The 144,179-nt window shown below is 43.6% G+C and overlaps 2 protein-coding genes across 2 annotated transcripts; both read left to right on the top strand.

Moving 5' to 3' along the window:
* The first annotated feature begins 34,032 nt into the window (after positions 1–34,032).
* LOC118785770 (UPF0524 protein C3orf70 homolog A-like) lies at positions 34,033–46,733 on the top strand. The gene is made up of 2 exons (XM_036540699.1): positions 34,033–35,138; positions 44,301–46,733. Exons 1-2 carry the CDS (start codon positions 34,955–34,957, stop codon positions 44,912–44,914), a joined length of 798 nt encoding a protein of 265 aa, XP_036396592.1. The 5' UTR covers positions 34,033–34,954; the 3' UTR covers positions 44,915–46,733.
* A 329-nt stretch (positions 46,734–47,062) lies between these two features.
* Positions 47,063–114,184, top strand: LOC118785388 (kelch-like protein 10). The gene is made up of 6 exons (XM_036540005.1): positions 47,063–47,111; positions 110,269–110,416; positions 110,674–111,151; positions 111,698–112,315; positions 113,151–113,300; positions 113,816–114,184. Exons 1-6 carry the CDS (start codon positions 47,063–47,065, stop codon positions 114,182–114,184), a joined length of 1,812 nt encoding a protein of 603 aa, XP_036395898.1.
* Positions 114,185–144,179: the final 29,995 nt, after the last annotated feature.

Genomic DNA, 144,179 nt, shown 5'->3' with positions numbered 1-144,179 from the left:
TGAGTTAAACGAGAAAGTTACTCCAGCCAACTCTCGCTAAATAAATGTTGCTTTTTCTCAACAAGACAACTTACATGGTGCCCAGGTGAATGAAAAACTATTAATGGCCCTATGTGTACAAAGCAGTCTCACCACCTCCCCCCACCCCCACCATGACCACCACCACCACCAACACCGCCAAAGTCTGAGGTTAACTGTTCCCTGGTCATAATATCAGGACAGAAGTGTAATGCAGTGGTAAGGAACAGAGCTTGTAACCAAGAGGTTGCCAGTTCGGTTCCCAGCTGTGGCACTTCTGCTGTACCCTTGGGCAAGGCAATAAACTCAGAATTGTGTCAGAAAATAACATGTAAAATTGTAACTTATATAAATTGCTCTGGATATGATTGCCACATATTAATCTGCTGAAAATTGAAAAAATGAAGATTCCCTCTATGTGCTGCTCTCCTTTTTCACATCATCCAAGGAAGGACTGTTGAGTCCATGCTTAAGAGGGTAGAGTTAAGAGTACCAGTGAACTCTCACTTGGTTAATACTGTGGCCACTGCACTATACTTGAGCTATGAGTCCATCAGTATGCCATTTCAGTGAGTTCGTAAATATCAAGGACTGCCTACGTCCTGTGATAGAGGCTGTTTCCCCAAACATACAGCTTTAAATCTGAGCAAAGCTACCAATGGCTACATTTTAAGAGGTGGTTGTGTGCATACAAAGTAGAGTAAATTCATGGTACACACCCATCCCCCCGGGGCCAGAGTTAGCATATCTACATGATCAAATCTGTCAGCATTTACCCTGTTTAGAGCCCAACCTGAAAACAACAGAGGCGATCAATACCAAACCGGGATATGTTACTGTATGTGCCAATATTTCAGACAGCTTTGATAAAGGGCTTTGCACTTCTAATAAATTCTTTTGGGAATACAGTATATTTACCCTACGTGTGAAGACGTGACTGTTTATCAAGAGTGCAGAGCGCATGGAATGTTGGCTGATAATATAGCGCTCACCATTTTGTAAACTTATGATCTTCAGATTTCAAAAACACGAAAGGACCATTCATTGGATTTTATTAAAAAACAGCTTCCGCTAAAGTTAAAGCAGAGTTAAAGGAAGCTTTTAAAGCTTTTAGTCTCATGAAAGTCACTGTGGGTGATCTGTGACGAGGCATCGTCCCATGACCCACTATGGCAGCAACCACAGCCAGTAACCTAAGAATGAATGGCAATATGATAATTGTTTATTTGCTTTCATGCAAAATAACCGATCGTGAAATGTTTAGATGTGCCAGATAATCAATCCCATTGTACAACACTTTTCACTTCTGTAAGACCATACATGGCCAGGTGTTAGATTTTAACAGTAAAACCAGCGATAGCCTTCTTAGGTCCCAGTTGATGACATGCATTTTTTGTTGGTGTTATTATCATTTATGGTAAATGCCAATGAGTCTGAAAAAACTACATCACTAAATAATGGTATCTCTCTTTCTGTCTGGTTTGGCTTCAAGATCCTTTTTTAAAATATCCATCACCTTACAGTTTGATTGGATAATTATAGCTTATAGCTATGTCTTATTCTTACCATTATTTTGAAATGTGAACTTTGAGACTATCAATGAGTATATTATTAAAAATTCTATTTTTTAAAAATTATTTTTATGATACAAAATAAGACCTGATTAATATTCACATTCATTTTTCAATGTATGGATCACATTAAACATGAGCAATATGATGAAGAATATACACATATTTTCTCCTGCGTACCACACATGTACACCGATATGTCAGCAATATCTTATTAGCTTTCATGAATTCAGATTTTTTGTGCAGAGGTAATACCAAAGCCAAAGATATGATTGTAAAAGCAATAAAACTCAAAAGGAAGAGGAAATGTGTGCTTTCTACCATTCATATTTCAGATGAAAAAGTGAGTGCTTGTATGATTGTGTGTGTGTGTGTGTGTGTGTGTGTGTGTGTGTTTCTCATGTCATTCTAATATTAATATATATTTTTTAAAAATCTAATTGTATTTTTCCTTTATATTTTAAAATGAAGTAGTAATCTTAAAATTTTAGTAATCACATCAGATAAAATCACACTCTCCTTTTAATGTGCGTGCTCAGCCATTTCCAAGATACAAATAGATATAAATAATGTGTATTCATGTTTAGCTGATCGTCAAGTGTGTGCTGGTACTGTTTGAGTCGGAACAGAAATCTCCTCCTGACCGTTAATGCGGCTGTGCACTGCTGTGTATGATAAAGTGTGCATGATGTTCATTCATCCGGGGTTAGCAGGCACATCAGGACAAACCAGCACATTATGACACTCCTGTTCTCACATTTACCCACGGACGGGCTGAACCGCAAGGGCCTCGCTGCTCCTTTTTTCGCACTCTGATTGGCCCAGTCGAGTGACCGCCAGGGTGACCGCCGGATTGACCAGCTGGGTGATCAAGTGGATGATTGGTGGAGTGACACGTCCCGGGCTAGGCTGTGCCTCATGCTTAAGACCCCGCTGAGCTCAGCTTAGCCATCTGAGGTGCATCCACGGTCTCTGTGGTGTAATATGTTTCTGTTGTGGCCAATGAGGTACCCAAAGACATTCATATACATTATATCACATATTATATTATATTATATTATACACATATTATATTATATTATATTATATTATACACATACACATATACATATATCCTAAAATGGGCATGCGAGCATAGGAACTGGACCTTGGAGCAGAGGAAGAAGGTCGCCTGGTCCGAGTCCCGTTTTCTTTTAGATCACATGGATGGCCGTGTACATGTGCGCCGTTTACCTGGGGAACTGATGGCACCATGATACACTGTGGGAAGACAACAAGCCGGTGGAGGGAGTGTGATGCTCTGGGCAATGTTCTGCTGGGAAACCCTGGGTCTGGCCATTCATGTGGACGTCAATTTGACACATGCCACCTACCTAAACATTGTTGCAGACCAAGTACACCCCTTCATGGCAATGGTATTCCCTGATGGCAGTGGCCTCTTTCAGCAGGATAATGCGCCCTGCCACGCTGCACACATTGTTTGGGAATGGTTTGAGGAATATGATGTGTTCAAGGTGTTGCCCTTGCCTCCAGATTCTCCAGATCTCAATCTGATTGAGCATCTGTGCGATGTGCTGGACCGACAAGTCCGATCCACAGCGGCTCCACCTCGCAACTTACAGGACTTGAAGGATCTGCTGCTAATGTTTTGGTTTGACACCTTCAGGGGTCTTGTAGAGTCCATGCCTCGGCGGTTCGGTGCTGTTTTGGCGGCACACGGAGGACCAACAGCATATTAGGCATGTGGTCCTAATGTTTTGGCTCATCTGTGTCTGTGTGTGTATATATATATATATATATATATATATATATATATATCTGTATGATTTTTTTGTCTGAAAAAATACTAGTGTACTAGGAGTTTTCTCTTACATCACTGTGAAAAGTTACTTACCTTAAGTAGTAAAATGTTTCCATGGCTTGACTCCCCCAGCTCCCCACCTTTTATTTTTGGTTCTACAGATCTCACCACATTGTCTGAGCAGACAACGTGCTTCTTATGTTGTAGGTGGATAGTTCCAGTTTGTTCACACCCTGTACTGCTGTGTGTGCTGTTCAGAGCGGAGAGAAGGACTTTGCATGTGTCCTTCTGGCCTCAAATCCCTGTCTATGCATCTGGAAAGAGGGAGAAAAACTGTACGAGTCTGCGAACACCTTCACTGACATCTGAGAAGGGAGAGCCGTAATTAGTCCCCTCCGTCCCCAGTCCAGTGGACCCCTGGCAGCTGTGTGTGGATGTGCGTTTCCCTGATGTCACTTCCCTGCTCTGAGGCAGAACCCCGGGGAGGCGAGTCATGTCCACCCCGCTTACAGAGACGGCCATTATGCCTGTCATCGTGATTTTAATACTCAAACTCTGCCACGGCGGCGCTGGAGGAAGACAAAAACATCTTCACACCAAAAAACGTCTGAACCAAACGGCTCTGTTTGGCCGTACCTCATGAGCTCTGAGAGAGGAAGCAAGGGGTGCATATTCTCCAGACAGCGGCAGCAAGCGGGGGGGGGGGGATGGGAGCGGAGGGTGGGGACTAACTATAGCCACATCAATGCCTGACACTCACAGCAAGCCCACCTTCCGACACTTTGAAAAGAAGATAAATTAAACAACAAAGGAAAAACTGACATTCAGTTCAGTTTCAGTTGGTTGCCCCCAGCCAATAAGCTTGTAACATGACCGTGAAACACACATTTCATCCATATTGCATTGTATACATATTATTTCATAGAATAAAGGTGAAAGATAGTTCTAAATCAACCACAAAAGTTCATTTATCATTGACTGATGGAATACACGTGAAAGAAATGCTTAAATTCTTACCTCGTTTTCTCAACTGTAATTTTGTCATCCGTAAGTATAAAATGTAGACCACGTCTGTGTTTCTTCGTCCTGCTTCTTCCTAGTCACTGTCAGTGATGGAAGAGCGTAACTGTGGAATGCCTCTCCTGCAAGGTGCAGGGCTTACGCGAAACATTTTGTGCCATTTATAACAGCGCGGTGCTCACGTTGTGGAGAAGAAGGCCCTGTGAAAGGAGAGAGTGAAATAAAACTCAGAGTATATGGGTTTCAAACACAGGTGGGTTTGCTTGGGAGAGAGAGGGAGTGTGAAAAAGAGAAATTTAAAGAAACTAAGGAAGAAAGGGAGTGAGAAAGAAAGAGGGAGATTGAAAGAGCATGTGACACTGAAGCAAGAGAAAGGGAGAAAGAAAGAGAGCAAAAGAGAGAGAAAGAAAGAAGCAAAGAAAGAAAGAGGGTTGCCTCACTTCTACAATCCCAGAAGAAAACCAATTCACAAAACTTCTTCGGTTCTAATGTTGAACATTACAGTATGTGAAGATCAGAAAGGTTTGGTATTGTGTTAATTAGAGGAGGAGCTTGAAATGGGGATGGCCTGGTTCGTACCTTTTCAAACTGATGACCCTGTTTGAGATTTTCCTGAACCTGTTTTCCAGTTTCATCAAGTGTGCTTCAGTAAGGATCCCCTTCTGATTCCCCTTTCTTTACTTCACTTTTCATAAAGGCCTTTGCAATCTTTAAAACCTCTGGACTTCACATGAAAATTTTAATTGCGGCAAAAAAAAAAGATCAGTGCAAAGATTGATCTCAACCTCTTCCTTATAATCAAAATGATTTAATGTAACCCCATCCCCTTATTATAATTACAGTTATTTAACGTGAGCTACACAAAGGTGGTACTGGCACATTAGATGCAACAGAGTAAAAATGGAATGAGCTCCAGATGGGCGATCCTTTAAATCAAATTGACACAGTTCCTAATCATGAAAAACAATCAAAACACAGCTTCACCACAATTAGCAGCTTAAGGGTAAGTGTCGTCAGCCCCCTCTATTTCAAGATCGTGAACCTTCACCGCTAATGACGCTACGATACCTACAGCAAAATCCAGAACGTAACTGTTAATTTCATACTATTATTTTTCATGTGTTTGTTTGGCAGTTTACAAAATGGTCATGGTGTTTTAAGCTGAAACGCGTGTTGCAGGAACAGCAAGAACAAAAAATGAGCAGATGAGCATAGGCACTGTACACGGACACAGACTAACCAAGTAAAAAAGTAACTCACCATCTAGCTGAAAACTGCCACAGTGCTCTGTGCTCAAATACTTCTGTATGCTCAAATATTTATATTTCAGTATATTGGTAATTACATCATTTTGGCTCACATTTGTATTTGTATTTTTTGTATTGTGATTGTTCACAAGAAAGTTTAATTGTTGAAAGACAAAATGCTGGACTCTTAACCTGCTCTTAGGAGAGAACAATTTCTGTGCAGAGTGAACATGGCAAATCATTGCTAACGATATTTACTGACATACAGAGACCTTGCAATACATTGTAACAGTGGTAGCTGATCATTTCTGTAGGTCTTTGATAGGTACTTCAGCATACCTGAATCTGACCACAATGCTGGATCCTTCAATATGAGCAAGAAATGAATGTGATTGCTTATGTCTGAGTATTTTTTTATCCTGCATCACACTACACTGCACCTTCGATGTTCATATATTCTAATATTCATAAAACTCATATATATTATGATTTGCAGTGATATGTGGAACATAGACAAATGGTCCCTTTTATATAGAGTTTTGTCCTCACCAGAATGCACCATCTTGTTTTGTGTGCTTTGTGGTTTGTGGTCTGAGATCCTGTCCCTAACACGATCCTTGCTTACTCCTGAGATGTGAGCAAATACTGCTACATCACACAAAAAAGGTAAAAACCTATGTATGCCAAACACTTGTTGCCTAAAATTAATTCTTCTCAGTGTGTCTTTAGCACCGTATGCCCCCTGCATAAGGTCTGATAATGGTAAGTTATTAAACGGTCGCTGTTATTACCCAGTTAGGTGCTTGGGTTATGATTCATGGAGCCCCTGGTGGTGAAATTCAGTGCTCCATCGACCAGTCGGGTTCCTGTCAGTTGATGCTGAGAGTTGATTTCTCCAACATAATAATAGTTAGGCATGGAAGAAAAAGACCAACATCCAACTCATAAATAACTAAAAGCTGTTACCATTTATAAATTGGAAAAAATGCATTTGATCATTTCTATATAAAAATTTTCCAAAATCTGTTCTAAACAGATCTAAAACATGTTTTGTACATAAATGAAATTATCCACAAATGACATAATCATAAATAGGAAAATAGTCTATTACAGGTGCAATCCCTTAAACCCAATGTATGGTTAAAACAATCCCAGTCCCATTAAGGTGGGTGCTATTTATTCCTCCTTTCTGTGCTTCTAGAGTGTGCCATAGCTTACAGAGCAGGACTAAGGAAACAAGCCTTATTAACTTGAGACAGAAAAAAGAGGCATATGTAAGGAGAACAGTGCTAAGTTGTGAAAGGTCAGGAATTAATCAGTCTCATTACCTGTGGAAGGGGAAGCGTTCAGCCTGGCTCCTGTAACTGCTCTCTCTCTCCCGTTCTAACTGCACTTCTCTTTACAAAGCACCCAAGATTCCCAGAGGGACTGATTTCTACTGATTTGAATTTGGGAAGGGAGATTTAAGTGTTGTTATGGGAGGCCATTCCAGTGGGGAACAAATGGGGACATTATGAGGAAAGGAAAAAAAAAAATTGGGCTGGTTTTAAGGGTAGCAATTAGACATACTGCAGTGCACGTCATGACATTCTTTTTGCCAGTTTAAACACTCTGAAGGCAGTTCGCTGTACCAGCGAAAGCCATACCGACTAGGGACAGTGCAAAATCCTACTTATTGGCCACTAGGGCTATCAGAGGTAACCTGATCCTATAAATACTGAGAGTGAAAATGCAGAAGGGAATGGGTTTTATATCCGGGAACCCTCAGGGGCGATGGCCACGTCTCCTGTCCCTCACTGTTCTGGTTCCAGAAGTTTCCGAGCCCTTGGAGCAGCGTGCCGGTGTAGTTTGGAAACATAGCTCACAGACAGGAACGGGGGGGGGATAAGCCTGAACGGACACAGACCTTTTATTTATTGGAAAAATATTAGCCAATCGTTACGGTGAACGTCTTTGGAAATAATTTAGCTGTCAATGAGAAACAACAGGCCGGCAGCTTATTGTCCTTGCGCGGAGATGGATGTGAGTAATGGTAAAACCAATAACTCCACACTCCTCCCATTCCTGCAGTGCTGAACCACGTTCGTGACCACACTGAACGCTGCGTACAAAGAGAAACGGCAGCTCACCTAGGCTTTCTCACCTGTGCTGCTGCAGGCTTTTTTCCACATCAGTACAGTGGCCTGTGTTCCTTTGAGTTCCTACTAATGACATTTGTCAGAAATCCCTCACTTCTCAACTAAGGACAAATGCATGTAGCATTGTCAAACGTTTAAAATATCCATCTGAGTTGATACATAAAATATACAGTATATGTAGCAGATTTAAGCATTAAAATATGAATGTGTAGTACAGAACCTTTTTCAAGATCTCTGCTTTTTTTCCATTGTGTTTATGAATATGATTTGTGTGTCTACACCCACCATGTAGCATTCCACGACTGCAATTTTAATAAACTGTTCGGAAGTTAAGACCCATAGCAGAGTATATATTTGTTTAGCATAATTATGATAGATTACTTTAGAGTAAAATTATTTTCAGAAAGACAAAAATATATGTACACATGCCAAACACACACAAAAACTAGATGATGCCAAGCTTTAAATATTGTATTTTGCTCCTCTGCGAATATTTCAGGTTTGCTCAGCATTGAAATGTGAAACAGAAATAATCCCAACACATTAAAAAAAAATCTAAAAAGTACCACCAGCTGATAGTCTTGATCCAGGTACACTGAGTGAATTTTAATTGTATTTAATTTGATAAATTAATTAGAAGTGTCTTGTATCCTGTATGGTAAATATTAAACATATTATATAAAATACATAGGGGATGCTTGTTATAGGTTACATGATAAATTTTACATTATTAAAATGAGCAATTATATGTTGGCAAAAATTTGGACAGTGCAATATGCATTGAAATGACAAAAAGATAATTTTATGTCCAAAGACAGTACTTCAAGTGATTTAGTCCAGATTACATTCCATTTAGTATCTAAATATGCACTTTAAAAAGGCAGCCAGACAGTGCGATTTATTCTGAAATTCCGCCTTTCATATTTCTTCCTTATTGTGTTGTTTTATTTACAATTGACACAGTGTTTTTTTTTTTTTAACAAAAAAAGGCACATCAAGGAAAAAAATGAGTCTGTGCTCTAAGGGAGAACATGACTGCAAATGTGCACAATATTCCACATTATATACATGTCATTTCAGAGTGCGGTGAGAATGACACAGTGTCAAATCTGTGTGACAGATTTAGGTGAAAGCTGGCAAAGGAGACTGCATGGAGATAGGGGCTCTGGGCTGAGTCAGGCACCCTATAGAACGCTTCCTGCAGGCATTCGGAGCCGAAGCAGCCGCTTCCCGAAAACACGCGCTGGTACCAGCCCCGGTGCTGCCCACCAGCGCAGGCTGGCCAACACCGGGACAGCACTGCCATCTAGTGAGCGCGGCTGTTTCTTTCCGGCTTTTTCCTCTGGAAATCAGGAACTTTTTACATTTCCTTGAAATGTGAAATTTGATGTCCATAAAATACTGTTTTAACATTTTTGAAAAAAAAGAAGAAATGCTTGCAGCTATGTTTTCCATTTGGTGTTTTAAAACTACTGCGGCTAGTCTCTGCATATAGTCCAGCACATGAATGATATAATAATAATATCATTGTATGGAAATAGAGATACACTGTTTGGAAATAACCAGTGGTAACATCAAACTGCTGGATTTTTGTAAGTCTTTGCTTTTGTTGGGAAATGGCTCCCTCTTTTGGTCAGATGGAGAAGTTCTTTAGAGACATGAATGATGAACCCTATGTAACCTCCCCCCCTGAAAATCGGAAGCGTAAATGAATCAAAGTTAAGCTGCAAATGTGTGTTGCGATGGAAAAGCCAAAACACATGCATTGTGTAGTTTCATGCAATACATGTCTTGATTGGGTCAAATCTGGGGTCATTTATAAATGAACAGTCTGGTTTTGTGTCATGCAGAAAAGAGCAGTACAGCGCTTACTGAGATGAGATAAAACATTACTAACGTAAAACATTGCGGTATGTACTGCTTTCAAGTGATGCTGTTCTGTTGCTTATATCATGTGCTCATTCACTTTTAACCAAGAGTGACACTGTGTAGTGTATAAATCAATATATGATTTTTCACTTCCCAACTGTACTAAATAACATTACATTCATTTAGCAGACGGTCTTATCCAGAGTGACTCCCAGCACAAAGGAACAGAAGTGTATCCATTCAAGTTGAATGAGCAAAAGTCCCAGACCGGTGAGTGTGAGCAGAGCACTATTCAAGCCCTACCACAAGTTAACTTGTGCAACCTGACTAGACAAGGGAAGCCAAGTATACTGCCATCGGTCACTGTAATACAGAATCCAATTAAGCATAAACAGCATTAAAAGTAATACAAGTAGCGGGTTTAGGGGGTGGGCATTGAGTTGGAACTGAGATGCAGTCTGAAGAGGTGGGTCTGTGAGTCTGCTAGTCTGATATATTAAAATATGGCATATTCTGACCTGTTTCTGAATGTGAACAGCACACCTTCTAACTGAAAATAAAGAGTATCAATATAAACTGAGCATAGGCTGACACCCAGTGGAGAAGAAGAGGAACTGCATTATTCTGCCAGAAGAACACGAGACAGGCAAGAGACTCCGGATGTAGGCATTCTTGAACCTGTCATTTAAGGGCATGTTTTCCCCACTCAGGTGTCAGTGATGAATCCCCCCCACCCCCTCTCACGCCTAGAGCTGTATGGTCTTTCAAATATTTATTTGTTGCACTCTCAAATGCAACATTCCAGAAGAATGTTTGGCTACTCTTTGATTATAAGTTCAAATCCCAAGTGGGCACTGCTGAAGTACCCTTGAGCAAGGCACCCAGCTAGAATTGCTTCATTATATGCAGGTGAATAAACAATTACCGTGAGAAGGAAAATGGTCAGTTATTGAAGTCATCCAGGATTAATTAATTACCACAATTAATGTAATGATAAATAATGTAAAAAAGCTGAAAAGGCAGACATATTGTGCCCTAAAAAAACATCCTCTAAAAAAAGTCCTCTTTTAAAACAGGTGAGAGAAATGGTTGCATGTCTTCAGCCATGGCAATTAATGTGGAAATTGTAAAATTATATATATTATATAATTTTGATTACCTAAATGGCATGAATTTATTTTATGTATCTATGGATACATGCATATTGTAGTCAAATTACTTAGATAATAACAACAGGACCTGAAAGGTGTTTCAAGGTATTTTCTAGAGGTAATAGATTACCTGATTAAGATAATAGGGATTTGGAGACTAAGAGAAAAAGCATGAGAATGTGGCAGCTTAACTGGGCCCTGATTGGCTGGTCAATCAAGCAGGGCAGGGTTGTTTGAACATTTAAATACCATGCTCTCATAGCCACTGTCTATAGGAAAGCTGCCTGGTAGAGAGAAGCACAGGGAGAGAGGGGGAACAAACAATCACAATAAGAGGAGAAAGAGGTTAGGGACTCTAGGGAGGTTGCTGGCTAAGTAGCCTAGCAAAATAAGACAGAAAAAAAGAGAGGGTGAAGAAGCTACTGTCTCAGGCAGTGCTATAATTCTTGCTGCCTCAGCCCCCCAAAGGGGTCCTTGCAAAGGGGGAAATCTCCCATTCCCAGGGTCACTGATATTGGGGAGCCTGCTGAATGGGGAGGACTGTCCTGGAAGGCATAACTACTGCCCTACTCCCTTCTACTTGTGTAACACTAGTCAGAGGTGTGACAAGTAATGGGCTACATTAGGAAACTAGGGCTTGGGAGAAGGGGGTGGGAGGGAAAGCATGAGAATATAGAGCTTAACTGGTCCCTGATTGGTTGGACAGTCAACCAATGAGTTGGAGGGCAGGGTTGTTTAGGCATTTAAATGCCATGCCCTCATAACCATTATGGTTAGTAAAGCTGCCTGGTAGAAAGAGGGGAGCAGGGGGGAAATGTACTGGGGCAGGAAAGCTAAGGAAACTGAAATGAGCCAAATGGACAGAACTGCAGGTGTAAGTGAGAAGGGGAAAGCTACTGTGTCTAGCAGGGCATTTTTCTGCCTTACCCTAAGGATGGTCTAGGCAAGGGTCTGAAATCCTATAGTCCAGGGTTTGCTGATAGCAGTGAGCCTGAGGAGGTGTACTGTCGTGCAAGTAGTAACTACTGACCTACACCCCTCTGCTAAGAACTGCACGTATGGTGGTGTGTGCACCTGGCTTCCCTAAGTGGGTGGTTTTTTTTTTTTTTTTTTTAAATAGGCTGTCTAGTCAGGTTGCACAATGGGCTCGCACCCACTGGTTTGGGAGTGTTCACTTGATCTGAAACTTGCTCATTCAAGTCAAATGGATACACCTGTTTTGTGCTGGAAGTAGCTCTGGATAGGAGCATCTGCAAAATGAATGATGCAACAAGTTGTCACAAAGCAGCTTTTACATTGTCAGGCCTGACACCCCTGAGAACAAGCTTAAGGCAACAGTGGAAAGGGGGAGAACCTCCTTAACAGGAAGAGCTGAGCTCAGAGGCCATTATATAGCCATTTAAACTACTCTGCTCTCTAGTTGCACCAGTACCCATCACAAATGTTACACCCCTCTTTGTGCAAACACCAAGTAAAGGAAGGAGGGAAATGGCAGTGATGAATTGTTCTGAAACTTTTTTTTTGTAGGCAGCTTCAAGATTGATTTAATGCAACAGTGACATCTACTGGCATGTGACAGTCAATGAATGCACCTTCATTTCTGGAAATGAATCTTGATTTTTATCTCAACTGCAATTTAAAGGGCATTAAACAAATGCCATTGAGGCAATTCTGGACCACTTCTCTCATAAGAAAAGAGCAAAGGTTTAAAACCCAACAAAAACCAGCCTGCACACTGACAGCAGGAACACAATGAGCTGCCCCCTGTTCTCCAGCCACACCTGCATTTAATGAGCCTTCAGTAAGGTGTGCCTTTGTTAGCCAACAGCCTGGTTCCCAGACAAATTACAAAAATGTAAACAGACTTGAAGTTGACAAGACCTCCTATTAGTCAGTTTGAGGTTGAAGAAGGAACCCTTGAACATTTAACAAATGTTTGACACAATTAACATTTTGCTTTCTATGAGGAGGTGAAGGCTCCCCTTCACAGCCATGTTGACCTGTCAAGATGCATTTATGATCAGTGTTGAATGCATATATTCAGAATTTTTTAGCAGGTAAACTTTACATTCGGCACAAACACCCACAGGACCTAATGGCCAACTACAATTGATGCTGACATCTCCAACTATTCAAATGGAACCATCAATAGGTTTAATTTTAAATGACCAAATTGATCTCTGAGTCAAGGTTGAGATGTTTAGGCTATAGGCCAAATTTAGAGAAGCACTGTGCTCCCCCCTCAAGGGGTGGATGCCATCTTTAGACTAGGCCTCCAACGATTTAGTGACATTAATCTACTGTAGATCGACACTGCGCTGCATAGGGATGGGACCAGAGAAAGTTAACCACTCCATGTTTTGCAAACTTGCACACCAATTTCATTGTTAACTTGGTTATTTGTCATACAGACATCGCTAGCGCCAACATGAATAATTTAGAGAATTTACTTTTGGCTTACCTTTTTGAGCCAGTACTTTCAAATTTTGCTTCAATGTCAGATGCTCTGGCCCCGGGAATGCAATTTAACTATGGTCATTGGAATCTTTACATTCATGTTTCAGAATAGAATCGCCAATAGTCAGGGCTCTTAACGGGTTTCTCAGCAGGTGTTACTGAGGGGGAAGAACCTGCTTGAGACATGAACTGGGAGTTGGTGGCGCACCAGAGTCTTAACTTCATCTTTTCTCAAACTGTAACCCACTTGCTGCGAAGGCTCTGCCGGGAATGAGCTAGGGGAAGGCTGACGAAACCGGTACCGAAAGACTCGAACTCCTTGCTAGCGTTGATCCTGTATAAGGTGCGGATATGTGATGAAGATAGTTAGAGGCAATCTAGCATTTAGCTCATGTTTTGCACAGGTGAAGTTGGCGTTACTGGTAGAGAACTGCATATTGCGCACAGTGCAGAGGAGACTGCAAGAGGGAGGATGGTTGAGAATAGGCGAGACGGAAGTACTGGTAGAAGCCATTGTTTCAGATTAAGTGTTATTCATGATACAAAATTGTAGTGTCTGGCACTAAGGAAGGAAATGAGCCTGTCAGCTGGTGCGGAAACTACTGGCCATATATTGCTTGCGAGGGCCACAGTAGGATAGTTGGATGTGCTCAGGTAAGACGAACGCAATTATCTGATACATTTGCATTTCTGATGCATACAGCCAATAGCGCTGCTTTTTTTTTTTTTGGACTTCCATTCACAGTGCATTAGTGGAGTGGGTGCTTATTGGAGGATGACCTAATCCACTGACCATGGGCAGTCCCAGACACAGGGCCCTGAGAAGGGCTGGAGGGCGGGTGTATGGTGGTTTGGGGGGCCAGTGCTTGTGTTAATGCAACATAATAGGAAATTGATGACGTTTTCTCCCCTGTCAATTCTCGGAGGACCGCCGCGGGCGCATGACCCAGGTGGCCGTCCCGGCAGCAGCGCCTGCAAGCTTTTTGGTGACCTGCGCGACACAGCAACACAACATTTAGACGCACATCGCACAAACGTGACGCTGGGTAGGCGACGGCATGCTGTGGCAGGTAACGCAGCTTACCTTCTTGGATGAATCCATCTTCAGAATGTCACCAAAAATGGACGTGACACTGACCTTCATCTCGTCCAGCCTCGTCAGGACGTTGTCCTGAATCCGCCGGTAGTCCCTCATGACGGCGGCACCCCAGCGATCGTAGTCGCCTCACGGCTATGCGCGCGACACAGCTCCAGCATAACGGCTTCCAGAAGCCTTCTGGCCTTTGGAGACGGTGCCGCACCCGCCCCCTGGCCCAGGACGACGCTGCAGAGAAGAGTGTTAGTGAAGCCACGCAGCAACCCCACAGCTGACCGTCACAACAGATGTGAAAACCGTGCACTCACGTCGTCGTTGTCCTCCTCCTCCTCCTCCTCAGCCTGCTGCACCTCCATCCCGCGGTCGGCACCGTTGTCTCGGGATGGAGGTGGGTGGGTGGATCCCGACTGGGACGTCGAGGCCTCTGCGACGGCGGAGGCGGCGGGCGCACTGCTGGGCTCCGCTTCCTGGAGGAGAGCAAAGTGGTCCTCAAGGAAACTGATCTCTAACACTTGCTCGTCCTCCCCGAAGCCCTCGTCGCCGTCATCTTCCCAGTCCTCTTAGGCCTCTTTGGTCCCATCCGGAGCGTCGGGATCACCCAGATCTCGCTGCAGCACAGTGCCTGTCTGGGAGTACAGGTACTCCACCCCGATGAGTTCCCTTACGCAGACAAACGCACACGGGTGTTAAATCAGACGCCGCAAAGCAGCAGCAGCAACAAGGTGCTGTCACTCAGGTAACTTTCAATTCGATTCATTTTTATTTGTATAGCGCTTTTTACAACACAAGTTGTCACAAAGCAGCTTTACATTGTTCCCAGGCCTGAGACCCCCGGAGAGCAAGCCTAAGGCAAGTGGCAAGGAAAAACTCCCCAATTAACAGGAAGAAACCTTGAGCAGAACCGGGCTCATAGGGGGGGCTCATCTGCTTCTGGCCGGCACTGGGCAGATAGTTAGACAAGTTATGTAATGTACTTTAAGACATTTACGATTGACAGACAATAGTAGTTAACAGCAGAGTGGTTAACAACTTGCCTGTGTACTCCCTGGGCTGGGTGTAGGTTTCAACCTGCGTGAGCCTGACGAACTCCTGGTCCTGCTCCTGGTTTAGCTGGTTGAAGCTGTGCTGCAGCTGGGCACTATAGCAACGCAGCGCCGAGCGTTGTTCTCCCTCGACTGCTGCCGCGTACACCTGGAAGTGAACATCACTGGCAGATGTACCTAAAACAAAGGGCAGAGCCGCACAGTTAGAGAAGAACTAAACATGCATCCATACAGAGCTTTTCTGCACGCACATGGAAAAAAGACTTACCTCGAATGAAGCGGCACAGGTGCAGGTGGAACGACTCCAGGGAAGTGGAGCCTCTGGCGCACCTGTAGACGGGAAGCTTCACCCTGCCTTTGGTGACCTCCCTCGTCTTGGCGTAGAGCTCCACTCCCGTGGGGTCCTGGATGCAGTCGAGGTGCTGGCGCTGCGTGCTCCAGATCTCCTCCAGTGCGGGTGCGATCGATTAAAGGGACGCCCATGCTGTCCGTCATCTCCCAGAAGGCATCCAGCACCTCCCGGAGGAGCCGCTCTGTCTCGGCCGCACCATGGGTGCGGCGCCAACAGTGACGGGCGAGCTCCTTGGCAGACAGCTTCACGTCGGCGTCCCTCCCCTCCTCGGACTGCTTGGCCTCCCTCAGGCGGGCGACGTCCTCTGCATCCCATTCAAAGATGGCAAAGGACAGCCTCGCTATGAAGGGGCCTTAGAGCTGGTGGCTGTCAGTGGTGACACCTCTCGCGAAGCGACGCAGGAGGTGCCACACGTCGAGCCTGACCACCAGCTGGTGCCACTCGTGGAACATCTGTGATGTCTTGGCCTGTCCCACGGCGACACAGCAGTCCCGGTCCACATACAAAACCTTGGGAGGGGCTTTCCCGGCTTCGCGGTACCACTGCATCAGTCCGGCCGCCATGTCGGTGAGTCCCTCCCCCTCGGCCGCCGTGAGGACGGACACGAGCACCTGCCCGTACTTGTTTCCGACATTGGTGACCCAGGCGGCCGTCCCGGCGGCACCGCCCGCAAGCTATTTGGTGACCTGCGCGACAGTGACACAACGTTTAGACGCATGTCGCGCACACGTGGGTAGGGTAGGCGACGGCATGCTGCGGCGGGTAACAAAGCTTACCTTCTTGGATGAATCCATCTTCAGAATGTCACCAAAAATGGACGTGATGCTGGCCTTAGTCTCGTCCAGCCTCGTCAGGGCGTCCCGGACGTAGACGGATATCAGCCAGGGTACGCTGGGCACCGGGTGCATGGGTGGAGGCGACACCGCCTGCGGCGCCCGAAGCTTGCGGAGCACAGAGAGGTACAGCATGGACTGCGCCATCCACTCCCTGGTGTGCTGCTCCACCAGAGAGGCGCGGAGGCGAGACGCACTGTTGCCCAGAGTGCGCTCCTTCAGCAGCCCGATCACCGCTCTGTCGCAGGACAACCTGAGAGGGAAATTGCAGGTTACTAGGGAAAATGTTTTTGGTTTTTTTTTTTTTTTTTTTTTTTTTTTTGACATTGCTGCATTTTAAATTTTATTTGTATAGTGCTTTTTTTTTTTTTTTACAACACTTTACATTGATCCCAAGCCTGAGACCCCCTGAGAGCAAGCCTAAGGCAACGGTGGCAAGGAAACCCCAACCCCCCCCCCCCCCCCTCTGGGCTGGGTTCTGCTCAAGGTTTCTTCCTGTTAATTGGGAAGCCCATCTGCTTCTGGCCGGCACTGGGCAGATAGAATTGGAGAGAGTCTTTAAAGTTGTACAGTAGTCCAATCTGGAAGTAACAAAAGCATGAATTAGCTTTTCAGTGTAGTATTGATAGAATTTTCCTGATTTTTGGCAATATTCCTCAAATGAAAGCAGTCCTGGAGGTGTTTTTTTTATATGGGTGTCAAGAGAGCTCAGGATCAATTGACACCAAGGTCTTTTGATGGTTGCACTTGAGGCCAGTGAGACACCAAGATGTAATGTAATGGTGAGTTTACTCCTGACAGAGGGCCCAGCCGAGAACATGCAACAGGGCGTTGCACACCTCCATGGGGCCGGGAAAGAACGGCTGCAGCGTGGCCCTGTCCAACAACTGACCACAGAATGAACAGCAGGTCAGAGCAAGGCATCCCCAAAGCAGGGGCAGAAGCAAGGGCCGCCTCCAGAGCAGCAAATGCAACACCACATCCAGGTGACCAGTCAACTTCCTCTAGGGGGCAACACGGGCCCCCCATGAGTGCGCCGACTGGCGCAGCAGCAACGGAAAAGTCAGGAATATGGCTCCTGCAGAAATCAAAGGCCCAGAAAACCAGCTCCCCCGCCAACAGGGAGCCACCATGACCCTTCAGAAACAGCAAAGCCCAAGTACCAAACAGTCTCCCAAGCAATTTGAGCTTTCTTCCAATTGCTTGCAGAGCCTGAAAATGAGTCAGAGGATGCCTGCAGAATGTCATCAACATATTGGAGGCACTGTCCTTCCATACTGAGACCATGAAACTATTGAAAAGAACCTCAGCCATTGCACAATGAGTGTGGGACTATTGTGATTTAAATTTTCCAACATGGCGATAAGCTGTTCTCTGTTCAGGTGTGAGTAACACTCACTGGAAGGCTGGATCTTTGGTGTAGGGGTGGGACATTTGGCTGCCCAGTGTCCCTGACCCCCACAGCGCCGACATACACTCTGATCCCCTTGCTGGCGGCCCACGGTTTCTTCCATCTGCCATTGTAACAATCACGATCATGGTGTCCTGCATTCCCACATGAAATTACTTTAGATTTGGGAGTGACAGAGCGGCAACAGCAGGAGTTCTTTCATTTCTGCTTTTATGCGAGACGCCCATGCTACAGTATCGTTAAAACTACCAAGGTTAATGCTGATCGCTACCACCTTTTGAATATGCGGACCCGCGTCTAACAGTTAAGAAGCAGCAACATCTCTATTAGGGTTAGGCAAACCACTATGCGTTTCGAATGCTTCATATTTTGTCAGCATATTCTGCAAATGGCAGTGTTGCCCTGTACCACTGCCGTAAATAAGCGCCATTTCGCCGCGCCTTTGCCCAATGCAGTTTACAGCCGTGCAGAAATTAGCGATGGAAGTTTAAAGCTCAGCACGGGTTGCATTCCAATTTGAAGTGGGGCACTTAGCTCGAACAATTGAAACCATAGCTAAAAGATGCAACACACTTTGTGCAAATTATGGTAATGCCTTAATCCTGCAGGGATACACGCAAGTGCAGCGCTCTGATCAGACTTTTACATTTTTCCTTCTAAATCACATCTTTTCCTTTAATTCTTTACCTTGGATAAAGTTGTTGGCTCAATGCTTTCCTTTTCTGACAGTGTGATCCATGTTCCCATAGATGATGCCGGAGGTAGTCCTTGAATTACATTCTAGCAAAATGCTTGACCATTGGGGTGTCATTTGAGTACCAGCTTGTGCCAGCTCCACGGGGCCTCCCAAAGGGAAACAATTTGGCAGCCGGTCCGCTCTCTTCCCTCTCCACCTCGTGCCGGGGACTCGCGCACACAGCGGTGTCACCTCCCTCTCCACCAGAGGATCCACCTCCGGGGGGGCTCTGCGGTCCCGGCTGCATCCTGAAACTGCTGGTTTCCCTTCTCCCTCAGGGACTCACCGCAGTACACTCTTCTGGGCGTCGCTTTCTCCTGGAGCCGCCTAAACTCACAAACACACCCATGCAAGCCAAAGAATAAGTTAACCTAACGAATAAACTCAAATTCACCCAACTCCCGGGGCTAAACCAAATACAAATGCTTAAAGTGCAAACAATGCTTATCTGCCTCTTTACAAGGGTGAACCATCTCAATGTGTACTTCCATTTTCCATGTTCCATTTTCTAACTTAAGTTTTTGTTTTAGTTTTGCTTCCTTGTGATTCTGTGTGTGTGTGTGTGTGTTTCAGTATTTATCCACCAATGCAGCAATGTTTTTTTGGTACCAGAGCAATTTAAATTTTATAGCATTCTGGTTTAGAACATCTGTTAAATTGGATTATTTACAACAAGCTCCTTGAGTTCAAAATCCATTTCAATAATCTAAACTCTTAAAATGACGTTTTAGAGATCAAGTCTAAAGATTTGGTTTTCCAGCAGTAATACACTTTGATATACTGAGTTTTCACTACTCATTCAGTTTATAGAAGATTTTTTTTCGAGGAGCTTTACAGAAAGAGCTTAGCATTAACTCCCTGCCGCATTCTTTTTGGAATATCCCAAAGCATTGCAGTGTTTTCAGTATAAAAGAGCTTATCTTTTTAATCACTATGTTGGGTTCAGGCATTCTCCTGGAAAATCTAGGCCTACTGCTCCCGTTTCAGAACCATTGTCAAAACCTACCTCTGTTCTGTTCATCGGCTGATGTGACGGACAAATTCCCTCATACTTTAAGTGTCAAACCAAAAGGTTTGGATTGCATACCCTATCCTTGTCTAAATCTCGGTACAACGTGGGACGCCCATACAGATTCTCACGCACATCTGTAGCCCCCGATACGCCCACTGGCTGTCTAGCAGTTTTATCTTGGAATGTTTCATCTTGCCGGAGCTGCCCAAAATGCAATTTCACGGAACAACCACCCATAAATATGTTGCAGCCAAAAAGAACGAAGAAACTACAACCATCTTCTAGGTACCCAGGGAGATGTTATGGTTATACTGGTGCGAAAAATAGAAATGTGTGAGTCAGCCTCTAAGAAGCAATCTAAACGATTACATCTGTACACACACAAACTGAAAACAAAAATACGCCATACTGGTACAGCAGGCATGCCAGCCACCCTGTTGACAGTTGCAGAAGTGACCACAATGACACAAGATTGGCCATTTGTGGAATATGGAAACGTGCTGGGATGAAGCCAAACTTGGACCTTGTTTCACTTTCTTCCTCCGGCTTCTGCTTCATCTCATTTTGTGCTACATTGTCACAAACCCTAATACGCCATTAGTCTGTCCTGTCTGGGTAACACATACAACCTTTTACTAAATTTGTATGTTGCAGCCTATTGTGAAGCATTGTGGGTAATGCCACTTAGAAGCATTGCTGCTCAGGGTGAGATACTAAGTCCACAATATCCCAAAAGAGTTTGGCCTCAAACCAAGCCCATAAGAAATTTGTCCATTTAAACTATTTGATAAATGGTCTGCTGGATTTGTTTCGTTTATGATCATAAACATAAGTAAAACCTAAAATATCAGTGCATATAGTACTTCCCACCACTGGTCTGTCCTGTTTTGATATCTTGCATTTAATCATGTTCTGCCTACAGCTACCGCTTCTGTTCATTGTGCAAATGCAATTTTTGCCGCCCCCCCCCTTCACCTTGTAGCTAAAGCATTATGGGTAATGTATTAACATGCAGCCACCATGTATGTGAGGGTACAATATCCTATCAGTGTTTTTGCCTCCAATCAGGCCAGTGAAAATTGGCTTTGTATGAACACTTGGAACAAAAGACTAATAATGCCTCAACTATGCTGCTTAATAAGGCTTGAAAATGTCTGCTGGGTTAAAGGCTTCTTTAAACTAACATGTAAAAACGCAGTGCTTTGTCTTGCAAACACTGCTGTAGGTGCTGCAGTTTGCTCCGCACATTCTCTTCAGTTGGCAGCAGTCACATCATTGTCGTTCTGAACAACTCTCATTCCTCTCACTCACACTGTGCATCTGCTTGGTGTGTGTATTATGAGTTCATTTGTACTTTTTTTTTTTTTTAAAGCGTACACAAGTCTTAACTAACACTTTCAGTGTTAAAAAAAATCCAAGTCACTCACACGTACTGTACATTTCACACTTGTGAAAATAGCTTTGGCACTCAAAGCATTGATATAACAAGTAGAAAATTTTGGCTACAGTGCCTCACACGTACTTGAATTCTGATGTCATCCAAGGTGTCCAGTGTAACCCTGTGGGATATTGTGAGGATGTAGTTTTTCAATGATATGGTGAATTATGAAACAGAAATATGAAAGTGGCAGAAGAGGGCTCCCTTTGAAAGGGGAAGTACAGTATATCTAAATTTTGATTTGGTTGACTGGCAAATTCCTGTTGGTGGAAAAAGGGTAGATATGGGAGCCATGTTTCTTGGAGAATAAGAGCAACGACTTGGAGGATGGATCTGTGATCATGTACTACCTCTGGTGAAAAGGACTGATGGGAAATGATCTTTGTATGAGGGTTTGCATTTTTGTTTGCATTTTGCCTCGGTCAGTATCCATCCAGTCAATTATTCACAAAACATTTTTGCCAGAGCATTTTTTTTGTTTAAATTCTCACAATGCTGGATTCAGAGAACAATATGCATTCAATATCTAAGATGACCATTTTAAGATGTGCAGCCTCTTGGAGGGCAGAGTTGGGCAATGCTATAGAGTAAATGTGTCCACGTGCAAGGTGTTATGTCTATCCCTGACAACTGCTTTTTTATGTTAAGCCAATCCACGTAGGTTTAGAATTAGAATGCCTTTATTGTCATTGCACATTTTTGTACAACAAAATTTGCTGTGCAGCCCGAGAGTCTTACGAGTTTCCACAGCTTTCTTGTGCCTTTTTTTTTTTAGGAATTCAGCTGTTCCATGGCCGTTTCTTCAGACCATTGAGTCTTCAACTTTTGCTGTTTTGAAAGGCTGAAAAGAGTATCAGCATATGTATTTCAATTGATTGTTATCCAATGGGCCATTCTGATCCAATGTGTGTTCCTGTTACCACCAGAGGGCAGTAAGATACCAGTTATCAGCCACAGGGACTAAGAGCTGAGATTTTGTCACTCCCCTGAGTAGAACATGCAAGTGTTTAACGTGTCTTGAAAACAATTCTAATTAGATCCCTGCTGACACAACGTGCATAACAGGGAAAATGTACAGCTGCTGTAAGAAAAGGTCACGTGTATGTTTCAGTAACATTTTATCATATTTCTGGATGGGATTGTGTGGTTTTTTTTGTATGTGCTGCCAGGATAAAGAGTGAATCCATCATGCCTCTTGAATTGTTTTTAATACTATGAAGAATGCCTTCAAATATGAGTAATTATACAGTGCATTAGTAATGTTAACATGTTATACAACATTATCTGGGCTGGTTCAAGCTCATTCAGTAAATGTGAGGAAAGAGGAGAGAAGTGAGGATAGAAGGGCATCATTTGGGGTTCAGTGGGAGCATTCAAAGTCTGAGGCGAGGTACGCCAGATTGAGGTGAAACTGGAGCAAAATGCAAGGGCACAGGAGACGGGGGGGGTGGCACGTGCCCGCTAAACCCTCCATCAGGGCGAAAAGAATAAATGTTTCATATCCTTGTCAGTTGTGTTCAGGGTTTCTCGGTGCTTTTGATGTATTATTCAAAGAGCGAAAGGAGACGAGCATTGGTAGAATATTAATTTTGCACCTCCACCAACCCCCCCCGTATACATTTTAAGTTATAATAACTGCCTGAGTGGTTTTTCCGCTGCGCCAGTTCACCAAGGAGCTGCTCGCTGAAGGGGTGATAACTAGGCCAGCGGTGCCCTCATGTGAGGAGCTGGGGGAAAATGGCAGAACAGTAGCCGCGTTCGAACGTGACCCTTTTGCACCGGGATGTCGGTTCTCCGGCGATTTAATTCCCTAATACAGTCTGTTTGTGTAATTAATCTTTGTGGTGGTGTTGGCTCGGCCTCACTGGGGAGAGATTGCCAGCTCAGTCTGCATGATAAGCACCATCAGCTTTGCTGTGGAATTCCCGGCCTGGGCTGAGCATGCTCAGTACGGCTCACCATCCTCTCCCCCCCCCCCCCCCCGCTGTATGCACTGCATGGGTGCCACAGCCTGTATTTGAACTAGGAGGGGCCCCCTACCCCTGAGCTAATGGCTCTTTCCCAAAGGACAGGTTTGATGGTGCATGCCACCCCCCACAAGTAGCAGGTTTAATGTTTAATGAACTGTGAGTGAGTGTACCTCATCATTAAGGATACGTGGGGTGGTTATTAAGGTTATTATTAGGATAGTTTCTGATGGCCGTGCAGTGTGGGGGGAGGGTGTGTGCAGTCTGTTTGCACTTCAAACTTTGAGGGGGGCCTTATCACAAACCAGTGCCCCCTTTATTGTATTATTACTAGTAGTATTAGCCTAGTATTATTGGTATTATCTTGGTCAATAAGCTTGCCTGAAGGAATATTGTGCTGTCAGAGACAATGCTGATGAGTCATGCTGGATGAGGTTATTGAGGGGGAAAAAAAAAGGAAAGGCGATCCTCCTCTGACCTGCTGATGAGATCATGATCACTGCCCCTGTGCTTCAGATGCAAGCACTAAAGTGATTATCCTCTCATGCTCTTTCTTATGCAAAGCCAGTAAGGGAACCCATTTCATAATCATTACAAGGACACACCCTGTTGTGCTGTAGGAGAAAATACTCCTCCAGTCCACCATCAGGTGAAGTAACACAAGGCATATTCCACCAACCCCCCTCACCTCACTCCAAAGCGAAGAGTCTGGTGGTGGATGTTCCTGGTGTCATGGTTTCCGTGGGAACCCTCAGTAGCAGGTAAGTGTTGCGGGGGCCGCAAGATGCTGAAGGGCTGAGGGACCTCGCTCGGTGCACACGTCCCTCTTCAGAGCTCATCAGCATCGCTGTAACCGCCGCTCGTGCTGAGCGCGGAGCTCGTAGCTAAGTGCACACCAGGAGGAGAGCTGCACCGTCCACTCTTTCCCTCCTCCCAGCGGCAGGGGTTACTAACCCCCCCGCCCCCCCCCCCCTTCCTGTCCCCCGCGGCTCTAACATCCTAGGTGGCTCAATTAGCAGGTGTTTCAGTGGAGCAATCCAATTCCCTGTTAAGTCTCTCTCTCTCTCTCTCTCTCTCTCTCTCTCTCTCTCTCTCTCTCTCTCTCTCTCTCTCTCTCTCTCTCTCTCTCTCTCTCTCTCTCTCTCTCTCTCTCTCTGCAGTAGAGCGGTGGCTTTAAAAACAGTTATGTTGCATGTCATTCTAAGAGGCTGTGAAAGTTATTCACACGTGAGAAAGTGAATGGTTTTCTTAAATATCCTAGGAGGTTTGCCATTAAAACCATCCCAGAAAGATTACTGTCAACAGCTGTCAGCTGTATCATACACATCATATAGCATTTAAACGCTGGCTGCAGTGGTGTGTGTGTGTGCTGTTAAAACTACACTGTTGAAATGGCACTATCAAAAATTAGCAGACTGATGGCTATATTCATTTTTGTGTTTTTTTTTTTTTTTTTTTTTTTTTTTTTTTTTTGCCATTCATGCGGAGTTAGTATTTATATTACACTTTCAGGCATATTCTGTGTTGAGTCCTGGGGGTAAATAACGCAGGCCTCAGATAAAATCTAATCTCTTCAGCATTTATATTTGTAGCCCTGCCAATACTAATGGCAGTACTGACCACAGAGGGAGCTGAGCCAGGAAAGCGAGGGAGAAATGGAGGAAAGGAAGAGGCTCCATCTGAGGGTGGAAAGGGAGGAGGAAAAGTGTTAGCAGCGGGACCGGAGACGGGAGGGATTTGACGAGGCTCCGGAACGCAAAGCTGCTGTAATGTGGAGTTTTTTGGCGATGAAAGCTTTCACTGGGGAGATAAGGGCTCATTAGCTGCTGCGACGAGCGCGGTGGGGGGGGGGGGGGGGGGGGGGGATTTTGGACCAGATAAACAAACTAAAGCCAGATGAGAGCTGTGCACTAAGCCAGTATGGCATGGGCGGCGATTCTCACCTCTCCTGCCCTGTGTCCAGGGGTTCAGCTGTAATATTTTTGGGGGGTTACGCTAACACCCAGCTGCCACCCGCCAGCACTGTCCCTGTAAATATTTCTAACAGCGCTGATGCTAGGCAAAGACAGGCTTCTAGCTTTCAGAGGCAAAATAATTGGTCCCATCGGAGAGTGGAAAATCAACGTGGAGCTGGTTGGCACCCCCCCCCCCCCCCCCCAAGCCAATATGTATGCCTGGAGGTGGAGCCACCATCCATAGAAACGGACTAGAGACTAGAAACAAAAACATCTTGCAGGATATTTTTACTGTTGTATCCGATGCCGGAATCTCCGGTGAGACTAAATGCCTCCTGTCAGAAAATCTCACAAAGTGTTGAGCGAACCGTGGTCACCTGCGATTTGCAGCATCAGAGCAACTGCAGGCACCTCTGCCTGTCTGCGTAGGGAGGGCGCGTACGCGGGAGTCTCTGCGCTCGCGTTTCCTGCTGTCTGAGAGATTTGCTTTCCTCCCCCAGTCACAGCTGTAGCATCTGTCACGCACATCTGTCAGGATCAGCACCAGCCTTTCTCTCCTTTAAAACAAATCAAACATCATGGCTCCCACCATTTAGAGATTAACAGCGCGAACAATGCCGTACTACTACAGATCGTATCCGGCCTGCACGCCTGAAATTGCATTAAATGCACCATTATTGAAAATGGGAAAAGTTGTAGTTCTAGCCTGAATGGGAGTGTTCTGACACTTACGCACATCCAAATGCTACATAATGATGATGCATTGCGGCACAAGTGTAAGAACGGGTTTTTATTTTAAACCTATTAAGTGTAGTTTCTCAGTGTGGTTTACAGTGAGTACATTTAGAAGAATGGATGGGGGAGTGGGAAACGTGTGTGTGTGTGTGTGTGTGTGTGTGTGTGCGCACACACACGCACAGACACACACGCAGACTCGCAGACACACAGACACTGTGCTTAGTCTGTAAACTGGCTTGGAGAAAAAAAATTGGAAAGAGGGAGTGAGCCATCCAGAGCTGGCCCTCGCAGACTAGTCTTTGTGACCCAGTTTCCTGTCGCCAGGGCCAAGTGAGGGATCTAATTCAATAACGCTGCAGTGGATCTCGGCGACGTCCCGCGCAATCTTGTCAGGGAGGACAGTGAGTCAAATTAGGGACTTAACAAGGTTTAGAGACATCCATCCGTGCCGCTCTCATTACTTGCATGTGTGTCAGTTTCTACATTGACATCCTAGATTTGAATCCTTTTATGTAACTTGTATGTTTTTGTGGATTCTTCTGTGTGTGTCTCTTTTCCATTGCCTCCCACTCATTTCTCCCTACCATTCTGCAAAAGAAATGAAAGAGCAAAGAACTAATTTAATGTGAGGCAATATTCTTTAATAAGGGTGCCATGTGTGGATTAAGATCCATGATGGATTCTTAAGCCTGCTGTTTTAAGAATTAATCAAATTTACCCTGAAAAGAAACAATATGAAATTGCAATATGCAGAAACTTTTGTGAAATGCATCTTGAGACCGCTTTCTCAAAGGTAAAATGGACAGACTGTTTGTGCAGAATTCTTACACCATATATTAGAGATTTAAAAGCTTCGCCTGCTGATACTACAAAATTCTCTACCTGCTTTTAATGACAATGCACATGAGAAGGCACTGACATTTTCATATGTAAATAAGTTTTCGTGACTCTATTCATATTCATGTTTCCCTTACATAACGGTACAAAATGGCTCTTCAGCGCTGTATAAAAACTTTGTGGAAATGCCCCATCACTTTGGCTGGCTGAGTATGTTTCTTGACCAGGGTTTCCTCCTGCAGGGGGCGATGTTGAGTGATGGGGAGGAGTGGAGGGTGGAGGGGGTGGTCGGTTTTTCCAGGCATTGAAAGTAGCAATCTCTTTGTCCAATGGCAGGGAATGGGGCTGGAGAGAGTGGCGATTGGCAGGCTTATACCCTTCAATACTGCTAGTATTCCCAGAGGGCTGCTGGAAACGAGCAGGCAAAAATGTCCAAAATGCCATGTAGAGCTGGTGGCAGTATAGCCTCCAGTCTAGTTATGGTTATGATTAGCTTAATTTTTAAAAAATAAAGGTGTCCAGGCTTGTATGTGTGTCAGAGGCTGCATACAGACTGATTTGTGCGCACCATTGCAGTAATAAACTGCAGGTCCACACTGTCAGGGAGACACCATAGAGAGGAGAAAGGCTTATGACAGTCATCAGGAATGCTGAGAAGCCAGTTTTCAAAAAGGAGTCTAAACTTGTCAGCACCATATGCAAGCCTTCACACTCAAACAGTGTACGTTTGCTTTCCTGCCTCAGTTCAGTTACGGGTTTCATGACAGCTAGTGTCAGGGTGTGACTTAGCAGACCTGCTTTTGCTGGTAGGGACACTTTTGATCTCCGCACAGTCACCAGAGATCAACACCCTACTGGACTGCTGAACACCTTGACCTCAGGCTGGAGGGGGGAATATTTCAGTTGTGTTTTGAATCAGTACTATACTTTGAATCTGTATTTGCATTCTTTTAACAATGAGATCCAGAGTACCAGTCTGCTTTCGTTATGCTGTACATCAAGCCAGTTTGATATCAAGGACACTTCACTAAAAGAGTATATATGTAATGAGGATTTATTTTTGCACTGGGTTTAAGGTTCCGCTTGGAAAAACGTGATGGCACTTACGAATGAAATGACCATTTCACCATTTGGTGAGGTGGAGGGGTGTTTGGATTTTTTTTTCCCCCCATCTAAAAAAAAAAAAAAAAAAGTCACTCAGGTTCCTGAGTCAGAGCTACAGTCACATGAGTAGACTGTTTGGTTAACCAAACAGTTGCCCATGTGTGACTGACAGCAGTCCAGTCAGGCAGACTCACCTGCACCCTTGTATTCCTGGCCTGAAGAGGAGGAAAAAAAACAGAAATAATCAGGCAGCCTATAATTCAAGTTCCCAGCGCTCTTAAGCAGGTAACCCCCCAACACTGCAGCTGGCTCAGAGATGGGCAAATGGCATTGTCACATCTGCATGTTTAATAAGCCTCAGCTTGTCCAGTGGACACTTCAGAGGATTTTTGTGTTCAAACCCAACATGTGAGACTGCTTCTGTACCTGTGCAGGAACCATCCAGGTAATGTACCTTTCTCAAACTGTCTGTCAGTGAAGCCAAAATGAATAATGCTGAATCTCACTCGTCATGCAGACACACACAAACACTACGTCACTGTGTCTGAGAGCCTTACCTTGGTCTAATATCTGATGAAATTAAATATTCGGCCACCCACTTCCAGTAACTGCACCTGAACCCAGCCAGCACAAGGGGGCACCACAGCCTGAACAGCATAGTAGTCAGTGTACAAGAGTCAATTTGGAGACCCCAATTAAGCGGGACCGCCGATTTTTGTGAATTGAGACGAAATCGGTGGACCCAGAAAAGCCACAACGAAAGTCATTTTCGAAGGCCGGACCTTCAAGCTGCAAGATGGCAGCACCACACACTGCCCGACTCTTCCTGATGCACTGCTGTGCTTGCAGCGGCAAACTCACATTCACACCACACAGGGTGGAAGGGAAGCTGTTGGTCACATGCTCCAATGACATTTAATTCTGCTGGCTGTCAAAGGAGATTAGCGAGATCTCTTCTCCACCGGCAGAGATATTTGGAAGCGCGCACAAAATCTTTGAACCTTGCCTGTGGCTGTGCCTGAGTTGGCGGCAATACACCAAGAAATTGGACAGGAAGCGGGCATCCTGCCTCGTTACAGAGATAGCCGAGGGTAACCCGGGTGCCCTTTTAATACCGGTCTACAAAGCCAGCTGATAAAGTTTCTCTTTAATGTTTAATGCACAATCCACCTCCGAGGGATGCTCCTGTGAAGGAATGTGATGAAATATTTTTTTTATTGGCTTTTAAGGATTATTTAAATGGGTGCATCTTTTCTCTGTATCCTTCTATCGCTGATGTTAAGATCAATACAGCGAGTGCCATTTTGACTTTATGACTGCATGGGATCAATTATCTTCCTCCATCGCAGTACCCAGAATATTCAAATGACAGGGCTAAGTCATGACCTGAGGATTACAAGACACATTTGAAATCTGCTGCCTACATTGTAAACAGTGAGGATTTCTGACATGGCAGTTCTCTCTAAGAGCTGGTTTGATAAGAACATAATATCGTAATGGGAAATATGACCAGTCAGTGTTCTCGAGCTGAAATCCAGGTATTCCTGGCTTATATTTGCAAGCAGTACACTACGAAATGCTATTAAATACCAAAGCAAGTGAAACACATTCATGCAGGTTCTCGCTGCATTGGTAAGCAATACAGTTGACCCTTATTGTGAGCTATGGTTTCAGTCTTAAAGGTAAATTGACCTAATTCCTCCCAAAATGCATTTCCACTGATCCTGTCTGTCCTAGCTCACTTGGCAGTAGGTCATTTACACCCACAGCAAAAGGGGTTTTCCACAGCAAACTGACCTGGTCCAGCAGTAGGTTGAGAAACCTGTAATATGATGGAAGGTCTACCTAGAGCCTGAGTGAGTAAGCTATGTCATCATTTAAGTGTTTTGGCTGTGGCATTTTACACCAGAAAAAAACTGCATGTGCTTGACTCAAACAGTGCTAACACCTAGCAATGTAGCACAGTCTTGTTATATCATGAAGTCCACTGTAGAAGTAAGCATTTACATCCTAGGCTGTGCACCACTGTTCGTGAGCTTTTCGGTGTGGTCTGTCCTGAAGTACAGGCATCAGGATTTCTCATCACCTTGATGAGCAATCCCAAATCCGGCAAGCAATCACACTCTATGTGCACACACACGCGCACACGGTTGTATTAAAACAGCATATATACTGAGGCAGGCCAGTGATAACCAGAATTGTTACTGGGTGGCAAAGGTGTTGCGCATTCTGACTGAGATTCACCAACTTGCTTCAAGCCTGTCAACAGTATCCTACTAGATTGAAAACAGTTTGGCCTACAAATCTTTTACCCCTAATCATCTCAACCAGTTAGGGTTTACCATTATTATTTTTAGGTGCGGGGTACAGAAACAAGATGGCCAATCATGCATAGGGAGTTTTTGTTTGAAGCAATTCCCATAATCCTTTGGGTGTGGGGCAGTATTAATCAAGTGCGAAGGGCCTTAAGGAAATCAAATGTCAGGCGATTTCAACCCTCTGAGGAAGCTGTGACTTGGTATACATGAAATGGATGATCTTGCGAAAGAGTGGCTCTGGCAGAGGTAGCACCCTCTCTGAAAATGTCACCATTTTGTAATGCGTTTAGATCACAGAGATTACCTATTTTCATCCGATAGGTCTGAATGACAGCGAGGGTCGCAATATTGCAGCGTGATCAATTCAAGCCTTCGTTTTATTGACTGGATTATGCGTCTGACACATGTACCGGAATAAATGTTTTTGGTTTCAGTGGCTGATGCATGCCTTTTTATGACGGGCAATTTGTGTGCCCCTGCAACAGACCGCCGTCTTGCATTACAGCATGAGACACGGTTATGGATGTTGGCAATTTAATGAAATGACATTAAACCTGTGTTTTCCTCTCTCTGGAAATGTATCTAGAGGGGGCCAGTAAACGGGATCAGTGGATGTGATAAAGGCCAAAGGAGGCCTGTACATCGATCACCCCCCCCATCACAGCTACCCCCCTCACTTATTAACCTGATTGACGACTTGACCCAATAATAAAAATTGAGAAATTTAATGAATAAATATGTTATGATAAATCACAGCTCCATCATCCCGGAGATCAAGCAGGATGTCATCTGGTGAGGGCGAAATTGAATGAGGACTAATCGGGAAGGGGTGAACAGGACCGTAAATAAAACACACTTCCTCCCTGCTTCCCTTAAGTTTACAGGGAGAAGCAATGAATTCAGTACATAAACCCCCCCCCCCCCCCCCCCAGTCTTGCTGCAGTGTTTATAACATGTCCAGAGGGATGCTGTTAATCTCCCAGACCACTAACAGCTATGGACAAAGCGCTGTCCAGTGGCTTCTTCACTTGCTCCACCTCCATACTCACTCTCAACTGTGTCCAAGTTTCTCGGAGCTTTGTGCTCTTTCCTTTACTCTGCTAAGTTTATTTTTTTGTTCTTTGCTTGGACAGACCTAATCCATGAAGGTTCCCTGTAATTTGTCAAGGTCTTTCATGCCACTGTCATGCAGATAGCACAGGTCTCTCTTGATATCAGTGTTGACTGATCTACTCTCAGATGACCACCCACTCTCTCAGGCCCTGCCTCTGCATGTCACATGTGCTGGACCTAAATGTTTTCTCTTACTTTACCACCTGGAATAGTGTGTGAGAATGGGACCCCTCGTCTCATTACATTACATTGGCATTTAGCAGACGCTCACATCGGTTAGTTTTTTTTTTTTTTTTAACAATGTTACCCATTTATACAGCGGGATATTTACTGAGGCAGTTGTGGGATAAGTACCTCATCCAAGGGTAGGGCAGCAGTGTCCCAGCGGGGAATTTAACCGGCAACCTTTTGGTTTCAGGTCCTGCTCCTTAACCACTATGCTATACTGCAACCCATATTGTGTTGTCTCGCAACTGAGTCAACACCAGAAGATCCACAAAAACAGGCAGAATATCTGAAATCCCAAGGCAAGGATGAATCCAAAAATGCAGGCAGAGAAGTATTCCAAAATGGCAGGCAAGAGTAATCCAAGAGGCAAAGCAGAAGTCAAACACCGGAGCATGCAGATATAAACAGGCAGGCCCAAAACAGGCTAACACACTGAGACAAACTGGCAGAGAACAAAGAAAACAGAGGGGTGTTTATACACAGACTAATAACGACTAAACTTGAGCAGGTGAGCAGGACAGGCTTCAGGTGGTGGGTGTGGCAGAGGAGGGGCAGATAGGCTGGACAGGAGGTGGGACGACGGAGCACACGAGGAACAAAAGCACAAACACACCCACACTGACAGACAGGAAGACAGAAACTCAACACAAGCAAGACATCTCAGGCTGGAGTACTGGCACAACCCCTTCATGCATGCAAATCCAGGTCTCTCCAAACTAATAACACCTTGATGGCTGTACCAACTACTTTCAGAGCAGCTAAACTTTTAGTTACGCATACCTTGGTTTCCCTAAACTGGATTTGTCCTCATCCCGTATGCTTGGATGACTATTGTTTTGAATCAAAACAAGGGATTAGTTTGAAATGTACAACTTCAGTTTTTCCATGTTTTTCCATCTTTTTTTTCAGGGGGAGGGAGTGACAATACTTTTTGCTGCACTTTGCTGCACTGCATTTTGTAATGCTCTTAGAAAGCCTCATAAGATCAGTACAAATTTTGTGTATGAAGGTGTGGCAATCTCAAACAATTACTGTAAAAAAAACTTGGATGTGCGCAATCTGTGGCAAACTCGGACGGAATGTCGGCAGTCAGCACAATTGTTTTTTCATATTTAAACGCACAACTGCATATGAATGAATGAACCAATTGCGCTGTTCGCTGATGCGCCTCCTTCAGTTTGTGGGCATAATTACCTTTTTTACTCTACACTTTCATTTCTATTTTACTTTGTTGCTCTTCTGTATACTGGAAGTTAAATGAATACTACCCCCTGAAAATGATATGTATTCAGCTGGAATCAAGAATCTCAGCCTTTATATAAGTGTCTGGACACATGTTGACCTTGGCCTTGACTTTGACCTTGGAGGGCGACAGCAGCAGGCTCTGAAAGACTGAAGTCTGTCAGGCTGATGTAACAGACGGCTCTGCATTGAGGAAGAAGACTATGTTAACTGAAGGGAGGGTCTACTGCCCCAGGGCTGTGAGAGCAGCTGCAGCTGTCTCCTGCCCTACCTCAGGGAGAGGGCAGTGAACCGGCTGAAAAGGACACACAGGGCACACTTCCTCCCGGGGCAAGTCATGTGACCCTGGGGTATGTGTCCATCAGTCAGACAGGAAGTGAATTTATGATGTGTCCGGTTTCGCTCTAATCATTGATCATTTCGGATTACCTGTTTTTTTTTTTTTTATTTTTGTTTCCAGAACTCCAAACTTGTAATTCAGATGCAGCTGGAAAACACATTATTTTATGAGCTTGTACAAACAGATTATCCGTATAAAGGGTTTGCCAAATCTGGCAAGAGCTGACCCAGCCGTGAAAGTAGGACAGCACACACAATATGGTAATATTCAGGTGGGTTGGGGAAAGCTGCTGTTGCTTAACAGATTATATCAGCATTATTTAGGAGGATATGACTCTTGAGAGGTCTAGAATGCAGAGATTAATTTACTTGTCTTTTGAGGGTGACTGCCATGTAATGCATTCATTTCAAGAAAGTGTAAACTTCAGAGAGAGAGAGGCAAGTCTTGAGTTTTCAAAGTAGTCTTGTGTGTTCTGGACAGGCCCGGAGCCCCTCAGCTACATCCTCAGTTTAAGGTTTTTTTTTTTTCTTCTTTTCAGCTGCTACCTCACTGTGCAGCCATCTCTCCAAACCCACTGTCGGGCTCTGCATTACTTAACCCAGAGACACATCACACCAGAATCCACATTTATGACACTAAATCAGATTATACAAAATGCTGGATATTTGTTTGGGGAGGGGAAATGTATGACTATACTCCTTCAGCATATTTAACAGTCGTTATTTTCATTTGAGACGTACTGGATTAATATACTACCGAAAGTTAATACTATGTTTACTGACTCGAATACGACCATAATCCACCATATGGATCGTATAAAATACTCAATTTAACGATTATTTAACAATTCGCAAAAGATTTTTGTGGTAACAGCGCCGCCCCTCGGCGAGCTACTGTAAGAACTGTTTGTCCAAGAGGGCGCAAGGGAGGGATTTGAATTTGCAGCCACTTCAAACGTCACCGTCCCTCGTTCTCCACTCCCTGCGTATCTGTCCTCAGCCCAGACACACGCTGAGAGTGTAGGAGATGATGTAGCGGTGGTGGCACAATTCTGCAGCCACGTCACAGGGGTTTTAATTTTTAAACGAACATTTCAATGAAAGAGGATTGACGCTTTTGATTTTAAAGGTTTAATTGGTTACAGTCTTCTACTAAATATTTAACGGCAGCCATTTGGACACTTGGAATTTCAAAAGATGATATCTATATATATATTTAGTTGAACGTAGTGAGAAAACAGAAGCGCGTCTCCTGCATTGTCGGAATGAGTGGAATATTTCCCGTGTTGACTTCTACAGTATCAAGAACGCGCCTGGTATTTTCCAGTTCCGTTTCTTAGAGAGGGGAAATCTCCTTGTATCATTAGATGGAGACAAATGTGCATACAAATTATAACACATTCCTCTATGGCCAGCGTCACGGAAACGGGCTAAGCACAGTGATGCTGCTCCATGTCGACAGTAACCGGAGACTTTCCTCCGAGTCGGAATAAAGTTTAATAAGGGGGTCGGCAAAGGGAGCGGGACGTCGGCAGCATCCAGTCGAATACCCACTACTATACCCGGGGATTTAATGAAATACTTCCGTTCACGGTTAGGATTTTTTTGGTTTGGAGAAAAATCTTACGCCAACAGGGTGTGATCTCTAAGTTCTAGTATTGGTCATCGCGTGAACTTTTGCTTCGCTGAAAGCCCGCCCTTCGGTTTATTTTTTCCTCCATTTGTGTGACAGCCGGAGTCTTTGGCACAACGTTATTGACTCTGCAGCATTTTTTTCGTTGCACCGAGCGCGCATGTTACTGGATCGGAGATCTAAACTCCAGCCAACGACGGTACTCCTCTTCCCGTCCGTCATATATCTGATAGGCGTCGAGTCGCGGATGCGTTCTTTTGTTGGGGCTTGACTACTGCGCTCGCACGATGGCCGCTTCTGGGGGACAGAAGGTTCCGAAGAGCGAGAAGTTGGATGAGGCGCAAGCGCTGGCGAAGAGCTGTGCCGGGAGACCCGACTTTCTGCCGTGCGACGGACTGTCTATCTGCGCCACGCACAGCCACGGAAAGTGCTTCAAGCTTCACTGGTGCTGCCACTTGGGCTGGTGTCACTGTGAGTATGACTTCTGGTTCTTCTTGCTGTACGACCGCAGCTAATGCCGGTGAACGTTAACATTAAAAACATCAAAAAAAACCTACAGTGTACTATTTACGCATTTGTTTGTTGGCTTATCTTCGTTTAGCGAACAGTGCAACTAAACGAAATTGGTTTAGCATGTACCAGGTAGCTTATTTACTTGATAATACGAGTCATTGTAGGAAAGGTTAACTCATCTGAAATATATGTTCAAGCATTTTAGCTAGTTGGATGTTGCGGAGTGTAGTATTGCTGAACGTTACGTTTCCGTTCATATGGATGAAAATGATTTGTGGGTAAACCTTTTTGCACTCTGGTGTTTGTCCCATGAAGAAAACACCTGCTTTGACCCAATTTATATATGAATATAAGAAGTCATTTAGAATTTGTCTCTTTATGGAAGTTATCGACTCATAATAAGAAATACAGCGAAGGCGACGTATTCAAAGTTTACGGTGTCAACCATGAACATTACAACTCTAAAATACATTTTGAGATTACTAAGAATAATTTCTTTCAATCTGAAGTGTCAGTAAAGTCTCAGGCGATATTTTCATCGTGCTGTGTGGCGGACGCGCGGGCCTATATTATTCTTTTGTTCTTTGTAATAGTAGTCCTACAATGACAACTGGTTTGGGTAAATGAAACGGGCAATTCCTCACTGCTTTGCAAAGTAGGAGTGTTATGGTGCTCGTTTATGAATGATTCCCAACACTTCTATTAATTTATTGACCATAGGCGAGGTGGAGTCCAGTATACACAGCATTCTCTTCACAAACAGCAGGAACACATTCAGTCATTTTCCTACATTAATCACTCGGTGTACATTTGACATTCACAACATGGCTAACTTGGACATCACTGCAGACCAGTTAAAACACAACAGAACAGCCAGTCTTGGTCCATAGCAGCAGAAGAGCTCTTTGACATGTGCCTGAGATTTTTGGGATCAATATCTCAATCCTTAACCCCCCCCACCCCCACCCCCCATTCTCACCCCCTGCCATCAAGTCCCCTTTTAAAGTCTCAGTGCCACTTTGTAGGGATATGTTTTGGCTGTGCTGCCAGCCACCGACTCCCCTGTGGTGAGTCAAACACCAGCCTCCACATTAAAGGACGCTTCTCCTCCATGTGCCCTTCAGTCTTCTCCCTGACAGAGGAGACCCCGCAGAAGCCAAATAAAACTATCGGGAGGAGTCTGGTGGCATCGCGTAGATTTGAAAACGCACTTTTCTAGCAATGTTGACATGACCACTGGCTCCTGTGCCACTGGGAACCATACCACCCTCTAGTGCCTCGACCAGGGCAGTTAGCTGACGACACAGTGAGCATAAAAGGTGCAGAGATGTGAGTTTGTGACTACAAGCTTGTAGGTGTTGCAGTATAGGGTCTTCTCCTGGGTCTGCCTTCCTTTTCACAGGCCATAGATCAGCTCTGCCAACACCGAGAGCCTTCATAGTCTGAGTTTACTGTGGTCACATGATCACAAGCGAGTGGGGCATATTTTTTTTCCTTCCTTAAGGAATGGAGCGTAATGATTCCTCTCCAAGGTCATATTAATATAATTTGACAGATGCTCAGCTAATGGGCTAGAGACCCCCAAGCTATCCTGATAAGATGTGAATATCTCTGACCAAGGGCCGCTGATGAGCAAACAGTCCAATATGATGTGATATGTTGATCCATATGATATAAGGGACGTGTATGAGCTGTCTTATGTCTCTATTTCTTTGGCGGTAATGAGAAATGGTTTCAGAGGAACACTGTGGGTTACATCAGGGAGAGAATGCTGCCCTGAATGAGGGGGTTTGATTCCCCTCTGAGTCCGTTATCCCATCTGTTATGGGAAGTGCTGCTGGGAACTCTTCAGTTCACTTAAATGGGTCTGTCGACTGACTCAAGCTCAGTTAGTTGCAGTGTCGCCTTTTTTCAGAGGCGAATACCTGAGGGGGGAAAATAGGCAGTAGGTTTTTCTTCCTGTTTCTCTGGGTAAGGAGAAGACTCCTTAACATGAAGTTCTCTCCTCTCCTCCCCGGAGCGGGCCCACTTTTTCGGATCGAGCCGCGAGAGCACGCGGAGACACGCTTAATCTTCGCTTTTTCACCCCGCGAAAAACGGGGTCACGTCACACTTGGCCTCATTACGAGTCAATTCCAGGACACTGCCCTCAAACGCAGATTTCATTTCGCTCCGCCACAGCCAAAATGTTTCAATTCAGCACAGGGGGGGATGTGAGGAGCGCGGAGACCGATCGCGGGCAGGGCGAGTTCAGGCCTCACGGTCGCGCATTCATTCCCCCCCACTGTCAGTTTGGAGGCCTCGTGTTCAGTAATGGGCTGCTGCTGATAGCAGTTTGTTCCCGGCATTTTACCAGTAATAACGGCTTAAAAGGTCAGGCTGCAGCAGCTGAAGGGTGCAGTAATTCTGGATGTATGATCTTTTTGGATCTGAGTGACTCGATACATTGTAGAAGCTGAAGCTGGTGCTGTGGTGATTAGTGAAAATGTCGAATTTTCATTGGGCCTTGATCGGAATGGGGAAATGTGGGCGCCTTGTGTACCAGTTAATCTCTGTTTCAAGAAATAAAATAGTCATTTTAATGGTGTCTTTTTATCATTTTAAGCCTCTTGAAATTGGTGCCATTTAATTAATGGACATGGGAGAAAACTCCTAAGAGCAAAAGCACACAACACGGCACCCTAACCTTCCAGCGTCTCTGCACGCGGTCCTGGCGCTGCTTTGCATTTCGGGGATGCCGTTTGCTCTGCCGAATTGGCAGAAGGCGCGGGTCAGAGGTCTGATTAGGTCTGTCACGGAAAGGGAACATTTCTCAAAAAAATGGCTCCTAGCTGCGTCCATTCAACTTTGCTCGCGTTCCGGCCCGGGGCCATGTTCCTGACCCGGAGCAAGCGGACAGTGGGTCTGCCGAGAGTGAGAGTGGAGCTCGGAGACTGCCGCATTAAGGCTGCTGCGTGAGTGAGCTGCAGGGTGCCCCCATTATGGCTCCCCCCCCCGGCATCTTGTGATGTAGGAGGGCAGCTAATGACAGCATCTCGTGTTCCCCCTGTTGAGACGTTCGCCTGTGTAAGATAATTAATACACTGACTGACTGACATATGCGGAACGGGGGTTCCAGCGTCATTATGCCGCCATTCATCCTATTTCAGAAAATATTGTTTGTTGATGCTAGCATTGTTGACAATAATTGTGAATGCCCGGAGGAGAGATTCCGGTAATTTTTTCAGATCTTGTGATTCTACCGAAGCTCATTAGAGTATGTGCTCAGATACGTTTTGCTCAAACTTTGGCCCGCAGTCTCATTTTTGCCACTGACAGGCAAAAAGCATTTGCCTCAGCATCCCATGGTCTTGAGGCTGATCGTGTATATTGCCCCCCCCCCCCCCCCTCTGTGAGTATGTTGGAAAACGGCAGTCTCTCACTGTTTAATGGAAGACAGTGACAGAATTTGTTATACTGGTGTGGAAGGAATGCGAGACTGAGAAGGGCAGGTTGGACTCAAGCTGCCAGGGGGGAAATGGCAACACAAACCCTGCAAAGAAGTCTTTCATCAGTCGAAGCTGGGGAACGTGAAACTCTGTCCAACATGATGTGACAGCCCAGCTCTCTGTCTGCCCTCCAGTGGTGGGATGGCTTGGAAACTCTGAGGGATTTTTTATTTTTTTCATTTTGCGGCGTGATTAAAAATGAAATGAAATCTGGAACAGAAAGAGAATTTATGTAATGTCCTTGCGTGCAGCTGGCGAGAAGCAGAGAGCGCTGCTCATTACAGCTAATTAGTGGAGCTTTAGTGTCATCGTTAATATGCCATGCTTGATGAGAGAATTGTTGTACACCATTAGTGGAGAGGGCCACCTGGTTGGAAGAGGGTTTTTTTTTCCCCAACTAAATAAGGCTCAGTAAGTTAATGAAAGTGGAACGTTCTGGTATCGTGAAGAAGTGCACTACTTCCTGTTGTAATTTACAGGAGGGTACTATGGGGCTTCCCCCTCCGTTATGAGGAGGGGGGTGGATGTTGACTAAAGTATCAGAGATAATATTGATGAATGGAGCTGTCAGTCTGCTGTTACTTCAGGGAGCCATAACCTCGCTGTTATGGAGAAGACGACCTCAGCTGCCTTAGAAATCAGGTGTGTAGGGCCCTGGAATGCACTTGTCTAATCTTGATAAATGACTGTGGCTACGTGTTTCCTCTGGAGGTCACGTTTGTCTACATCGATGGCATCCGAGATGCCTGAAAGGAGCCAACAAGGCATGTAATTATGGACTGGCCTCTCCTCTTTCCTGGTGTCACTGTTCAGTCTGAGGTTCACATCATTTGCTGTGCAGCTCAGATTGGGCTGGCTTGATTAGGGCACAGGAGGGCAATTCTGCTTCCTTCGTAAATCTCTGTAAATGATTGATTGATCACTGTAAATCGGGAGCGAACGGTGCGGTATTTTAGTCTTAATAAATCTGTTTGGTGACAGGGTGTAGATTAAGTGAAAGGACATTGACACTCCAGAATTGGTGGCTAAGACCACAGCCTAACAATCGTTGGGTAATTGACCAGTGTGTGAAATGTGCAGCAGCTGGTATGTGATGTGAACACAATTGCCACTTAACGAGAGGCCAGCATCCCTTTTCCACTGTAAAGAGAGAGCCAAGCCAGCACAATACCCAAAGATGGCTGACTGACAGCTCTCATTTCAGATGGCGAAAAGGAAAAGAAATCCATCAGTCCATCAAATATGTCACACAGTATTCTGTGACAGCATTCTGTGAGCCAAGATTTAGGCTTTAGGGACAGTCTGAGGCTAAATTCTCGTTCAAAAAAAAAAAATCGAATAAGCAAAAATAGACATCACGCAATGAATTTGACATGAGATTTATTTTTATAATATAACCATTTTCAAGCTAGAAGTGGTGCATTTTAAGGTCAAACGCACACTTGTATTTGCAAATGACTGCACAGAGACAAAATTAATTATTAAAAATTAATAAAGATTTAATATGAACTTAAGAGATGAATTACCAGTCTTAGTCAGGGTTGCCACTCAGTGAGTTTTAACAGCCTGGATGGTGTAATGGAATTTGACAGTCTGCCAGTATTTAGAACAAGGCCAATGATTTCCTGTTCATCATTCAACGTTCATACTGTGTCAGCATTTCTGTTATAATGTAATAAACCATTGCCAAAATACTCACTCTTCAATGCTTTTTTTCTCTTTTATTCCATACAGGCATGATCTGCCCATCTTGAGTGTGTGTACATGGTTTACGCTGAGTCTGAGTGCCTGAAGGGGGCAAGATGGTTGGCTACCTGGCACTGGCCGGTATTTCCATGTGAGAAGGGTGTCATGGTAGCTGTCAACCCACATATGTGCCTTATCCTGATATTCACCATTAAGATGCAGCCGCTCTTTCTGCCATATTGTTACTCCTCTAGCTACAGCCCTGAATCTGGGACGTGCACAGCAGCGGAAAAACAAGCATGCATCAGTGTGTGAAACAGGAAGCAGGATGCAGGAAACAGGAAGTCCCTCTGTGGAGCCTGCCAGCTGCAGGGCCAGGCCAGAGTTTCACAAAGAGAGAATGATGTAAATTAAAGGCTGAAAGCCACTGCTAGCCAAGTTGGAGGTTACATTACTTGAGTGTTGCGAAGGAATTCAGTATTTCTTTTAATAATTAATCATTTTTAATTCTTAATTTAATATGTCTCGTTTGAATGCTTGTGGGCCAGTTTTGCTATGTATGTATGTATGTATGTATGTATGATTTTAACTGCAGCAGTGTAGCATAGTGGTAAGGAACAGGACTCGTAACCAAAAGGTTGCCCATTCAAACTCCCTGCTGGGGCACTGCTGTTGTACCCTTTGGCAAGGTACTTAAGCCAGAATTGCCTCAGTAAATACATCAATATACGTATAAATGGAAAACATGTAAAAACTGTAACCTGTATAAGTTGCTCTGGATAACAGCGTCTGCTAAGTGCAAATGTAATTTTATACAAACAGAATGCACTTGGCTGAGCACATCAATGGTGTGTGTGTGTGTGTGTGTGTGTGTGTGTGTGTGTGTGTGTTTGTGTTTTTTTTTTTTTTTTTGGTTCCACTGGGTAATGTTGGCCCTTGATGGTATACCCCGTCTCAGAATGGTCGTATGCCGCTGTTGAAAGAGCAGACATTAATCATGCCGCTGTTGAGGCTGCGGCAGGGCTCTGTGTAAGAGGTTGGTCCTGGCACACACAATGACATTCAGCACAGTCCCTCTGAGATTGCTGTGGGGATCCCAGCACAAATACCACTCCAATTAACAGCTTGACATGCTGCCGTGCAGGCTTCCAGGGAGACCAAGATGATACAAACTTGTGGGGGGAAAAAAATGTGTTGGCCTCTAAAGAGGTAACTGCACATATCAGTACAGTGCTTACTCTCTTCTGTCTCATAATGTAGTTTCTGTAACTCTCTATCTTCTGCCTTCAGCAGAATGGCCTGCCAGCATAAGTCAAGTCAGACAAACCATATCTCTGACATGATACTTTTATTTGTCAGAAGTTATAATAAAACCAGGGGCCTGATTCTGTCCTGATCACACATGAGTACGTCAGCCCAACTGCAGAATTCTGTGTTTTATAAGGTTGACAAACAATTGTGTGACGGTCCCTGGAACCCTCTTTGAATTTCTTCATCTTAGCTCTTGACATTGCGTGGATATGGCAACAGATTTTAGAGTCTGGAAGAGACAACAGCAGGAGACTCCCCATTACTGTCATTGTCTATTTAAATGGTCTCCACTTGTCTAGATAGTGCTGTCTCATTCCATACATCTTCACATTATTCTGTAAAAAGCAGTCAGTTCACTCATAGTGGCATGTGGATTGAATCCCCTGGATTGAAACCCCTGAATCTGAAAAATTAAAAATCTTTTTCCCCACAAATGAGTTGAGCCCAGCAGGAGCCCACAGTGTCTCTCCCGTGACTACGGACGAGATCGTATTAATCAGACTAGCACATTAGCAGCATTAGCAGACTGGTATTAGCAACATTAGAACTGAATGTAGCGTGCATTAATAATATTACAACTGGACGTTAGTGGACTAGTGAACTGGACATAAACAAATGGATCCTACTCATCCACCAGAGATCTCAACAGACTTCCATTTCTACTGTGTCTGATCTTTTTTGTGCACATCCACTATTCTTAGATATTGATGTCAGTTAGAATCAACGTCTTGACTACCTCTGCCACTGAGACAGAGAGAGAGAGATGTTTGTATTGAACAAATGTCAAGCAAACTGCAGCTGTTCATTGACACTTTGTGTTTTCTATAAGCTGGCTTTAACGCATCAGCTAAATATTTTAGATATTGTATCACTATCTTTTGCTGTCAGCAGATATTAGAGGTGGACAATGATGTATGTGAACTGATTTTCACAGCTAAATCATATGTGTAGCATTGCATAGACAGAACTCTACAGTCCCTGTACCATCCTTTTTCATGATCTAGTGCATACTTTGGAAAGCATGTTGCAGTCTTGCACATAGAGCATACAGTCTATAATTTACTCAGCTCTGCCGATTGGACAACTTAGTGAGTGACACAACCATACACTGCTGACACATTAAGCCTCACAATGGATTACGCCCCTCACCCTCGGTCCACTGCTGCTGTTTTCATTAGCGATATACCTCCACTGAATTGTCCAGGAAAACCCCAACAGGATATTGTTAAATTGGCTGTACCGTGAGTAAAAAAATCACAGGACTAGTCTGCGAGAAGTACACGTGTGATGTGTGAAATTGGCAACATCCAGAGAGCCATTACCAAGGCAAATGGAATACACTTCAGTTCAGTTTGAAATGATCCACTTTTTTTTTTTTTACTTTTTTTTTTCCCTGTAAAATCTACATGGGGGAAAAAAGGGCTTTTCGAAAAGACCCTTGTTTCTTCCACACGGCTGTAGAAGTTGCGCGTATTTACATTTCACCGGTAATGACAGACACTCAGCCGCAATTACCCCACGGTGTTCCGCACGCCTGCGGCTGGCTCTCTGTGTGGGTCCAGGCTTTTATCGAGCCTGGCGTGTTCGCGTAGCGGTGTAGTGTTCTCGTCCGTCCCTCTCTCAGCCCCCTCTTCTCTCCGCTTTCACATCTTAATAATGTTTCCCTACTCCTACACATCACTTCTCAGGACAGTGCCCTGTGTCCGCGGGCAGGCTTGGCACCAGGAGAAAATAAAGGGATGCAATTGCAATCCATGTGGGGGGGGGGGCACAAAAAGTTGTGAATACCATATAGACATCCAGATATAAGGAGACAACTGGGGTGCACTGGGGTCCGTCTGGGGGTGCAGTGCACCTCTATAGTGCCGGGCCTGTCTTTGGACTGTCGCTAATTTGACTTTTTAAAGTTTTTAATATGACAGATGTGCGCACACACACCCAGAGCAGTGTCTGAGGAGTGTGTATTTATATCCGTTCCTCTGGCGGAGTGAAGTGAGTACTGTCACTTCAGTCTGAGGAAGGTTTAAAGGAAACCACCTTCAGTTTACTGAAGATAAATTCTTTTTAAACAACTAAGGTTTTCCGTCTGGTGAAGACAGTGGGGAAATTCCAATATCACTACTTCACTATTTTTTTTTCCCCATTCTGTTAATGTAAATGTTTCTATTCCTGTTGGTGTAGCACACTTCAGAGGGTGTGTGTCTGTGTGTGTGTGTGTTTAACTGTAAGATGTGAGAGGAAGGTTAAGAGTCAGTAGAAATGTAGAACAGGCTTGTCAGAATGCAGAGTACAGCGTTTCTCCCTAAGGGGACTTTGAGCTGTAAAGCACACATCAGAGTTATTCCTGCACTGCCTCCTTTTCTGAGGGAACTTGGAACAGTGAATGACGTTTTAGAAGCTGTTTATGCAAGTCTGTGATCTCTGAAGGGGAAAGAGCACAACGGCCTCATGGGAGAAGTTTATGAGATCATCCTATCTCCCATCATGCTGTTCTTCTTGCGGGGTGTTTACACGGCATGGCATAGTATAAACCACGTGTTGAACTCTGCACGGAAAGCTAAACACTAGCAGAGTTCAAAGCACACAGGTAGCATGCATGCCGGTGTGTAACCTCTCTGTCCCTCTTCCTGTGCAGGTAAATACGTGTACCAGCCTATGACCAGCGTTTGCCAGCTGCCGAGCACGCCGGTGCCCGCCGCCCCCTCCGACTACACGGACACCATCGACCTGTCAATCTCCCTGATGGAGCGCTTCCTCAAGACCGCCCCCAGCTTCCAGCCGCCGCCCTGCCCCGAGTCACCCAAGTACTGCGTCATCTCCGACCTCTTCATCGACGACTACATCGTCAAGCGCATCAACGGGAAGATGTGTTACGTCCAGCGGCCACCGCCACCCCCGCCCCGCCCCCCGCCGCCGCAGCAGCATTCGGCCCCGCCTCTCCCACCCGGCCCGAATGCCAGGGCTGTTCACGGCGCGTACAAACGGGCGGCCCCCGGGGACAAGGCCAGCGGGCCCAAAATAGACCACTGCACCTCGCCCTCCAGCTCAGAGGACTCCGGCATCAACGCCCTGGGCCTGCACTACCTGGAGTCCTGCGACGAGGACTCGGAGGAAGAAGAGGAGGACGAAGAGTTGAGCTCCGACGGAGACTCCAGCCCCGGCAGTCTGTGGGACCAGGACGAGTGCTCGCTGCTCTCCCCCTCCAAGTCCACGGTGGAGATCATCGAAAAGATAGAAACAACTGTTTGATACCCCTCTGGTTCTCCTGCCGCCACCCCATTTCAGCGTGGATCAAACACAGCTTGCACACAGAGGAAGAGGACTTGCACAAAGATCGACTGTTCTACTAAACGTTTGTTTTTGGGGCCCTACAATCCGCACCCTGAGGAAGTGTGTCCCAGCTGTTTGCCATGTTAACGTGGACTGGCCCATGCTGGCAACCAGGGACTCTCTTGCCCTCCTCTGTACCTTTAGTTCTCAGCCCTGCCCCCAGCATGGATTCTCTGACAGGGACTGCTAGCGTAGCCTTGTATCTTAGGATGCTTTAAACAGAACACACACAAATGCACGACAGGCGCGCGCGCACACACACACACACACACACAGACACTTATGCGCACAAGCCACGTATGACCAAAAGTCTAAAAAAGAGACTGTTTGTATTAAGAAGTCACATGATTTTAGGTAATGCTCCCACTGAGAATTCCCGTGAAGTCTACTTTTTTCATACCTCAGAAAAGAAAGTGAAACTTGAGAGAGAGTAGGAAGTGGTGAGGGTGGAATTTTCTGAACCTGGTCATTTCTTACATTGTAGTTCTGGTTAAATCATGCATGAGTGTGAGAGACATTGACACATTGTTTTGTGTTTTGTCATGTGGAAAGGAAGCCAGCGTTTTACACTTCACACCAGTAGGGCATGCTGGATCTAGGCTGGTGTTCCACAGGTGTCTCCACAACCTAACTGTCAATCATATGATACCCACACGGCCACTGATGTACTGAGGCTACACCACACAGGGGCCTCCAGTGTCTCATGGGTTCAGAGTTAACTTGTAAACTGCCTGCACAAAAACATGCTCTTTAAAATGCTGAATTTTAAAAGTAATTTTTGACAATCAAAGAATACACAAAAATAACACCCCCCATACGCATTTCTGTGAGTGGGGGGGGGCTTACATGCCCTGTCATTGATTGGCTGAGGACATATTTAGTAATCTTTTACTGTGACGGTTGGATAGAAACTGCCTTTCTTCCTCTTTCAGTGCACAAGACTTCAGGAAGTGTGACTGGCGACCAAGTTTTTGTGTTCAGCCACGTGGCGTTTTTGTTTCGGTTTGACTTCCACAGCAGGATCATGAACTCATTGGCCGATGCTGAACAGAGTCAAACTTCTGGGAAGAGGACGTACAAAAGACACTCCATCAACAACAAAGTCAGTGACCTCCATGTGGGATGAACAAACGCTGGAAGTAGCTAATCGCAACAGCACACCGCATTAACAGAGCGGAAAAAGCACAGGAGGTGAACTAACAGCCTCTGGATTCTCACTGAAGTTGCAGGTCCTTTTTCCCCCAAACTAACTGCCAATGGTGGCCATCAGTGACTGAGCTAACACAGGAAGTAGTCATCGCCTTTGAACTGTGGTTCCAGAGCCTGAACCAGAGTTTTTCCACTTTCAACCTCGGCAGAGGGCTAAGGACAGCCCTAAGTGACACGTCAAAGGGTGCTTTCTTCTTGTGAAACATGGAAGTCGAGAGAAGGGGCATTGAGGTGGCCATTGTGGACCATGTGGGCTAATGTCCATTTTCATTGGCAAGACCTGAAGTTAAAAGAATACACCACTGATTCTATTAAAGTTTCTCCTTCACTTTGATTTACAAAAAAAATCAAGTGGTTTTGTTTTCAGTAGCTTTGTCCATTAATTTCGGCGATCACATTGGTGGTAACTGGATAAACCGGGGAAAAAAATATTGACATTAATTGTGTCAACATTGAGTCAGCAAATATTGATTGAATCCAGGGGACAGACACACATACTTATAATTATCACGTGTCAGTGTTGGTTGTACTAAAGCCTCTTTTTCTTAAGACCATTACTGTTATTACTCTTATTTTCTTATAAATGAATCTGAATATGAAAAGCATTATAGCATTGACATCTTTATTGATGAGGAAGTGTGCTGGGCTTGGCTTTTAAATTCAACAATCTTTTTTTTTTTTTTTTTTTCTCCTGGGGGGGGGGGGGGGGTGGTTGGGTGGGAGATATTTGTGCGTTCTGCAGACAAGTGATTAGTTATTTATTCGGTGTAAACAGACAAACATTTCAACATAAGACCTATCCATATTTACAGACAACTTTGAGGAAGTGATCTGATTTGGATTCTTCGCTTGCCCAACATGGACCTGAATATTTTCCTGTTTGTGGAAGCCATTTCTGTGGTCCCACGTAAGTGTCTTGTGAGGCATGCAATCTCCTCTTGAAATCCCACACAGAAGTTGAAATGGAGGATTATTGCAGCGGCATAACACTACACTGTTATTGTGCAGAAACCATAGAAAGTCCCATCATAAGTTACAATATAACTCCACAATAAAATAGAAATGTTCAGCTAATGAAATGAAATACAAAAGCAAATACACTTTTGGGATATACACAGCCCTCCCCATTCTTTGAAGAGACTGAAAATGAAATGTTGAAATAATGGAGATCTAAACCCAGGTCATAATGCAATTGTGTTGCTGTTGTATTAGGTTATTACTTCATAAGCTTTTCTTGAAATGGTGTAACATAGGAAAACAGCAACATCTCCTGCACATTGATTACTGCCTGCTCATGATGGATTTAAAGATCTGGGCGCTGTGCTCTGACCTCAGCACAGAAGCACAGAATCTGATCTATGACACACAGGAAAATGTGCGTGGACAGGCGGACATCATATCGAGTTTGCGAAAAAAAACTGGATTTGCCACCACTATCAGATCTGAGTAAACCTAATATCATTCTTTACACTTGTGCCTCTAGAATGTTCCGATCTGTCATGGCTAATTACTGTCAGTTTATCATTGATAGTTACAGTGTTGTCACTTCCTGTCTAAAGTGGAAAAACAACAAGAACAGAAATTCTATTCCCTTTTACTTGCTTGGGGGCTTTGTATCTATGCTGGATACTTTATCTGATGCATTTAGAGGATTTATCAGATTTTAAGAAAATGGGCCTTGAACTTACCACTGGACCATTTTTTCACATTTTTGGCAACAATTTAAAACCTCACATTATCACAAATTTAAAAATTATGTCTGGGGACACTAGCCCATGGAATTATCCTTCACCCTTATTCAAATGGTCGCATGGTATCTAAGACTGAGATAATAGTGTAGTAGCGATAGATGGAAGGGCAACCATAATGCCATTATCGCCTCATGGGCCAGAAAACTAATGGAAAATATTCCCTGTTATGTACATTATGTAAATTCAGTAAATTTTCTGCATGCAGCAACTGAATATTCATGTCTAAGAGAGAGGAAAGGGGGGGGGGAGAGAAAGGGAAAGGGAGAGGGGTCAGGGGTGCCGGGAGTGTCACGGCTCTGCCAGTTGCCATGGTTACAGCAGAACTCTGACACCGAGTGCGCTCCCAGGTGCTCTTGCAGCTGCTCCGATCAGAGCGCAAATTATAAAGTGGAGAGCAGGTACCCAGTCCTCCCCTGTAGCCCCCCCCCACCCCCCGCCCCCTGCCCCTGCCCCTGCCCCTCACAGGCAGGGTCCCGTCACTCTCACTTTTGGCTTTGGTCTCGTCTTTGATCCTCACTTCAAAATGGGCTGGCGGCGCGCGGACTTCACCCGCAGAGGAGAGAGAATATCGATTCCCCGGTCTCTGCTCCGCCCTGCAACGTTTGCCATCGATTGCTGTTTTACTGGCTGCAGCCGGGAGTTAAATGCTAATCAGTCAAACTTGGAGATACGAGTTCTGCCAACACCTCTCTGTGCTGACATGAAAGAGGGGGTGACAGCATGGAGGAGAAACAGGGGGGTGGAGTTATCCAGAGAGAGAGGCGTGAGTTCTGAGCTGCTATTCATGACAGTCTGAGAGGGGGAAAAAAAATGGCGAGTGCGGGAAATTCCAGGAATAAAAGTTGTCTCTACTCTAAATGTAGACGTGGTCACAATGCAGTTCGTAAAGCATTTTGCATCTTCAGGTTGCTCATAGACAAGATCGGGTTGCCCATGAATATGACAAGAATGCAGGGCATTGAATTGTCTCCCAAGTGGAAATGATGCCGATTCCACTGGGCGAGAAGGCATTAAATGTTGCAGCAAGCCTTGTGACAGATATAATTTGAGTTAATACAATCACTGATGATACCAAATTACTTTCTACCGCTTACTACCGCTACTACCGTTTCTACCACTTTGATATGTTTTCAGCAAAGTGTGACTCAAGAACTAATACTCCAGAAGCAGAAGCTTATAACATGTACAAATCAGAACTGGTAAGTACATATTAGAAAAGCAAACGTTTGATCAAATCACAAACTTCATGTCAATCGATAGCTAAATAACACAAATACAGCTTTGGTAAACACTATTATCAAACAAAATAAATGCAAAAAAACCTCAGAATTACAATCTTGAAGCTAAAATGATTGAAGGGAATGCACATTAAAGGAAGAAAAGAATCAAAATAACCAAATTCTGGTGATTACAAAAGTCATGCAATTTGTTGCAAATGCAAAGGTTAGTAATTCCTGTTTCCTGTCATCTAGCAATTACTGTTGTACAAATTATGAACACTCACCTGAACATACCGCTCTCTCAGCCTGTACTAACTTCTCTGCACTGGGACTAACTGAAGTTCCAAATGAAGACGCAGGAGGAGAATTTTCAGACAATTGCTACGCGATCAACAAACTCATCACATCCTCAAGCATAAAAAAATCTACTAACCACTTCCTCTCCATGACAGCGGTTCACAGCATCCCTCCTCCATCCCATCTCCTCCTCATTTCTATTCCTGTGTATGATGTCCAATAGCAGGGGGGTCAACAACCTCAGCCCACAGCAAGGTGGGACCCCTTCCTTGGACTCCAAGCCAAAGAACTGTACCACTATACCAGGGACGTTTCTAGCTGTCGAAAAGATTTGGGGCTAAGTCAAGTTTGCCTGGGGCTTGTCTTTTTATTTATTTATTTATTTTTTTTTTTTTTTTTTGAAGGGAGATCGGCATCAGTAGGTTTGGGAGGTTATATCAACCTTTATAATATCATACCTTCGGACACTGCAAGTCAAGTTCCGCTCTGTTACACAGTCTGTCTGTTTTGCTATACACCTAACACCTCACCTAACACCTAACACATTTGCTAACACCTCCTTTTTCAGGGCGAAAATATTCGGGGCTACAGCCTCCGAATGATCTGACCTAATGACACCACTTCCCTATACCCTCATTGGCAGCAATGCCTGTCATTGTATTAAAATTCATATTTTCTGAATTGTGATTGCTGAATCAATTTCTGGGAACATGTCATTATCGGCAATGGACTCTGACTCTTCCCACTGAGGACATCTCCGACACAGCAGAGCGCTAATGCCCATACAGCCTGCGTGGCCTGCCCTCTGCAGAATTGCATATGGAAATGATTTTACAGCAGCATAACTATGATACTTCACATAAGCATATTCAGTGCCAATCGCTATACTGCATAAACGCTGCTCACCACTTCTCAGACTAGAATACTCGGGTGATTGAGCCAACAGCGTGTATCTTTATCACATCGTTGTGGTGTGCGGGTTTCATGTGCGTCAAACACTTCGCTTTCTAAAAGTAGCTATAACTAGTTAATTAGTTAGGGGTTCATTGTTGCTAGCTAGCAGTATTTAGTGGATGGGTACTATCTGGAGAATGGTGGTATTTTTCACATAAGAATTACTACCTTAGCAAACTCAATATTCTATGATACTGCAGTCATCATAGGATATCGACTCTGTGGATCTATGTTTGACTATAGATGGCCATACAGAGGCCTGCCATTGGCCCTATCAACTAAAACACACACAAACTATCACATCTTTCACATACACAACCATATAACCATTCTGTCTTAGAGACATACACGTCAGAAGCAGAAAGTGTCCCTCTTTATGGCTAGACTGCAGTGTGCCCCCTGAGGTGACCTGAAAGCACCAATGAGCTCCAAACCTTTATCTCTTCACTAAAGTGAGGAAGTGCACTCCCAGGACTTGAAGGGCTTCTGTTTTTGTTTTTTTTTTTATTATACACGCACACACACACGCACACGCACAGACAGAAGGTCTAATCCTGGATTCATTTAAACCCTAAAGATATGATATTGCTATCAGTGGACAAACCCAGCTGGATTCTGTGACAAAATTTCTGTTTTTCTCAAATACCATTCCAGACTGCAGACTGCAGATTCGTTTCCTTTTCACAGGTGGGTGAGCTCATTTTCAACCAATCATAGAAAGGACACCATAACCCCTTCCCCAATCTGTGTTACCCAGAATTAATAAGGGTCATTTCCTTTAATTTAAATGACATTTCACAAATGCTATGGCAGTGCTTTTATTCTGAGAGAGAGAGAGCAGGGGAATACGTATTAGTTTCAAAAACAAAACAATTTTGTCATTCTTCCAGTTAATCTACGTTTACCTGAGGCGAAACAAATTGACTTGCAAATATGCAAAGCTTTTCAGGCGGGAAGTGTGAAATGAAACCAGCAGGTTGGGCTGTCCCCCTCCCATTTGAGGGGGGGGGGTGTTCACATGTGATACAGTGGCAGGGAGTGGGGAAGGATTTTAATGATACACAGTGGGGTCCCTCAGCCAATTATCAGTCAATTAATCTATAAAAATCAACATCTGAGTGCTGATTTTGAGGGCAGAATAGTAGCTCCGAGTTTATAACGTTCATAGCATATTCAGAAAGGCTACTGTCCGTGACACATTTTTGTGGTTGAGGGTGTCTGAGTGTAAGTGTGTAGATTTCTGAAAGACATAATGCAACAATGTGGATGTGTCTTTCATGTTACCTGTACCTCAAAACAAGTCAATGGAAAAGAGGTTTTGATATAATTGTCTGCCTTCAATGCAAAAAAAGACTTTGTATTGAAAGAAGTAATGCTGGCATTTATTCCTTAGTCAAAGCTGGGGACAAATGGAGAGAAATGACTCTAGGCCTCAGTAAATTCAAAGCCAGCGTTTTTGTGAGATTCTATTAACCTAATAAACGCCGTGTAATGCTGTTCTGTTTTAATGTTTGGACTGTGTAATTGGTAAACCTTGCTCTAATGTCAGTCAAGGCTGCCATTTAGAAGGTCAGATTCCACTTTTTTAAAATACAATATATCTGAGAAATTTTATAGCTCATTTTACAGCTGAGGGTCTATTTTACATTTGTCATTTTTACATGAGAAACGACCATAAACGTTATATGAGGCCCAACGAGATGAAAATGACATTTATGATAGCTGAATGGAATATGGAATATGGATGGAATGGAATGTATACTAATAAACCTTTGTAAATCTGTTTAATTGCAAGTTAAGTTTCTTAGGGAAATGGTAAGAAATGACAGCTTCTCCATATATATTTATTCATCCTGAGTTATTACTGAAGTTGCAGGTTTTCAAAGCTTCAGGATTTAATTTACAGTGCAAATCACATCCACAGACTTGTGGTGCGGGGATGGTGTCTGACCATTCCGAAATCAGAAACGTTTTAAATCATTCATCCAAGCTCAGCGGGACCAGATTCATGCAGAGTTTCGGAAATGGTTCACGCTGAGAGGAGAAATGCTGGACGTCTCGTACCTGCTTCCCGAAGATACCCTGGCTTGACAAACATTTACTCCAGTTCATTTCACACAAATAATAGGGCAAAGGCGGCGGTGGATATGCAAAGCACCAGTTTAGCGGCCTTTACTGGAGAGGTGATATCAGCTTTTCCTTGCGACAGCGATGCAATTCACAGTGACTGTGTGAATTCAGCTGGGACACCGTCCTCACTGAACTAAATATGCCAGACCTTGACCACCTACTGCTACAGCTCTCTTTCTTTTAGGCCAGTCTGTCTGGCATTGTCCAGGGATTTATAGACTATAAGATTTGTCTCCAAATATTGACAGATGCCAAGGCAACCTACAGATCACGTTCTAACCGTATTTTAAATTTTATTTCCTTTACCTTGAGTCCACAAAACGCCAAGGTATACGTTTTGGTTAAAGCAGCAACTTTACAGTGAAATTAACATAAACGTATGAAGAAAGGCATCACAGCGGTCGTCTACAGATGGTGGACACATGTAATTATTATACTTAGAGGGCATAATTGCAACATTTTTTATTTCACCTCCAGTCTGTTGCATGCTAATTGTTGATTGTATATAAGCTATTTTTTGCCCAGACTAAAATGGCCAGTCAATGAATCAAGCAGCGAGGAAGAGAGGAGCACAGCCCAGCAGCCCCGGTCATCATAAATACCTTTTCAGACCCCCCATGCACTCTTTCATTTCAAAAAAAAGGGCAGCCTATTATTCTAATTATCCACAATAACACCCCCTGACTGTCACAATTCAGCTCCCCGGAGGCAGGCAAGTCACCAGTAGCCTCTTGATAAACAATCAGACACAATGCACTGGCTCCAGCAGGAGATGTTTTTGATATGCGTTACAAACCACAACCACAGACAGTCACCCTGGGTGCTTTTTGCCACACTCAAACCTGTAAAATATTCATAGTTTTTTTTTTTTTTTTTCTCAGTCTGCCTCCAGTCCTCGGTAGATTTTTTTTTTTTTCCCTTTCAAAAGCAGCTCTGCTAAAATGCAGCATCTAGACGTTGCTTTCAGCAGCTGCAATAAATTGTATTTACTTGCTTTTGCTTTTTTTTTTTTTTTTTAATTTACATTTTGGAAAGCAAACTGCCAAACGCATTGCAGGCATTGGTGTGTGTGCATATGCGCATGTGTGTGTATATATGTGATGCACAGGATTTTAGTTGTGGGGGGGAGTCACAGTGAGCTTACACCAGGTTAGGGGTCTGATCAGAGTTCACTGGCTGGTTTATGCTATTACATGCATCACATGTCTTTATGTATGGTTGTGACTTATTGGTCATTCAAAATGTAAATTTTGAATTAACACTCAGCACTGACAGCCAAGCAAACAGACAAGCTTAATTAAGTCCATTTGTATTAGTTGTCAAACTTATGGTAATAATTGGTAATAAGTGTTCAAAGGAGCCCAAAGAAATCAGAAAAGGTAAGGCCTGAAATTAGCCTGAAATTTTCAAGAGGTAAAATGATGGTTTATTTCATTAGTGGTGCCTCACGAGTCTGTTTTCCTGTCTTCAGTTTTACAATCCCAGCTGCTTTGAATCGCCTTCATGAAACACACCAAATAAAATTCATCACATCACAAAAAAACTGCTGAAAGACTGAATAATGGAATAAAGATGTCATGTCATGCTTGGTTTGCCAGGTATTATGGGGAGAAAAAGACATTCAGCTAATGTAATGCTGTCCTTAAGCCTTCAATATGTTGGGTGTATAATATGCTGCCAATCCTGTTGATGAAAAATTAATAGGAGGGTAAAAACTACTGATTATTCAAGAACAGTAGTGCAGGGAGTAACATTTAGTTAACCATTTCAACCTGTCTAAATTGTTAATGAACAATAAAACACGTCCCGTTTAAATCTGACAGATGAGCATATTCTGGACAGATGCAATTTTAGTTTTATCTCTATTGACAAGCACACAATTTCAGCAGATTCCACACACTGATGACCTCCACAGTGCAGGCTTCCTCAGTGCTTGTAATGTGGTTTTCTAGCAAGCAAGGCTGGCTATTTAATTTATTAACCACTTGGACCAGCGGTCATGAGAATTCTGTTATGTCATGTTAGTTAATGTTATGTCACCCTTTTTGATAAACAAGGATATCAACAAAGACAACTGTTGTACAGTTAACTGAATTTTGTGTTTTGCCCTAAAACAGCAATGAGTTTTATTAATTGGCCAAATTGAGGGACAAATGTTGATTGAATTGCAATGTTTTACCATGAACACATGTTGTGCATTGATGTGGCTGTCATAAAATAGTGCATATGCTGAAGATCTTCATACATAAAGGTCACATGATGGGTATTTCATGACACATGATATACGTTTAAAAAAAGAATTGAGGGAAAATGCATTTAAATCAAAGACAAAAACGAAGTGAAATTCAGACCTGAGTGCTGCAGTCCTTTTCTTAAAGTGCTCCCCAACAAGACTCTTCACCCATTGCTTTGATAACTGCTGCATTACGCTGTGCAGGTTCCCTTCAGGCAAGGTGTACTCACCATTGAGAGAGACAGTGATGGAAATACAAGAATTTTCATTTGGTTCGTGCTGACGATTCCTGTCCCTCATTCATGAACAGCAAACATTATGCATCCTGACAGGGTAAGCTTTTCATGGGTGAGCCTTAACTGTTAGTCTACTGATTTGAAGGCGGTGTGGCTAATTGCTCACTAATCACTAAAAGCATCTCTCTTTGTGTTCTTCAGTTGATGTGAGTAATTAAATCATCCATTTAACAGTAACGTTCCCTATAACCGAAACTGCAGTTAGCCAGTTAGCTGTTGAAATATTTCATGTTGAAATTTTTAATTTTCAACATTTTGCCCGGAAACACTGAAAAGGCACGTCTGTTTCAGAACTGCTTTAATTTCTAAAATATCTGCTTGGCTTGAGTGGCTGTAATGGAACTCTGATTATGAACATGCATCGGCTACCAATACATATTTATTCAAAGTGCGTAAGTCTAAAAGGCAAAAACTATAATCCATTCAGTGAGTTACAAGGAAAAAGCGCTCAGCACTCCTGTTTTGAATCAGTCCCAGAAGTCATTTTGCAAAGGATTGAGGGCCTATGAGCTTGTAATAAATTGAACAAGAATGTGGATGTTTTTTTTTTTGTTCGTATAGTAATGAAAAGAAGGAATTACACCGGTTATGACATGATTAAATCAATGACACAATAGCTAGTCACATTTCTAGAGCTACCCACTTCCTGTTTGCTCTTCTGAATTATATAGGTATACTTCTTTAGTACTTCTTAGTACTAAAAGTACTTAGTACTGAGTTTTGTGCGCTACATAATCAATATTAAGCTAAGCATTTGCGGAAAAATACATTGCGGATACTGACTGTGATCTGTTTCCTGCACAGCAATAAAAGGTGAAAACAACATCTACAATGAGAAAAGAACTTTGAACTTTGAAATAAATACCTGACTGCATCTTAAGAGAAAGAAAGACAGCAATGGTGGAAATGAGGGATAGTGAGGAAGAGAGACGCTGTGATGGGGCTGTCTGATGCTTCTCACATGAAAAGGTTTTCTTTCAAAAAAAAACAAAAAAAACATTGGGATGGAGATGTAAACAAAATGCATAATTTATTATGAATAAATAGGACAGGTTAAAAATGCGAAAAGCAGGCAAATGTAAAAGGGATGAAATGGTTAGAAAAAGACTGAAACGTATGTAGAAAGCCAGATGAAGAAACGAGGGTGATGGGGAAAAATAAAGGATTTTGCTGGCAATTTCCTTTTAAATTAACATCACAAAGTTGCAAATTGCAGATAATAATTCGCAGCCCATCTGAAGTGGAGGAGATGCAAAAGATTTCTTGAGTGAAAGCTTTCCTACTGACCACAGCGAACTGCAGTCTCTTTCACAGAGGATTCCACCACAAGGACACAAACCTGTTCCCACTTATTTTACCCCAGACACATCCACAGATCCAGAGCTCATATGCAGATGAATTTGGTAGCCATGGCCCTGAGGATTTCAGTGTTCTTTCATGTCTTAGACTTCCTGGTGCACTCCCCAGAATAGGAGGGTCATAGTAGCACATGGTGTAAATCCAGGTTGCTTGCGGTAGGATATAAAAGGGAATGTATGCAGAACTGAAGATTAAAGCCCAAAACCACAGCCGACTTTGTCAATTAAAGTCTAAAATAGTCTTTGATGCAATTTCCCTCTGGAAGCTCCTAAATTCTCTCAGAATTTTCACATTAAAGCATTTATATTTCTGTATTTTAACAGGCAAAATGACAGGGCCATTAGCAACGACAAAAATGGCAGGATTAGCAGAGTGTCCTTTGCGGTGTTGTTCCCCAGTATAAGCTATGATGTCATTTTTACGATACCTGCTCTGAGATCATGTCAATCCTTAATGTCTGTGTCTGCCAGAGATGATGACTATTTCTTAATTGAGTCATTGTGTCATTGTGTTGAGGAATGACTAATTTGTGCATATCAGGTCAACCCAGCTCTCAGTAAGAACACAACAATCTGGCCTCTGCATGGGGAGAGCTACACCAGACATCCTGTCCACTGAGGCATGAGGCCAGGGAAGTGGGGCTGCAGGCGCACTTAGATGGATTCTTGGATGACACGAGCCACTGAGAGATGCTTTATTAAAAGACATGTCGCCACGCCAGGGGGGTATAACTGAGCAGAAGGAGAGAGACACACAGAAATAGCAGGCAGGAATCACAGTGAATCAGGGAAAAGATTTATTTCCTTTAGTAGCAGTTAAACCCAATCTGGCCACACCGCTGTCCGTGGCCATTTTTAGCACTCGATTTGATGTGGGTTCAAATCTTTCCTGCACTTCAACAGGGAGGGAGCCATGCATCGGAGGTAGCCAACTCCAGGTCCAACCGAGTCGACTGGGATTGTCACTCTGAAGCCGAGAATGAGGAAGGAGAAGCCTATTCTCTGGTCTGAGCAATATCAGATGGATATTTCTCCCTGCAGGTGTGACCATGGGTAGACCCATCTCTTCGGACTCCATCTCAGTTCCACTTCAATCGCCACCCCTTAGCGCCTGCTACTTGTATTACTTGTATTACTTGCTGCTTATTTACTTATAGTATCATGACATGTCATGGATACTGTGATCTAGTTACTATGCGATACATATGGCTGTGTATGGACTTGACTTTGCTTAGTTTTCTAGGCTGTCCGTTTTCAGTACAATTTAACTTAGTGTAGTGCTTGAATGGTGCTGTGCTCCCACTGGTCTGGGAGTGTTGTTAGCCTGGTCTGGCACTATTGCTCATTCAACTTGTATGGATACACTTCTGTTTTCTTGTGCTGGAAGTCGATCTGGATAAGCGTGTCTGCTGAATGAATGTAATGTAATGTAATGTAATGTGAAACACCACCCTGGCATGGAGGCTGTCTCCCCTGCTCAGCGCTGGACAGCTGCCAAGTGGTGCACCCAGCAAGGGTGCCATGCTTCCTACCCATCCTGTGGGCAGGAGCTGTCCGCCACCTCCCCTGCCACAACATATTATATTACCTTTTAAGATAACAGGATAATTAAGATTCCCAGACAATATTTGGTAGGCTATTCCATATGAGGGGTCTGCATGAGAGAGCACACTGCCAGATTTAGTTTCTTCTATTTTAGGAACAACCAGAAAGCCAGTCTCTTGTGAACAAAGCAATCTTAAGATTGAGAGATTTGGCAATCTTTAACTCCATTAGTCACATGTCTCATTTCCTTTCACGTCCTCTTTCCTGTATGAACAGTAGACTGGGAGTCAGCAGAGCTGGCCCAGGACACAGAAACTGGTGGTTGATTGCGGAAGAGCAGAAATGCCCTCAAGTCTGGGAAGAAGTGTCTTCACCTTTCCCCTAGAAACTGAGTGTTTCTGTTAATTGTATAGTTTCTGTTTAATTTTTAAAATGTTAATTGTCTAATGGCCCTTTGTCTTCTAAGTAATTCAAACCTACCGATAGCAGATTAGATTTTATCAATTGCATCCATACCTGCTAATTGTTAATTGTCTGTTTGTCTTTGCATATGAAGCCAGCCATTGGTTAATGGGCCTCACCCACCTAATCAAAGGCGTGTTAAATACAGGTGTGTGGCTGTTGCTGAGGGAACACTTTTGGGATTGGCTTGTGGCTGTGGTGCTTGCACCCAAGGCTGGGTTCTTTTGTTTGGTGGTTATAAATAAATTGTTTTTTGAATAGTTGCTGTTTTGGTTCTATTTTGTGAGAGGTGTCTGCCAGCTTCTCCACAAGGTCTGTAGGAGACTGGTATTAAAAGTGATCACAAAGAACACTCCTTTGAATCTAGTAAATATTTCAATAACTGAGCCTAAGTGGGTTCAGTGATTTTTTCATAATGGGTGCTTGGATTTCAGCGTCTGGGCCCTCTAACATTTGGGAGGAAAAAAATGTAGTTAAAATCCAACTTTCATCCTCACTGAACACAATAAGCTCCTATTAGCACTATTGGACCTTTTACCTTTTAAACATTGAAACTTTATTTAAATGCAAGATACCGTCAACTGTGCAATCCATGAGTCCAGCTGTCAGATTCTTGCCACAGTGAAATATCTAGCATTCCAGGCATAGATTAGGGAAATGCCAAAGGGCGTAAAAGGTGGATATGTGGTCTGGTGTAGGAAGGGTATACTAGTGCCTGAGGGGGCAGATTCATATGCCCAGGGTCTGTGCCAATGCAACCTGCAGGCAAGCAGTAGGCATCTGGGCAACTAGCACTCTTTATCATATGCCTAAGGGCCTTTACAGTAGATTTGCAACTTCCTGTGAGCCACCAGTGCCCAGTCCCCACCAAAAAAATGAATACAAATGAGAGAGAATGGTGTGAAAGCAATGGTCTTCTCACAGGGATGTAAGGGCTCACAAGGATTGGAAGTCTGTCTCCCTACTCACTACCACATACACACACATACACACAAACACACATGCACATATATACACACGTGCTAACACACACATATAACACAAGAATTAGTGCATGCACGCACATGCACACACACAAATTGCTAGTTGTCTCCCACTGCACAGGGAAGGGAAATTAAATGACAAAAAAAAAAATCTGTAGCAGAAGGCAAACTCTCAGGGAAATGGGGAAATATGCAAAAAAAAAAAAAAATGAGCAAAATAAAATTGTGTTAATTGGATTGGCTCCCTCAAAGGCAGGGAGGTAATGGAAGACAAAACAGCTGCAACCAAATGACTGGCGAGCAAATGGAACCAGTGGCACTGGAGCCAGAGATCCACAGATGGTTACCCACACCACAAACGGCACACAACACACAGCGGTGACTGGCTCATGCCACACAGTTCTGTTCCTGCCCCCCCGCCCAAATAATTACTGTCTGAATAGTGCCTCTACGCGCTGGCGGAGGAGGCTGGCAGATCGCATTAGGCCGCCTGTTCAGAGGAGCATTAATACGTGATGTCAGCAGTGTTGTGGGGACCGGACGCTCTGAGCAGCGGGCGGGAGGGAGGTGTTGCTCGGGCGACACACTGAGAAGTGCCCAGGTGTCCCTCGCACTCCTCATTACGGAGGGCCGTGAGGTATTAACGCTGATCGCACGGGACTCGCCGTCCTAACACCCCCGAGGTGTTCGGCTTTATTTTCTCAGCTTGGTGGATGCAGTCCCCATGTGAGTTCGCCAGTCAGGGCACATTAACCCCTGGCCATGTCGCTGGCCATTTTACACGCTGTTATTTTTCAGTACATCTCATGGAACCCCCTGAGGTTTCTGTTTAGTTATCTGCAGGTCCTGGTGATTCACTGTGAAACAGTTCACATTATTCTGTTTAAAAAGCAGTTTCAAATTACACAAAGGAGAAGAAACACTACAAATACTTTAGAAAATTCAAATAAGGTAGTTTCAGATTAAAATAACCCCTTTGTATGTTTAGCATTTTACTGTTTTTAGTATTTTTGATTACGCTTGTCAATGTGTATTTGCATGACTGAGTATTGAATTACATCTCAAAGTATAAGCCAGTACAAGCCCTGGATGGTTACCTGATGAGAGAAACATACTGAAGCCCCCTTTTGCTTTGCCAAAGGAACACTCATATGGGTAAATGGGTAATGCATCTTTATGGAGGCTAACATGACCAGAGTATCAGGAAAAAAACCCCCTGGGGGAAGACGAGTCACATGGGAATAGTATGATAGAGAGGTGAAACCAAGGGGAGAGGGAGGAGGGTAGTGATGCAGGGGGTGAGGGGGCGAAGGACATGGGGTGGGCGGCGAGGGACTGGGGGGGTTGGGGGGGTCACATCTGGCTCCCAAGCGCTGCTGATTCCAAAGCCGTCTTCCTGGAACTGAAGGCACCGCTCAGGCTGATGGGAACTGAGAGGCGTGAATCCTGGGAAGGCAGCAGGATTTCACACGGAGCTCGGTCTCTCTCTCCTGCCAGGAGTCCAGATTAGAGCAGAGGAACCTCAGAGTGCACGCTAGGTCACGGGGCTGTCGGGCATAGGAGGGCCGTCACCAGGCACCGCTTTGCGGTTCAGGGGAGTAGAGCTGGGAGGAGAGGACGTGAAGCTCAAACAGGCCACTGGGGACGGAGGACAGTCCTCCTCTCTCAGACAGAGGCAGAACACCACAGCTGTTTAAATCTTCTATGTTTGAGGCTTTTGAGGACAGGCAGAGATGAGGATGGAGCAAAGCTCTGTGACACTTTGTGCTTAACTCTGAGTGACACATTTAAGCAAGTGTAATGTTTTTTTTTTTCTTTTCAAATCCTTACACAATGATTCATTAATTTGGTGAGGTCAGGCAGGACATAGCATTTCAGAAACAAGAAAGCTCGGAGAGAATCCAGACTATAGTGCGGGCTGAGGGTTGTTGGAATGGGTGGAGTTTCAGGAATGCACAAAATTTCAGCTCGTTAAGATAATCAGCCACAGCTGTGCAGACCGCTGAGGCTTCCTCTGCCGTGCAGCGCTGCAGAGTCACGAGATCGAGGCCGCCCGGTGACTCTCACAGGGAACAGAGATGAAAGAACAGGCGGCAGCCATGATGTCAGGCACCCTTCGACTGAGAGAGAAACACAGCGGCCAATCGGTGAAGGGTGTGGTTTGAAATCGCCCTCCAACGCTGCTCGAGTCAAGTAATGACAAGGGACAGCTTCTCCACGGTCTATTCCAGTCAGGGTGGTAATGAGTATCAGTGATTAAAAATAGAGACACTGCTTGTGTTCTTTGCCTCTGGTCTCAAATGTACAAAGGCACCCAGAAGGGTGATCCTTGTTAATAGTTAATAGGGAACTTTTTGCTGCGCTCACATATAACGATGTCGCAGTTTAGTGCGAACGATTAACTGTATCTGTCTCAGCTGTGATGAACAAAACTGATGCCTTACTAAAAAATTAAGTGAAATTAAAATTTAAATACTCCAAAGTTATAATACTACAAATGAATGTCTCATGATTATTACTGAGTCCAAACAATGTCTAAAGCTACCTTAAAATAGTAACTAATTCACTTTGATTTGAAAACGGAAAAATAAATATAAAATTGAGGTATGAAACATTTAATTGAAACCAAATCCTCCTTGTTTTATTAACGAATGGGAATCCATTTGTAATGATGGAATAGTTAATTACAGTAGTGCATAAACAGTCCTAATTCCTTCCATGATGGAGTATCTGTCTCTTATTGTTAAATGGGCAGGATGATACAGGAGTGGTCATGATGTATGTTCACTGTCTCTTTCAGCCAATCAAAACTACTCTTTAGAGGGGGTTGATAAGCTTTAATTAATTTGATTAACTAGATGCTTTATTCCTGTGGGCAGGAAGCCAGGTTTCAGTTCATTGAATGAGTTTTTTTTTGTAAAACGCAGGCAACAGAGGCAAATTAATTTGTAGATATCACAAAACTCAGAGACAGACGACAATGTAGGAGCCTTTATATGGCATCAAAACAGTATCAGCAATGACTTAATATCATATTATGACCTTTCAAACCTGAGTGTCGCTGTGAATAAGGCAAAGAATAATTACTCTCACCCTAACAGCGTTAGAGAGGTAACTTTCTCCTTTCCAAGCTATATCCACAGCACCAGATTTATTTCTAATAAACTGCACTTTGTCGAGTGTTCTGTATTCCAGGTATTTTATTTCCATTGTATCAAATAAAAAATTTGACTTATTGGTGGGCCTCTACTCCTCCATTTATGACAACAGACAGAACTTGACTGAGAAGGTCTGACTGTGAAATGTTTGTCCATTGTCTGAGTGGGTAAGATTTATTGCCGATGGAATAGGACCGGTATGCAATGATCAACTGAGAGACAATGAGAGCAAGGAAGGCTGAAGAGGAAGAAGCAGAAGGCCTGGTTGGTAACTACAGAGGAATAGTGGCTTCTGATAGGTCAGGGGGTGTGTTTACCCTGCATTAAGTGATGAACTAGACGAGTAAAAATTCCTACACAAACTGTATTGTCTGAAAACGTGTCAAAACATGTTCAATGACTATTAAATCTTCACACAGGCTACAATTCACATCCTTTCAAACTGTTTAACTCAGAATCTATGCACAAAAACTGAAACAGAAAGCAAAGGGGTTAGTGTGAATATCAGCCTCACAGCCAAACAACCCAACTTCTTACAAAAGGCACAATCAATCAAATGTATTTGTTAACGCTTGTTCTTACAATCAAAATTGCCCCTAAGCACTGTACATAGTGTATTTTCCAGAGGGAATAAAAAATAAAACAAAACAGAAAACCCAGGCGAATTGGGGAAAAAACTGGAAGATTATTCCCTGACCCCAAGAGAAGGTGGTCGGGAGACTATTTATTGAAAATGTACTTCCTTTGTTGAAGGAGCTGAAGTTCCCTTATATGGGGATGAACAGAACTCTTTTGTTGACTCTGGGAGGTGACATCATTACCCACTGTAGATGCCAGATCAAAGCGAGTTCCCCGATAAAAATACATTTTGTTGCATCAGAAAGAAGGAAATCAGCTATGAATACATAAATACAATTTCAGCTTCAGTTCAGTTCAGCGCTTATTACATTATATTAATGCTATTAATTCTCCAGGAGACAAAAGGAGAAAGTATGCATAAAAAGTAGCAACACGGGCAATGGAATACCTATAATGTAATATAAATTTTCACTTGTTCCTTTAGTCATATATTGTGCTGGGAAGGAAGATCCTAGCATGCTGTTTTGTACTGCATACCGTCGTAAAGTGCAATTCAATGTTTTACAATTATGTGTGCAAGTCCCTAAGTCCCAAGCTCCCAATTAGCAATCAAAACGGTTTTAAGTGCTTTTTATTTTAATGCCGCACATTAAATCTGAACACAGCCATCAACAACAGTGAATGACAAATGTGATTCGAGTTATTTTACACGTAAGACTGCAATGCGTTTTGGATTCTGTGATCTAGTGACTGATATATGGTGGTATACTTGGCTTCCCTTATCTGCTCAGGTTGCACATGTTGTTGACTTTGGGTAGGTTTTGCATAGTGGTATGCTCACACTCAATGGTCTGGAAGTGTTGTTAGCCTGGTCTGACATTATTGCTCATTCAACTTGAATGGATACACTTATGTCCTATTGTGCTGGACGTCATTCTGGATAAGAGCATCTACTAAATGAATGGAATGTAATGAGCTTTTCCATAAACATTTGTCATAGTTTGATACTTTTGTCCCCAGGGATACATGTATCCAGTTCTTTGCATCCATATGAATGTCTAATATACCGTGGATTTCTGATGTTAGTTTCCACTATGCCCTTCTTAGATATCAGGTGAGTGACCTTTAGCAGTATAAACTTTAGGGAGGCACCTCAATGAATGAAGGCATACACTGACACATGAGGCTCACCCAGTGAAATAAAGTTTATATAAATATGTCTACTTCATCACATCATTCTGTGGGCAAGTAACGTAGCAACTGCAATCAAGGGTTCTCCTCAATGTGCATAATTACTCAGAAATACCAAGTGACAATGCGCACAGTACGCAAAAACAGTGAGGGATTACAGTCACAGCATGACACATGCTCAAAACTCAAGAATTCACAGCATTAAAGATTCAGCATCACCCTTCTTAATTAACAGCACACAATCAATCAGTAATGGAGGTAAGCAAGGCCCAATCACACACTCAATTTGCTACAGACACTATATACTATATATAGGCTACATAGCTAAGGCACAAGGTTTGTGTACACAAAAACAATCAACAAACAGTGTCACATGCATGTGAAAAAACCCGCCATGAGAAACACACAGCTAATTGAGTTGGCATGTGTGCCACCCAGTAAGTCACCAGTTAGCAGTGCAGATGCCATACCTGCATAAATAACAGAAGTGCATAACGGAGAGTTACTGCTCCTGTGAATGTATCGGTTCACACGGCATGAGTAACAAATGATGCAACCATCAGTGCAATGAATGAATGCAAGATCATTCAGTGTATAAAATAATATATAATTAATAAAATATATAATATGAGTTGGGTTGTGCTGCGTTCTTCCATGGTGCTCTGTCAAAGGAGCATGAGCTCTGTACATTCTCCAATTTAAACGAACGCCAACATCAGTGATTGACGAGATATCAAAGCATTGGTCCGATATATATCCCTACTACCCCTCTCTCAGTGAGCTATGCTCGCCTGGGTGGACAGACAAAATCAAACAGTCATGAGGTACAGGCATGTGACACCCCATGATTAAATGCTTTAAAAGCACTACCCTGTTGTCACTGAATAAATTAGACCTTCCATCAGGGGGCTCTTTCTCCAATCAGACCCAGATTCAGCCTCCTGATTTCTGCAGAACAATGTGTGCCATGTGCTCTCGAGGCTGAACTGCCACGGTAGAACGGAGGAGCAGCGAGCTGCGTTGTGAGACTCCCAAGTGTACAGTATGTCTGGAAGAATCAGGACATGGGAATCCAGCAGTGGCCAGATGCTGCTCTGTTAAGGACAGACGCTGGAAGCTCCCCACTCAACACAGATGGAAGCAGCAAGCGCTAACAGTAGGCATCAGTGTGGTGTATTGGTGCAGTATAGAGCTCGTGACTGAATGGTTGCTGGTTCAATTCCCTCCCGGGGCACTGCTGCTGTACCCTTGGACCAGGTACTTAACCCAGAGTTGCCTCAGTAAATATCCAGCCGCATAAATGGATAAAATTGTAACATGAAAATCGCTCTGGATGAGAGCGTCCGCTGAATGATGATAATGTAATGTAATCCAACATGGCTCCCAAGTCAAAGCTGCAGCGCAACAATTCACATGATGGGTGCAATAGTCACATTGCATTTCTGTATGAGATTTGTGTCACAAGCAATATGAATCCCGAGTGCTAAATGCCTTATGGGATAGAAATTTGGCAAGTGGTTTGCCAGAAATCCCAAAAAAACTGGGCGAAGGCTATGATGGAATGTGACTTAATTCTTTTTAAATCCCTGTTTAAATTAATCTCTCTGTGTTGAAAACATGTGCGGTAAAGTGCTTCAAGATTCTAGAAACACCTCTTTAAAAATGCAAGTTACCACTTCATATTGTTTTTCTCCTCACCCAAGCGCTCAGACAGACAAACAGGATGTCCGAGCATAGCATGCACAATCTGACATGCTACCGCCACTGCTCCCAGTATTATACCTTTGGTTCTAATCAAATAGAAAATGACAATTACTCCACACACAAAACACCCCAGAGGGAGAACTTCATCATTACTATGTATAAAGTGTGAGACATGTGACAAAGTGCATTTTGAGGCCGTGGTGAATCAATCTGAAAGGCTCGCTCCCGGCGTTGGGCTAGGAATGACTCATGTGTTCCCCTCTGGCGACTTCCTGGTTTTCCTGACCTGTCAGAGCGACTCTTGGGGGTGACTGACGCCCCCTTGGCCTTGGTGGTGACAGTTTGGCCAGGCCGGCTTTCAGAGGCGGTAATCGGCAGTGACAGGAGTCAGGCCATCACCCTGGGCTCCCGTGTGGGGAGGAAAATAGGTTTTGTTCCCCTTATCTCTCCCCCACTCTCCTTCAGTCTTACCCTGTCCACCTGTCCCTTTTAAACGGTCCTTCCTTTGTCGTCTGAACCAGATTTCATTTCTCCCAGACTCCTCTTTCCATCCATCGTCTTCTTTTATCTTCCTGCTTTTAAACACGTATTCTTTTCCTTTTTTTGCTTAAAACAGTGTGGTTGAAGAGCAAACGGACCCAGTTGGAAGCAAGAATCAAACGTAATGAAGAATGGGCACCATGCAGTAAAAACAGAAGGAAAAGAAAGATATAAAGTGGCAGAGTGCCCTAAATGCCTTTCATTCCATTCTCACTTTCGGTTCCCCCCTTTTTCAAACAACTTGCGCGGCCCTATTAAAACATTCCAGTTTTCTTAATCAGCAAGAACAGCACTTTGCACTTCAAAAGCGGGCGACTCGGGAGAGAGCTTTTCGTTCTAATTAAATCCGGGGCCCGTTACCGCAACTTCTCTTTCTTATTTGTCAGCATTATGAAATTTGATGTTATTATCCAGCCGCCTGGCGAATGGGAGAGGCTGTTCGTTAGAGAGAAGAAGGAAAGACTCATGTGGGGGAGCCTGGCACTTCAGGTGCGACGTAACACAGTTTGTGGGTTTTTGATTTAGATGAAGATGGGGGGGGGGGGGGGGGGGAGACCCTGTAATTTTTTTGTGATAATATACAATATGAATAAGGCCACTGTCATGGGGGCCAGAAGCACAGAGTTTTAGTAATACTAGTCCCATGCCGCAGACTGCCCCCTAGTGGCAGCTCGTGGGAGGGAGGCCAAAAGAAAGGGAGAGGGGAGTGTGAGATGGTGAGAGGGAGAGAAAAGGGGGGCGGGGGATTACAGATCACTTCCAAGCCAGATTCCATACTTCCCAGCCACACCATCTCTCATCTCAACAACCCTGAGAACTCGATACTGCCTTTTAATGGGTGTAATTGGAGGGGATATGGTTCAGACACATGGATATTGTAAAACATTGAAGGCATTGTAAAACAGTCAACTTCAATGAATAATTCAATCTTAAGCATACATCTTGTGTCTGCGTGTCATCTAGAATCTAACTTGCTAGCTAGCTGTCATAGTCATGAACTCTAACCTCTCTACATTACATCCGGGTCAGTCACTGTGGTTTTCCTACTTTTTCTACTAACTTTCTATTTAAAACTGTTACGGCCGGCTCGTCGGACCGCAGCATAAAAAAAAGGGAGGCGGATAACAGAACTGACTTTCAGACAAAGAGGAAATTTATTAAAGTTACTAAAAGAGAAAGAAAGAAAAGAATGTGTCTAGGGGAATGAATGGGTACGTGGGTGTAGGTGCAGGAGTGGAGTAGACAGGTGTGTGTGTGAGGAGAGGGCATGCGCAATGCGACGAGGTCCGGAGAGACGCCCGCTCACGTTCTTATAGCTCACACCGACGCCAGGTGTGACTAATAAGCGATCAACAGTTCCCACCGCGGCCTGCAACCTCTGCGTGGCCATCACAGGAACTACAGGGGAAGCAGGGGGTCGTAACAAAACCAATCCACCCATGCTGGTTGAAACCTGGATTGAAATGGGTGAAAATCCATTCTCAGCGCAGGTTTCAGTGACAGCACAAAGTACTACACGGAGAAACAACAAAACCGTCGGAGAGAGAAGCCAAAAAAAGAGTGTCACTGATTTCACGCAGTTCTTTCTGTGCAGCATCACTTTCCACATCCAGCCATGGAACGTCTTGTCTCACAACCCCCCCGCCCCCAGAAAGCAGGAGAGAGGAGATCCCTTCCAGCCCCACTTTGCAATTTCCTGGCCCTGAATAACCCCCCTCGCCAGAGTGGGCTTCAGGCTGTGGGTCAAGTCCGAAATCACCAGTGCCAGCAGGATGACAGGCCACCACAGAGCTCAGTGCACATGTCTGTAGTGTCAGGCTGATAACAAGGGCAGCTCCACACACAGCCAGGCAGTCCTGTCTCACTTTTTCCATCCTTTCTTTGGCCCCATTTGCTGCTTCAGACAGACAGATATCATACTAATGGTACCATTAGTGTAGCATGCATGCAAGTGTTTTATTAAGGCATAGTTTCACTCCATACAAGTGTAGTGTGGCATGGGATGCTACTTTACAGGGGCGGGTAACATACATTTATCATCATTGCTATGTTATGACTTCTAGAATAGTTTCCCATTTATAGGAGTTAAAGAAAATATTCCTATTTGTTTACACTGGGTCACGGTCAATTTAGGTTAGAAATTTAGTTTTTTCAAGTGTTTATACTTAACTAGTCTGGAATGAAAAAATACAATAATGTTTAATACTTGTGGATGCTCAATAGTAAGCAGACGTGAGGAAATAGATTGTGAAATGTAAAGAAATCAAAGGTGACCAGTTAATTTGGCAGAACCACAGATTTTATGAAAACGATGCCTCAGATATGTGTCTTACACACAGCTGGCCTAAGCTTGTAATTTCTTTCTGTGCTTTAGCTACCTCTTTCCATACAAATTGCATCACAGAGTATGCGTGTGTTTATGCGCATTTTTCTGGGGAGGGGCTCCATAGCTTTCCTTAGATTTACAATGGAATCCATGACCCAAAAAAGGTTAAGAGCCACTGCCCTAAAGCAATACTCTGTCCACTGCCTCTCCACTATGCTGTCTTTTTCCTTCTCTCTTTCTCTCTCTCTAAAATTCACATTCAAAGCTACATATACACATATATTATACGTATCGCTGTACCAAAGGTGCAATGTTTCCCTCTCCCAGAAGAATGTGTAATTTCTCTATCTTTTGATTTCTTAATTTTCAGGAGCAATATTTAAAAATATTTAAAGCAGTTTTCTCACATTGTTTGGAATTTATTATATTGTAGGGGAAAGTGCACCTCTGTTTCTACTTCAGGTTTCACAGTTACCACATGGCCTCCCCCCCACCCCCGTCTCTTTATATCTCTCTTTCAAGTACAATGTCAAATATTCAGGTTCAAAAGTATGAAATAATGCCCTTTTAGGCATATTTTTAGACTTTGTAGGCATGACACAGGATGGTATATGGACTGCATGGGCCATGTAACCTTAAACCACCTTCATGACAGATTTCTCCTCACACTACCTTTGGTTTCCTCACCAGTGTCACCGATGAAGCATGAAGGTGTCCCATGCTACACCCCAACAGGACACTTACACTAAGTGTGGATGCTGGCTGTAGTTGTGATTTCTGTGGCATAAAGAGAAAAAAAAAAACATGCCATTGCAGCCAGATGTCGCAGAAAGTGACGGGTTAGTTGTAAAGAAGAACGTTGAGCTGTACCTGATGCTGTGAGCTCTGGCAGAATGGAATCCACAGGGGGTGATTGATAGGAAAGATTGAAAGAGTGCTGGGATTCTTCACTGGCCCTCCTCAGCTCTGCTCCAACACACACACACACGCACGCACGCACATGCACATGCACATGCACACGCACGCACGCACGCACATGCACATGCACATGCACATGCACATGCACATGCACATGCACATACCCATATCCATACACATGCACATACCCATATACACAGACACAGACACACACGCGTACACACACACACACACACACACACACACACGTGCATACTCTTGCACGCACCCATACACACACACAAGCACCCATTCACACGCACATACACATGTGGACACTCTTGCACACGCGCGCACACACACACACTCACACACACACTCACACTCACACTCGCATCTCCACATTAGAGGGGAGATGAGAAAGCTGGGCAGCATAACTGTAAATATTATATGGGGAAAGCTGCAGGCTGGAAAGGATAACATCAGACATTCGATGGGAAAGCTGGAAGCAGGAAAGCATGACTGTAAATATTAGATGGAAAAGCTGGAAGTTGCATCAACTGAGAATTGCCCCCGGCTGATGAACACGTTCCTAATGAAGACAAAACTATTCTATTTCTCTCTCCGTTTCTCTCTCCTCTGTCTCTCTTCACGATGTGCTGTGGGTTGTATACTGCACAGGCAATCCAAATTCTGTTGTTTATATTAATTCGCTTTTTTTTCCTCACTGCACCCATTTACGTTTTAATTAAATTCCCTGATAATTTTGGATGTAGGTTCTGGCGTATTAATTAACCGGTGTAGCCCCGGGGACTCTCATGATGGAATTGTTTTTTGCCTTTGTCCTACACTTTGTATCAAATCCTCCTTGCCGGGGATTGGCTAGTCCAGCCCAGTCTGTTACCGCTTCACAGTGCCCACACAATTACACTCCTGGAAACACTCATGGTTTCAATGTAGGGTTTTATTGCCCCATTCTTTCCTCATTGTAACGCACAAAAGAAATTTCCAGAGCCAAAGAAACTCCAGAGACGTACCTGGAACATTAAGAAAAAAAAAACAAAAACCCTTGACTGCATTGTTATGTATTTCATTGTTTCCATTATGGAAAAGACATGAAGCACAGAGGTTAAACTTTAGGCTTGTATCCTGAGTTTCATTCATCTCTAGGTCTTATAATTCTTAAGGTTTTTTAGAGGATATTTAAGGAGCCAGCTCCTTGTCACTTCAGCAGAGTCAATATTGTACTCCTATATTAACTTAAATGTAATACAGTATAGGGCAAAGCTTTGAGAGATTGCAATCTATTCCTCCTCCTTGCACACTTCAGATTTGTTATGATTGCTCGTCTGGCTTTCGGGTATCATCATTCATATTTTGGGGGCGAGATCCATAACTCAATGACCTTACAGAAGTGATGGGTAAAATATTCAGCAAGAGATTTGCACCTGATTAAAGGCAGTTGCTGAGCCAGAAGTGTGAGTATGATGGATGATTGTGCTGGCATCCAATGCTAAACGCCTGGTCCTTTATTGCTGAGCCCGGTTATTTTGGGAGAAGTCCTTTGTGGAAACAACAGAACTGTTTTGATGGGACATTGTGAGATGGTCTGGGACCACGCCACCTGCCGGTGTGCACCCCCTGAGTTTATTTGTCATCCAACTTCTTCCATCATGTCCATTGTTATCTCAAAGTAAGATGGCGTAAATGAAGTGTTTACATGCTGCAGACATGTTAACAGCTGTAAGAATCACAATGTGTTTTTGATCCTGTGATCTAGTGACTGTGATGTATGGTAGCATACTTGGCTTCCCCTGTCTAGTCAGTTTTCACAAGGTAACTTGTGGTAGGGCTTGAATAGTGTTATGCTCACACTCACTGGTCTGGGAGTGTTGCTCATTCAGCTTGAATGGAGACACTTCTCTTCTATTGTGCTGAAGTCGCACTTGATAGGAGTGTTAGCTAAATGAATGTAATGAAATATAATGAAGTGACACAGGGGCAATAGTGGGCAATAGTGGGTGGGTCAGTCTTTTATGCCCCGCCTCCACAAAGGGACCCTCTGGCTGTCAGTTAGCAGCATGGTGAATATTTAATTGGCAGTTATAGGGGGACCACTTGAAGTGTTGCTACACTTCCAACTGTCTATCACATGCTTTCTAAGATGATCATACATGGGCCCTGCACCTTCACTTAGTAATGAAAAAGTACCTGCTTTAACCCGCAGAGGAGAGCCCTTTCTTTTTTCCTGTTCGTGACTGAGTGGGGCTCTTCCACGAAGGGTCTGGCTAGCTCTGATCTCATTTCCATATTTCATGTCACAGATGCAGCTTGCTGGAAATAGCCCAAATGACCGCTTGACAGAGCATTACGGAACAGCTCGAGCAAAAGAGATGGCAGAGCCAGACTCACGCTTTCATTTGCTCTTTCAGAGAAAAACCGTTTGTTGGCCGTTCCACATTCTGATGTCCGTGCTGTAGTCCCACCTGATGTGTCGGTCTTTCAAGGTACGGTTGAAGTTACCCCAAAGGTGAATATTTATTCTCCTGGATTGTAGGAGTAGAGGAAGGGTGGAGGTCATAACATCGGCTTGTCATTTCCTTTATGCTGGCTGACTGACTGTCCAATAAATGCTTCTTATTATCCCAGATCTCATTCTGACAAGTTCTTGGGGACCTCTCTCTCAGCTGGTAGTGCTTTGAATTTCGAGATTCAAGGACCCTGCTGTCCCTCGTGTCTGATTTCAAAACTTTCTTTCAGAAGCTTCTGAACTTTGCCTCCAAGCTACTTTGATCAAACTTCCCATGCATTAGAAAAGCAGTGTTTTAAATATGAGACAGAAATGTTCTCTTTCAACAGGCCAACATTCGGGACTGCCTTTGCTAAATGCTTTGAAGCTTATTGTAGTGCCCTGCCTGCAAGGGAAAACCAACATTAATGTACAACAGGTGATTGAGGGAAGCTTCACTGAAGTTCTACCATTATAAAAGTGATAGATTTGTGTTTGTAGCTAGCCTGAGGTACTGCGATAACATTAACTAGTACACTGTAGCCTCAGGACTAAGAGTGCAATTTAAATGGTTGTCTTTTTTGATCATCCAAAATACACAGGTCGAGTCAGGGGTTCAAGGACCGGTTGAAGGGTACACAGCTACCCCAGAGCTTATCTTAACGTTGAAAGAGAGCCAGTTTCATGGTTAGGAACAATGTAAAGAAAGTGGTGACAGTAGCAGAGAGGGCTTCTACAGAACTAAACAAGAGGAGAAAAAAAAAAAAAAAGCCGGGCGCTCAGGCCCTGCTGCCTGGCTTTGTTCCTGCATTTTCACTGGAGCATTTCCAAAAGCAGCAGGCACAAATTAGACCCATGGGGAGGACAACAGACCAGCTGAAATCTTGCAGCTGAACCCCTCTCACCGAGGAGAGGGGGAAAGAGGCGGCCTCTGCGTGTGCAGCTCAGTGGTTTTCCTGCTTCTGTTGTTCTCCTCCGCCTCGCTCCGTCTGGGAAGCACCGATGATCTTAGTAGCCCGTGCCTGCTCCTCGTGGAGGTGCAGGGAGGTAGGGAAGTGGGGAGGTGGGGGGGGGGGGTGGTTGGGGGGGGGGGGAGGCGCAGGGACATCACCCAGCAGCCCGGCGCAGCCCGGGGACGCGGCGCAAAGTGCTTTTCTGTAGCAGCGCCAGAGCAAATGGGGGAGAGGGAATCGCTGTAATTAAAACCGCATCCCAGGCTGAGCGCGCAAAGGTAAAATGGCATTTTTTGGAATGATGGATGGGGGTGAAGGGTACTGGGGGGGAGGCGTCGGGGGGTGGTCCCTTGTGCCCCCTTGTGCCCCCTTGTGCCCCTTGTGGTGTTATCACCTGCATCATCTCCCTCCATCAACAGGAAACAGGGCAGCGGAGAGGAGCCAGCTGCGTGTATGCAGGGCACCGGTGCTTCAGTCTGACTGGCGGCATGTGCTTTCAACAAAAAGGCTGCAGGTGCAGTTTCAGGGTTGGGAAAAATAGCACTGTACCCTCACACAACACTCTTAACCTGTTACTTCAGTAAATATGTGGGCAAACATTTACTCCAATGCAACTTCAGTAAATGTAATATTTGTTTAATTTCAGTTCATTTAGATGCACCAAACTTGTCTAAAATGTGATTTGCATGCATGGAAAACATTACACGTTTTATTACAACGGGAACATGGACTCATTTTTTATGCGGGCAGAATCATGTACACATCATTATATGAATGCGGCACCAAACACAAATAAGGTTTCTGCTCATTACTGCATAAACCTGCACTTTATAATGCAAAGCACTCACTTCCCCTGTGGATGCAGAGTTCACATGTATAGCATTTACATTTTTCACACCAGAATTATGGGTGATTGGCAGTCACTGGGTTTCAGCCCTGTAATAGAGGAAACTCAATGGAATGGTATTACTGGACTTACTGGAATGACAGATATTTTTGATATATTTTTTTCAAAAGTGATTGTGGTCAATATTGCACAATTACATCTTAGGAATGTGAAGTGTGTAAAAGAAGTATGAGGCATAGTAAATAAAAGGCTTTGGGTTTTTATGTATTTCACTTTAGGATATTCGATGAGAACGGTTACAGTACCACCAAGTCCCATGATATGCTTCTCAGATACACTGCCAAGCCCTGGCACAGGTTAACAGGATGTTAGCCAGAATACAGATCTGCCACCTGTACTTGTGATCAGGTCTATTACTTCAGGGTCATGCAGTGCCACCAGGTTGTCCCACCTGTTATCCTTGGCTAACATCCCAAAGACACACCCTTTCTCAGGTCCTCCAGCACAAACACTGTTTCTGCAGACAGCACAGGAAGACTGTCAGTAAGACTTCCACACTTCTCTCAGATGCTGTTCACCACATTTTCAATGAGGAGAGAGCAAAAAAAAAAAACAAGAAAAATCAAAGAAGCCTAAAGAAGAATTAAACAAAACGGAGTGAAACATGCACTGTGCACACGTTTAGTATGAATACAATCGTGCACACAAGCTTGATCTTACAAACCACATCAGCCAGATGAGGGCTTCTGTGTTTCATCAATCTGTTTCCATCACCGGGCATTAAATTAACGGACAAATTAACTAACAAGACCAGGCCCATTGTGGTGTTAACGGCTGTGATTAACGAATCCCTAAGACGATGTCTTGGACCAGCTTCACGTCGTTCGCTCTCTGAGCAGGCAGCCAGATGTTAGCGCTCAATGTCGTGTAGGGTAAATCTGCATGTGCGCAGAGCGTCGAGGAGGTACTCGCGCACAGGGGGGGGATTAGGGTCAAGGAAGACCAGGGTCTCCGTGGTAACATCACATTCTCACCAATTGCCGTGCTAAGCACAGTGTGTCCAATCAGGCATGCGGGATCACATGACAAGCACACTGTAAACCAAATTAGCAGAGACAGACAAGAGGGGCAATCGAAGAGAAACTGTTGCCTGCAGGCCCATCGTATGCATGTATTGCTCCATCATGTGAAATACAAATAAATTATGAATTGACTCCAATTTTTTTCTTTCAATTAATCAATTACCCCCTCCATTTACCAAAAGGGGTTATAGTATGCATCTGCCTCCAACCAACAGTGAACACGCTGTCCTCAGCGTACAGTAATACAGTGTACAGTCACCAGCTCTATGCCAGTCTTCCACACGTCTGTGATGTAGCGAGAGCTAGCCCTACAGTCAGAGAAATAAATGAATGCATTTCATCAAAGACGGGGATTAAAAGCCGGCCGCTCATTGAAATGGGCAGCGGAACACACGGTGCACCACAGGAAAAGAAAAAAACAGCAGGGCTAGTTACTGTCAGTGCTTTTAATAGGTGCACCACACAGGGAGCAGAAAGCGCGGATATTTTCTATAGCTTTCTGCGGTGTGCGTAATGGATGTACCCTTTTCATATTGTGTTCTCGGTAATTGTGAGGGAAAGGCTTGGCTGCACTGTTTGTCCTCTTCCCACAGTTTTTTTGTGGATTTGCGCCTTTTGGATCCTCTTTCCTCCTTATCTCCAGATGCTTGGTTCCTCCACACAGACACTCCTGCATTCCCTCTCCCCCTGTCTCCCCCTTCATATCTCTCTACCCCTCCCCCTCCCCCTCCCTCTCTCTCCTTCCTTCCCTCTCTCCCAGAGAGGCAGAAAATGGCTCTATCTGTCCCATAGAGTCCTTTCCAGTTCTTGGGATTTCCGCATCTTTGAGACTGGCGGTGGAGGCTTGTATAGGCTCCAAAGATTTAGAAATGTGTGGTGGTCTTATCCCTGCTTCTGTTATCAGCAGGAGACAAAAAAGCGCTCCCACCAGACACCTTTGAAAGCCGGGACGGCTGTTTCATTTAGCGCTGAAGCTCTGTTGACTGGTGACAGTGATTTAAAGGACCCGTTGGAACACAAAAGGACTTTTTAACCAGGCTCTGGAACGCTTGTCTCAAGGCTGAATCTCGCAACAGAAGCAAAACCACACTCTGTGCTCACCGTGGGGAAAGGTGTGCACATTCTTCTAAATATACCCAGACCATAGAGGATGCACACAAAGGGAACTAATGATGTGTCTCCAGCCGAAGCCTCAGCCAAAGTATTATACAGCAAGTGGGGGAGGATCTCTTCAATACTTCAAATCATGCCCCATCATCCACTGAGTACATAAATGAGAGGCAAAATCAAAGCAGGTAATTTGAGCTTTTTTGTGATTACATATCACAGCTGTTTGCTGAGGTGAGGGCAACACTGAAGAGCCCTGGACAGCCACATATAGGCTTAATTCAAGACCGATGAACACACATGAACATTTGCGATTAAGGCATCTCGCCAGATACAGTATTTCAAAGCAATGCCGTGAGACATTTTTACCCTTCCTCTTAGGCTGGTTTAGAAGACCTGGCTTGAAGAATTCCAACTTCCAGACCGGTTCTGAAGTAGACTGGCATTCTATATCAGGGGAGGATGAGCCTGGAATGGCAGAGGTATCAGGTGTAGGTGAAGACGAGGGAAAGGGCAGAGACTCAAACACAGGGCATTGGAATCAGCCCCACTGCACAAGCACATTGGTTCATTTTAGGCCTGTGGTGACACTGACAGCCAGGAGCAGTACTGATATAATTTGCCTGAGGAAAGAAAAAAAAAAAAAAACAGATAATTCGGTTTAGAGAGGAAAAGGCACCATCATAGGTATAACCTCTGCTAGTGACATTGTCAAGGACAGGACATCTGATGACAGACTTAAGCATACTTTAATTCAGCAGACATCATCGTATGGCCTGTAGCCGGAGGCAGACCGTTCCTCTACAGGAGACAGAGACTGTCTCCTCTCTGCTAATGGCCCTGTCTCCACAGAATGGATGGCTTCCTTATCCATCACTGGAGCCTAACAGCTTCAAATTAATCTCACTGGACATTCGACTCCATTCTCTTCATCTAAGAGACGTTTTAATGGCGCGGTGAAAGAAGGTGCGCAGAAGCGTAATTTGGGCCCGCTGGATTAAACACGAAGAGGCTGGAAGTATTTTCTTTTTCATACGTGACGGAGATCACACGGGCAGAGCCGCCACTTGATTTCACGCTAAGCTAGGACTCCGCTCTCTCTCTCTCCTCCCAAAGAGGCGGTGCATTCAGCTCCAACCCCCCCCCCCCCCACTTCCCCCCCGCGTTTTGTGAAGTGCTTGAGCCGAGCAGATAAACTATTTATCGAGCGAGCACACCTCAGGATACATCGCTGTATCGGCGGATGACATCATCACAGTTGCACAACGCAACGTGGCCCTCTCTGAGCTATTCACAGCTGGAGCATCTCCCCGGGGGCTGAGGTTTGGAGATGTGGCATAAACGCGGACTGGAGCCCCCAGTCCCCTAGCACGCCCCCCCCCCCCAAGAGAGGAAAGGGGAATGGCAAGCAAATACTGTCGACTGGCGCGAGGAGGAAAAAGGAGCATTCGGTTCCCGGGAAACGGTATATTTAGAATCTTATGTAACATGCTTTTAACACCAGAGTAGAGTCAATGCATTTTTAATGCCGGGGGGGGAAGTTAAGTATTTAATCTGTGCTATTGCTACAGGGGAAAAGAACCGTGCAGGCATGAAAGTAGATTCTTAACTCCCGAGGGGCACAACCAGCCATGACCAGAGGCGTATGGGAGAGTGGCAGGGCATGTGGATAGCCAGGGAAGTGGGCAGAGCGAGAGAGATGGGGTTAGAAAGGATGGTTGTGTTATTTGGGGTGCACTGGCTAGTAGAACAGACACAGGAGCTAAGGGGGTTGCATATTTACCCTGCACTACAGCCATTTGTTGATGCAGAGCAGGGCTGGCTTTTTTAGCTGTTCAGATGGGTCTACAATACCTCTAACACTGTTTTGCTTTTCCTTGGCAGGCACCCACATCCACAGGGATGAATGTGAGAGGATGGATTGCAGTGTACCTGAAGACATGTTTTTCGATATGGCACTTGGTAAAATATGGCCTGCTCCTGGGTCAGCTTATTGAAGACACATTTTCCTCAACACAAGGAATGAAAGTGGGACTGTGTTTCCCGTATGAACCGCAAAAACACCTCAGTGTTCTTACATACATTTATTTAGGTAAAACATAATTGCACTGATGTTCATGCCTAATTTTGAAACTGTCCATGTGTTTACATATTTATTAGTATTATGATATAATATTCATTATTAATCATTTCAAGTCAAAACAAGTGAAACTGTTTAGTGTATTTGAGCATTGTGAAATGGATCATATAGTGGCCCCAGTCATCTCCTGATTGTATATCCAGTATATCCCTGCTGCCCCCACCCAGAGTGTGTGGCTGCTTAAGGCTTCCTGGCCTCCTCCCTGATAAAATTTATTATCAATGGCAAAACTTTCATGACATATATTTTTTATTTAAGTAGCTTTTGTGGCACAACATCCCTAACAACAGTAAAGGGGGATGGGGGTATCCTGTCTCATCCTGAACCCCCATATTGTGTTTTTTTTTATTGTCTTTTTACATGTTGTCCATTTACACAACTGTTTTTTTTTCCCAAAGCAATTCAGTTATCAGACTCAAAGGTACAGCAGCAGTGCAACAACCAAGATTTGAACCTGCAAGCCTTTAGATGGTTCCTCATCCACCATGCCACAGTCCGATACCTGGATCACATGCCCTCAGCCACAGCTGCTCTGACGCAAAGATCAAAATCTTCGAGCCTGACGACACATACTGCTGAAACAACTTCAACTGAATTTAAACTAAGAGCTGCAGCGGTAAAGGAGATGACATGAACACCAAAATAATTACAAAGATGTCTAATCTAAGCATCCATTTCTCTAAGTGGATTTTTATTTATAATTGTAGTACTCACTTAATGAAGGAGGAAAAAAAACAGCTAAATTATGTCATCCTTTGAGACAGACTGGCTTTTTCCCATCAGTTTAGTATTAATGAAACAACCAGCAAAATAAAGAAAATGTAAAATATGACCTTAAAGAATACGTGACGGCTGATGCAAACTGTTAACAGTGTCAGTCAACTCTGCAACATTTTCCTTCAGCGCATTAAAAGTCAACTAATTCTAGATCGGACATTAGAAATGACATTTCCCGCAACTCCTCCACACTGCCAGAATAACAGATTAATAAAAGGAACAGCCTGGCATTTCAGTGAGGAAGTTAGGTGCACAGATACCATTCACAAGACCTATTTATCTCTGCAGCGATTAAGAGGACGAATCCACATCCTGCATGTTTTTTCAGAGTGAAGGTGCCATCAACAGAGTGACTGTGGCTCTTGGTTTTGTGTGTGTGTGTGCGTGTGTGCGTGTGTGCATGTGTGCATGTGTGCGTGCGTGCGTGCGTGAGAAAGAGAGAGTTTTGCCCTTTTCATCTCTCAAGCACATTGTCCTGCATATCTCTCTAGTTTCTGTGCCATGATGATCGTTCCAATCCACCACCACCCCGGAAGCAGACAGTTACAAAAGGCACTATTACAAAAGGCACTTGCCAATCAGAGTCTATCCACCTTTTACAGAAAAAGCAATGCATCAGCCAGTATCCTGACACAAGGTTTCCTCTGCGCGTGAAGAACGTGACCATACCTCACACCCTATCTATTTTATCTTATTGATTGTCAATACCTTTTTCCAAAACAGGGTGGGGAGGCTTTGATTGGCAAGATCGTGTCATGTAATGCTCTCCGCGTTGCGAATCTTTTGGCTCACCAGCAGATGATCCGCCAGGACACTCAGTGCCAGTGTCAGTGCCAGTCTCTCTTGCTCGCATCTCCCTACCCCACCACCTGCCTTGTTGACCCCCCAATACGCCCCCCCCCAATCACTGCTGTCACTGGGCAGGGGGGCAGGAAGTGAGAGATGGAGGCTAAAGAGCAGCAGCGCCGAGCCCTGATTAACTGGCTGTTTAACTGCCAGACTTGGTCGCGATGCGGGATTCGCGCAGGGGGGTCAGCCCGGATCGGACTGGACTTGTTTTTTCCCCTCTGCTCGGTGTCGGCTTGATTAAAACTGGCACTGACAGATGACTCATCGTGGGAGATAATCTGTTTTTAAACGGCCACCCCTGATGAGGTGACTGAACATCAGAGTGCTAATCGCGCACACACACACACGTACGCACACGCTAGACGCTGGACTCAGGACCTCGTCCACCCTGGAACTGTAGCCCTGTAGCCCTCTCCGGTCGTAGACATTAATCAGCTCAACACTGAAAGCTCAACTGAAAGTCCTAATCAGTAACAAACTTGTCACCTTTTACATTACTTTATTGTCATTTAGCCAACACTCTTATCCAGAGCGACTTACATAGGTAACATTAAAAAAAAAAAAAAAATCATTTATGCAGCTGGATATTTACCAAGGCAATTGTGGGTTAAGTACCTTGCCCAAGGGTACAGAAACAGTGCCCCAGCAGGGAATCGAACTGGCAACCTTTTGTAACTATGCTACACTGCAAACACTGCTTTTCAACAGGACACTGAATAGAAAGTGCAGTTAACTAACAGAAACAGCCTCTGAGTGTCATCTCTATCATCATAAGTACTGAGATCTACCATTCCCTCAGAATAATAAATGGGATATGATATGTAGATGGGAGGTCCTTACAGAGGTCACTGATTGTTATTATTCATTATTATTTATTGTCATCAAAGCTGCAATGGCTGTGTCCCATCTGGGAATCAAACCCGCAGCTGTCTGTGTGCATGCCAAGTTCCTTATCCACTAAGCACATTGGTCGCAGTGATGTGGACAGCACAGTGGCTTAGTTCAGCACAGTTCACTCTCCTGGTCCTATGAGATTGAATCTGGAGCAATCCTTAAGAAAATGGGTTTTTAAGTTTTCTTGTATGTTTTAATACTCACAACCATTCTAGTGTTCACAAGACCAAAAGCCAACAAGTTAAGCTTTTCAGGCTTTAATAAGTCAGTCATAATATACTATATGCCGCCTGACTGCTCATCATTAACGCTGTGCACCAGGCAGTCCCGGGTCGGTTCAGTGGAGCGAGAGAGATGATGTCATTAATTCATGTGCTTATTTACTGCACGTCTGATTTAAATAAACCAATTACATGCCATTTTTACAGGTGACTGGTTTTCTTAATCAGAGACTTTTTTTTCCAAAGTTCAGAGCTGGAGTGACTGATGTGGTTGAGGCACTTTCAGCTGAGTGTTTAAATCTCTGAAACCCAGAGATCCATCCAGAACCTTCCCTTACATCATCACAACCCTGGCCTCATCATAATTTCCTTCTATTGCAGCAAGGCTCTGAACATTCCATCGATGTTTCACCTCCATAGGTATCGTCACACTGCAAGGAATATCTACGGACCACAGGCCCAGACCCTCTTGGACTTGATACCACAATGTATTAGGATCAGTACCCACCATGTATGAGGTTATGGCCCATTCTCAATTTTTCCACTTTCTATTAATCTGCTCTGGCCAATTCAAACTCCTATTCCACTGAATTGTAACAGACAATCCAGCTGGAATTCAGCTCTATCATAAATTTTGTCCTATATATTTGTTGCATATATTGCAAATTGAGTCCAACTGTGCCATACCGAAAGCCTTGGGTATTTAAATGAGTCTCTTTAAATGCATAGAGACATCTGTGTTTGTCACTGTTTCGTCACCACCTAGTGAGCCAAGCACTTCTTCACATATTTTCCAAAAATATGCATGAACGCAGGCAAAGAGAAGACTGTTATCAATAGGGCTCTGTCAGCACCACAGTGGCTTATATTTTCCATTCAGGTTACATTCAAATGTCTCTGGTCAATTCCAATACCACGTGTAAAGATTTCACTCCAGTGTCAAAGAGCCACCAGAAAGTGACAATGCAATCAATCTGCTTGTGTGTGTGTGTTTTTTTTTTTCTTTTAAGTCAGAAAAAAGTGTGAATGTGGCACCCGTCAGACAGACAGGTGAAGACAGGCTTCAGACCTAGTGCTGCTGCACTCCATTCTAATTCATGTTTTACCTGGAGCTGCTGGAAGTCTCACAGTGGCTCCCAGACTTAATCACAAAAACGCATTTATCAAGAGTTTTTTTTTTTTCTTTTTCTAGAGGAATGCATATTTATGAAAAGATAAAAAAAAACCCTGCCTGTTTTCTGAATCACATTCTCCTGCCCCTGACAGTGTATTATTTAGCTGCAGTGGCTGTACAGGGTTATCTCATCAGACAGAGGGAGGTACCCCCCACCTTCTTTTCCTCATTTTGGAAAAGAGTTGGGAGTTTATCATGACTGTGGTTTCACTTGTTTGGACCATAATGGAGATGGGTATGAGCAAATTCTAATATTGTTAACTCATTATATGGCTTTTGCTTGTGTTGTACTCTGCCCAGGGGAGTTTCTAGCTATTAAAAAGATCAGGGGCTAAGTCAAGTTTGCCTGTGGCTTGTCTTTTTTTGAAGGGAGATCGGCATCGGTAGGTTAGGGAGGTTATATCTACCTTTATAATAAATAAATATTATTACACCTTCAGACCCTGCAAGTCAAGTTCTACTCAATTACACAGTCTGTCTGTTGTTTTGCTACACCTCCTTTTTCAGGGCGAAAACATTCGGGGCTATAGCCCCAAATGATCGGACCTAACGATGCCACTGACTCTGCCTCACTTGTAAGTTGCTTTGGATAAAAGCACCTGCCAAATTAATAAATGTAAATTTTAAATGTAAAATCATTCAGTTCTATCCATTGGGACGATCTGCCTTCGCACTGTCACCAGCATGAAAGAAAAAAAAGACTAAAGTGGGTTTGAGGTTGAGCCCTTAAAAATGCCCCCCTGTGTAGGTCCAGGTGTGAGGCTCTTCCACCTGTGCTGAAGAGCATAGCAATCAATCATGAGGGTGGGAAAGGGCCATGTGGAAGAGGCTCTCCACTGAAGGGTTCAGGGAGAGGACCAAAGGCACAGAATCCAAGACCTGCGACACTCATGCTGCATCCTCAAGCAAACAACTTTACTCTGAGCATGTGGCTCGTTCATTATTAATAATCCTATATTTGGCAAGGCATTCTTATCCGGAGCAGCTATGAAAGCTAAGGCGGCATAATGCATTGGAGACACATCACAGGAGAGGCACAAACAACCAGAACACAGGAACAACAAAGCCAGAATTACAGCGAACAAGCAGGAAAGTGAAACTGTGGAAAAATATATGAGGCCGTAAATACTGTAACATGGCTTAAAAGTATTGTTTTGTTTCTTTGAATGAAAATGTCATCCAGGTAAAACAAAAATGAAACAAATCTGTTGAAAATTACCTGCATGCTTCCGTTCCATCTCTTCACTACAGCCAGGACTGAGTTATGACACTCTTGTAAGTAATAAGAGTCTTAGAGATCTAGAGGAACCTAGATTGATTGCCTCATTTTTTTTGATATAACTTGAATGCTGTTCTACCACAAAGGTACCCAGAGCTGTCTCTGAGAGCACACTGTGCGAATGCTAACTTTAGCACACTTGCAATTTGCATAACCGTGATTAGTCTCTCATAAGTAATGGTTCTGATGCTAATTGCTGGCAATTACAGCACATTAATTATCTCTCTGTGCATTCAGAGGAGTGTGACAATATTCAGGGACTGCCACGTCAAAAGGTCTGCGTTGATTTTCTTTGTGTTTCATGGTGGCTTGTCAGCTTGAAGGAAAAGCCAACAGCCCAGAAGAAGGTGCTAGGAATACTAAGCAAAATGCAGGCACAAAATGCTTCATTACACCTGAGTGAGCACATTAGATTGTTAGAGCTTGGTCAGTCTCCTGAACCATATGAACTGCATGACTTATGCATGAAAATGTAAAGGTGTTTTAGCTAAAAATCTCAAGGGTCATCAAAAAGCTGGCATTATTTCTTTGCAGAAAGACACTAATTTCAATATTGTTCTCCCATGTCGGTGATGATTTATTCCGAAATATGGTGCCTCTGTTTCCAGTTATAAAAGTTAAAAATAAATAAATAAATAAAACAATGGTTGTCACCGTGAAAACTGAGCTGTGGTTCTCTTTAATGACTATGAAAGACCCCCACCCTCACCTCCGGCTGTGCGAGTACAAAGAGGAACAAATGAAAAGGCAAGGAAAGAAATCTGAAAGCAAAATGATTACACTCCCAACCACCTGCTTGAGATGGTGTTTCCCCGGTCAGTGTTTGACCAGGGTCAGGCTGGGACAGGAATACTCCTCACCTGATAATCACACAACCCAGTCACCCTCTGAGCTGGGAGAAGGGGGAGTGCTAACAAAATATATCCAACTCCGTACATTAAAACATGCACAACTCTCAGCGCAATCATTCACCATCCTCCCACCCCCAAAATGTGACTACTTTTTTGTAATTTGCATTAATGATTACATACATTGTACATTGTAATTGTCAGCACTGTTGCCCCCCATACTCCCTAAAATTAGACTGATCCGTTATCTATTGTTTTCAAAGTCATATTTGTACTAAGAATGGTTGGTTACACAGATATTCTTGAAAGCACACTATCTGCTCTCTATACTTAGGAATCGGACTTATGAAGTAGCTGGGTAGGGTGCTGGTAACATTGTTGGTGTAATGACCACATTGCATTTGTACTGACCGTTCTCCCTGGAGTCCCCTCAGAGCCACTCAATGGGCAGATGTCACTTTGATCTAAAATTAAGTGACATGAGTCACTCTCACTATGCAGTGCGGACAGGCATACCGACGGAAAGACAAGCAAATAGGCAGAACTTAGACATGGAGGAAGAGTGTAATGCAAAAAGTAGAGAGAAAGAGAGTGAGGAGGCAGGGGGAACAAAAAAATAGCAGAACTAACAGAAAAAAAAATGTAATTTGCGCGGAAATTTTGTACCGTGCTGATAATTTCCAATAGAGAGGAGGAGCAGAATGAAGGTCTGTGTGCTCAGTGTTTTTATCATCATTACGCTGAGAGCTAATTAATCAGCCGGGACGAGCCACTGCCTGCTCTCTGGAAATGATGTGAGTACAGCGTACTGGCAGTTACCGACTGACCTAATGCTGACAAAACACAGAACTGATCTTCCCCTTCCTCTATTGTGCATTGTGGTCTGTGTGCAAGCACCTTGGATATAGAGGCGCTTGGACTGGTCTCCACAGTTCAAACTGGTGATGTGATGTACTGTATTATTCCCCAATCTTCAAACTCGTAACATAATTTAAATATAATACAAAGTAATTATGTTCCTCTATTAAAAGGACTGCTTAAAGATCCTTATCTGTATAATTGCAATGAGGAGAATTATGCTGGAGACAGCCTGAGATACACGTGCACTGTCGACTTGTTAATAAGGTGAGATGTGTTAAAATGCATGGTGCGCTTAGCAGTAGGGCTCTGTGTTGCACACACTGCAACACGCCCTGCAGGATTACGCCACGGGGTTGAATAAGTTCATCATTTGTTTTTGGGAGGATTCAGGGGAGGAGAATTTGAAAGCCAGCTGAATCTCATAAAGTAATTATGAGGTGCTAATTGTTGCTACTCACAAATATGATGATGTGTCAGATTACGTCCGCAGTGGGTAATTGACATGTTTTTACATGTGCACTTTAGAGACTATATATATTTAGTTTTTTTTTGCAATGGAGAGCAAAGTTTTCTTTTAGTTTGTATGAGCCAGTGATTGACATCATTTGATGCCTCCACCCATTAAGATGTAAATACAGCCTCACTCTCACATTACTACAAATAAAGAACAGTGCAAGTCTCATTCAACTTCATGAGAGATCATGAGACGTAGCACCAAACCATGATTTTTACCTTTGAACAATTCCTGTGCATAAAACACAACCAGAGTTGAGTTTGTTTATGGCCAGTGTCTGTGTTACCTACATTAAATATGTATGTGTTGTGATGTGTTAGCGTAGCACAAAAAAATCCATGAAATCAATCTAGAAAGCAGAACATAATCAAAAACAGTAGCTGAGAGAGACGTAAAATCCACTTCCTACAGCTAGCGACCATCTGTTTATAGTTTATTTAATGCTTAAAACAATGTGTCATGCAGCCTTATATGACCTACAGCTGGCTAAAATCAATCTTATATATATTTTACTACTTAAGTGAAATGGAACCAGCATTAGAGATTGTGAAGGACACTGTACATCACTAACAAACACGAGATCTCGTGTTCTTGCTCACTTTAATCTGTGATCCATAATTCACATCAAAGCAGTTTGATCCTCCTCTTCTTTGAAGCTCACATATGTCAATTTAAAGATTAGGTCGAGATGCCCTCAAAGCAAACGGGCATATGTGAACAGGACCGTGGAATCATATCTGACTGAGAGACTATCCTCGGCCTACACCAAGGCACACCTCAAATGTACTGCATGTAAATGTCACAAAAACCATAGACTCCTTGAGCTGTATCTGATCCTGGGCTGGTTTATGCACATCATTAGTATAGATTGTGCTGTTTTATGGAGATGGTACAGAATGCTCTTGCTCTTCACATGTAAACAACATAATTCCCTCACCCATTTCTAAAAATAACTAAAACAGACAGACGATGTGGGTGCTGAGACCTTCCTCAAAGCTGAAGGAGAAAACTCCCTGAAAAGTGTCCTGCGAGCAATGGGCTCAAACTTTCCCTCCAGTGCAGAGCTCCACATCGATCTCCAGGGGGCCATGAAGCTGAAGAGCTTCATCAGAGAGAGCTCTTGACACCATTAATCCTCTCACGACTTTGGAGAGAATAATGAGGGGTGGAGAGAGCCGTGTGCGCTGGACAAAGGGGTAGATCCCAGAACCGGGTCAGAGCATTCCGCTGATCAGGACACCCACTCCACAGTGGCTATGAGTGCCTCTGTGAGACACTTCAATCACAGATAGCTGGTGCGAAAGGAGCCAGACCTTTGGCATTGAACACGTTTTGACTGAAATTAATTTTTATGGAGCGAGTGCACCTTTTTGCAAGACCCTATGATTCAGCTGGTGGCATTTGTACATGAAATGGAAAACAATGGCGGAAAGGAAGAAGGGGGAAGCTGACCATGCTCTGATGGAAATGCTACTACTATGTTCGGCTCGTCTGTCACTGCAATTCGTAGGGGGGTGGGGTTGTCCAGCTAGGTCACTGGTTTTCTTCACTTTCTCAGATGAACACAACTTCACCTGTAACGTAAAATTGACTCACTCTTCTCCTCATGGGGTTATTGCCTCACCACCCCCAGCACAATCTCATAAGTTGACATGTGTGTGCATTTGCATACAAAGTAACATCAGATACAGTCTGAGAATCTGTCAAGCTTTTTCATTGAAGACTCTTACTGCAATCCATCCCCTGTAAAGTTATGAGTTCATGATTACTCATGAGAGCATTACAGAGTGCATTTTGTTCAAATGTAATTATTAATTTATTAAAATGTAGTCTACTACTTTTGCAGTCATTTTGCTGTTGCAGTCTAGTTTTTCAATCTTTAATGTGCAAGATCGATATGAATTATACATATTGATATATTCCATGATTTGCATAGCAGCCTTCATGCCACTTTATATGAATCAACCAATGTCTTCAGACATTTCTGCTATTTACACCTGAAGGTGCTGACCTTCTCAACTAGGTGAAGACTGTAATAACTTATCAATCTTTTTTTTTCTAAATAGATAGGGCTAACTAGTGGACAGGCTACTTAATATTAGAAAAAGATACTGTTCCACTAAGAAAACGCTAGGTAACCTAATCCTGCCGTCTATGGATATGGCTCAAAATACCAAAAAAATAGGGAACTAGTGGGTAGTGCACTTACTACATATGGTTATATCAGTTATACTGTGCATTATAGTTCTAGCCCTGGCTGCACCTTAATGCCATCCAAACACATTTGTACAGCTGGAATCACAGTGGTAATAGTGTAGAGGAGCAGTTAGGCCTCAGTGATCCACAGTCCAGGTGAATAATCACTGCCATACTACTCACAGTACATGGATTCCCATGATAAAATGTAGCGGTGGGGGGTAGAGCATCTTTCTGGACCATACTGTATTGTACACAGTCCCTTTGGACCTCGTCAAATAACACTGCGGGAACTACCTGGGGGGAAACCCCATAACGGGTGTCCCCACGGTGTGACCTCATGTCATCCTCTGGGACTGCACATGTCAACAGCACTGAGGCAGTCTGTAGAGCATTTTACCAATCGCCATGGCGTTCGGAGAAACAGAGAGCACATTATATCTTATTTAAGCACTGTAGGTGTAGTTAAACATATGGCCAAGTGGTCGATAACACACCACTGCCTGCAGTCCAGATGTTGTTTTTTTTTTTTTTTTCCCCACTCTGCTGTTTTCCAGGAGTCACCTTGGGACAGCATCCCTGTGACAGCCTGTAAAGTTCAGCTCGCCATGGGCAATGACAAACACGGTTCTGCTTTTAGTCGGAGGGGGAACTGGCGAGGCGCAAACTCGAGGAGTAAACATCAGGCATCTGCTCCCTGCACTTCCCCCCTTTCCAAATGACAAAATACAGGACCCTGCAGGAGGGGAGTTAAACACGCTCCAGCCTCCGCCCCCACACAGCAGTTTACCCTGGTAGAAAAATACAGCGGAAGCGTGAATCGGGTTTTGTTTTTCTTTCTTTCTTTTTTAACAATATTTCCTCAAATAACTCCTTTCTGAGAAAAATCACTAAACCAATCTGCGTAAAAAAATTACTTCCCAAAATGCTTTGGCAGTGGAAGTACAAGAATGTATTTGCTTCACATCTGTGGGACAGCTTTTGCTGTGAATTAAAACAATTGCAATCGACCTACAGCTGGTGGCATCAGTCATGGTCGTCTGCCCCGGTCGATTAGTCACAACGCTCCACCTCAGGTACTTTTCCAACACAAAGTGAGAATCAATGGGGGACTTTCTCTTGAGCTCCAGCGCAATATTTCATGTACGAAATAGTTTGCCCATATGTTTGTGCAAAACATTCTGCAGCGTGGTCTTTCGCTATAAGTTCTGTTGACAGATGAGACACATTCTGATTATAAGACGTGATTATGAGACGGTCACTGGTAACGTCCAGTTTCCAGCTAGTCAGATTGACGATCCAGGCCCAGGAGAGGGTTTTTTTTTTACATAGGCTGTTTTGTTTTTTACTGAGCTGTTTTTTGCTGATTGATGTGTTTTGCTATTATTTTCAAGTGATTTGTTCGAATTTGCTCTTCTCATTATATGCAGATAAATCAATACCTCTGCCAGCTTCTTCAGCCTTCCTGCATCACATTATTGCCCATTTTCACTAAGTAAGCCTCCTCTTTCAGCTCATGTATAACACTTATACAAATGTACTGCACCATGAAACTTTCAGACACACCGATCACTCAGAACAAATGTGAAAAAGCCATCTGTATAATAAAAAAAAGACATAGTGAATATCTTATCCTATACACATCCACCTCCTCACCTCCACATTAGACAATGGAACGAGCTGAGACATCACTCTCTTCCTCCTCTTTCATTCTCTGCTGTAGAACAGCGGCGAAAAGCAGCGAAATGAAATGGAAAAAGATAAGATGTGAGTGCCGAGACGTAGAAATGCACAAAAGATGTTCACACAGCCATGCAAAAAATTTCAAATGAGCTTCGTTTATTTCTTTGTGGGGAGAAAAATGTATGACAGCAACAGCTTTTCTGTGTGAATTCTCCAACAGTAAACAAGAGAACAAAATACATGCATTTGTGAAATTGTGGTTTAAATATACTTGATGTTGTGGCAAGAGCACAAGGGTTTATTTATTCCTTCTTCAAATAACTACAACTACAAATAACTGAAGCATGATGTTATGTCCTAATGGACAATGGGGTTGGACTCCAGCAAAGACTGTTGTGTTCAGCTTTGTTTCACTAACAAGCTGCTGGTCATAAGGCTTTTTTAACTGCAAACAGGAACAGAGGCAAGGAAGGACATCAGACTCCCGACTTATACTCAAGAGGGGGATTACATCATGTGCAGTATGTACCCAAATCAATTATTTCTCATGCATACATCAATAGGACCTATTTATATGCCTTTGCAGTTGTGGCTTTTGCCATAGTTCCATTCAATACAGTCATACATGACAACCGGAAAAAAACAATCAAAGTGTCTTGACAGAAACAGTCAGTGACTTTTTGTGTCCTGTAGTAACAGTATGTGCTTTAGAACTTCATCGGGCAGCAATAATGGCTAGTGGTTGCCACATCATGGCTGAATGATTTATATGATTGTGGCACATGGTATGATTCCCTGACTTCCATTTCTACATATTATCCATTTTGTTCTGTTAGGTACTGTACTCATTGAACCAGCTGAGGTTTGGTGCCATAATTCAGCATCCTTGCTTTACTCCATATAAAAGAATACATTTTTGCTGTTTATTTCATCCTGTATTCATTTCACGAGGCAGCACACATCATCAGCAGTTAGGATTCAGTATGTCATTTACGTTGCTCCAGGGCACAACAGTACCACCACAACTGAGAAACAAACCTGTAAGGCCCTCTTCACACCTACTCCACCGTTGAGAAGGCCACATACTATAGAACCGAGAGTTCCTAATTGAATGCGCTGTGCGCCTGTACAATGAGGACCCGATAAACACTTCAGAATGTAGACAAGCAGAATTTTTTTTTTTTTTTTTTAAATCTACATAAGCCAGGGTAGAAAAATTAGGTCAAGATTTTCTGGATTTAGCACACACTGCAAACAACAAATATAGTGGTGATATTAGAGACAGCAAAGCAGCGCATGTGGTGTTTTCAAATGTATCTGGAATCGGAAATAAGAATTTCACAAGACATAAATTAACAGTGCAATTTACATAGAAGTATTTTTCCTAGTGCTTGTGTTTATATTTTAGTCTCTTCGTATCAGCTTTGCAAATTTGCTTCAGTTCATCATTAGGATAGTTCGCATCTGCTTCCCTTCATTTTTGGATAGCAAATAATGAAAGCACAGGCTGTACCTTTTTTGCTAGAATGTTTACTTCACACAGACTCACAAATGGTCCTCAGTTGGCAGCCTCCTGCTGTCTGATTGGCTAAGCAGTTATGGGCTGCTTACCCATGGCCAACCAAAACTCTACATGTAGAATCATGGGAGACGGTTCCAGGCTACATCTGATTAGGCCCAACAGGCATGGCAGGCCAGACCTGTTTTCTGAGCTGACCACATGGATGCTTACAGTCAGCTCATCTGGAATATGCACTAAACTTTTGCTTTCAGCTCTGCGATGAGAACCCCAAAAGGGATGCACCATCATCCCCGAGCCCTGAGAAAGCTCATCTCCTCCTCCTCTCCAGGTGCGAATGACAGGGCTGTGAAAAAAAAAAAAAAACAGGTCCGGGTGACAGATGAATTGACAGCGGATGGCCTAACGTCAGCTGTCAGTGCGCTGCGTTGATTGCATCGCTGCGAATCCATTTGAGTCCGGCCACGGCTCGGCTGACCGGCGGAAACGAGGAGATAATGAAACGTCACTGAGAGTGCGAGCACAGCATGGGAGCCCCTGCCCTCCTTTGCGTTCCCTCGTAATAGCTCGTCCGCTCGCAGGAAACGGCCCAAATACAAAAATCCCCCACGGTGCACATGGGAGTAAGACAGCTCCCCTGGATAATCTCTCTATTTCCGCAGGCTAATAGAAAGGGTGACCGGAATGAGAGGCTGTGTGCGAGTAGCTCGATGGTTAAGGCGTTCGCTTTGAGCGCACGCTGGGCTCTGCACCCCGGGTCCGACCCCAGCCGTGTCATCAACAGATGGTTACCGGATGCCCCACAGCGACGGAATAAGTCGGCTTCGATCTGCTGGGGATGTCAGCAGGGGGTTTCTAGTCTCACCTCTCTCAGGGACACTGTGACTCAGGAGGTGCCTGCAGGTTACAGAGATGATGTCGGTGAAGCCACCACCAGCCTTCCTCCAGCTGCCACTTAGCTCACCGTAGTGCGCCGGGCGACTTGCAGTGTGAAAAATGGTCATGGTTGGTGTGTGAGTGTATCAGGGGATTGCGACAAAGGATTCGCCTGAACACTCCAGTACACTGGCCGCGGCAGTGAGATGAGAATTATGGACCCAGCTGGCGATTCCAGAAAAATAGGGCTGAAAGCAGGGCAAATGCCATTTAAAAAAGAGCTGTGTGCAGTCGGACAGGGAGCTGGCTTCTCCAGCAGTAGTCATACACAGGAACAGAGGACTGAAAGGAAACAAGAACTTGCTAAGCAATCCAGATCCTGGAACACACTGAACCTTTATAGATATTCATCTATCCTGGCCCACCCGGTATTAATTTACATTAAGTACAGTAGTCACAGATGGAGAATAATGTTGGTAAAACCACTTAAACAATGGACAGCTCCTGATGAAATTCTCCTAGCCTAGGAGAAAATAAAAATGTGTATCTGTTTCATCAGCACATGCATTCATGAAGCGAGTTATGGTATGGAACTGAATTCACAGGGGCTTTGTTAAACTTGAAGCTGTTCATGATTTTAAAATATATACAAAAGTGGTGCAAGAATAAGTTAATGTTCAACAAGGATGCCAGCGAGGAGGACCTCAACAAACAGCAGTGTTAACTGTAAGATGAATTGAGATGGGAGCGGGAGTATAGCTGAAAAAACTTTGCTGATTGTGCGTTCAGAAGGTTAAATTGTGATCTATGATTATGATCGAAGCAGCTTTTTCCTCCCTTTACAACCTCTGCAAAATGCAATTAGATTGAGAGACTGTCAATCAAGAGGGGCTAGATTGTGCAGAATTGACAGAGTTATAAATCAACATCATTCTTGCGAGCGGGCGATTTTGAGTGCCCCCCAAAATGATAATGGCATTTACTGGCAGTGTAAAGATCTGCTGAGTGCCTGTAATTTCAGAGTGCCTGATGGGTTTATTGAGCTGTCATTTAGACATTTTTCCCCCCATTGTTGTGCACCAAGCCTAAAATGATAGGTGACTCAACAATGTTTTCTGTGAAGGTGATGGGTTTGGAGGGGGGGGTTGGGTTGGGGGGGTTGTCGAAGTGAAGACATAAAAGCGAACAAATATCAGGCAAAACGGCTTAAAATTACTTTTTTTACTGCTTGCCACGCAAATAAATAAGAAGCAAGCGCCTTTTTTGATGTGCTCAGTACATACTAAAGAGCTATGTTTTTTTCCGAAAATACTTCCCCAGAAATCAACCTCTGGCATCAAGAGATCACAGTCAGCCTTCAGAAACCGATGGCTCCGTGATTTAATTTACGTGGAGATAATGACGAGTCGTATGAGGCACTTAACGGACACCGTGTCCATAATGATGTCAGTATCTCCTATTTCAAGATTTTAAGAGCCAGGTGTGAGACACAAAGACCCCTCTCCGCTTTGAAGTGCAAATGGACTGCGGGCGTGTTGACTGCGCACAACGGCAAAGTGATAGCGCTTCCAGGCTACGCTTTGTTCTCCAGAAGCGTCACACGCAAAGCACAATCCCTATCAGTATTTACATCTGCTTTTGTATAGGAAATTCACTCTTTTTTTGTAATGGAAAGAGAGTTGATCTGACCACAGTAAAAGCGCGCGATGTTGCAGTTCACATTGGGATTGGAGGCCTGTGGGGCTTGCAGGCAGAGATGTGGCAGAGATTTGGTCCAAACGTGTCAATGTTAATATTACCAAACCCACCTCACTGACCTGCGTGACGCAGCAATAAACTCCTCAAGCAACAATTAAGGCAAATGGTTGCAACATTCGGCTGCTTCACACAGGAGAGCTTTGAAAGTTTCTGACATAATGAGGCGTGAACTCACAGACAGAAAACAAGGAACACAATTAGAATTGTAGACAGTGAAAAAGAGGCGTAGCTTAATAAAATACGCTGGGGAAAAAAAAAAAATCAAACTTTAGTCTCTGCTGGATGCAGCTGAACGCAGAACGCAGTCTTCCGCATTGACCCATTCCTAGAAAATTCACCTCAAGTGATTATGGAAGCAATAGGAGAGCAGTAATTGGAGTTCACAGCAGAGGCACAATCATCAAGTGTTTTTCCCTCAGCGGCGGGTGAGGCCTGGGCCGCCTCGGCCAACAGGTCCACCTCTGCATTTCCCCCTGCAATGACTTGGAGTGCAAGGGGCTGGAGTGGGCCAGGTTCGCCCGCCATCAGCCCACTCATACAGGGCCTCCAGAGGGCAAGAGCATGTCAGATCTACACTGACGCTCAAAGAACATGGCTGGATGATCTAAATTTGGACCCACTTATCAGTTACGACACTGAAGATGGATATGCAAGGACTACGTGCTATAATTGCAGCCCAGTGCAGTGTAACTGCTACTTAATGTTGTATTGTAGCAATGTGACATTGTTATGTAAGTGCGGCAATTCTACAAGGGGTTAGGTTTGACATGTGATTAGATACTTGGGGTTCAGAGTGTAATTTTACGAGATACAGAGCTGAGTTTAGATTTGGGGTCAGGATGGGGAAGAGGGAAAGGATGTTTCAGATCAGATGAGTAATTACAGAAAACTACACAAATCTGTCCCATATGTGTTATTACATGTAACAAAGTACTACTAGACACTAGTTTCTAGAGTAATTACAGTGTTTTTACACTAGCACAATGTTCATTTGCAAGTGTTACCTTCCATGGTAACTGTCTCTTGCTGTCTTTTGCCACCTTTTGTTATGTGGCTTATACAGTGGGTCCCTGTATTTGTCATACCATACGTCCATTTATTGCAACAGAATAAAGTGTGCCTCATGTATCTTTTACAATGTGAGAGTACCATAGGGAGACAAGTTGCGTACAGAAACCGGGTTCCTTTGTTAGTCTGACAGAATTTCCTTTCTTACAGAGCAGTGCCCATATTTATTAAGCGTTGTAGAATTACTTTTGAAAATCCTCCTAAAAGCCCTTTTAGGATTGAAAAAAAAATCCTGCTTCAGAGTAGGCAATGGGAGTTATTTATGAAGCGTCTTACCCCTCCTCGGCAGGGAGTAAGACCATTTCTAGGACTCAGTTTATTCCTACGACATGTGAAGTGCTGCAAATGAACAGAAGTGATGATATTTTTCACAGTTTGTCCCAAATGTTGTGAAAATAGCCAATAAATGCTTCCACTGAGAGAGGTAGTGTTACAATTTGTAAACATGGTCAAACATTTCATGAATGTCAATAAATGCCAACAAACGAATTAGCACAGATGGCTTCCATTCTTGGTCAACTTGAAAGCAACAAACAATTTCTTTTAAATTGTTTTTGTTAATAATCACAATAATTAAACGTTTGCTGAAGCTATATTATTTCTTCATTATGATTAATATTGCCTTAATTACCAATTTTCCCCAAAGATAGTCAGCTAGGAAATTGCACATATGCCAACTTGAGTTTACAGCTTGCAGATATTTTGCAGAATTGCCTAAGCTGTTATTATTCGGATGCCTTTTTTGGCCTGTCCAATTCCTGGCTCTACAACACTACTGTCAGGGCATAGGCATGGACTCAAATGCAGACCAGGCGTACTCAGGTTCCAAGAGGCTTTATTGAAGGGGAAGTCATAGGGCAGGTATGTAATTGCAGAACAGGAGGGGTCAAAAAACCAGAGAGGCAGTCGGAGACAGAATAACCGAGGAGCAGGAATCAAAAACAGGAGCAGGCTGGGTCAAACTGGGCAGGCAGGCAGAACAGGCAACCAAGGCAGGGCAGTGGGCAGGGACGAAGTCGGAAGTCAGAACAGGATCAATACAACAAGAAAAAACGCAGGTACGCAACAGAGGGGAAAAACTAAGACGAACTGGCAACAAGACAGAGAGAAGCAGGGTATATATAGGGCTGGGCTGATGAGGAGATGGGATGCAGGGGGACAGACAGGCAGGTGGAGGCGATCAGGAAATCAGGTGGGCAGGGACAGGGCAGAGAGTGGGGCGGGGCCGGAACACAAGGGAACTGTAAACAAAAGCACATGGACGACACTGACAGCCAGGGAGAAACACCAAAACAACAACTAGGGGGGCAAAGTACTAACAACTACATGTGATCTTCTGCACCCTGTAGATGATATAACTGGGAAAATTGTTTAGGTCATTGGTTTCAAACACTGCCAAGGGTGTCAAACCCATACGAAAATGAAATATATTGTAATATATTGAAAAATGTTTTCAGCTCAAGAATTTATTGCAGATACACTTAAAATACATTAAATACGAAATATATTGCAAAATAACAAAAGAGTCATTTGCATATTTTCAATATAATTGATGAAATGTGATTGAAATATGATTATAAAAATAATATAAATGTTTCACATAAAGCTAGTTGTGCTACTGGAGCTGTGCAGCTGTAAGCAGTAATGGGAATGCAGTCACCAGTAATGGTTTTTGGAGATGTCGCTTACCACCGAGTAGGTGACATCCTGATTCAACGCAATTTTGCTCAAATAAAAGCTTTTTTCATTTGCTGAAAAATGCAAGGTTAAAATTACTTTCATTTCGGTGGTAAGTGCTGATGTTCAGTGGTAATGTTCTTCCTGGTGACAAATAAAATGTCCCCCTTGTCTAATGCATATCTTTTCAACTGCTCTGTGTTGTAAAATGCATACAAAGCATGTTTCTCCTCCAGGAAAGTGCAACACCTAAATGCAGCCATCTGCCAGCAACTCCTAACAGGTTAGGACAGCTTATGAAGACTCTTAATTACCTCCTGAGACAGGAGTACTTTTAAGTCAAAAGAATCATGATAAATAGCTTTTACTCTTAGAAGTAAGATTAGGGCCAAATTTGCATCAGTCTCAATTGTCAAGCACCTAGGACATATTTCCTACTCAGAGATGCTTGGGAAATACAGGGCCAGCTGTCTTTCTGCACAATCGGAGATAATTTGTCGTGATGGGCAACAAGTTTGCTCTGAAAACATAAGTTAGATGGGGGAAGGACAGCGAGAGAAGTTGTAGAGAAGGGGAGGAGAGGGGGAAAAAAAATCTGACTTTGTGACCTACAGCAGGTGACAAATTCTCCCCACATAATTAGAAGGAGCATGCAGAGACAGGAACAGCATGCAGGCTGGGATAATGCTGCTCACAGCTTCATCAGGAGAGGAACAGAAATGCGAAAACAAAGACTTATGGCTCTCTCAATGTGCCATCTCCTTAAAACAATATTAAAAGTTCATATGTGGGCAGCAGTTCTTAGGAACCCCTTCCATTCAAAAGTGATTAATTTATCTTTTTCAAGATAATTATGTACAGTATGCTTATGTTGTTAAAAGACTGCAGAAAAGCAGGTTCTTCTGTGCAAGGTTATCAAATTATCATCATTTTTACATTATCCAATTCCTTCACCAATGGTAGTCACAGCTGTGATCACACTCTAAAGTTGCAAGGGTTCAAGTTTTGTTGCTAAAATTGTGTTTATTTTGTGTAGCTCAGCACACAACAGACTCTTGCTCTCTCACTCTGTTTCTCTTTTAAATTGCATTGGCTAGCACAGAGCCGGGTTGCTTACTCACTGCTTACCAACAATATTATTCAGTTCTGCACAAAATATTTCCAGCTAACTTGCAAGTCAAATTTTGTATTGGTATTTGGAATTTTTCCTGCCCAGTTTTGATTCAGTCCTTAGACTGGAGTAAGGTCTCGCCTGTCTGTCCTGTACCCAGAATCATGCAGCAACATCCCTTAACCTTTTGGACTTTCACAATGCCAGAGCTCCTGTCATAGAAATGTTTTCTGTTCAGGCACACTTGGCAATCTTACATCCAAAGAAGATACACACAAGGTTCTTAAGATCTATGTGCATACTTCTCCAAGTTTTTATTCAAAATATGACAATACACTTCCAAACAAATAATGTCACTACCTAATTTACTGTCCATATCTGAAAGTTCATAGTCTCATCACAACACACTTTTTACGCATCTTTACGATCACTTCCTCTTCCCACTCTTTCTTCAACACTGAAAACACAAACACTATGAAGGTATAAGGTGTCACTCTCAGGGCTCAGGCACGAACTCAGACGTGGACCACGAGTGCTCAGATTCCAGGTGTTTATTTACAGGATAGTCAAACAAGCAGGCAGTCGAAATCAGGCAGGGTCAAATTACCAGGGAGGCAGTCCAAGGGCAGAACAAGGATCAAAACCAGAACAGGGAGGGTCAAACCGAGAAGGCAGGCAGATCAGGCAATCAGGGCAGAACGGCAGGCAAAGACGGTATCGAGGGGCAGGCAAGGCAAAACCAGAAAATCCAAACAAGAAAACGCAGGTGGGAACAAGACAGGCAGAAAAACGGGAATGATCTGGCAAACAAGACAGAGACAAGCAGGGCTGAGTGGAGTATTGGGCTGGAGTGATGAGGTGATGGGAAGCAGGTGTGCAGGCAGGCAGGTGGAGATGATCAGGTGGGCGGAGAGCGGGGCAGGGCTAGAACACAAGGAAAACAAAAGCACTTGACAGGGAAAAACAAAAACACAACAGCTAGGGGGCGCGAGCACTGACAGTCACAGCAACAGCCTCTGTCCTGGTTGTTATCAATCACACTGTTCAAGTCCAATGTGTAATTTTTCACATTATATACGACTATTTCTTTACAAGACGAGTGGAGGTGTCCCAGCACTGGCCAGTTTGCAAAGATACCTTGCTTCTTCAAGTCATGCATAACATCATCCAGGCTCTTCATACTAAACTTTTAATTGGAAGATATAACCCCCACCCTTCCAGGTTGCTCCATAATTTTGCTGTTTATTGAGCACATAGAGGCAGGTAGCACAAGGAGGCTTTATATAATATCAAAGCAGTATTAATGTTATTTATAAAATATATACCCTATAATTTCTAAGCAGGTTAAACAGAGTGATCCTCCACTTTAAGCACTGTGGGATTACAGGCTGTGTTCCCTGGGTACTTCTCTACAAAGCAACAATTACTCTTCCCTGCATCATTACGGCATCATCCCCTGAAAATTGCTCTGTTAATGATCACACAATTAGACACAATGCAAACAAAGAATATTTTTCTCCCACCAGCCATTCTTAACCGGCGCTGTACTGCTAGTCTTTAGAAAACTTTTGTTTGACTGTCCAAATGCCGGAGGGCAGACATTGATGAATCTTGCACGTTCTGTTCTATAGAAACTCCTTCCTCAGTGAAGACTCAGTGCAATCCCCTCCTCTGCCCTCACCCCCTTCCCCCCAACCCAAACACTGCCCCCCCCCCCCCCCCCCCCCCCTTTTTTTTTGTGTGATCATTGTACCATTGTGGTTTGACAACCCAAAACATTCCTGAACTAAACGGATCATCCACAGGACTCTGTGTGCATTACCCCATGAATCGGCCCACATCCAGCCAATGTGATAAAGTGACACATTATTGTAACGTCGCTTTTAATCCGTCCTAATTACACTGAGATCGGATTAATTCCTTTAGAGTTGTACAACAAAGAGCAAAGGCCTCTGTTTTAATTAATTCTGTGTTCGATCAAGTCTTTCGATTCAGTCTTTTTTTCCCTTGAAATTGTATGTATTGTATTGTGATTCATTGAACTGAAGAAAACTGAAACTCCAGAATAAATGAAGCGCTTATCTGTAGTATGTATGTATAAATAGACAAAGTGTATTGATTTTGGATATTGATGAAACATTTTTTCCCTTAGTTTAATTTATCGATTACCTATTCCACTGTTGCATAAGTACTATATCAAGTCACTAGTGAGAGGGGTGATTTGGCACAGGACATAAGGTGATTTAACTTGTTGAATGAAAAACCTTGTGACCATTGAGAAAGAAGAGGAAGGAGTGTAGCACAGTTTGATCCTGACAAGTCCTGCTCCTTAAGCACTATGCTACACTGCTGCCGTGCTGTGCTCTTGCCCAGGCATTCTGCTGTGCTTGCCCTCATTCTACACCTGAGCAGGTTATTGCCAGTGCCATAAGGTACCTACACCATTAAACATTGAACTTACCTACACCATCAATGGTACCTACACCATTAAGCATTCAACTTACCTACACCATTAATGGTACCTACACCATTAAGCATTCAACTTACCTACACCATCAATGGTACCTACACCATTAAGCATTCAACTTACCTACACCATCAATGGTACCTACACCATTAAGCATTCAACTTACCTACACCATCAATGATACCTACACCATTAAGCATTCAACTTACCTACACCATCAATGGTACCTACACCATTAAGCATTCAACTTACCTACACCATCAATGGTACCTACACCATTAAGCATTCAACTTACCTACACCATCAATGGTACCTACACCATTAAGCATTCAACTTACCTACACCATCAATGGTACCTACACCATTAAGCATTCAACTTACCTACACCATCAATGGTACCTACACCATTAAGCATTCAACTTACCTACACCATTACTAAAGGGGGGAAAGAAAAACAACAGAGGTGCCAGATATGGACTCTGGCCTTAGGGAGTCGCCCATAATTCAGTTATGCAGATTGTCCCAGGTTATAACTTATAATAGTAATTACAGCATTTGTCATTATTGATTTAATTAACGGGCACCTTCATCCACAGCAATTTATACAAGTCACATTTTTAACAAATTATCACTGTAATTCATATATGCTTTTTTTGGCATTGAGGTTACATTATTGGCATTGTTACATTATTGGTATTAAGGTTTTATGTATAACCTTCACTTACCCGTGCCATCCATGCTGGCTAATGATAGAAAAGGACAAGGCACAAGCAAACCATAGCAGGGTAATAGTAGGCAGCTGGCAACTAGCTACTGACTTCTTGATTAACATCTGCGGCATCAATTCTGAATAACAATGCTGAATAATGAAAACATTATTCAGAATTGATGCTACAGCTGTTAATCAAGCGGAACATTATTCTGAAGTGATCTTTGAACATGTTGCGTGCCTCAAAGGGTCTAAAATTTCCTGGAGTGCTCAAAGCTGGAAATCAGTTTCTGTAGACAGTTTTAAGATCATGGAAGGTCGAGCCAAGTTAAAGTGGTGTAGAATTACAAATACTCGTCGCTGTGTGCATGAGACGAGAACAAAAAACCACAAGGCCTCTCCGACACCGTCTGCCTCAGGTCTGTCTGAAGGCGGGTTTTAAAAAACGCGCACAATGCAGCAAAAACCGAGGGTAACATCACAAAACAGAGTCCATGGGAGGGAGTGCTGGCTTCCATATTATCACCACTTCACACAAAGCTTCTGCTTCTCCTCACCGCGCAGTTGGGGGTTACTCTGCTGCTGAAAGAAGCAGAAAGTATCAGAGCCCCAAAAGCACACGGAACGGATCGCAGACCGTCCGCAGATGCCGAAACATGTGGGCATCAAAGGGCCATGTGTCCCTTTCATTGCCGTTAGACAGCGCAGACACACTTTTAAGCGTCCGATGACTGAGTAAACCTCGTGCGTTTTTTTTTTTTTTGAGTTCTTCTCAGAGGCCTGTCTTTAAAAGATTTCATCGGCTCCCGAGGATCTGGGAGAGAGCTCCGTGCTTTGCGAGAGAAGTGGGGGCTTAGCGAGCAGAATTGCAAACCATAGAAATCCATTTTCCAGTCTGGTTCACTCTCTGCCCTCCCAGGGAATTGTGGGAGAAAAAAAAGGGGGTGGTTGGCGAGAATCTCTGAACCCCATGGGTTAGAAGTGGATTTGTTAGTACATGTGTGAGTCCTTGCGTGTCACAGCTATTTCTCTGCCGGAGATGAGCTGGGTCCACAGCAGTTGGCTAACAGGCAATTTTCAGGTCGTTCACACTGGCAGAAATGACCAGGGCACCAGCCACACTGCTGCTGCAATAGTTTATTGCTCTGGAAGAGAGAGATATGAGCGAGTGAATGAAAAGTGAAAGGTGAAGCAGAGATCGCCGGAGATAAAGAAGAGAAGGAAGTGGAACGTCACGCCCATTCCTTACCTCCACCCCCCAATCAAAAGAAAGAAACTGAAAAAAAAACTGTATAGAGAGAGAGGAGGGATACAGGTATCTCCTTAGTATTGTTTTTACAAGGATGAAAACATGCTGGGCAAAGCCACACTGGAGGCTGGCTGGTGATTTACACGCTTGTACATTCTTAACAAATAGATATAGTAGACAGAGCTGCATTAATAACTAGTAACATGGCATCACCATATGGTTTCTTGGACCAACCGCTAGCCATTGTGTGATCAGGCCAGCGTTTGTAAGGCCTACCTGACTCTGAACATATCAGCTTAACAAAAAATATGGTGGGAAACCACAAATGAATCAAAACTTAGCAAGTCAGCCTGTCTCCTGCTCAACAGTGGAAAGGGAAAGCTAGACCCCCCAGCCCCCCCATACACACACACACACACACACACACACACACACACACACATTTACAGAGATAGAGGGAGAAAGAGAGAGCAGTGAACAGATGGTGTCTGACACATTGTCTTTAGACCACTGCTGTTTCTTCAGCGAATCCAATCCTCACCACTGCTTTTGAAAGCACATCGACAGCTCAGAAATGGATCTTAGATACAACGGGATGTTTGCTTTAAAATTTGGCGTGGCACAGCATCCTGGCATGAAGTGCAGAGAGGCTCTTCTTCACACAGTACTGTGCACTCCAGTCTTAGCTGGACATGTTAATGTTGCTTCATCACTTATTGATTGACTGTTATTTCCATATGTTATTTACATAATCAATTTCTTTGGAAGGATTACCTGTTAAGAGGTCAGTGCTGATCCAGTCAGGTCAGAATCCCAATACAATTTTATGCATCACACGTCCGTGAGGTGATGGCAAATAATGATTTAGACGGTTAGGATACTGTGCGGTTTCATGTATCTATCCCTGGTGAGCCTAAAAATAAGTTTAGGCCTTAAACAAAAGACTGTCATCAATGTTCAATTTCCCTCCTGTGAACTGTGTGAAAGGTTTATGGAAAATCACTGCGACTCTCCACTGTGACTTTGAGGCATCCCACACAGACAGACACGAGTCATAAAGGTCACATTTCAGATTGGAGGAGCCAATGAATATCTATGAATAGCAAATAATAACAAAAAAAAAGGGAGGTTTCTTATCTCTTCCCTGTCTGCACATCGCGGTTGACCTTTTTTGTGATAGGTGAGTTCTTTCACTTCAGTCAGACAGCGTAACACTGTCACCATGCGAAACTGTACCAGACCTTGGATCGGTATCTGGGAGCTGTCCTGGGTGGTTTCAAGTGCAGTATAACATGAGGAGGTGGTCGGAGCATCCAGGCTGACAGTTCTATTTACCACACGCTGTCGCACAAACAGTACCAAAGAGCAAGCGCTGCCACTTTTCGTTTCAGTTCTGCTGCACACTATGGAAAACGGGGCAGCAGTGTGGCGTAGTGGTAAGGAGAAGGGCTCGTAACCGAAAGACTGCAGGTTCACTTCCCCACTGGGGCACTGCTGCAATACCCTTGGACAAGATACTTGACCCTGAATTGCCCCGGTAAATATCCAGCTGGGTAAATGGGTAACATGTAAATTTGTAACCCCTGTAAGTCACTCTGTAAAAGAACGTCTGCTAAATGTCAATAATGTAATGTAGCTCAGATTCCTTATTGAAATGTGTCCCACCAAACACCTCCACCTACACACACACACACATACACATACACACGGTCACGGAAAAGTAACATCACCCGCTGCTGATAAAACACCTCCTAGAGGGTCACATCCGCCTGCAGCACAGAACAGCTCTTTTCTTGTCTGTCACATGACATTTTGTGGCTTCGAAGACACCCTTATCCAGAGTGACGCAGAAGATATTACATTTACAATGTACATTCAACACTACATTCACATTTCACATTCTGGGGTCTCATCCAGAGTGACCCCAGAAGTCAAGCACAAAAGAGCAGCCAACAAACTGACACATAACTTTACTCAAACAAGAACGCCTTCATCCACACACGAACAAGATCCAGCATCAAACTTGTTTCGCTTTGCCATGGCAGACTGTGCCCCTGCACAATGTGTTCCCTACTGTATGCTGATAAGACCCACCCAGTTGGACGAGGCAGAGCCCTGACGGTCGTGAAAACAAGCTGTCGCCGCGGCATTTCACAATGAAGCCTGGCAGTTACACCTGGCAATGCTTCACAAACAGCAGGACAAAATGGCACACGGCATTTGGCAAAAGGCGGCAAACCCGGTACAGTGTGCCGTGTTTTTTCTGCCGACCCTGGAATCTGACACCGTTCCACAACCTTTCCTTGCAACTGAGTCTTTTTTCACGTTGAACATGGCCGCCTTGTGCTGTTGCTCAGCTCCCCCAGAAAGACGCGCCAGCGTGTCCGGACGACAGCTGTCGGTTCAGAGGGCACGGCCTGGGTTTCTGCATTGTGCCCTGGATCACAGCGGGGATAAAAAAGAAAAGGGAATAAATCCTCAAGCTCTGGCCTGATTCCTCCTTCTCTTCCTCCTCCTCCTTACACATTCGGGCGGTGATCTTTTCCGTGTCGAGTCTCGGAAGGGGAACGAGAGAGAAAGTTCAACAAGGCTACCTCTGAATAATTCAGGCCCCCCCTTCTCTGCTGCCTCGTTTACACAAGCTGTGCCGAGGGGCTGGAGCACCGCACAGCAGACGTGCAGAGCCTTCGCGAGGGCCCGCGACGGGGAGCTCGCCCTCCGCCCCCCCTCCCACACACACACACACACACACACACGCGCACACACACACACATCACACACAACACACTCTCGCATCACACACACACACGCACACATGCATCACACACACACACACGCACACATGTGAACACACACACTTCCAGTCACATGATGAAGGAGCACTTAATCATGGTCTAGTTAAGGGATCAAAACTCTCCACTGAGCCTAAATGGTGGAAATGGGACACAAACACACACACACACACACATACACACACACACACAGACGTGAACCCAAATCCACGCAAAGTGAACACACAAACCAAGCGACAAATTAATCAGCGCGAACAGGGGGGGAGGCCTGCATTTCCCGGGCCTGATGGGATCTTGCCTCCTACCACGAGAGTGAGGCCCTCTCCACACATGGCCAAGATGCTACAGCAGCCTACAGCAACCTTGTTCGCGCTCATTAAAAATGTATTACCAGGAGGGGCTCGTTAGGCTGCCTCTCACAGAGATTATTGACATGAAGCTTCTGTGCAGCGGTCAGGCGCAGCCAGTTCGGAGAATGAAGGAGCTCTGTAATACGGACCTCGCATTTCCTGTGTACTGTACAATAGTGTGAGAGGGGAAAAAACGCATGCAATCCAACAGAAATTTGGAACAGCTCCCAGAGAACTGTCCGCAGAAATTCAGCTGTGTATTGCTGCTTGCAGACCTCATATTCAGTTCTTACCTCACAACTGGTGTGTAACTATAGTGTGAACGATCCTGACAGTATAACACAGGCTGCTGTAACACAAAGCCCACTGCTCTCCAAATGCCATTTTGAAGCTTATCCAGTCACCGACCACTCTCATTCAGTCTGGTGTCTGTTTTCACATCAGATAACTACTACTGCTATTTTTCATTCTTCTAATTTATCCAACTTTCCCCTTGTTTTTTGAGAAAGGAACAGCACAATAACTTAAGAATTTTCTTCATCTAGTTTTAAATATTCTCATGTGTCAAAATGCCATCCTCTGAACCCAGACCAGAGCTTAGACCTAATGTATGGTCAGTAGTAATGGAGTCTTGTAATTGGATATGGATGTGATGTGAACGTGAGTAATGAGATGTGGGTAGTAATGGGGACTTGTAGTGGGATGTGAGCGTGACGTAGTGGCTAAGCACAGCCTGTTACTCAAAGGTGAGGCAATGCTGCTGTTACCCTGAGCTATGGGTTTAACCCAAATTGTTTCACTAAATATCCAGCTGGGTAAATGAATAATATGTAATGAAATAATAATGAAAAAAATAAGTCCTGAAAATCAATCTGAATAAAAATAAATAATAAGGATAAGGATAATAAGGAAAAAACTACACCTCACTGCTGACCTACTTCTACTCTACAAACCACACCAAAACAGGTCAATCAGGTTCCAGTGCGAGACCCTTTAAGACAAGGATGTGCGATACCCAGCATTCAGATCACAAACAACCCCCCCTCAGCCAAAACACACAGCAACCGACGCGCAGATCAATCACACCAAACAGCAAACAGTAGGCAAGCTTTCCTGGTAATATAAAAATCATTCTTGTTGTAGCACGCTTGATACATGGTTTCCAATGGCATATTGGAGTCACGCAGAGATGAAAATGGCCTGACGCTTTCTATGTGCCTGCTGTCACAATGATGTCCCAGAAATCCCCCTTTTAGAATAAAATCAGCTATCAATACAATATTCAAGCTGAAGGAAGCCAAATAAGGTGACCTGATTTCCTCAACAGGGGTTGCAATGTTTTTATATCTTAAAATTAGAAACCTTCATTCACTCATGATTTGTTATTTTATTGATTTTGTGATTGATTTGAATTGTCTAGCCAAGCCTTTTTAACCTTGTGTTGAGTCAGAGTATTTGAAAGTGCCCCAGTTTGTCTTTAATGAAAATAATAATGAAAAAATGTCTTTATAGCAACTGGCAATGTTGTTCTGTTTATTTGATTTTCTTCTATATTTTTATTATACTGTCTTTCTTAGATTTTCTTTTACCTCCAGTGTACACTCTATTGACTGATTCTATATGATCACCCTGAGGACAAGGCATTATTGATATCAATACATTGAGTGGCAGAGCAATTTTTACAAATGTGTATATAATAACATGTTGGGACAATATGATTTTCACATGTAACGAGTACACGAGTAACTTTCCATTTGTGTACACTGATAGTGTTTTTGTCAGAGACCTAAAACACAAAACCTTCTTTATGACATAAAACTGCCGAGGTTGACCTTGACAAAAAAACTTTCCAAAAGTTGTGTTACTGTCACATCCTTGCATAGCTTTGCACTTTCCCTGCACAGGGCATCAAAGCAACACCCTTTCACCCCCTAATGACTCATAAAGGAATGCTCCCTTTTTCGACAACATTCTGCCTGTGGGGCTGCAGACAAGGATGAGTTTTATTGAACACAATGGTTTGTTTTTTTAAAAGGTGACTCTTCACTTTGTGCCCTCAGTAAGATGATTAGCACTCTGAATTTTAATTGCAATGTGGCACATACAATGTGGCAGGCAGAACCAGAGAGATTGCTCCATTGATCTGCCTTGTTGCTTTATAACATGATGCCTACTTTCTTTCAACTGGGGTGGCCTTGATCTGGGGAGAGGTGAGGTAAGCATAAAGAATGGATGGATGTATTCCCAAGTGTGCGTACTTCAAACAAGGACACTGCCTGCACACAAAAGCTTTACTCGCAGGATGTTTTCACCTTTTCTCATGCACTAATGAATTGGAAGGACCTTCATTTTAATTCTGGGGAGGGCAGGGCTAAACAAACAAAATGTCAACACAGCCATTAGACAGACTGAAACAGAAAACTGAAAGAGAAGAAGAAGATGCTGCAGTTTTTTTTTTATCGTTTTGGTGGCGGTGCCACCACGCACAAAAAAATGAAATAACACATAAAATATGCTTGAAGCAAAGTTAGGCCTGACTGTCTCACTTCAATGGCAAGTGAATTTATGACTAACCAAGTATGTGAGCAGTGAGCTCAACTCACTACAAATTTTGGAACCAAACCTCCTACTGTATTGCAAAGACATGACACGTCATTGGCTCCTTGTCCAGGTTTTCATCAGCATGAAACTCTCAGAATGTTCTTTATGCATTAAAGTTTTAAATGACAGAGCTTGTCGTATGCAAATTAAACCACCCATGCTGCCTCAGCAGCATGCGATGAAAGTGAAGGGAGCTTGGTATGACGGTTATCACCTCCGTTCAGACAATCTAGAGTAGACTAATTGAAGGAACAGCACTTCCGTACCTACCCAATTTTGTCCCAGAGGCATTTCCTTTATGATGGTTGTAGCATGTTAGCAGCAATAACCAAAAGCGTCATATTTTGTCCACGGGGAAGTACACACTGAAGTGTGACTCAGCACTAGTTTGTAACAAATCTTTCTCATAAAACCGAGCACTTTATAATGTCCCAATAGTGATACACAGAGGATCGTGGGTGACAGCATCAGGCAATAATCTGATCCTATCACACAAAAAAGCAATGTCATTGTCTAGAGATGCAGGAGGTTTCCTCTGACGCACTTGGTTGTTGAAAAGATGTCTGTGCTATTCATATGAAAACGGCACGCGCTCAGTGACAAACGCCGGCCTGTAATTAAAGAAACGGAAATAAGAATCCCTCCCACTGAGACGTGCTGTTTTCCTGTCACACAGAGATGATGCAGGTTTGCATCCACCAACATTTACAAGCAAAATACAGCTGAAATCACACTGAGAATGTCTGGAAAGTGGGGGTGGCGTGCGTAATCCGACGCTTGGGAACAGTACGATAGACACGACAACCAACGCCATTCACCTCGACCGTGATCAAACAAACGCTCAGGCTGAGACGGAGTCTGTGTACCATTCAATATGCACAACTTCACAGACTAGCCACATCTGCAATAAACTAAATTACTTTCAAGAGGGATATTCTGAGAACAGACTGTAGTACTGAAACTGGCTCTCCCTCCTGATACATAAAACACTTCCCAATGTGAATCCTGCACACACTGATATGATTATATGAAATATGATATTTCCTGCTGATGTCCTCTTTCAGATTGCAGTACCCTAAGATATGAACTCACCATTCCATAGTCCATACATTTGTTAATATGTTGGTAAAATCACTACATTTGTTCGGTCGTACAACATGTGTGCATATATGTTTCCTATAATTGAATGACTGATTAATTAGACGCATTCACATTTCATGTTATGGTGTTTGCTAGCAAACGACACATCCAAATCAATCAATTAGAATGCAGAAGAGTCCACCAGACAGTAACGTAATGCGAAGCAGCTAAACTGCTAGTAGTAACCTTTACCCTTTCAGTTATGGTGTAGCCTGCGTTGACAGGTGTGCGTGTGTTCGCTGTTGCCTCAGTGCAAGAACATTTCTGCTGCCTGACGCACACTGCATGTTCATGCCTTAGTTACCCAGAATAATACCTGGTAACCTGGTATTACCATTCTGTATCGCTATATCGTCATGTTGTTGCATGGTGTATTATTATAATACAGACGAATACCAAAGTATAACTGAAATACCATTAAAGTACAATCACCTACATTTCACTGTTGGGCAATACTTTAGGACAGAAAAAATCGGTAGGTGGTTCGAGAATAGTGTTTTGCTCAGTAACCAAAAAAAATGTATGTCAGTGAGGAAAAATATGGTATACAAAGGCATGAGACATATCTTTAATATGCCTAGCTACAGTACAAAACTCTCTTTGGATTAACCCGAGGTGCACAGAAACTTTGCAGGTCCATCTGTCTTTACATCCAGTATAATTCGGTGCACATAGTCACTTACTCGTGCCGTCCATATGGCCGAATCAGATAACCACCGCAGCGATCTGTTCAGTCCAAAGTGATGTGCTGAAGACAGGATGTATGGCTTCAGTCTAGTTTATTCACAAAGTACATTATGGAAACAAAAACGCAATACTTAATCTTTTGAATATTTTTCAACATCTTAATATCTTTTGACTGTGTAATAACAGACGTTCGCTTGGGTCGTTAATTAGAGATGCATTTTTAAAATGCCTGTTACGGTTACAAGGACAGCATTCTGTGTTCTCGAATTCTGTGTACAGTTACGTAATAATGAAAAGTTTTAGAACGTCAGAACAGTGGACCGCTAGCAATGCTATATATGCTACAAATATAAGAGGTCAAATATATCGTTGCTCTTAGCCATTTGAAATGGCGAAAAATACTTGATTATACTCCAACAATAATAAACGTGTTCATGTGTTTTTGGAACATCTGAAATGCGGAGGACAGTTCCTCCATTTCACGAGTGAAATTTCGGAGGAGGAATAGCACAGAAGATGAGTGCCATGGACTACACCATCTTCAATGAGCTAAGACTGGAGGGCAAGCTCTGTGATGTGGTCATTGAGGTGAACAGCTTCGAGTTCAGAGCCCACAAGGCTATCTTGTGTGCCTGCAGCTCCTACTTCTGGTGAGTGGCACAAAGATGACATTTGCTTCATCTGAGAGAGCAATGCCTGATGAATATATAACTCATCGGGGGAGTTATTAGTTGGGCATGGAGTGGTAGTCTTGGCTGTATCACAAAATAATGCGCGAATATTTACACGCTTGCCAAAGAACACAGGACCCTGCATTGTTGGCAGCTTTTCAAAATCCGACCCCAGGATCAGTGTGCCAGGTAACCAGCTCAAGTGAGCCCACTGTCTGCATGTGGTCCCCCAACAGCAACTTATTCAACAGCACAGAGAAGCAGAGGTACCAGATCACTGGGCTGTCGCCGGACATCATGAGGCTTATCATCGAGTACGTGTACTCGCGGTCCGTGCCGGTCACCGAGGACAACGTGGAGAGCCTCCTGCAGGCCGCCAACCATTTCTGCATTATGGGCCTCGCCCAGGCGTGCTGCGACTTCCTAGCGGCTCACCTGTGCCCTGAGAACTGCATCGGCACCTGGCAGGCGGCCGACGTGTACTTCTGCCCCCCCCTGCGCCGCCACGCCTACCGCTACATCCTGCACAACTTCGAAGAGGTCGGGCGCGGCTCCGAGGAGTTCCTGAGGCTCTCGCTCCCGGAGCTCGGCGGCATCATCCAGGAGGACGAGCTTAACGCCAGGCAGGAGGACGTCGTCTTTGAGTCCATCTTGCGCTGGATCGCACACATGCCTGAGGAGCGCCAGCCCTTTCTCTCCTTGCTGCTGCCCAAGGTAACTGATATTGCATTATTGTCATTTAGCAGATGCTCTTATCCGGAGTGACTCACACAGGTTACAGTTTTGTTATACAACTGGTATAGAGTCAATTATGTTAAGTTATAACTTACAATTATAAGTACCTTGCCCAAGGGCACGGCAGCAATGCCCCAGCAGGGAATCAAACCAGCAACTTTTTGGTTGCATTCCCTGCGCTTTACGTCTATGCCACACTGATGCCCCGATTAGCCAGTTCACCCCCTGCAGCAGAACTAGAAAGGACAATTCTACAAAATTCAGTTCCTCCTTAAGATACAAAAACATGAATTCCAGGTACTTTAAGCATGTGGTGGATTTAACATTCCAATGCCTCAAGAGGCCAGAGCTATAAAAACATCTGAAAGAAATATTCTGCTGAAGCTGTATAAAAAAGAGCATAAGTCCAAAGAAAAATGTGCCACGTGTTTATTTGAATGATGATTTGATCCCGCTAGTCTGAGAAGCACTGCTGCCGCTGACAGGAGCATCCTGCTCTGTCTCTCTGTCCGTCCATCTGTGCAGGTCCGGATGGCCCTGATGAACGCGGACTACTTCATGGACCAGGTGAAGAACAACCCGGTGGTGAGGAGCAGAGACGAGTGCAAGCCCATAATCCTGGAGGCCATGAAGGCCCTGTGCGAGTACAACATCAACCGCTCCTCGAACCCGGACTACCGCAACCCGCTGACCCGTCCGCGGCTCCCTTACGCCGTCCTGCTGGCCATCGGGGGCTGGAGCGGTAGCGTGCCCACCAACGCCATCGAGTCGTACGACGCCCGGGCGGGCTGCTGGGTGAACGTCACCCAGGAGCAGGAGAGCCCCCGCGCCTACCACGGCACCGTCTACCTGGACGGCTTCGTCTACTGCCTGGGCGGCTACAACAGCATGGAGTACTTCAGCAGCGTGCGCAAGTTCAACCCCGCCACGCTCACCTGGCACGAGGTGGCGCCCATGCACTTCCGCCGCTGCTATGTCAGCGTGGCCGTGCTGGACGGCTACATCTACGCCATGGGCGGCCTGGACGGGCACGTCCGCCTCAACACGGCCGAGCGCTACAAGCCCGAGACCAACCAGTGGAGCCTGATCTCGCACATGCACGAGCAGAGGAGCGATGCCAGCGCTACCAGCCTGCGTGGGAAGGTGGGATGCTGGGAAGGGGGCCGGCCTTCAAGCTTAATCCTCTAACCTCATTGGTTAAGTTTTATGACATCATAGTTGATCTGCATGTCAGCTTTTATGAAGAGTCAGCAGGGTGGCAGTGTAGAATAGTGGTAAGGAGCAGGGCTTATAAACAAAATGTTGCTGGTTTAATTCCCCACTGGGGCACTGCTGCTGTACTCTTGGGCAAGGTACTTAAAGCAGAATTGCCTCAATAAATATCCAGTTGTGTAAATAGATAACATGTAAAGATTGCAACCTATGTAAGTTGTTCTGGATATGAACGTAATGCCATGATTCAAAGGTGCTGGGAACAGTCAGGAAAGTGGTGCAAATAATGCTGATGAGTGCAGCATTCAAGACTTGGCTTGTTTAGATTCCAGGATAAGCAAATCAAATGGAAGAGACTGCTCAGATGCAAAAATCGCAGTCTTAATTTTAATTTATTTCTCAGCTGTTTCTCAAAATCCTTGGAGCACATTTTATGATCTGGTGCTCTGAAACAGTACATTCAACTTTTTTTAAGCCTTATGATAACTTTAAAAGTATAGTTAATAATGGAGGGTTTTTACTAATGCTTGCTTTTTCAGCAAAGATATCCAGTCTCATTTTTTCCTCTTATGTCTGGGTGTCTAAATCATTTGGTTGTCAGTGGGATTCGAGCTGACATCAGGCGTAATTCCCCATTCATATTCTCTCTGGTAGCACTGAATCGTAATCAATCATTTTTCTCGTGAGATTAATCCATAATCCTTTATGAGGCGCATGACAGTTCCAGAATAATCTATTTAACAACAAGGATGTTGTATTCCGACAGGTGTACATCTGTGGGGGCTTCAATGGCCAGGACTGTCTGTTCACTGCAGAGTACTACAACCCTCAGGTTAACCAGTGGACAGAAATCACCCCTATGAGCAGCCGGCGCAGCGGTCTGGGTGTTGTCACTTACGGAGAGGAGGTCTACGTGGTGAGCTATCCAACACCAGTCAAACACTGGCTTGGTTTCACACCTCCTTAGCCTCGGGCACAGACTGTGGCTGCGATATCTGTTCAAATTGGGTTTTTGGAGGTCACGATGAAATAGATTAAAAGTTCTGTCCTCGGAGAGCTTCAGTGATGTGTACAGTATTTTTGGCTGAGAGGCAGTGTGGTCTGGAACTGTGTGCTTGCTGTTAAGAACCTGGAACAATGAGTCTCAGTTTGGACCAGGTTTTCTTCAGTGATACACAGTGGGGTTGTGAGCTTGAAGATAAAATTTTGAGATAATGTGAACCTGCGCTATACAGAGAATTGGATTTATTAAAAAGATAGAATCTAAAATTCACATTTCAGTAAACATTTTTATTTGCTTGATTCTGAATTGCGTATAGTAGTACTAGACATGGATACAATACAGTATAATACTAGAAATGGAAGTCAAATAGTTTATCTATGAATTCTGCCCGTCCTTTTCTAAAATGCACGCTCTCTGGATTCTCCCAGGTGGGTGGCTTCGACGGGGTCACCCGGCTCCGCACGGCGGATGCCTACGACCCGGCGACGAACACCTGGCGCGCGGTGCCCGACATGATCACCGCGCGCAGCAACTTCGGCATCGAGGTGCTGGACGGCCGGCTCTTCGTGGTGGGCGGCTTCAACGGCACCACCACCACGGACTACGTGGAGTGCTACGATGAGAAGACCAACGAGTGGAGCGTGGTGCACTGCATGGCCTTCTTCCGCAGCGCTCTCAGCTGCTGCGTGGTGCCCGACCTCTGCAACATCGCCCGCTACACCGCCCCGCGCACCTTCGCGGAACCCGCCGCTGAGGAGGCCGGTCCGCCCGACGGCTCCGCCCCCACCCTCCGTTAGAGCCCGCCACGTTCCAGCACGCAGATAAACGAGGGCTGCTGTATGCGCCCATCCACCGCACCGTCTGTACATCCCGTCGTGCGTGTGCATGGAAATCGCATCCGACATCTGCCAGGGTTTTTGCCTTAAAGAAAAATTCTGTTGTTTAGGCTTTTTTGTCCATGTTGCTTTTGGGGAGGAGGACACGAACTGAATAAGAAGAGGAAATAATAAATGAGTCATAGATGGTTTTCGGCTGTCATGTCACCTGTCTGTAAGCGTCAAGCTCTCGCTGCATGTTGTTTCTGCTCTTGACTGCTGTACTCCACACTGTTCCGTTCTTGTAAAATAATGCAAAGGGTTGCATTTTTTGTCATGGGCACGGTTCTGTTTGTGTCCGTGTGGCACTGCTGTTGCAGTTAGTTACTGTTTGCTCATATACACTCAAGCCCCTCTCACCTCCAGCTCCTTCATGGAAGGATGGATTATGTTTACATTTTGTGACTTTACCCAGACCAACATACAAGATTCGAGTACATTTAATGTTGCATTAATGTTTTTGACATTCAGCAGACGCAGTTCAATTTAACAATTCAGTTTTAACTATGCAAAATAAACAACGGCACAAAATGTGTATAAAAACACAAATGTGTTTTGCAGTAATATCCCGATCACAGCTCTTTTGCACAGCAAAATTCCTGTACTAGGACAAAAGGGCAAGGTTATGGCTATAGTGGATGTACATATCAGTTTCATATCAGTTGTCTCACATCCTATGTACAGGGATTACATTACAATGGCAGAGCAAAGCATCTTCCTGAACTTTATATGTCATCTGTGTAAAATCATTAGGAAAGTCTACATTCCAAAAAAAATCATGCTGCACTCTATTCAGTACATGCATTTTGCAGAGACATACTGACTGTTATTTAGCAATGTTTATGACCATTCAAATCCATACAGCCATAAATGACCGTTTCAAAAATCCTGAATCGTTTCACATTATTACTCAGAGGTCTGATGTTAGAATTCAAGGCCATTTACTGTTTTTCTTTTCTCAGTTATTCTATATTTCATTTACTGTGATTTTTGTGTAGAGTAAAAGAATTTCAGGAATTTCATTCATAAAAGAAATCCATACTTTCTATGAATAAAGATTAGGTGAAAAGACATGTTTTGAAATCAACAGAATGATTAGATCTAAAAAATTCATGTGAACACAATTACAGGGTTTGAAAATATTTTATGCTGCAGCAATACCTTATTTGTAATAAATAGCTTAGCTGGAAGAAAAAATTGCATTTGATCATGTGACTGTTGATAACTCTTGAATGCAACCATGAAAGACACTGAGTGTAGAGGTATGAAAATTGTCTCAGTGGACGATATGACACTGTCTTACCCAGATATCACAGGCATGCACTCACACACTCTATCACACTGACACTACCACGGTCGTTCCCATCAAGTTGACACATTGTGTTCTTGTGACTATTTATTTCCTCACATCCAGCAGCAATTTTAACAGTTTTTCCATTTCTGAAAGTGTCTGGCTTGCGGATAAAGGGAAAAAATTCCACAATCTGTGTGTATGAAATGTGTTTAGTAGCAACTATGTATGATAAATAAATCAGTCCCCATTGGTCCTGACTCAGAGTGGCCCCTTTTTTGGTGCGGTTGTCTTATTTAATTTAATGCTTATCTGTTTAATGCTTATGCTCTGGCACCAAAGGGCTACCATGCATCATCTAGAAGGAGTGGCATGTTATTAGCGGATAAGATGAGCTACCTGCTTATTGTAAACCACTTCGAAATCATTGGGTGACATGCAAGCCATAAAGTAAAAATCTACTGACCCACCTGATAATTCAGCGCTATCTGACAAATTGGAAGTTTTTCCACAGTGAACCGACCCAGGCTGTATGTATGTATGTGTGTCGGCCAGCCTGAGATATGACAGCAGGTTTGTCACAAGCCAAGCTGAGTCAAGCATAAGTGTGTTCACGCCAGAAAATCCCATTGTTGGAACAATCCTTTTACTTCTCTCAAGACAATTTGATCTTGCTCACATACCACTGATCAATCACACCGGTAAACAGAGCAATATTTTATCTCCTAGGCTGTATGCCAGATCTACTTATAACCAGAATCATTCAATGTGATCTATTTGCTGCTGTCTCTTTAAAATAAAATAAAAAAAAATAAATCAAGGTTTCTTCTTCTATAATCAGCTAGTGAGCATTTTTTTTAGGTATAGGTATAGCTGTGTAGCATAGCAGTAAGTAGCAGGACTTGTAACCAAAAGGTTGCCGGTTCATTTCCCCACTGAGACACTGCTGTTGTACCTTTGGGCGAGATACTTATCCCAGCAAAGGTACTTGCCTCAGTAAATATCCAGCATGTAAAAATTGTAACCTATGTAAGTTGCTCTGGATAAGATTGTCTGCTCAATGCCAATAACATAATGTAAAGTGAGCAAGACCATATTGGGTCATACAACTACAGGCAATTATTTCAGATTTCTTGTTCTGTTAGCTTTAGTGCCACATATACTAATAGAGAAGCTGTTTTAATAGATGGGAGAAAATTGAGCCTCTCAGGAGATCCCTAATCCTGACAGACAACAAACCTTAATACATGCGGTAAAATGTTGACAGCTTATCACACCCTCTTCGTGTACTTCACCGGTGGAACCTGTGCTTTAGATTCACAGCTCATACCCCTGCAATCAAGAACGCCGTGCAAATCGTTTCTGATTATATTCACCCGTTCACATTATTCTGAAGCCAGTGACACGTAGCTCATTTTCATCACCTGAGAGAGCAGGAAGGGGTGAGGTGGATGCAGTGTGTCTGCATTTCAGAGACAATGGAAGAGACTGCTGGCGGGGATGCACATTTTTCGAGGTTGTGATTTTTTCTGTGGTTCAGATGAACTTCTCTAGGAGGTGTACACACACATGCACGCTTACACAGACAGACACTACCGCCCCACATCACTGCAATCAGAGCAGATGTTCCCAGGGTAATGAAGCGTGCAGTGCTGTAATATTCATTAAGGTGCCCTGGGTCTGATGGCTGAAGATTTTATTTAGAGCAGGAAAGTTTCTGCACAAGACCGTCATAGTGTGCTTCAGGTTAGTAGGCAGTGACGAGATCAGACAGAGTTCCAAAGCTGCGATCAGTTCTCACATGTTCACCATACAAATGTAATGAAGTAAAATGGATATTATTGTAGATGCAGTGTTTTCAAATCCCTCTAAAACTGATTTTATTGCCCCATGTAAATAACATTGTTGAGGTAAAGCGGTTTCCAGGTTAGTCCAGACTGTGTCCTCCAGGTGTTGGAAGGTTGAAACAACTTTTTTTTTTTTAGTTCGTTTCTTCTTCAGTGCGCCTGCAGAGTCATTGCCAGTTTTGACCTTTGACCTTGCACTCACATGTATCTGGACATGTGTGCACACAGGAACCTCTCTCTCCAGTGGTGTTATACAAATGTTATGAGCGTGACCCATTCCAGAGAGTGGACTGACCAGGGGTCGTTGGGGCATGCTAGTGTTGTCCAGCACCAAACCGCACTATGAATATTTATATTCTCCCCCCATCTGCTGCAGTGTTCTCAGTTAACTCCTACCTCTGCTCTATATCGCATACAGTTAATATTCTCCACACTTCATAAAGTGTACACTCACCTTCTCTCTCTCTCTCTCTCTCTCACACACAGACACACACACACACACACATAGAGCATACTGTGTGAGTTCCCTGCTACATACTGTTTCTTTCTCAGGTGAGGCACTTTCATATCTGGAGGAGTGAGCAGAGAAGGCATTCACCTCTGGTGGGCGAGTCATTAAATTATTTATTTGCTGAGCAAACCCTTTTAACTCTTCTTTCCCCTCCTGGAGCAATGCGGATTGTGCTCTGGGGGGAATTCAGCAGTAAATCACCCTGAGGTTTGAACGACGCTGACCCTAACTCCACATCAGAGCCAGCTGCTGGTCCAAGTAAACACGCTTCCCTGTGATGTCGGCTCTAGCTCATCTGTTATGAGGTCAGCATACCGTGGAGGACTGAATGTGTTTCAGGGAGAATTACCATAAAATAATGTAGGAGGCTATAAATGCCTTTAATAACGCTGCTGGCTATAATAGGGGATTTGCTGAACTCCAGCACAGGCAAGGTCACTGCATTCCTGACATTGCCGTGGGCCAAGACAAAGAGTTTATTCACATAGGAATGAGGAATTAACTAGTTAACCCTGTGACCTGAGACCCCCGTGACTCGTCGAAGTCGTTTCTCAACAGGTTCAGTCCGGGTCACCACGGCCGAAGGGAACCTTGTTGGATCTGAGCTCCCAGAGCAGGAGTGATTAGTGTGTCAAGCAAAAGCCATTAGTTCAGCAGGGCCCTCAGGAAGCTGACAACCGGCTAGGGGCTGAGGTAGCGGAACAGTCCCACGTGGAATTCTGGAATGCCTTCTCTACTGTCGGAACCAGAATCATCATGTTCTGGTTCTGGATTCTCTTCAGCTGTCATTTCCATTGAGGTAAATGTAACGTGTAATCCAAGTAACGTGGATCTGTGCTAATTCAAATACTAAAGAAACTGGTCCTGGGGAACTAATCAGATCAAAAGTAAAACAACTTCATGAAAGCAGGAAATGAGAAAGCCAAATAGCTGTTTTGTTTTAGATGTATTTATTCTTAGGTTGATTAGAGTACTTTATTATTTAATCATCCAGTCCAAACGTGTTCATAGCCTTCTAGAAATTTTGCATTTGCTGCGAAGTAAGCTTTAACGGCTATGGATTCCAGTATTCTCTGGCCCCAATATCCCATGGCTAGTATTAAAACTGCTTGCCCTTGTTGGTGTGAATTTAAAGAATGACATTTTTTTTCACCTTACGTATTTCAAAGGAGGATTACTTCTAGGAATATCGGCAGTTCAGAATGTGAGACACTGGCTAGAAAATTCCTGCATAGATTAATACTCAAGAGCCTCATCCACCATTCACCAGACAATATGTCTTTTGTTATTTCTTTTTCCTCAGCAATTTCAGGAATCAGAATTCCATACTGCAGAGGTGCTGGCTGCAGTATGACAAGGGCCCGTAGATGCCTCTCAGGAATCCAGCAGAGGAGTGCTAAAGAGGTGAAATTGCTCTGTGACCATACATGAGAGAAGGACAATACAGTGGGTGTGGTTCACCAAGTACGCACTGCCCATAAAGCGCTCACTCTGACCAATAGGCAATCAAACAGAGCCAAAGGCATCTGCAGTTACAGATGCTGTTTGTTTTTTCTAAAGGTCACCTCAGAGTGGAATGGCGTATGATCTCAGTTTGACCTGGACTGACAGATTTTTATTAGTTTGTGGCCTGGAGAGAGAAGGAAAGAAGAGAAATCCATCAGCACTGCTTCATTTAATATACAGAACCAATGCTGCCTACGAAATCCTGATTAGATTTCTTCAGGTACCCTCAGGTGCAGAGCTCACTTCAGCAGATGTGCCTCGCCAGGCAGGATGTGTGTTTGGTTCGATCACGGTAATGTCGTGTTACTCAACCTCCGATCGCCAGCTCCCTGGCAGAAATACAAGAGAACTCCTTTTAATCTTAACAACACAGAACAGCCGCATGCCTCCCTTTCAAGCAATCCCAGAAACCAACAGATTTTCTCGGAGCAGAGTGAATGGAGCTTCAAAGTGTAACTGCTACATCCCACGGACACACACACACACACACACACACACACACTTATATATATATATATATATATGCATATAAATGGAAAGTGGACTGTGTGATGCTTTTCTTATTCACCGCAGCGCTGATGGTGAATGTAATGTGGCTGCAAGGTGTGAAATACTGAAGGAATTTTCCGATCCCCTGGGTTTTCATTTCACAGCACAAAAGCATTCCTTTCCACCCACTCTGTGTGGGTGCTACTTATTTCTCTCACTCGTAGCGATTGGTGCTCCCTTCCTTCGCTTCGGATAGATGGTGCCCCCCCCCCCCCCTCCACTCTGAGTGGATGGTGCTCCTATCCCCCACACGGTTTTGGGTGGTGCTCTCCTCCTCCACACAGTGTGGGTGGTGCTCCCTTCCTGCACACAGTTTTGGGTGGTGCTCTCCTCCTCCACACAGTGTGGGTGGTGCGTCACCCCTCCACAGTTTTGGGTGGTGCTCTCCTCCTCCACACAGTGTGGGTGGTGCGTCACCCCTCCACAGTTTTGGGTGGTGCTCCCCTCCTGCAGAGTTTTGGGTGGAGCTCCCTTCCTGCACACGGTTTTGGGTGAGTGGTGCTGGTCTCCTCCACATTGTTTATGGTGGTGGTGCCCTCCTCCATAGTGCAGGTGGTGTTCCTATCGTCCGCTCTGCATGGGTGGTGCTCCTCTCCTACACACAGTGCAGGTGGCACACCCATACCCCCACACTGCATGAGTGGCGTTTCTCTCCTCCATACTGTGTGGGTGATGCCAAACGAGAAACACTGTGATTTGTTTCTAACACAAATTTCATCTCAAACACATCTTTATTCAATGTTGAATACACAATGTCAGCATTCAATCTCAGCATTCATTCATACACATGAACCTTGAATGATGTGTCACCTAAATAACTGACTTCTTGAGAGGTCATTGAAAATGTCTGTTTTTTATCCTCTTGAAATAGGGCATTACAAGTTAAAAATGATCTGGCTGACATTATGAATATAATGTGCACTACTCTAAATAAAAGTAAATTCATAGAGAAGTGATCGTAAAATAATTGCAAGGGTCCCACATGAATAAAATGTAGTACATTTAGTACATTTTATTTTACATGGGTATGTCAATTGGGCAATTGGATATAAATCAAATTCAAATAATAATAATAATACATTATTCTTATTATTCTTATTCTTATTCTTATTCTTATTCTTATTCTTATTAAATAAATGAATGACTTTCTCACTGGTGAAATAAGTGAGTTCAGAGACGATGTGTTTTTGAGTTCAGGTGCTGAAACGATCACCCTTTCGCACTGTTTACATGCTTTAAGTGAGTTTCGGCCATTGCAGCTGCAGGTTCAGGGGTCCCCCCCCGGGAGGCAGCCGGGTGGCAGTGCACGCGGCTGAGCTCCCGGCAGCGAAAGCAGGGCACGGCGAATCTTCAGATGCGAAACGCAAGGTCAAATCCGGGGGAGGGACTGCGGGAATGTGAGCAGCTGCAGGTGCAGAAGGTGGGAATTACAGGGGCAGATGTGCAGGGAGTTTAGCTCTCACTGCCGTGCCGCCCTCACCGCCCTCACCGCTCTGTGGATCGCAGTGCTCAGGGGGGCCGTGCTCGGCTCTTCCCTGCTGCCGTCTCCTCCCTTTGATTAGTCAGGAGAGATTAATTACTTGACAGGAGGCCCCGGTTCAAATGAGAGGCCACCATTTTGAGAGACTGTGCTTCCCCAAGGGAAGGGTGGTCAGTGTTGTGGGGGGGGGGGGGGGGGGGGGGGGCAGGGGAAATATAAACATTTTAGCTCGTGGCACAGTTTTACTTCAGGCGGTTAATGTTTTGTACCTATTTCTGAAATTTGGATTTGCTAGAACCTGGAGAAGCTCTGTACTGTGGTCTAAGGAGCCTTTTCATAAGAACAGTGATGGTCCCTCCCACCATCCTGGAACTGGATCTGTGTAGGATTCCCAGGGTGCCAGAAGTACCACACATGTTCAGCTGCAGTTATGCGCTTTCAAGCATGTCAAAAGGGCACGCTCATATCACAGAGTTCGCATGTCATATGCAAGCCTCTCCCCTGCAGACTAACAAACGTGCCTATAAGAGTTTATATATGTCTGCAGAGAGAGAGAGGAGATAATCTCATGTGCTGAACAAAGCCGTCCACCACAATACTGGAAAAACCACATGACACGTACTTTATTTAATAGAGTACACCAGATACGCCGGTGATCCCCGGGATAAAGGCGTGCTGAATCACGAGGAATCAAAACGCGGATTAGCTCCAGATGATGGCTCTCATCTCGCAAATGAGGAAACACAAAAAGATGGGCAACGCGGTACAGTATGGGGGATCAGCAGGGAAGAGTGGATCAGTGCATCCGGTGGGATACGGCGGGCAGGACTCGGCACTGGCTCTGACAGTGATGGATTACTCATGTCCTATAAATGAACAATGCTACTAGAGGAGGACTAGTGTGGCGTCGTCTGGTGAGGGAGCCTGCTGGAGCTACTGGTGCGGTCCGCGGGATGACATGACAACCACTGTAACTGCTGCAATAAGAAACAATACAGACCCGTTGGAGAAACACAATAAATCACTGTAATTCAGAGAAGGAGAAAGACCACAAAGGAGGCAAGGGCCTTTATTGAGTCGTTAACGGAATAAAAGGGGCATCTCTTTCCCGTCTTCTTAAAATAATGTTTTATTCTCCTTAGTCAGAGAGATGTAACGGCGAGAAAATACTCCAATGTGTCAGCCAGTGCAACTTCTGATGTGCAGCTTTCCAGTGATAATTGGATGTTGCCTGTCAGAGAATTATCAAGTAGAACATTATAGCGCGCAGCGAAAGCGCTTTCGTTTGCGCTAACAAGCTGGTGACAGACAGAAAAAGAAAGGGAGAGAGCGATGGTGGGAAAAATGAGGAGAGAGTGAGACAGAAACAGACAGAGGCATGGGTAGAAAGCGGCGTTTTCCAAGACCCCTGTCATAATAAACCAAAACACATATTGCTCTCTTATGTAAGCCCAGAACACAATTTGATTTTACCCCAGATTTACTCCTGAGAAAAAAATCAGTTATGAGTTTATTACAACTACTCTGAAATCTGTGCATGCACACTGAAGTCTTACGCTGGCCTAAAAGCATACTGCACATCTTGGACAGTGTCAGGTGCTTACAGGCTTTGATAATTACTTTTGTGCCTGTGAGCTTCAGTTTTTAGCACCTTCAGAATTGTTTGGCAAAATTTCATTCAGTGTCAGTATTGACCAGCTGAGCTGAATAGAGCTGAGCTGCATAGTAGCGCTGTCAGCCAGCAAAACATGGCTGTTCAACAATGTAATGTTCCAGCAGCTGTTTCACAAGACAGACATGAAGTGAGCACAACACAGTTGTATAGCACCAGAGAAAAAAAAACACACACACTGGGCAGAGGCTGAAGGTGAGGATCTTATTGAGCTGTGACCAGAAAAACAGTGTTTATCTGATCCATCTGCAGGGCCCTGGCTCTCACAGCGTATTAACAGAAACAGAACGACAGAAAACAGAGCAAGCAGGATTGGTGGAAACGGTGATGGATTTCTATGTCCTGGAATTATATTCTGAATTTTAAATCTCTGATGTATCAAGAAAATATCAAACTGTGTAGTTAATACTCATACTAATGATGTCAGTACTCCGCCTCCCTAGCTGTGGTGTTTTTGTTTTTCTTTTCCCCTGTCCATGTGCTTTTGTTTGTTTCTCCTTGTGTTCCAGCCCTGCCCCGCTCTCCGCCCCGTCTCCGCCCTCCTGATCAGTTCCACCTGCCTGCCCGCACACCTGTTTCCAGTTCCCTCATCAGCCCAGCCCTACTTCTACCCTGCTTGTTCCTGTCTTGCTTGCCAGTTCGCCTCAGTGTTTCTTTACCTGTTTCATCCCTGCCGGTTTTCTTGATTCCGTTTATTACTTTTTTTTTTACTTCTGCCTGCCGCCTTGTCCTGGTGCCTGATCGGCTGCCTACCTGGTTCCTGACCCTGCCTGTTCCTGTTCTCTGCCCCTGATTCTGCCCTCGGACTGCCTTCCTGGTTTCGACCCTGCCTGTTTTTGATATCGCTTGAGTTTTGCGTTTTTCAATAAACCCGCCTGGAACCTGAAGCTCTCGTGGTCTGCGACTGAGTCCTCATTATTATTATTATTATTATTATTATTATTATTATATGTCGTCCAAGCAGCTCACAGACACCTGATGAATCACAGGTTACCTGAGAGAGGTGAAACAAAGGGACCCAACCCAAGCTAACCATCCCTATCCCCAGCCATTTTGTAAAGTTGCTGCTGTGGTCAAACCTGGGCCATAGGACTCCGCTTAATTCCAATACAATGCCTTAACCACTGAGCCACTCTGTATCCCCTTGGCACATGCTGTGGGTGTGGTCTGGTTCGGGAGCGGACAGACAGGGAGGCTGGAATTCAGGTTTTTCCGCACTACAGACCAACATTTATTATTATGTGCAGCTTCTGAGCAAGAGTTAAGCAAACAATAATTTGCTAAGACTCACCTCACGGGTCATACAGATCATACGGAAACCAAAAAACTGTCCCTTTTCAGGATAGCACTGGCTGGGCTTCATCTATTTCTCTTTTTCTTTCTCGTTTCCCCTCTCGCTCTAGGTGTTGTCCTCTTGCTGCTTCCCCCAGTCCCTCACTGCGGATACAAAAGGTTTTTTATAGCCCACACCCCTGACAGAAGCCTGTACCTCAGTGTTGTCTAGGCGCACAAACTCCTTCTGTGTCAGGGAGGGCGTAGTTGTTTTGGCTTTGCCCTTCTCCACAGACACAGAGATCTGTAGTATGTTTTAAGTTACTTCCATTGTGTGTGACCCTAACCGAGTAAAACTGTTGGCTTTTCTCTCACGCTATCAAAGACTGCATATGCTGGTTATGTTCTGCCTGTGTTCTTCTATACCATTTTAAGTATTACGGAATTTATCTCATTAATTAAGTCCATATTGTAGTATCCCAGATATGATCATTTAAATCTGGATGTAACAATGCAATTAATTTCCTTCCAATACGGGGAAAAAAGAAAGTCTGCAGGGGCAAAGAAAATTAAATTCAACAGCGTTGGTGGTTTTAAAGCTTTTGTCCAGACAGCGAGTGTGGAGCCCAGTCAGAACCCAGACAGATGTACTGTAATATCAAAAGCTTGTTCATTCTTCTTCGGGGGAGCTACTATACAGAACGAACTTTTCCCTTCCTTTCTCCTGAACTCTGGGTCATAGTGGCTGCTGTTCAGTGATAGCACTCGACCTGTTTGTCTGAGTGTGCCGGGTGGAAAAACAGAGGATACAGCAAATGGCAGGTCGGTAGGGATTACTGCAAGAATATCTTACAGATAATGACATATTGATTTCCCCCCCGAAATCCCACTCTCTCACACATCTACCGTGATTATATAGATTCAGAAAAGGAGAAAAAAAAATAGAACGGTAAATGAAAGCAAGAAACACTCTGGGAACGGCAATCAAAAGAAACCAATTTAGAGGAATACAAAGAAAATAACTGCCCAGAGGGACAGGAAGAATAAGCTTGAGATAGCGCATGCGGACCTCATGAGTTTACGCCTCAAAGCAGTCTCCTATCAGACTTCGGCTGCAGAATTATTTTCTCATACTTACCACCGATGCAGCCTAGTGGCATAACAGTCCAATCAAGGGCCCAGAGAACAGTCCAGAAGGAGGAGCACCACACAGTCCTGCTCGAAGTGCAAGGCATAAAAGGTGATGAGCCTTCCAGAAGAGTGCGGGTCATATTGATCCAATCATATCACTCTAACAGAAGACATCAGAGAAGCATTGTCTGTGGTTTTGAGTCAGTTTTGAGGTACACCTGGACAAATGGTCATACTCCATGGTTTCATGTGAAGCATAACTTTGGATGCACTGTGGGTAATCCAAGAAAGTGTAACAGTTTGAAGGAAAGTTAGAGAAAATTAAATTCATTTATTCAGAATGCACTCAAGTGAAAGTGAAACACTCCAAAAATTACAAATCCCAGACAAAAAAAAAAAAACTGAGCACAGAAACGAGAATACTTGTAATGTGTTACTTTACACCTCTGATAAGCAGTGATGCTTCCTGCAACATTCTGCAGTCACTGGGGGGATTATTTGTTCTAATTGCTCGCCAAATAAAACCATCCAGAGCCAATGCAAGGATGGAGCGTTAGGATACGTCAATAGCACTTCTGCACTTCCTGTTTCCTGCTATCATCATCAAATATCAAACAGCCAGTGCAAATAGCAGCAATTAAAGGCCTGCTGTGCTAGCCCATCAATAACGTCAGCCTCTGACGCTCAGAACTTGATCCCTCAGCAACAGTACGCGTGTACCATGGAGACCAGAGGAAGACAGCCCGGACACAAAATAGACGCAGTCGAATGTCCCGCATTACATGCTCTCAGGCTGTTCAGCATATTCATGAGCGACAAGGTTCAATGCGGGGGTCATTGAGTGTGAAATCAATGTGCGATATCTGAACAGCATCTTGAATTTTTTTTTCTCCTCTTAATGGCACTTCATCAGAATGACACATTGAAATAGCTGTGTCCTGTGCTGTGTTCTCTTCTTCATAGCTTGTGGCATATGAGACAACCACGCTTTGAAGCACACAGCATGCAATGTAACATGCTTCCAGACTTGCTTAGCCTCAGCTATCAGACAGGAGAAAGCTGCAGGTGGTGTGGCTGCTATACTGACCCAGTAAGGTGCTCTGGATGACAGCGTCTATCAGACAAATAACTAAACTGATTAATGTAGAAAAGGACAAAAATTGTACGGTGTTAAACAAGCGAAACAAAGAGATTTAAACTTGTAGTGAAATATGACACTCTAATTTCAGAGTTCTTGCTAATTTCACATGAAGTGTCCCTCCTAAAGAACACACACTTAAAAAAAAGAAACAAAACATCAGAGCAACACTTAAATAAAAACAGATGTCCTGCAAGCTTTAGGGTTTTAGAAGTTATCTGGAGCCAGGCTTAAAAACACAATGGCACAATTCTCCACTGAGCTGTGCGACTGAAGACCGATAAACCTGGTTTTCAATTAGCACTTATCTGACAGTGTAATAATGATAACACAAAAACAAATTACACACCAGTCTGCAGATAACACCTAATCAATTTAAAAAGTATTCCCCTCTTAGCCTTCCTTCTTTCTTTTTTTTTTTTCCTGACAGCTTTCGGTGAAGCCCTTTTCAAGGTATAACATATTGCTCACGTTTTATTTTAAAGGCTATTTACAAGCTGTTCAAATGAGGAAACCCGCTGATGAATGTATAGATGTTAATTATTAAAGTGTTTAGCTAAAAGGTAGTTGACAGAGAGTACAGAGATAGAGAGATAGAGACAGTAGAGAGATGTAAAATAATAAAAATGTTAAATAATGTGGTTTATGCACTGAACCGAAATTGACATTTACCTGTTTACCTGGCCCTCAGTATCTCTTTATTAACTGTTTAAAGACAGTCAGACAGTTTACCTCCAGCTTTTGAACAATGGACCACTTCATCAGCATAGCGTGAACCATTAGGGCACCTGTTTTGGCATGGGCAAAGGTATCCATCTCCCGAAGGTGACTAATTCCACACGCAGGTACGTCAGACAGGTAAGTGGTACGAGAGAGTCTGAGATTGTATGTGTGGGTTGCTCATTTGCAACAGTTCGTATTTTCATGGAGGTATGTGTTATTTCATTGCATGTGTGAAGTATGCACACTGTATATGTGGCAGTGTTGTGTGTATGCCTGAATGTGCTGGTTTGCCACTTGTTTTTTTTCCCCACCTGGATGTGATTAAGTGATCTCTCCCACATGACTGCTTCTGCTCCGGGCTACAGATACAGTAGGGATCTTTTCCTGGTTCGCATACACTCACGTACAACACGAGCCATCCATCACACAAGCCACATGAAGCCACCACACAAGATGTATGTGTGCAGCAGAATAGCATTAATTTAAGATTACGGATTTTGCAATATTATGCTCAGAACCAAGGTGAGGGAGATGGGGTCATCACTTGCTCTAGCTTCACCCTTGATTACAGTATGAATGGTGTTGCTTTCACTAAACTGTGCAGGTCAGGCATGAAATAAATTTTCTTAGGTCTCTTAACTCTAGCAGTTTGGTAACTTTGATAACTGATAACTGATAACAATGTTAAATCACAACACCAGGGTTCCCTCTCTCATGATTTACAAGGGCATTCTATGCATGAGACACCGTTCTGAGGCTACCCAGCTGTTTGAGAAGAACTAGAGCAGGTGGAGAGTGCCACGCCCTAATCCCAAACTCACCTTTCTGATGCAGTCCATCAGGTAGGAGGAAATGGTTTTATTACACATGCCGCTTCTTACACATTAAGTCACAGATGTGGTTGAGAAAACAATGACACACAGAGACTACAGGGAAGATCGGAGAAAAGAGACAGAGGGGTGCTGGTTTACACATCCTATGAAAAATTTGTGCTTTTATTTAATACATAACCAGTTTTGGTGATGTCTCCATATACTTGTTTTGATTCTTCAGATATAATTTTGGGTTGCCATAGTATTTGTCACTTCTCTGTAATGAAAAGACTGCAGTTTTTCATTGTGTAATATCTGACATTCATATGCAGGGCACTGTATGTGTGTGCATACATGTGTGTATATGTATGTGTGTGTGTGTGCACGTGTGTGTGTGTGTGTGTGTGTGTGTGTGTAGTGGTGGGGGGACTGAGAGATTAATGCTTCTTTTTGAATGTCAACTTCACCCTGAAGGATCGGCTCCTTTAAAGCTGCCCTTTGATGAGGGCATTGAATCTTTTAATTACACTGCTTTTGAAGATAATTTCTCTAATTCCCTACATTGATATGTAATGGGTAGTGCTTCTATAATCTGCTCTAAAAACTGAAACATTTCTCATTACACTAAGGTTCCACTTAATGGAAAAAAAGGTGTGTGTATAAAAACAAGCATCACAACACTTGGGTCCCGCTCAAACGAGCCAGCGTTTATGAATCAAACAGGACTTACTATTTGATTTACAGACAAACAAAGCTATCCAGGTACCCTCATGGGTGACTGAATGCACAGTGTATGCGTATGAGAGCATATGTGGGAGAGAAAATGTGTCAGGCATTCAAATAAAAGATAAGCATTGGTAATCACAACTCAGCCTTCTCAGGCAGACAGGGGAATTGCCCTGCATCAAACAAGACCACATGCTCTACAAACAGCGGCTCTGGCATACGAAAAGACACCACCCATAGCTTGATTACATGGTCTAACATGACCAATCACAAAACATAAGCCAAGCAAGCATTCTGATATCCAGTCATTTAATACTCTCAAAGCTCTAACAACCAGACTAGATCACACTGTGAAGATGCAATCTTCAACACAAATATTTTCCTTTCTGTTTTTACCACTCAGAATCAATGAAATTTTATTTTTACAATCTTACAATCAATATTGTTACAAAGCATTATACATGTAGCATAGTGGATTTTCCAGAGAGAATCACAAAAACAGGAAAACAGTCAATTGAGGAAAAAATGGAAAATGATTCCTTGACCCTGGGAAAAGGCAGCCAAGAAATTCCTGGAAAATGATGGAAAAGGTAACACTGGGATATCACGTAAAGTCCTCAGTTCAATCAGTTTTTAGTGAATGAAAGTGTGTGTGTGTGTGTGGATGGTCTTGAGTTTCAAATGATTACACACCTTGTGATAATTATGCCTTTTCACATCAAATTCACCTCAGGCAGTTTGGATGCATGAAAATGTGCGTGTGTGGGTGTGGCTGTACAGACATTGGATGATTGGTTAATTGCGTCATTGATTGGCCACACCAACTTGATGGTATAAATGAGAGATGGGCCTTTGTGTACAGAGAGGAAGGGAGTAGTGCATAGAGTCAGTCATGGCTGGCTTTCACTTGTGGCTTGGTTTTTGTAAGCTATAGTTAATTACTTTTTTTTTTTTAAGTCAGCGTTATGGCTGTTTTATATTTATTTGCAGTTCACCTGTTTAATTGGTCCCATTTCTAAAAAGCACTTTTAACATCTCCATTCTGGTAATTTTGAAAGACCCTCTTTATGTAAGAGCCATAGACCTGCTTGTTCACATATACATGACACCAAAGGTGTTTAGATGGGAATTGCCAAAGGAATTAGGACAGGGAAAAAGTGAATGTAACTCATCTTTCATAAATTTTGTAGCAAATTTTGCAGCATTTAAAGTCTTTTTTTTATCTAGATGTTTATTTTATTACAAATGTCATTTGAAAGTGAAGACACAGGCATAATGAAACGGAACAAAAAGCAAGTAGGATTCTCTTCTCAAAGTCACGCGTTATTCCTGCGAAGGTCTTCACAGCGCTCAACAATCTGTACAGAACATCCCAAAGCTACCTGAAGTGCATCTCAAAAAATATAAAACATCTCCAAAAAACCTGAAACATTGCCAAAACCTTTAGATTTGTTCTATCTGCTATCCTTCTGTGCCTGGAGTCAAAACTCAGGGGGAATTCTAGAACCTAAGAAATGGAACAGTGAAAGGGAATAGTTTTATTACATATTAATATGATTTGAACAAACATGCTTGGTTACTGAAAGCACTCCAGTAAAAATAAATAAAAATCAATTTCTCATGTATTCAATGAATCACCTGGATAAAAAATTCAAGGTACTGTTTATCCCTCTCCCTCATGTACTGTATATCTTTATTGCCCTTCCCAATTTTTTTTTTCCAATGTTAACATAAGCCAGAGGTATTGGTCAAGTGAAAGTTTTAAGTTTTTCTATAAATAAGGTTACTTTCATCTTCTCTCTCTGAATTATATAACATTTAAATACAAGTAGTTTGCAGTTCATTTATTGCTGAAAAAAACATTGTGTCAACATTTTCTCCCCCAGGAAAGCTTTTAGAGAAGACACTGCAAACAGTATGAAAGACTGAAGAAATGATAGATTTCTTAGCTGTTCAATTTTTTTAACCATCTTGTACTATAATGGTACATTGAAAGTAAAGCAGTTTGTGTTTAAAGTGTTTGTGGTTTTTTTTTCTTATTTTGTCAAGTAAAAATAATTTTCAAACATTCTTTTGACGCTCTAATGCTTCATATAAAAGCATGTTTCCAAGAAATTTCTGTTTACTTTCAGCAAATGGTACTTTGGCAATCCAAGTTGTGATTGCAGTGCATAACATTGATTAGGGGGAAATTATTTCCCTTAGTATTTATAATGAAAAGCGTGAGCCCTGATTATTGATCCCTGGATTCGATCAACATCTATCCTTTACTTTGACTTTCAAACAGATGGAAGCACAACTTTTTTTCAATGCAAACAACATTTTTTAATCATTACTTCTGGTAATTGCCACACGGACTTGCCAAATCATGTTTATGAAGAAAAAAAAGTCACACTTGCATTTAAATGTTACTCAAAACATACGGACAAATGTTGACTGCAATCAGGGACTAGTATTCTGTACAGAGAAACACAGGAGGGAGACATGCAAGTCGGTGAAACCAGAGTGTTATTGCTAAACAGGCACTAGCCTCAGATGATTTTTGCTTTTGTGTTTTGCTTGTTTGTTTGTTAAGCAGTTTAAATTTACAGTTAATAAGTCAGTTATGTACTGTTTTTGTATCCCTATTCTATATATATACTTGTGTAGGTGTACACTGTCCAGTACCCTCTGTAGTAAGTGTTCCTCTGCCCATGTCTTAAGGGAGTGATGGTCACTTATGCCACAAGATGTGATTAAAGGACATCCTGTCTGACATCATGCACACACATGCATGCATACTGTACAGACACATAATAGCGCAGACACATAACCCAAAGAGTAAACACAGAGTTATGCAGCTCGAAATTTCTGAGACAGTGATGTGGGGCAACCATGGCGTAGGTGTGAAAGAATTAATGAGCTTTTTTAGTGCAGGTAGAGCAGGTGTGTTCACACTAACTGCGTGTCACACTTTCAGTGCCATGTGAGGGGTGAGGCAAGGAGGGGGTGTTAATTTATTCCCTTAAGCACACACTCAGCAATACTGAGGAGCTGTGTATGTGTGTGTGTGTGTGTGTGTGTGTGTATGCGCGCGTGTGTGTGTGTGTGTGTATGTATGCGTGTGCGTGTATGCACGCACGAGAATGTCTGCTTGTGTGACCAAGGTGTGACATCACAGTAGCTGTAAAAATGAGAACAAGACAGGTGAGAGAAGAGGAGAGATACTGCTGACACAGGAGCACAGGGACGGCCCTGTTCTGTAATATTAACACTCTAGCTGCTGGACATCTCTGCCTGACCAGAAACCACCCCGACCCCCAGTATAAAAACCAAAACGGAGCCCCCCTAGACATCGAAACCCTACTTCCTCTTAACTGAGACGGGGAACTCTCTACAGTGGAGTGCCAGAGGGATGGAAGGCCATTTGTTATCCACCCTTACAACATTACAGTTACACATCCTTCTACGCCACATTAAATGACACCCTTCTTCTACTATGCTCATTTTTACTAACTCAATACATGGCGAGATTGACCTGTTTTAAGTGACTAACAGTTACTCCATGCAGCTGGCAGGGACTCAGGTCAGGCATTGCCAGGGGGCTGCTTAGTCTCTTTTCTGCACTACCTTTGTCTGGGTAATTTTTCTCCAACTTTTCTCCATCCTACTTCACGGGCAACGGCACCAACCCAAATATATACACACTCTGCATTTAAAAAGAGCAACCATGAGGCCTGTTAGGTGTTAGTGGGTGGGATTCCCTCAGTACGAAACCCACAAACCTGTGCTGGCATCCTAGGGCCTGCCTGCCATCCACAAGGTCTGTCGAGAGTCACATCATAAGCAGTACTGCTGCACATCAGATATAAAGCGGAGTGTGACTCAATGTGATAACTGTCTCTACCTTTGGGAGAATTACGAGGGCAGAAGATTGATATTTACACTTGAATTCAGAGCAGCTTGTGATCACAGGATCTCGTAGGACAATTAACTCCCCCCCCCATCCCCCTTTCCCTGCTATATTTCACCAGCACTAGGACACTGAAGAATTTGTGCAGATACAAAAGTCACCTCCATCTGACAACATACACTACTGCTAATTTCCCCAAGAGTCAACTGGGAGCTACTGACAAGGTTTTGGCTGATGGCTGGCTATCAGATGTCAAAGCTGTGAACAAGCAGGGATCAAAAGAGCCAGATTCTGCAACCATCATGATTCTGATATGATTCTGGAACCATCCACTGCTCCACATCACTCCATAATAGATTACAAATGCAGCCTTCTGCGTCAGCCAGATTTTTCTCTTGTGTCACTTTGGATACTGAATTGTACAGATGTGAATTCAGAAACTCTCTGGCAATTCCTCTTATTGTTATTGTAAATATTTCTATGGTTAATTTCATGTATTATACTGTAGGTCAGTTAAAAGTGTGCATTACAGACGGACATTGTATGGAGGCTCTTACCTGCCATTTTTGACAGATTATTTTGGAATATTGTTTTTATAATCACACATTTTGTGTTATGCATTAAAGCCAGGCAGCACCAGTAATGTACTAGCTAATTTGAAAATTTAAATTATTCCAGTAAAAATAAGGAAAAAGAAAGTTGTGTTACTGTATACTCATAAACTGCCACATTAGTTACTGTTTTGTGTCATATTGAGATATAATACAACACTATAACTAATGTAGTGGGTAGTGCTGACTAGACACAGGTATGTAGCTGTGTATTTTGAGCCTGACAGTCGAATCTTAAGACAAGGAACTTCAGAGTTGTTCTTAGGTCCCAAAATTTTTGTCCTTTTTAAATTTTCTAGTATTTTTGCAAGCATACTCTTTTATTGATTTTTGATAATCCATGTATCAAATTCTGTACTTTTAACAGCATTGGTATTGTCTGTAACTACAAATAAGTATTTTAATGCATACTTAAAGTTTTCCAATCCAATTATGAGAACAATTACAAATATCATATTACTGACCCAAGTATACATATAACAATATATTAGCTCCTCTGTACTCTCCTACTGAATAGTTGCAGCAAATGCCATTATTCACTATTGTGGTGAACTAAAAATACAGGAAAAAACATTACCCACAATCCTCTGAGAACAGATAGCAGGCTATTATCTTCTGACAGCACAGTACCTTACACTGATATGTCCTCGAGTTCACAAAATACTCATGGAAAGTAGTTCAGCTTCAGTATGGTATAGAGGTAAACAGTTACTGTTGCTATGGTAATATGTATTCCCCTATACATACTATATACTATGTATACTACATTTCTTCTTATGTGTCAGCAACTGCTAAATAGGATAACATTCTATAAGATGGAACCACTGAAATCTTGCTTTGGATGTAACCATATGACCATATGGGTGCAGTAATGGTTAAGAAAGTAAATTGAACAAACAATTTTTAAGCGGAAGTGAAAGAATATCTAAGACTTTGCATGTCGTAATTTTACATACCACAAACTCCAAGACACACAATCATCAGTGTACACCATCTGGTGGAGACAATAATGGCAGCCTTGATCACTAGAAAAAGCAGACTTGAAACAGTATGTTTCCTCTGATAGAGCCCAGAGGAAGGTTTATAAAAATAGAGGTTATTTGTCAACAAAGACCCTGAGAGAGGGGCTAGTAGGAATCAAAGTACAGGAAACGAGTCTCTCCGTGCACTTCCCTTTGAACTGCTCCTGAATGAGAGAACAGGACGTTTTCTGAATAAAATCAAAATGCATAAAAAGCCCTTTCAAGATAGAGTACCTCCCAATTGTTTTGCATTCATTCCACAGATCCGAACCACTCTGAGCTGATAATGCTGGCCGTCTCCCGGGTGAAAGAGGGAAGGAGAGAAGGATGCTATCAAAAATACACATGTATGTACTCCCACACACTCATGTCAAAGCACTCACATAAACATGTTCACACAAACACAGACAGACACACACACACATAAACACACTTACCCACTCAGGGGCCAATTCAGACATAAAAGCGCTGAGCTTTTTTTTACAGATTTTTTTCTTGGGTATTCATGCTTAACTTACAGAAGAGCATATCTCTTAAGATGGGCAGTACAAAGCTGTTAAATGCATAAATACATATGAAATATATTAATGAAAAAAGGAAAAACATCAAAGCCCACTTAGTTCAAGGGCTTGCTCTCACTTCAGTTGTAGAGGGCAACTAAGAGCAACAAGCAATATGGAAGTTTGTGCATGTATGCCAACCATATGAATTACAGTTTTTGAGCATATTTTTGAATTCTTCATATGAAAGTGCAGATTTATATTTGAGTTCACAGGAATTTTATGAAGGACAGCACAGAGAGTGCATGTAGGTCTAACGGATCTTTCCTTGACATTCACCCTGTTGATTTTCTAGTTTGTTCTTTCTATAACATTTTCATGTTTTTTTTTTTTTTTGCAAACCTGCCCACTGCTGGGTGTTGCAGTTGCACTGGTATAAACAGGCTACTCAGTTCCGCTTTTCAATCAAGCCTTTAAGTGTTCATTAAGGTCAGGGGAAGAGCGTGACAGAGTGGGGAAATGAGCATTTCTCCAGGCAGCGGAGCTGAATAATGCAGAATTGAGAGACCTTGTCTCCGCGGACGCGGTCTCAGGTTCCTGAGCTGCCTTCTCCAATGTCGCTGGAAGGTCGCCAGCTTCAAAACCGAAATCATTCGGCGGCCCTTTGAAGAGCAGCAGAGGAGAGACTTTGAAGCTGTGAGGAAATCCCTCTTCTGCAACCTCCCACCGTGTGGAGTGCGCGCATACAGTCGAAACAGGCCTTATGCAAATTTCAAAACGCTCACTCAGGCTGCATCCCAAATTACACCCTTATTCACCCACTCAACAGTGCGTTGTAGGGCATACTGAGTCTGTACCATAGAAGGCGTGAGGATGGGCCTAGATACCCCTCAAATGCCCCCAAATCCGGAACAAACCTGCAAAAGAGCCAGCTTTTCAGTGAAGGGGGCGACCCCATTACTCTTTGTGTTTAGCCAAGGTCAGTCTCCACTTTAAGCATGTTTAGAAATCCAAAACAAAAACATGACATACTCTTTGTGATAATGCAAACAGCAGACCATTGGGTTCTTGGAATATAGCTACCATAGCTACAGATTAAATGCATATTATATGATACACATTAATCCATCACCAAACATTTTCCATAAATATGTTTTCTAGTTAGCTAAACTAGTTAGCTAATTGGATATAACTAGCACTACCAAGCTCTTTACCGATTGCTTTGTTGAAACGTTTCTCTTAAAATACTTGCAAGGGCCAACGCCCAAACATGTGAACTCAACCTCTCAAACAATTCTGTCATGGAGTCCCATTTTTGCTAGCTGCTGAGAAAGGATGGAGGGTTTCCCAGAGTGAACAGTTTAAACCTGTAGCCTTTCCCCCTTCCCCGTCTGTTCGCGTATTCGCTTGCACACCTAGTGATGTCAGACAATACTCATGGTGAGGGGGCCTCCAGTGTCTAAGATTGGGAGGGGCTGACAGTTCGGTATGTAGCATCAGTCATTTGCTCACTCACACACTCATTTACTCACTCACACACTCATTTACTCACTCACGCACTCATTTACTCACTCACGCACTCATTTACTCACTCACTCACACACTCATTCACGTTCATTTACCTGCAGGTACACAGGCGGGCACACACACACACACACACACACACACACATTCACGCTAAAATGATTCACATATGTATAAAATGGATTCTCAGTTAAAACCGTATCTATCTGTATTGCAGGCAGTCATGTGTTGACACATTTGTGGACGGGTCAGAAAGAATCACTGATGTCGTTCATGATTATTGTCTCGTCAACGAGCATGTATGTGCAGAACTAGCTGTATGTGAATAAGTATGAGCAAAGTAGTTGGAAATGAGTACTGAGAAAGGTACCCTCTGGCTGTGGTATTTTACGCAGGATAAACAGAACTATTTCTGCTTGACTTGGAAACACGGCTGCAGATGCAGACGGGTCTCTTCTGCTGCAGGAAATGACAGAGCGCCGTGCCTCACTGGGGCTTACTCTGTCACCAGCTGCCTCTCTTTGTCACAAACTCTCCCTTTTCTCTCAGACTGAGCTCAAATGATGCCGCAAACGCTGGGAAATTGATGCTTTTTTTTAACGTAGGAAAGCCGAAAACGACTCGACACGCAGCAGTCAAAAGCTGTATGGATCTGGAACAGAAATGCTGAAGCCGAGGGCAGTGTCAGCTCAGAGCAGGTCAGAGGAGCTGAAGGTACGCGTGAGGACTCAGAAGGCAGGGGAAGCTCAGAGTGAATGGATCTTTCACAGAAACAATCTCTGCTTCCTGTCCAAAACAGGCCTTTCTTAAAAATTTAACATTACCCTGTCTCAAACAGGAATGAATGCCCAGGGGGCAAAGCTCCTGATAATCTGTCAGAACTGCAGTTTGAATCTTTTTTTCTCTGTCTGTCTGCCTGTCTGAATTAAATCGTTCATTAAAACGAGGCCACTAACCCATATGGAAGTTAAGCTGAGTGAACGTGGTGTCATTTTTGTCCGAATTCACCACAGGCGTGGGTACTTCCAGCACACAGGGGGCGATAATCACTCTCGCAGCCCCGGCTGCAGGATTCCCATACCACAGACAGAGCATACATGACCCAGAAAAACCCGATAGCTGGGACAACACTGCCCCCTAGGAGAATGGAGCAAGATCAAGACCTGGGGATCAAGACCTCAGCTATTCACACACATCCTGTGAAATTACGTCCTTTCAGAGGCAATTACAATTTCTGTTCATCAAATTCAAATCAGCCTCTCTCAATCACTGCTGCACTATAACTGAAATTAAGGTCACAAAGACCAAAACCAGAATCTTGTCCAGTAAAATGATATCTTTCTCCGCAAATTATGCAAATGATCTTATTGGTTTCAAACAGGGTGCAATACCGAAAAACATATAACAGAAATTTCTGCGTTTAGAACGAATTTCAGGTGAGTATCTCGACTGCACATTGAAATTCTGTGGTTTTCAAGTACAAAACCCTGACGCAAATAGATTGATTTAACACTCGATGTGTGTAAATGCAAATTGAATAAAAGGAGCCACATGGGAATTCTGCTTTGTTGGAGGGAAATTGGGGTGATTTGAGAGAGAAACACTGCAGCTGCAAGAGGAAGAGGGCAAGCAAGAGGAGGAGCACACTTCCACTCAAATTAGATCCAAGCAATTAATCAGTTCTGGTCCGTGACTGGCTCCAGGTTCACGCACACCTTATCATTGGCATTCCTCCCATCCTGCTGACCACAAACCCTGACAAAGTGAACAAAAAAAAATGTCTTTTTTTTCAGGAAATATCTCAAAACCATCAAAATAAATTTAACTGGATGTTTTTCTAACGGTCCTCCGTTTGAGAAAGAAAGCCATTGTGCTTTACAGTGTCAGTGGCATATTGTTGATAAAATGGTGCAGATACATAAACAAAAAATGTTAATAAAAAATAATCTCAGTAATCACTTCCAGAGGAATTTTACTGTAGGAAAGGGAACACAGAAGAATTTATGTTGAGAGATTGTGTGTTTCTAAAATAGCTGTGAATGATGTTATTAACACTTGTGACTGCATTAATTTGAAAATAAAACTTCATAACAAAATTAATTGTGTGATCATACTCATAAACACTCATATCAAAACCAGAAATGATCAAAAAACAGAACGTCAACAGCACATCGCTATCCACCAGGATCAAGTATTACTAGGAGAACATCACTGACAGGAAGACGCATGATTCACCTACCTCATTCTTCACAAGTGGAACAATCCCTTCGACAATGTCCCACGGGACAGGATTGCCTTGCCAAAAAACTGACAGGTGTGTGTGTATGTGTGTGTGTGTGTGTGTGTGTGTGCGTGTGTCTGTGTGTGTGTGTGTGCATGTGTGTGTGTGCGTGCACATGTGCACCTGTGTGTCTGTGTGTAACACGCAGGTGTGCACGTGTGTGTGTGTGTGTGTGTGTGTGTGTGTGTGCACGCGTGTGCGTGTGTGTCTGATCTAGATTTGACGCCGCGCTGTTAACAGAACAGAAGACAGGAAGAGGAAGAAAAACACTGATGTGACAGCACAGCAGAGATGAGTCCCGGTGAGTCTGTCCTGTAGGATGTGCGCAGCCTCTGAAGTGGGCAGTTCCCACTGAGTTCAGTGGGAAAACAGCTGGCAGATGCATTCCCTACATGAACACTGAAAAACAAAGCAGAATTTATCAACTCACTTCATGTTCACATGCAGTTCCTCGCCCATTGTGACTGACTAATACGTACGATGAATGATTTAATGCATTTTATGTCTGATTTCTGTTCACTCCCAGTGTTCACACAGCAAGGCTTTCCTTGGCATGGGGAAGAATATCATAGGGAGGGAAATAAGCAGCACAGCATCTGCCAGAGATTTTCCTTCTAGCAAAGGGTGCCTGACCGAGTGAAAGCGTCTGAATCACAATCGAGACCTACAGTAAGGAGTTCACGGCAGGTAAATGAAGCAGCCACTCGGCTGGTGCACAAAACAAGGGTGAAAAGGAGAATTATCCATTTTTCACAGCTGGGTACTTACCAAAGCAGTAAAGCTTTAGCACCTTGCTCAAAGATGCAGCAGCGCCTCATTTGAATATTGAGCCGGCAACCTTTCAATTACAAGCCCAGCTCCTTAGCCACAATGCCACGCTATCAGCAATGTAGTATAAAGTTCTGGGTGTTGCGGCTCCCTACACTACCACTACATCCTAGTTTTTGGTGTTCAGGTCAAGTTTCTCCCTGCTCCTAAGCCAGACTGTTGCACGTTTATACTCCAAAAAGTCATAGCAGGGATTGTGAAAATGGTACAAACTTTCTCACTGCACGATATTTCGAATTTTGGATAATGGCCCTACATTACTGGCATCATTTCAAGGGACTCAGTCTTTGAGGGTGAGAGAGAGAGGGGCCCACCTGTGACCTGGAGGCTTTGCCAAAAAAGCATTTTCCCCCAGTCCCTTCATCTCAGAGTTCACAGGAGCTGGCTGACAACAGCACCACTTTCATCTTGGTTCTGGCCCAATGGCATGTTTATTCTACTGACATAGGGTGGTCTGTGTCCAGCATCCACATCTCTGCTGTTGCTTTAGTTACGACTTCAGTGTCAGCTATCTGCAGTCAGAACAAGGCAACAAACCACAGCCGTTGTTGTGTTTAACTTGCTTCAGCATGCTTTAACACCTTCTTAAGGACTTGGAAGCTCTGTGAAAGCAAATCTCTCAATTCCGAAACACATTTCTTCATATTTTTGTGCCCTGGGGCCGATTCTTTCCATATCTACTCATAAACAGACTCAAGCTCACAAAACAATCCAAAGTAAACTTGCTGGGTGTGAGTGCTTTGATTCTTTTTCTGAAACCCATAATACAGTGAAAGATGTTCAAAGCCCTCGGGTGCCTTTCTGTAATCTGCACATTTGCAGTTTCACCTAAATCCTCTCATGTTGCCAAGCAGTAGATTTTTTTTCATATATTGCATCATATTTCACAATGCTGTCCCCAGGTCTGTCTTCCCTTCTGTTATGTCACTTACTCTCAACAGCCTCCATAAACCATCTGCAGCCGCTGAAATTACAGAGCACCTTATTCCACCGACAGCACATTTTAATGCAAACTAGAGGCCCAATTCCACAAACCCCCCTGGGGAGAATCTTTCATAGATGAAGCCCATAATGAGAAATATGTGCACAAGAAGGTACCCTGAAAGCATCAGCTGCCTCTAGGCAGTTTAGTTGAGGTGAATGCAAAACTTAGGCCAAGATGTACATTGAAGCAATATAATTCATTTCACTAATGTATGTTACTCTTGCAGAACAACAGGTCCCCCCCTGATGTAACGCTTCAGTCGTCATTATGCATCGTCATTATGCATTCCAAAGATCACCAGTCTGGTTTAATATCATAACAGTTTCTGCCACAGAAAGAAATTAAGGCTAGAAAAGGAAAATTGAACCAGTCCTGAATTTGCATTGAGACACATTCTTAAAGGTGTGAATTATGCCAACGCACAATTGGTCATCCCCGTATATCTGTATTTCCTAGATAGCAAACGCACCACTCAGCTTCCACAGACTTATGAAAAGGACAATTAAACGTAATGTTTGCCAAAAAGGAGTCATGCATTTAGTGTTCATTTAATGCACTTCCTCCGTAAGCCCTCAATTTATTATCCAAATCCATTCTTAACACAAATTTTGGCAGACTCAACGTGATAATCAGCTTTTGTCCTGTCTTTTCTCAGAAACCTAAATTGCTCATACAGACCAATATTTAGCTCCAACCACAAGACATACTATGGGAAATTGTAAAAAAGGGGAGCTAAGGGCATGAGTCCAATCTGGCTCTCTGATCATCACCACTGCAGCCTGCTGGCTAAGACCTTTCCTCCCCAGGTCATCACCACAAAAAATGAAGCATCTCATTTGACCTTCTCATTGAAGAAGCCGTGTCCTCACCTATCTTACACAGTTTACCACAATTCTGACCTTCTCTGTGAGGGAGCAGGAGACTGTCAGAAAAGGCACACTTTGGAAATAGCATCTTGTCAGAGTTCCTGTGGTTTAACCGAGTGCAGTAACACTTGTAAAAATGTATTGCCTACAAGATAAGGCTTATTCACTCGAGCCAGCCCTTGATCATCTGTAGCTATTTGGTACAGTAATGGCAAGGGCAACTGAAAGCCACTCATAAACTGCATCATCGCTAGCCTACACAGTGAGGCTGATTCTTGTAAGTAAGGAATGCATTAAAATAATGAATTCATACATTGCCATTCTAGCTGGCCAGCTAACCATCTGAAACACATTCTTTACTTTTGACCAGCAGTCTTAACAGCTGCTTTGTAATTCGAGAGCACACTCATAATTTTCTTCTCATATTTGTGTTCGCCAGCCACTCTTGTTTGCTTCTTTAATTACTTTTTCCTTTTTCCTAATAAAGCATCTCCACTACTGCTCCCCTGTCTGTTAACCAGATGTCACATAGGGGAGAAATGAATTACTTATGGCAGCATGACTATGTGTATGAAATCAGTTTGCCACATTCAAAAGTCTCTGCACACCGTTTCCTTTTAGTTGACTCAGTTTAAAATGGGAGTTTTTCAGGTGTCATGATTTTGCCTGGGATTTTAAGTTTCATAACAGTACATATTTATCCTGAGTGTAAAGATGTTTTACCTATTGAGCCTTTTCAGAGTGAATTTTGGTTTGTATCCAAAAAGGGTCCGAATGCAAGTTCCAGAAAACGAAACAATTTTTTATTTCATATTACATTACAAACATATATGATTTCTATTCCAGGTCACACATATGTTACCCCTACAAGAGACCTTTTGCTCTACTGTTACTTACTAAGAGATGTGTCAACTTTTATCTCTTCATTTCATAAGAGACTGTATGTACAGTACAGGTCACCCTACATTCAAAGGTCACCCTACATTCTCTGAAAAGGATACACCTGAACATAACATGGGGAGTGTTCTGTACAAAAATAGATACATTATGCATTATTAAAGCAATGTTTCCCACTTGTGGGTCTTACGTTCTGTTCATCTTATTTTTATGGTGAAGAGGGATAATGAGAATAGGAGGAGCTGAATCATAAACAGAAAACATTCAGATTTACAGTCTCAGGGTCAGTTTCCAGACAGCCCATCTGTAAAACATGAAGAATCCTGGGACTAATGCAGCCATTACAAAAGCACTGCCCAAGACTGTAGGCAGCTTTAAAAGCATATTCCTGCTGTTATTTTAGAGAAAACTTCCATGATATGCCAAATATCATCCTACACAGATCAGTGTAGGACAGGGGTTTCAGTTTGTGGAGGAGTGGGTGTATGCTGTTATTTTTAATAAAAAAATTCCTGTTTCAACAAGGCCAATTTGTTAATTAGCTATATAGATACACACAAGCAAAAACATAATTTTGATATGTGATATCATTCACCATTCACAAGAACAGTAAAAAAAGAAACTGAGTAATGATTTTAATAATTCAAATGAGGAACAGACACTGGGGCCAAATACAGCATACACGCGCGCAAATGAAACCATACATACAGTCACAGCCTACACACAGGAATTTATTTAGACACCCCTTGCGTAAGCGTCTGCCTGCTAGCCATCTTTAGGATCTTAGAAGCAGATTAATGGCCCCCTTTGCTGCTCTGAGTGCCATGTATCGGCGAGCCAGCCAGGAGGAGGCCATTATCGCAGCCTGATCTGCTAGTCGGCACAGATACAAACTGCAGCCAAAGCCCGCTCTCGGCTCCGGTGCTGCTGGTTTTGTTCGACATTACCTCTCCACCAAAATCAGTTCTCCATGAAGGCTGTTCTCCACAGTGCTCCTAAATTATCAATTTCACGCCGTCAGCTCAAGGCGCAGATTGGGAGGCTCACATTTGAGAGGTTCGATTTTTTTTTTAAAGATACACAAACTAACTGCAGAATCTCTGAGGTGTCGGAGCATTGAAATGGATTTGGAGTATAAATGGAAAAGGTGATCATACTTCAGCTGGTCTCACAATAATGTGAATGAGAGGCCATTATAAACTGTCACTATAATGTGCTAAAAAGCAGTGGAAAAACAGGCAAACCAACATCGTAAGATTTAAGCTACTTAAATAGCTTAAACAGTGTAGTGTAGTGGTAAGGAGCAGAGCTTATGACCAAAAGGTTGCTGGTTTGATTCCGCACTGGGGCACTACCTTTGTAACTCAGGCAAGGTACTTCACCCACAGTTGCCTCAGTACATATCCCACTGTATAAATGGATAGCATGTAAAACCTGTAATCTGTGTAAATCACTCTGGATAAGAGCATCTGCCAAATGACAATAATGTAATGTAATGTAATAGATAACCAGATAGCCAAGACATTCGCTCAAGATGTAAGGCTCCAAGCTGCCCAGGAACATGCCCTGAAAAATCATTCTCTACTTCAGATAGCCAGTGATGTTGTTGAATACTATGTCCCTTGATGATGACATCACAAAGAGCATAATTACCTCTGATGTCTGCAGCCTCGATACAATGCATTTAGTACAACTTTAGTACAACAACAGTGAAAACTTTATAAAAAAAGAGGAAACGCACTTCTAGGAATTTCAACTCTGTAGTTAAAAAAAAACATATGTAATTTCACAACGGTACGGGAAGTTGCAATATATTTTTGTACATGGTTGCCGCCGTGACAGATTCAGAGGTA

Source organism: Megalops cyprinoides, chromosome 11 (genome assembly GCF_013368585.1).
Source record: "Megalops cyprinoides isolate fMegCyp1 chromosome 11, fMegCyp1.pri, whole genome shotgun sequence".
In the NCBI taxonomy this organism is placed as follows: Eukaryota; Metazoa; Chordata; class Actinopteri; order Elopiformes; family Megalopidae; genus Megalops; species Megalops cyprinoides.
Note: the sequence above shows the minus strand (reverse complement) of the source record. Positions and strands in the feature narration are given on the sequence as shown.

Excerpts from the sequence above, each read along its gene's own strand:
- LOC118785770 (XM_036540699.1), top strand. The coding sequence starts at position 34,955 with ATGGCCGCTTCTGGGGGACAGAAGGTTCCGAAGAGCGAGAAGTTGGAT. Across the intron at positions 35,139-44,300 it reads CCACTTGGGCTGGTGTCACT|GTAAATACGTGTACCAGCCT; the intron begins GTGAGTATGACT and ends CTTCCTGTGCAG.
- LOC118785388 (XM_036540005.1), top strand. The coding sequence starts at position 47,063 with ATGGACCTGAATATTTTCCTGTTTGTGGAAGCCATTTCTGTGGTCCCA. Across the intron at positions 47,112-110,268 it reads AGCCATTTCTGTGGTCCCAC|GAATAGCACAGAAGATGAGT; the intron begins GTAAGTGTCTTG and ends ATTTCGGAGGAG. Across the intron at positions 111,152-111,697 it reads TCTCCTTGCTGCTGCCCAAG|GTCCGGATGGCCCTGATGAA; the intron begins GTAACTGATATT and ends CCATCTGTGCAG.